The sequence below is a fragment of the Phyllobates terribilis genome, unplaced genomic scaffold, assembly GCF_046119375.1.
Source record: "Phyllobates terribilis strain yellow unplaced genomic scaffold, ASM4611937v1 Scaffold_1__5_contigs__length_1240528914, whole genome shotgun sequence".
In the NCBI taxonomy this organism is placed as follows: domain Eukaryota; kingdom Metazoa; phylum Chordata; class Amphibia; order Anura; family Dendrobatidae; genus Phyllobates; species Phyllobates terribilis.
In genome coordinates, this window is record NW_027362761.1 from 123,483,961 (window position 1) to 123,628,139 (window position 144,179).

Genomic DNA, 144,179 nt, shown 5'->3' on the forward strand with positions numbered 1-144,179 from the left:
ATATAATTTTTTTCTGCATCTAGCTCTGAAAAAATATTTGGGCTTCTAGCAGTGTGTGGGGCTTGGTCTATTAGTCCATCTATACTGACCTCAATCAGGTTGCAAATTAAAAATAATTTTTTTCTGCATCTAGCTCTGAAAAATATTTGGGCTTCTAGCAGTGTGTGGGACTTGTTCTATTAGTCCATCTATACTGACCTCCATCAGGTTGCAAATTGAATATAATTTTTTTCTGCATCTAACCCAGCCAATAGTTTTGGCCTAATATCACAGTTTGGCCACTCAGCTCTGCTCGGTTCCCATCCATTGTTTTATTGTGCAAACAACTCCAGAGTTGTGAATTAGTTAACCACCAAAATGAGTGGAAAAAGGCCTGCTGCTGGTGGAAAGGGGAATAGGTTGGGAAGGGGAAAAAAGGTTGTGTCAGTGGGGTAGATGTTAAAGCAACAGTAACATCTGCAGAAGAAAGACCATCTTCCAGCCAAACTAAAATGTCTACTTCTTTTAGCAGACAATGTGATAAGATCCCTTTCTTACGACCACGCCAATCGCTACAAATTCCAGATGAGGCACAAAAACAGCAGGTGCTTCAACGGATATCAAGTGCTCTTTTAAGTGCTCTCTCCTCCACATCAACTTCAACATCACAAATACTCCAGTCCTCAGAGGTGTCACGCTAATCGCACTTGCTTCCTCACAGCTCCCAAATCTCCAGCTGCAAGTCTGAGTATGAGGTAAAACAGATGGTTGAGGCTGCAGAGCTGTTTACTCATACTATAGCCTGGGAATCAGAGGTCGTCTCCAGCACTTCTGTGAATCCAGACGAGGAAATGATCTGCACTGATGCCCAGAATCTTTATGAGTCGGATCCACGACCAGACGCAGAAGGTTCTGACCATAATGTAGACCCTCATTCCAGAACTGTAACTCTTGTTGGTGGAGACAATGAGGAAGACGATGATGTGACTCAAATACCTGATTGGAGCGACAACTTTAGTTTTTTGTCAGGGCAGGAACAGGTTGGCTCTGAGGACGACGGGTATGATAACACACAGGGTGATGATGATGAGGTTGGAGATCCCACTTAGTGTCAACCCACAGTCAGCCAAGAGATGAGGTCAGCAGAGGAGGTGGAGGAGAATGCTAGTGACGATGAGGTCAGGTTGCACCTTCCTGGACAGAGACGTAGTACTGGAAGCACGTCAACAACTGGATCCTCAAACACAACTCTGCCTCTCACCACAAATCGTGGTGGCTCTTCAGGTCGCATGGGTGCTAAGCCTTGCATAGCCTGGGCATTTTTTCAGATTGATAAAGATGACCCAACTCGTGTTATCTGTAACATTTGTCAGCAAAAGCTAAGTAGAAGCCAAAAAATACATAGTTTGAGTACTTCATGCATGAACCGGCACATGGACATGAAGCATAAGCTGCAGTGGGTAGCTCACTGTGCTACAATGCGGCCTAGCCGGCCGGGCCAACCACCGTCTGCCACATCTTGTGCATCCGCGGCCTCTCCATCCTCTGTGACTGGGGGAACAGCAGTCACACCTGTTTTGGGACGCAGACCTGCCACCTCTTTACCCGCAACAGCCAGCGTGATTGGCAGGTCATCATTTTCTTTGGAGGTGGTAACACCAGCTGGTGTTGAGCGCTGTCCGATATCGATAGCACCACCTTTGGATCAAGGCAACCTAACATGTCCGCCTGCAACTTCCTCACAGACCGGCAGTTTGCCGGGGACACCCTTATCAACCCCGTCTAAGCACAACAGCCAGCCCTCGGTCCCTCAGATGTGGACAAGTAAAAGACCATTTCCTCCTAGCCATGAGAAAGCTAAGAGGTTGAATTTCACCATCTGCAAGCTCTTGGCTACAGAAATGCTGCCTTTCCACCTGGTGGACACAGAGGATTTTCGAGACCTTATGTCCGTCGCAGTGCCCCAGTACCAGATGCCCAGTCGGCACTACTTCTCAAAGAAAGGTGTGCCTGCGCTCCACCAGCATGTCGCACACAACATCACCGCTTCTTTGAGAAACTCTGTGTGTGACAGGGTGCATTTCACCACAGACACTTGGACGAGTAGGCATGGACAGGGGTGTTATATGTCACTGACTGGGCACTGGGTAACTATGGCGACAGCAGGACAAGGAGCTGCTGTCCAAGTCATGCCGTCCCCACGAGTTGTGCGTCAATCCTCTTTATCTCAAAGTTCCTCCACTGCTTCTGCCTCCTCAACCTCCTCTCGGTCCTCCACCAGCACCCAAAGCCTGTCCGGTCATGCCACAAGCTTTCTAACTGCGCAGAAGGGATCCTGCACACCTCCTTACTATGCTGGCAGTAGGGCTCAACGTCATCAGGCGGTTTTTACTTTGAAATGTCTGGGAAATGTGAGTCACACAGCTGAGGAGTTGTGGTCAGCTTTGGAGAACCAATTTCATGAATGGTTGTCTCCACTGGACCTGAAACCAGGGAAGGCCATGTGCGACAATGCTGCACACCTGGGTGCGGCCCTTCGCCGGGGCAATGTCACACACGTGCCTTGTATGGCTCACGTGTTGAACCTGGTTGTCCAGCAATTTTTAGCCCACTATCCCGGACTAGATGGCCTTCTGCAGAGGGCACGGTCGCTGTGTGCTCACTTCCGCCGTCCGCATCCCGCAGCTCAGCGACTTACATCTCTACAGAAGTCGTTGGGCCTGCCACTTCACCGGCTAAAATGCGATGTGCCTACCCGGTGGAATTCAAAATGTTGCAGCGACTGTGGCAGCACCGACAAGCCCTGGTGCAATAAGTTCTGACATATAGCCTGGGCCAATGAGATCCAGAGGTGGGGCAAATCACGCTGGAGGAGTGGTCTCAGATCAGGGACCTATGCACCCTTCTGCACAGTTTTGAAATGGCGACGAAGATGTTTAGTGCTGACGATGCCATTATCAGCATGACTATTCCGGTGATTTACATGCTGGAGCACATGTTAAACAGAATTCGGAATCAGGTGGTGGCACATGAGGAGGTGGAGGAAGTAAAGGAGGAGGAGTTGTATGCGGAAGGGCTAACATCTGCAAGGTGCAGACGGTCGGCAGCACCAAGGCAGCAGGCATGTGAGGGTGGGGGAGATGGTTTTACCAGGGCACATGGTAGCAGCCAAACTAGTGAGGAAGGTGCAGGAGCCCAGGAAGAAGTGGAGGACGAACTGATGGAAGACTCATCAGATGAGGGAGACCTTGATCACATTTCTGTTGTGCGAGGTTGGGGGGAGAGGACAGAGGAAGGAAGCATGCACTACCTGTAACATGACCCTCGAATTGGGAGAATTAGAAATAATCCTGACTACTGGGTTGCCACACTGTTAGATCCCCGGTACAAAAGTAAATTTGCAGAAATTATTCCTGCCATAGAAAGGGATGCACGCATGCAGGAGTATCAGCAGAGACTGTTGCAGAATCTTACATGTGCTTTTCCACAAAAAAACAGTGGTGCACGTAGTGAATCTCACAGTTACAACTAGACAACCGTGGGACCGTCGAGTGTTCAGCACTCAAACTGTAACAGAAACACAGTATCTGCTGGTAACATCAATTTTGCGGAATCATTTCACTTTTTTAGCCCATCCTTTGCAAGGCCGCAGGAGACAAGAAGTCTGACACATAGTCAACACCTAGAGACGATGGTACAGGAGTATCTCCAAGTAAACATTGAAGCCATGACTGTATCACTGGACCCTTGCTCTTTTTGGGCTTCCAATCTGGATAAATGGCTGGAGCTAGCCACTTACGCCTTGGAGATCTTGTCATGCCCCGCAGCCAGCGTTCTGTCTGAACGTGTCTTCAGCGCTGCTGGTGGTGTGCTGACAGATAAGCGCACGCGGCTCTCAACTGATAATGAAGACAGACTCACGTTCATAAAGATGAACAAATCATGGATCCGAAACGACTTTTCTACCCATGTGTCATCCTGGGGAGAGTAAAAGCTTGATGATTGGTTAAAATCACCTCACCAACCGTTTTAAGCCTTCAAATTACTAATCTTATGTAATGCACACGCCCGAACTGACTGGCGTGTGCATGTTTATGTAGTGATTCCACTGTGCCATGAACCGGAGAGTGCCTGGAGGGGCGTAACTAAGTATCTGCCCGATCCGACCAAGGTCGCACGACGGCATACGACGCCAGTGCACCAGGGAGGAACCGAGCAGAGGAACCAGGGTCTACTCCAGGTCAGACTCCGGACACGGCTGTTGACCCACACCGGGGAATACTGGAACAGGCAGACTAGAGCGCAGGCTGGGTAGGGTCCAGTACAGACTGGGAGACAAATTCGAAACCGCAGACGCGGTGGACAGGGCCGAGCAAAGAGAAAACCGCAGACGTGGCGGACAGAGCCGAGCAAAGCGAAAACCGCAGACGCGGCGGACAGAGCCGAGCAAAGCGAAAACCGCAGACGCGGCGGACAGAGCCGAGCAAAGCGAAAACCGCAGACGCGGCGGACAGAGCTGAGCAAAGCGAAAACCGCAGACGCGGCGGACAGAGCTGAGCAAAGCGAAAACCGCAGACGCGGCGGACAGAGCTGAGCAAAGCGAAAACCGCAGACGCGGCGGACAGAGCTGAGCAAAGCGAAAACCGCAGACGCGGCGGACAGAGCTGAGCAAAGCGAAAACCACAGACGCGGCGGAGAGAGCTGAGCAAAGCGAAAACCGTAGACGCGGCGGACAGAGCTGAGCAAAGCGAAAACCGCAGACGCGGCGGACAGAGCTGAGCAAAGCGAAAACCGCAGACGCGGCGGACAGAGCTGAGCAAAGCGAAAACCGCAGACGCGGCGGACAGAGCTGAGCAAAGCGAAAACCGCAGACGCGGCGGACAGAGCTGAGCAAAGCGAAAACCGCAGACGCGGCGGACAGAGCTGAGCAAAGTGAAAACCGCAGACGCGGCGGACAGAGCTGAGCAAAGCGAAAACCGCAGACGCGGCGGACAGAGATGAGCAAAGCGAAAACCGCAGACGCAGTGGGAACAGGGCTCTGTTCACACGGAACAGACTAGAAGGGAAAGGCAGAACCAGATACCCACAGGGTACTTGCAGAGAAGTAGCGAGTGGACCACAAACTCACAAACGGAAGTACAGTGACAACGAGCAGGAGTTAGGTACGAGTTCAGACTCTGCAGAAAAAGGAAGGGAACGGACATAGAGGCAAAACAGGTAAAGGATAGGAGAGAGTTCAGACTGGAACTGAGTGTACGGAGGAGACCGACACTGCAGCGGAATACAGGAGCGGGTCTGGGAATACGGCCCCAGAAGGCGGGAGGAACAGGCTAGGAGCGTGTTCAGACAGGACAGACAAGATACAGGAACGGATCTAGGTAATCGGCCCCTAGAAGGCGGGAGGAACAGGCTAGGAGCGTGTTCAGACAGGCCTAGAAATACAGCCTCCAGGATAGGCAGACAAGAGAACACAGACAGGACTCAGTTCAGACACGGGAACTGATACCGCAAGGCAGGAGACATAGACAGGACTCAGTTCAGACACGGGAACTGATACCGCAAGGCAGGTAACATAGACAGGACCTGGCATGTCAGAGACAAAAGCCAACTGACAGGGCAAGATGCTCAGGCCTGGGTTAATGGGGCAGCTGGTTTAAATACCAGGTGACAGACAGCAATAGGCTGAGGACGCACAAAGGGTGTGCCTGCAGCAGGTACAAAAAGCAGGAAGTGATCGGGCGCCGCCCATAAGCAGCAGACACAGAAGCAAACAGACAGCATGGAGGGAAGCCAGAGAGACACCCTGGACTGGAGATCAAGTGCGCGCTCTTGCACAGTGGGAGATGGACCACTATGCAAGGACGCCGCCAGGTATGTTACATCTTATTTATCTGTATCTTGGCTGGAAAATAATTTGGGCTTTTTAGCAGTGTGCAGTACTGATTCTATGAGGCCATCTATACTAAGCTCCATCAGATTTAAAATTACTAATCATGTTTATCTGTATCTTGGCTGGAAAATAATTTGGGCTTTGTAGCAGTGTGCAGTACTGATTCTATTAGGCCATCTATACTAAGCTCCACCAGATTTAAAATTACTAATCATGTTTATCTGTATCTTGGCTGGAAAATAATTTGGGCTTTGTAGCAGTGTGCAGCACTGATTCTATTAGGCCATCTATACTAAGCTCCACCAGATTTAAAATAACTAATCATGTTTATCTCTATCTTGGCTGGAAAATAATTTGGGCTTTGTAGAAGTGTGCAGCACTGATTCTATTAGGCCATCTATACTAAGCTCCACCAGATTTAAAATTACTAATCATGTTTATCTGTATCTTGGCTGGAAAATAATTTGGGCTTTGTAGCAGTGTGCAGCACTGATTCTATTAGGCCATCTATACTAAGCTCCACCAGACTTAAAATTAATAATAATTTTTAGCTGCAACTAGCCTGGAAAATAATTTTGGGGCTCCGAGATGCGCAAGACACATAAGTGCATTCTTGCTGCACTACCTGCAACATGACCCTCAGATTGTCAGAATTCGAAGTAATCCTGACTACTGGGTTGCCACACTCTTAGATCCCCCACACTCTTCGATCAACCTTTTCATTTTAATAAAGACCAAAAAAATGGTCATTTTTGAAATTATAAGCATTAGCAGGTTATTAAAACTGAAATCAAACAGTTTTCAACTCAAAACTTTATTCTAGGTGATGTTACATTTGCACATAGGACCCCTTGTTCGAAAGGAGCTTCTGAACTCTCTCGTCCATTGAATTTGTCAGGTTTTGGATGGTTTCTGCTTCAATTGTTTTGCATGAGGACAGAATACCCTCCCAGAGCTGTTGCTTAGATGTGAACTGCCTCCCGCCATCATAGACACTCCTTTTGATGATGCTCCAGAGGTTCTGAATGGGGTAGAGGTCAGGGGAGCATAGCGGTCACACCATAAGTTTGTCCCCTTTTATGCCCATATCAGCCAGAGATGCAGATGTGTTATGTGCAGCATGAGACGGTGCATTATCATCCATGAAAATGATCTTGCTGTGGAATACACAGTTCTTCTTCTTGAACCATGGCAGGAAGTGCTGTTTGAGAAACTCCACATACATTATGGAGTTCATCTTTACCCCTTCAGGGATCCTAAAGGGGCCGACAATCTCTCTCCTCATGATTCCAGCCCAAAACATTACTCCACCTCCTCCTTGTTGGCGCTGTAGCCGTGTTTGCGTGGGGTGTCCATCAACCAGCCATCCTCCACTCCATCCATCTGGACCATAGAGCGTTGCGTGGCACTCATCCGTGAACAAAACAATTTTGAAATCAGTCTTCATGTAATGTTTGGCCCACTGGTGCCGTTTCTGCTTGTGTGCAGTGGATAGAGGAAGTCGACAGGATGGCGTACGCACAGCTGCAAAGCTCTGAAGGACCCTGCATCTTGTTGTTCGGGGGACGTTGGAGACACCAGCAGCTTCAAAAACTTGTCTGCTGCTATGACAAGGCTTTTTTGCCGCTGCTCTTTTAACCTGATGTAATTGCCTGTAGGAAAGAGTCCTCAATTTGCCCTTATCAGCACGCACACGTGTGTACTGTGAATCAGCTACATACTTCTTGATTGCCAAGACACTTCATCCTGATCATCGCACAATGTTGATTGTAGTCATGCCTTGACCTAAACACTCCACAATTTGTTGCGTCTCAGCAGCCGACACATCCTTTTTCTTTCCCATTTTGGCAGAAAATGTAGGCTGCTTAATAATGTGGGACAGCCTTCTTAAGTAGTCTTGCCTTTCATTGGACACACCTACCAAACTAATTAGCACTGGTGTCTGCAATTGCTTACAGTGATATAAAGAGCCCTGACACACATCACCATCAATGAGTTTAACTGACAAACAAACAAATTCTTCCCTTATCACTCCTAAACACTTTTTGCATAATAATTTGGAACTCAGTGTACATGTGCTTTTCCACAAAACACCAGTGGTTCACGTAGTGAATCTTACAGTTCTAACTTGCCAACCGTGGTCTGTATGGAGTTGTTCAATAAAGGGCCCAAAATTAAGATAACATAGATGGAAGAGGTCTCTATGAATAGGAATTCCTAAGTATTTGATACCCTGTGAGGGCCAGGCAAAGGGAAAGTTGGACTGGATGGAATCCTGTATGGATTTGGGGAGGGAGACATCGAGGGCCTCAGACTTCGCTGCATTGATTTTAAAATTTGACCATGTAACAAAGTGATCTATTTCAGCCATAACAGCAGGGATGTTTCATGTTTTACTAGTTCATAGTCTCTCAAACAAGCTATATGTGATTGAGTGATATATACTAGGACATCATCAGCAAATAGAGAGCACTTGTACTCGGTGCCTCCCACCTCAACCCACCTAATATTGGGGTTATGGCGAATTGATGATAGCAGGTGCTCCGTCACTAGGATGTATAAGAGAGGGGACAGAGGACATCCCTGCCTTGTCCCATTGGTGATTATGAAAGGTGATGAAAATGTTCTGACACGCCCCCAGGGCCTTGGGACACCCGGAGCCGGACCCTTTTTGGTGGATGCTGATGGTTGTAGTCTCCGTGGCAGCGACCCGGTTCCGTGGCTCAGGGCGGTCAAACCAGTGGCGGAACTATTTATTTGGTTTTGATGTTTAAATGTCCGACTACGCCACCCATGGATTGCGGTCAGAGTGAACCGCTGCTGCAGGGCAGACCGCTGAGGCTGGTGTTGTGGGTGCAGCAGAGCGTAGCATAACTCCCCACGGGAGGAGTATAGCCTCAGGGCAGTGTATGCGGAGGATGGGGGTGATGGTGCAGGGCAGCAGCAGTAACGACACGGAGTCAGTGATGCAGTCCAGGGCCTTTAATCACAGTTCTTATTATCCAGACCACTTCTGCAGGTAATGGCTGCCCACGTCGTACTTTGCTCACCAGGTGAGGGGCTCAGACAACTCCCAGATAACTTTGGAGTGCTTCACAGTACCCCCTTTGTGTGTCCTTTGTCTGGCCTTTCTTACCAACCCTTCTGTCCGGCTGCCTCGGGCCTCCTATTGGTAAACTTGGCGCCAGTTTCCCTGACACTATGTGGTGCCTTCCTAGCGGGTGTAGCGAGCGGCTGCGCCACATAAAATGTCAAAGCCTCCGGTTTCTAGCTGAGAGTCGTTTCCCGCCTCCATTAGTTTCTGGGACCAGTCTCCCCCTTTGGCCTGACCCCTCCACGCAGGTGGATTAGGGCGTGCGGTGGCGACTCGCCCGTCCGCTCCCCTGGGATCCCTTCGTTCCTCGTTCCTGGAGCCTTCTCCGCTCCTCTTCCATCCTTCTCCCTCTTTCAGGTCTGGTCCTCTGTTACTAGGCCCGCCTCCGGAGCAGAGCTCATGCAGAGCCCCTGCTCACTGTCACTTCTGCTTAGACTTCTCTGCACTGAACTAAGATGGTGCCCACCTTTTATACTCCCTTTTCAATGCACCCAGGAACTGCTTCCTCCCTGCTCCTGCACTACAGGGTTCCCCTTCCTCAGTGTTCCCTCCCCCCACTCCAGACAGGGACAGGGACTGTCGTGCCCATCTCAGGGGCATATTGGTCGCCCTGCCCCACGGCAATGTGGTGTAATGCATGCAGGTGTCAGGTCCTGATCCACACTCCATCCTTAACTGAGAGTGAGATATCACACCTCTGGGTGAGGAGCAATACCTCTGAAGCAACCGAGCCCTCAGGGTGCTACAGTTCCATTTATCTTCAGCCTAGGTGATGTATTGCGGTACAGGGCCATGATTTCGGCTATAAAAGGGTCCCCTAGACCCCTACCCCATGCATTTTAAGAGAATAATATATGGCGTGCCATGAGACTCTATGGAATGCTTCCTCAGCATCCAACGAGAGTATCTAATTACAAACTTTTAACTGCATCTAGCCCAGGAAATACTTTGTGCCTAGTAGCAGTGTCTGCTAGTCAGCGGATTATCCCGGCTGTTAAGCAAGCTACACCACCTGTAGTTTGGACACTTCATTTTTTCAAAGGAAATGCTTCGGGACCACGGGATACTCTGTGAAGAGCATCAGGAGGCACCCCAAGGCATAGGGGCTGGGACTGGTGGTAGGATGCCTTGCGGTGGACAGCCGAGCTCGATCATTATAAAAGCTTTTTAACTGCTGCAGCTTTAGTGGACGCTACTGGAGCTGGAATTACGCGGCTGCTGGCATGAGACTTGCCCTCCAATAGATCCTTGTAAAAGGATTTAAAGTGTATTCATTCAAATTAGAGAGACAATTTAAATTAAAAAGCTTAGAGCTGCCTCCACCACAGGGGGGCTCGCTCGACCCACCAGCGGACAGGCACCAGTATTGGGAGAGGGGGGCTGGCCGTCAGGGTCCACCGCGGCTCTGGCACAAACCCGGCGACACGGAGGTGGCACGGGCAGGAACGGACTGGCCGTGTCGGCTTCTCACTTTTTGGATTTTAGAAGGGCATGACATGCCTATATCTGTGTCTCCCCCTCCTTTTACTCCTCCACCTCTTTTCTTTTCGCATGACTATATGTACTTGTCACTTTTCCATGTGTTAGTTATGTCTTCTGAGCAGTTTGTCAGCTTTTGGACACCTTTGAAGGTGTTTTCTATGTGTTTCTATGTGTTTTTGTTTGCCTGCCATTGGTTTTAACGGTGTTTGAAGGTGTTCGACGAACAGTTCGACGAACACTCGGCGAACACACGGGTGTTCGACGAACCGAACCGAACTTGAACACTACGGGGGTGGCTCAACACTAATCCATACCTTTCCATGCTTCCCAGGACATCTTCAGCTCTGCTACATCGAGATGACAGGCTGGACCGCAGCAGAAAGCTGCCATCCAACCGGTCATCCCGCTGACACTGAGAAGCTCAGGCTTGCTTGCGCTCCTCAGTATCTCGCTGTGACGGCATCCAGATGAAGCGAGTTCATGTCCAATGAACTCAGCTCACCTTATGCACGTCACTGACAGCGTGGGAAAATTCTCCTGCACTCAGCGCTTCAGCGTGAGAATTCTCCTACGCTGTCAGTGACGTGCATGAGGTGAGCTCATGTCCAATGAACTCATCTCACTTCATGCACGTCACTGACAGCGTGGGAAAATTCTCCTGCACTCAGTGCTTCAGCGGGAGAATTTTCCCACGATGTCAGTGACGTGCATGAGGTGAGTACATGTCCAATGATCTCAGCTCACCTCATGCACGTCACTGTCAGCGTGGGAGAATTCTCACGCTGAAGCGCTGAGCGCAGGAGAATTTTCCCACGCTGTCAGTGACGTGCCTGAGGTGAGCCGAGTTCATTGGACATGACCTTGGCTCATCTTTATGCCGTCACAGCGAGACACTGAGGAGCGCAAGCATGCCTGCGCTTCTCAGTGTGTGCGGCATGGCAATCTGGATGGCAGCGTTCTGCTGCGATCCAGCCTGTCATGTGAATGTAGCAGAGCTGAAGCCGTCGTGGGAACCATGGAAAGGTAAGGATGATGTTGCTTTATTATTTTACTTTTATTGCAGGAGATCTTTGGCTTCAGCTGGAATGGGCGTGATGGTAAGTATGGTTTAATTTAGAACAAAAAAGAATTGTGTCATTATTTCAATTAAAGGACTTTATTCTTGGCGTTTGTGTTTTTTTATAACTTTGACTATGGGGTTAGTAATGGGGGTGTCTTATAGACGCCTCTCCATTACTAACCTGGGCTTGATGTCAGCTGGCATTATAAGCTGACATCAACCCCAGCCCTATTACCCCACTGCCACCGCTACAGGGCAGTGTGATGAGCGAAGCTAAGTGGCAGAATTGGCGCATCCTATGGATGCGCCATTTCTGGGGCGGCTGACGGCTGGTGTTTTTAGCCTGGGAGGGGGCCAATATTCATGGCACCCTTCCTGGGCTAATAATATCAGACCCCAGCTGTCTGCCTAGCCTTTGCTAGCTATTAAAATAGGGGGACCCCACATCATTTTTTGGGGGGTCCCCCATTTTAATAGCTAGTAAAGGCTAGGTATTCAGCTGGGGGCTGATATTAGTAGCCTGGGAAGCTCTGTGGGTATTACCCCCATCCCAGACTTCAAACATTTGCCCCAGCCGTCTGCTTAACTTCCGCTAGAGACTAAAATTATGGGGAACCCCACGCCAATTTTTTTTTTAAATAAATCCTTTATTTTAACACTAAATGACAAGTGCAGTAATCAACACTGTCACTGTACTTCATATATATGTGACTGACATGTTTCTATCTATCTAATCTATGTGTGATTCTCTATTCCTTCTATTCTAAATTGTCGGGTACCGCTGCTGAAATGCCGGCCGGCTTTTTTATTGAGACGGTGCATGAAAACACTATTATTTTTTTTAATAAATCCTTTACACTAAATGACAAGTACAGTAAGCAACACTGTCACTGTACTTCATATATATGTGACTGACATGTTTCTATCTATCTAATCTATGTGTGAAGCTCTATTCTTTCTGTTCTAAATTGTCGGGTACCAGTGTATGCCGCAGCTGAATTGCCGGCTTTCCATGTTTCACTGTGAGCACTGTTCCCATCGATTTGGGCAATCACTGTAATGCCACAACCACCATGGCTGGGGCATTACAGTGAGTGGCAGACAATCCCTGCATGATTGGTGCTCTAAATAGCGCCAGACATGCAGGACATGCTTTTGGTGCACGAACAGTTATCGAACATAACCTCGAACAGCCGAATTTTTTGCAAATCGTTCGGGTTCGTCGAACAACTCGAACACCGCCCAAAACAGCTCGAATTTGAGATTGGCGAACAGTTCTAGTCGAACACCGCTCATCTCTAGTAGTGACTGCTGGGGAAAGGGACTGAAGGAGATGTGAGGAAATAGGGCCACTGTTATAGGTTGTAAGGCGAGATGAAGCAAGGAGTCTGGTGACTTATTTTTCTGTGACAAACTCGAAGATCGAAAGTGACCTTGAGGTGCTGGAGGGAAGGGGATCCAGACTCTGAGGGGATTCTGTAAAAATGTCTTGACTGATACGATTAATTTTTTGAAGGAAATAAGTGGCTAGATCATCAGTGCTTAGGTCGGTGATGACGGGGGTCTGCACTTTAGGACTAAGGAGGGAGTGGAAGGTTTCAAAGAGTAGTTTAGGATTGTTGGCTAGAGATGTGATGAGTATAGTAAAGTAGACTTATTTAGCCAGATAGAGAGCAGAGTTATAAGATTTGAGCATAAACTTATATGATTTTATCCAAAGATGCTCAGCGCACCTTGAGCAGCGCTGGAGAAAACATGTTTGAATCGTGTGCCAGGACTGCCGTCTATGCCAGGTCTTTCAGCGTGCAACAGGTGCTGCTTCATGCAGGGCACTCTGCAATGTGTTGTATTGTATGACAATGCTGAGTCTGGACAGGAGAGGGAGAGGATGGGAGCCAAAGATGACTGTAGATTGTTCATAAGCTGCTGAGTATTGATGGCACGTAGATTTCTTTGTGTATGGTTCAAGACCCACACTACAAGGATTACATCTAGACCAACGCTACAAGGAGAACTTTATATCTCTCAATCCCATGATAGAGAGGTCTAATAAAATGTTGCAGAACCAGGAGGCCCTTGTTGAAGAATTATTAAAAAAATTGCCATCTGACAACGCTGACGTAAGAGGTCACAGTTCATTGGACAACCAAGAAGTATAGGCGAGAGAGACACAAACGAGATGCAGCGGAAGCAGGGGAACACTGTCAAAGGTCTAGGAGTGTTTTCTCAGGCCCTCCCAGCGCCCAGGCCCTGTTATGTGAGGTACTCAGACAAGAAGAGAAAAGTTTTGGAAGATACTGAAGGACTACCTTGGTGAATGTACCTGTGTTCTCCATGATTACTCTGTAACTTACAACTATTGGGTATCCAAGATGGACACGTGGCATGAATTGGCTCTCTAAGCCTTGGAGGTCCTAGCCGCTAGTGCGGCCGGGGGCATTATAACTGATAGGTGCATCCACCTGTCAACTGAAAATGCTGACAGGCTGACTCCTATCAAAATGAACATTGGGTTGGATTGGGCCAAACTTCTCAACAGCACTGAATGATAGCATCAGAACATAAACTCAAATCCAGTATTTTTTTTGGGGGGGGGTCTATATCCATGCACCCCTTCACACCCAGACATGGGTATATGCTTCAGGATTTCTTCTATTTTATTACGCCTTCCTCCTTCTTCTCATTTTTCACCACCATATCACCAGGGTGACCATCATGCAATGCCCACATCATTTTTTTAAGGGTGTTTATGATGCGCGTAGGAACTATTTTTAGAGGTCTACCTCTAACTTCATATATAATATATATGTATACCCCCCAGGGGTCAATGTTTTTCAGTCCATACACTTAGTGCATAGTCATTACCATTTGGGAGACCCACTCCTTAATTATAGAAAATACATTTTAACTGAGGCCCTCCACTACATCTCTTCAATTGTGTATTGGAGTGCATCCTAATTTTTGACATCCCTTGAACTTGCTGCATATGCAATAACAGTTTAGGAGAGCAACTCCTTAATAATGAGAAGGCCAATTCAAATAGATTCTATATAATTTACAATATTACCTCTCTTATCTGAAATTCATTTACGGGTGAGCTATCACAGTATGGATAGCATAGTACACCAATCCAGCCAGGTATTATTGCTTATATTGTGTGCTGCAGAAAAAAAATAAAAATGTATTCTATTCCCTATTGATACCACTGGTAGCTGCATTTACAACAGGGACAGGTACTAGATTGATATCATCAGCTCAAGATGAGTGTTCATTCTGGTCGCATACATCTCTTACACAGTCGATAACTTGATTTTTTATGTCCATGCACTCATTGACAGATTGATAATTTTTACAGTGATCTGTACTCAGATATTAATCAAGGTTGACAGAAATTTATCATAGTTGACAGAGATTTAGTAAAATTGGCAGACATTTTTCATGTTTGACAGAAATTAATTAAAGTTTCAAAAATTTAATGATTTAATGTGTCCATTCGCAGTTTCTCTGTAGCTTCTGAATGTAAGATTTAGTGGTGGGAGATTTGAAGCTACTGGAGCTAGAATTACAACTACAGAACTCTCCAGTGCTTTATTTCCATCCTTTTCTGGGTGCTTCTTGAAGTATGTTTGGGGTCATTGTCCTGCTGGAAGACCCATGACCTAGGATGCAAACCCAGCTTTATGACACTGGGCACTGTACTGCTATCCAAAATCCTTTGGGAATCTTCACATTTCAAGATGCCTTGCACATAGTCAAGGCATCCTGTGCCAGAGGCAGCAGAACAGTCCCTAAATATCTTTGAACCTCCATCATATTTGACTGTAAGTACTGTCTTCTTTTATTTGTAGGCCTCATTCCAATTACAGTAAACTGTTGAATGATGTGCTGCTTTACCAAAACCTCTATTTTGGTCTCATCTGTCCCCAAGACAACTGCTAGCCCTCTAAAAACAGTGGCAGCCACCTGCTGACAGTCAATAAATTGTGATGGCGACCTGATGGACATCCCTAAATTGTTAGGGCCACCAGATTGAAATCAAAATTTCAAACTTGTCAGAATATATACGAAAAAGAAAATGTGACCACCTCAGATGAATACGTTATATTGCAGCAGTATTGTATGTCTTTGAAAAGCATAGCTGGTTGATGACCCTCCAACAAAAGTGAGGGCTGACTGCTGACCCTGTAAAAATAGGGTTTGTGACTTTGAGAGTCCCCCCTTCATAAATGAAACAGGAGGTGTCTGATCATGTCTCATACACCACATGGCCAGATAAGGTAGTTAAATGTTAAAATTACATTTACTTGTGAATGTATTTTTCACCATTGAAAGCAATGCAAAAGTGCAAAAACGCATCGAAAACACTACGTGTGAACATAGCCCAAGATGTTGAGTAGCTTTTTTTTTGTTTTTATAATTTATTTGAAGATCTGGGGCCTCCATGCTCATCACAATCTACCACGGAATCAGACAGAGAAGAGAAAGTGGCTGATGCTGCCAGGGCCGGCGTCAGCATCCGGCGTACCCAGGCAAGTGCCGGGGCCCTGGAAAATCAGAGGGGCCCACCGCTCACTCACTGTCGGGGCCCGGGCCCAGCCGCCCACTCACTGTCGGGGCCGGGCCCACACACCCACCCGCCCACTCACTGTCGGGGCCGGGCCCACACACCCACCCGCCCACTCACTGTCGGGGCCGGGCCCACACACCCACCCGCCCACTCACTGTCGGGGCCGGGCCCACACACCCACCCGCCCACTCACTGTCGGGGCCGGGCCCACACACCCACCCGCCCACTCACTGTCGGGGCCGGGCCCACACACCCACCCGCCCACTCACTGTCGGGGCCCTGGCCGCTTCCTCGGTACCTGTTCAGGGACGCTTGATTGCCGGCATTCCCCCAGACATGGCCGCGCGCTGTCCGGCTGTGTCTGCTAGTAATGACGCGGCAGGGTCGACGGCACTGCACCTTTAATTGTGCTTGTGTGTCGCTCCTGCCGCGTCATTACTAGCAGACACAGCCGCACAGCGCGCGGCCATGTCTGGGGGAGTGCCGGCAATCAAACACTGTCGGAGGTCCTGCACAGATGGGGGGAAGCGGCCTGGACCCGACCGCAAGTGGGCCCCTCTGATGGTCCAGGGACATGATGTCTGTGACACGCCGGGGGCCCTGCACTGCCCCATACCTGAGGAGCTGCTGGACAGGACACTGGACCGGGGACAGGTGAGTGAGGCTTCCCCAATCCCCATATTAAAAATATTTGTAATGGGTCTGTGTGAGTGCATGTATGTGAATGTCAGTGTGTATAACTGTGTATATATATTTGTCTGTTTTATATATGTCTTTAAGAATTTGTGTAAAAATATGTGTATGTTTGTATGTGTACAAATCTGGGTACCGTGTTTGCGTGCATGTGTCTGGGTACCGTGTGTGCGTGCATGTGTCTGGGTACCGTGTGTGTGCGCGCATGTGTCTGGGTACCGTGTGTGTGCGCGCATGTGTCTAGGTACCGTGTGTGCGCGCATGTGTCTGGGTACCGTGTGTGCGCGCATATGTCTGGGTACCGTGTGTGCGCGCATATGTCTGTGTACCGTGTGTGCGCGCATATGTCTGTGTACCGTGTGTGCGCGCATATGTCTGCGTACCATGTGTGTGCGCGCGCGCATATGTCTGCGTACCGTGTGTGCGCGCGCGTGTCTGTGTACCGTGTGTGCGCGCGCGTGTCTGAGTACCGTGTGTGCGCGCGCATGTCTGCGTACCGTGTGTGCGCGCGCGTGTCTGCGTACCGTGTGTGCGCGCGCGCGTGTCTGCGTACCGCGTGTCTGCGTACCATGTGTGCGTGCGCGTGTCTGCGTACCGTGTGTGCGTGTGCATATGTCTGCGTACCGTGTGTGCGTGCGCATGTCTGCACATGTGAAGGATGAGGTGGCAGGCTGGGCCCTGTGTATATATATATATATATATATATATATATATATATATATTTCTCCGCCATATCTGTGCATCGTGAATCGTGTATGTGTTAAAAGGGCCCACTGAGACTCTTTCGCCCGGGGCCCAGAAAAACCTGGAGCCGGCCCTGGCTGCTGCATCAGGAAGAGATTTGCTTCTTCATAGTTAGTATAGGTATTCCACAACATATATATATATTTATACATACATTGCTTAAAAAATAAAGGGAACACTCAAATAACACATCCTAGATCTGAATAAATGAAATATTCTCATTGAATACTTTGTTCTGTACAAAGTTGAATGTACTGACAACAAAATCACAAAAAAATCATCAATGGAAATCAAATTTATTAACCAATGGAGGCCTGGATTTGGAGTCACACAAAAAATTAAAGTGGAAAAACACACTACACGCTGATCCAACTTTGATGTGATGTCCTTAAAACAAGTCAAAATGAGGCTCAGTATTGTGTGTGGCCTCCACGTGCCTGTATGACCTCCCTACAATGCCCGAACATGCTCCTGATGAGGTTGCAGTTGGACTCCTGTGCGATCTCCTCCCAGACCTGGACTAAAGCATCCGCCAACTCCTGGACAGTCTGTGGTGCAACGTGACGTTGGTGGATGGAGCGAGACATGATGTCCCAGATGTGTGTGCTCAATAGGATTCAGGTCGGATGGGCCAGTCCATAGCTTCAATGCCTTCATCTTGCAGGAACTGCTGACACACTCCAGCCACATGAGGTCTGGCATTGTCCTGCATCAGGAGGAACCCAGGGCCAACTGCACCAGCATATGGTCTCACAAGGGGTCTGAGGATCTCATCTCGGTACCTAATGGCAGTCAGGCTACCTCTGGTGAGCACATGGAAGGATGTGCGGCCCTCCAAAGAAATGCCACCCCACACCATTACTGACCCACTGCCAAACCGGTCATGCTGAAGGATGTTGCAGGCAGAAGATCGCTCTCCACGGCATCTCCAGACTCTGTCACGTCTCTCACATGTGCTCAGTGTGAACCTGCTTTCATCTGTGAAGAGCACAGGGCGCCAATGGCGACTTTGCCAATCCTGGTGTTCTGTGGCAAATGCCAAACATCCTGCACGATGTTGGGCTGTGAGCACAACCCCCATCTGTGGACGTTGGGCCCTCATACCACCCTCATGGAGTCGGTTTCTAACTGTTGGTGCAGACACATGCACATTTGTGGCCTGCTGGAGGTCATTTTGCAGGGCTCTGGCAGTCCTCCTCCTGTTCCTCATTTCACAAAGGAGGAGGTTACGGTCCTGCTGCTGGGTTGTTGCCCTCCTATGGCTCCCTCTACATCTCCTGGTATCTGCTCCATGCTCTGGACACTGTGCTAAGAGACACAGCTACCCTTCTTGCCACAGCTCGCACTGATGTGCCATCCTGGATGAACTGCACTACCTGAGCAACTTCTGTGGGTTGTACTGTAGACACCGCCTCATGCTACTGTACTTCTAGTGGTGAGAGCAATGCAAAATGAAAAAGTGACCAAAACAAGAGCCAAAAAGGATGAGAACAGAGAAATGGTCTGTGGTCACTACCTGCAGAACCACTCCTTTATAGGGGGTATCTTGCTAATAGCCTATCATTTCTACAAGTTGTCTGTTCTATTTGTGCAACAGCAGGATAAATTGATTCTCAATCAGTGTTGCTTCATAACTGAACAGGCAGATTTCACAGAAGTGTTATTGACTTGGAGTTACATTGTGTTGTTTAAGTGTTCCCTTTATTTTTCTGAGCAGTGTATATCCAACTGAACTAACAGTCCTTCTTAGGACTAATCCACCTGCATAAATGTTTGTGAAGGATAGTATTAGCAAATTACAGGCCTGCTATTTAAAACCGTGGTTCTCTGTCAGACATAACACCTGGAATAAGAGTGTTCCAAAATCTGACATTTCTTCAATTTTTATTCCGTTGCAGTTTGTCGGTCAAGCTAGTCACACTAGTTGTCTGTGAAGGATAGTATTAGCAAATTACAGACCAGATATTTAAAACCGTGGTTCTCTGTCAGACATAACTGTTATGATAGGCTACAAGCACTAAGGAAAGACAGGAGATCTGTCCCTACAATAGATCTAAGCTAGATCCCTACGATGTAACGGGGAACCTGTTCCTGCGATCAGACCCGCTAAAGTCCTCAGCTAGTCTGAACGAAGACCTATAGATGTGAGGGAGGGATACCTACAAGAACTAGGGACTGGGAGAAGATGGACACCTCCTAGCAGAAATTGTAGCAGTAAAAAGACAAACAAACAACATAGAACATAGAGGTCAAAAGACCTAGCTAAACAGACTGAGAAAGGTAACAAAGCACCTGGCTAGCTTAAGAGTAGAAATTCCAATGAAGTCCAGCATGGCCAGAAGGGTGGAGCAGGATTAAATAGGCAAAAAAGGTCATGTGACCAGCAAAATAGAAAAAACCTAACAGGAGAGTTCTAACAGTACCCCCTCTTCTATGAGGATCCTCCGGATCCCATAGGCCCAGGCTTATCAGGAAACCTCTTGTAAAACGCTCTGACAAGTCTGGAAGCAGAAACATCTTCCGCCCTCACCCATGAGTTATCCTCGAGACCGAAACCTTTCCAAGCGACGAGATACTGCAAACTCCCCCTATACCGTCTATAATTAAGGATGCGGGAAATTTCATATTCCCCGTCCTCCACCACCGGAGGAACAGTGGCAGTGGCGTCTCTATCTGATACATCAGCTTTTTTCAATAGAGAAACATGAAACACCGGATTATTCTTCCAGGAGGTAGGAACCTCCAACCTAACAGCAGATTGGTTAACTACCTGAAGCACCTTAAAGGGCCCTACAAACTTGGGACCCAATTTTTTAGAAGGAATCCTCAACCGCAGATTCTTAGAGGACAACCAAACCATGTCACCAACCGTAAACAAAACCTCTTGATGTTTACTGTCAAATTACCTTGTAGATTTTTTGTTAGCCTCCTGAAGATTACCACGCACATCCGTCCAAACTCTCTCCAAATCACCGGAAAAACTCTCCTCCTCAGGCACAGCCGATACCAATTTGGAGAATGACCCAAAAGACGGATGTCTCCCAGAACAACAAAAGAAAGGCGAACACCCAGCAGAAGAGGATGTATGGTTGTTAAGAGCAAATTCAGCAAGCGGCAGAAACTCAGACCACCCCTCTTGATTGTCTGCAGCAAAACAACGCAAGAACTGCTCAACATCCTGATTCTTCCTTTCTGTCTGGCCATTTGACTCAGGATGATATCCAGATGAAAACGACAAATGAACTCCCAACCTGTCACAAAAGGCACGCCAAAAACGAGCCACGAACTGAGGTCCCCTATCAGAAACAATGTCAGTAGGAACACCATGGAGTCTGACAATTTCCTTGACAAAGGCCTTAGCGAGTGTCTTAGCGCAGGGTAGTTTGATGAAGGGAACCAAGTGACACATCTTGCTAAAATGGTCCACGACCACCCAGATGACCGTGAAACCCTCAGAGGAGGGAAGGTCAGTAATAAAGTCCATAGCCAGATGTGTCCAAGGTGCATTAGGAACCTCCAGAGGGCAAAGCAACCCCGCAGCAGGAGTATGAGAAGACTTAGATCTAGCACACACACTACATTGACGCACCCACTTAATGACTTCCTTCTGCCATTCAGGCCACCAAAAACTGCGACCCACAAGTCTCTTGGTCTCAGAAATTCCTGGATGACCTGCCAACCGAGACTCATGACACTCAACAAACAAATCTCTCCTAAAGGTCCTAGGCACAAACAACCTCCCATGGGGAGTGTTAGATGCGTCATTCTCCTGAGCTTTAAGAATCTCATCTTCCAAAACGGAGTCCAATGCAGCAATCACAACACCTTCTTGTAAAATGCTCTCCTCCTCCTCAGCACCGACCATGGGAGAAAAGCTGCGAGACAACGCATCAGCTTTAACATTCTTGGTACCCGGGATGTACAGTCATGGCCAAAAGTTTTGAGAATGACACCAAAATAATATTTTCACATGATCTGCTGGCCTCTGGTTTTTATTAGTGTTTGTCTGATGTTTATATCACATACAGAAATATAATTGCAATCATATTATGAGTACCAATAGGTTATATTGACAGTTAGAATGAGTTAATGCAGCAAGTCAATATTTGCAGTGTTGCCCCTTCTTCTTCAAGAACTCTGTAATTCTCCCTGGCATGCTCTCAATCAACTTTTGGACCAAATCCTGACTGATAGCAGTCCATTCTTGCATAGTCAATGCTTGCATTTTGCCAGAATTTGTTGGTTTTTGTTTGTCCACCCGTCTCTTGATGATTGACCACAAGTTCTCAATGGGATTAAGATCTTGGGAGTTTCCAGGCCATGGACCCAAAATCTCTATGTTTTGTTCCATGAGCCATTTAGTTATCACCATTGCTTTATGGCAAGGTGCTCCATCATGCTGGAAAAGGCATTGTTGGGCGCCAAACTGCTCTTGGACGGTTGGGAGAAGTTGCTCTTGGAGGACATTCTGGTACCATTCTTTATTCATGGCTTTGTTTTTAGGCAAGACTGTGAGTGAGCCAATTCCCTTGGCTGAGAAGCAACCCCACACATGAATGGTATCAGGATGCTTTACAGTTGGCATGAGACAAGACTGGTGGTAGTGCTCACCTCTTCTTCCCCGAATAAGCTGTTTTCCAGATGTCCCAAACAATCGAAAAGGGGATTCATCAGAGAAAATGACTTTGCCCCAGTCCTCAGCAGTCCACTCCCTGTACCTTTTGCAGAATATCAGTCGGTCCCTGATGTTTTTTCTGGAGAGAAGTGGCTTCTTTGCTGCCCTCCTTGAAACCAGCCCTTGCTCAAAGAGTCTCCGCCTCACAGTGCGTGCAGAAGCACTCACACCAGCCTGCTGCCATTCCTGAGCAAGCTCGGCACTGCTGGTAGTCCGATCCCACAGCTGAAACAGTTTTAAGATGCGGTCCTGGCGCTTGCTGGTCATTCTTGGGCGCCCTGGAGCCTTTTTGACAACAATGGATGCGATAGATTGTTGACTGAGGTGCAATCTTTGTAGCTGCGATACTCTTCCCTGTTAGGCCATTTTTGTGCAGTGCAATGATGGCTGCACGTGTTTCTTTAGAGATAACCATGGTTAACTGAAGAGAAACAATGATACCAAGAACCAGCCTCCTTTTATAGTGTCCAGTGATGTCATTCTTACTTAATCATGACTGATTGATCGCCAGCCCTGTCCTCATCAACACCCACACCTGTGTTAATGGATCAATCACTAAAACGATGTTAGCTGCTCCTTTTAAGGCAGGACTGCAATGATGTTGAAATGTGTTTTGGGGGTTAAAGTTCATTTTCTGGGCAAATATTGACTTTGCATGTACAGTAATTGCTGTTAAGCTGATCACTCTTTGACATTCAGGAGTATATGCAAATTGCCATTACAAAAAATGAAGCAGTAAACTTTGGAAAAATTACTATTTGTCTCATTCTCAATACTTTTGGCCATGACTGTAAGTAACGGAAAAATTAAACCGCGAAAGAAAAAGTGCCCACCTAACCTGACGGGCATTCAAGCGCTTGGCAGCATCAAGATAGATCAGATTTTTATGATCAGTGAAAACCTGAATGGGAAATTCAGCACCTTCCAAGAGATGACGCCAGTGTTCAAATGCGAGTTTAATAGCCAGGAATTCCCGATTACCAACATTGTAATTAAGTTCAGTCTCAGAAAATTTTTTTGAAAAAAAGGCACAGGGATGTACTCCATCCTTGTTTTCCTGAGACAACACCGCACTGACCCCCACAGAAGAAGCATCAACCTCAACCAAAAACGGCTTAGTCACATCAGGCTGCATAAGGATGGGGGCAGAGCTGAACCTCTCCTTTAGAAACACAAACGCTTCAATGGCCTCAGTAGTCCACTGAACCGCATTAGCACCTTTCCTGGTGAGATCGGTCAGTGGTTTAACAATAATAGAAAAATTTTTAATGAATTTTCTGTAATAATTGGCAAAACCCTAAGACTTCTGTATCGATTTCAAACCAATAGACCTAGGCCATTCCTGCACAGCTTGAACTTTCACCAGGTCCATCTCAAAGCCCTCGCTGGAGATAATGTAGCCCAAAAAACCAATTCTCTGTACAGCGAACTCACATTTCTCTAGCTTAGCAAAAAGCGAATTGTCAATTAATAACTGTAATACCTCACGTACGCTCCACCAATGAGACTCCAGATCAGGCGAATAAAAATGTCATCCAAATACACAACCACATTTTTGCCGATCAAAGGTCTAAGGATGCAATTAATAAGATTCTGAAAAAATGCTGGTGCATTGGTAAGACCAAAAGGCATAACCAGATTCTCAAAATGACCCACAGGAGTGTTAAAAGCAGTCTTCCATTCATCACCCTCCTTCATGCGCAACAAATTGTATGCCCCCCGGAGATCAATTTTAGAAAACCGCTTGGCCCCCACTAACTCGTTAAACAAATATGGAATCAAAGGCAGTGGGTAGGGATTGCGTACAGTAATTTTATTAATCTCGCGAAAGTCCAGACAAGGACGTAAACCGCCGTCCTTTTTTTTAACAAAAAAAAATCCAACAGCCACAGGTGACTTAGAGGGTCTGATATGACAGGCGGCCAAGCTCACCTGTATGTATTCCTCCTAAGCCTTTCTCTCAGGAATAGTAAGATTAAATAAATGACTTTTAGGAAGAGTCGCTCCAGGGACAAATTCATGGGTACAATCATAGTCTCTATGGGGAGGCAAAATTTGCGACTCCTCCTCAGAAAAAACTTTCCAAAAATCCTGAATAGGTACAGGTAATTCCCCTTTATCCACAGCAGCAATGCGCCCGTTACAACACTTGTCATAACACTTAGGGCTCCAGGACTTAATTTCATTAGTAGACCAATCCAGTACAGGATTGTGCAATTTTAACCAGGGTAACCCCAAAACTACTGGAGAAGGCAAATTATTTAATACTACCAAAACCAAATTTTCTTGGTGAATACCATTAATAGTGAGGGGAAATTCATAAACCTTGTGAGTAACACATTTCAAGGGAGAGCCATCGACAGAAATCACGGCAATAGGGGATGACAAAGGTTTGGGTTTTAATTTAAGTTTTTCCAAGAATCCCCCATCAATCACATTCAGAGTAGAACCACAATCCACAAATACCCGAAATTCAATTAATTCTTCCTGAGCTGCAGTATAGCAGAAAGAAATACCCCCTTAGTGTTTAAACAGGCTATACGGGCGTAACTGACCTTTTTTTTTTCTTCTTTGTTCATGCGAAGCACACAGTTCTTAATGAAATGGTCAGATTTTCCGCAATGAAAGCACAAACCTTCAGAAAACCTGCGGTCTTTTTCCTGAGAGCGGGGTGACATCGCTCCAATCTCCATCGGCTCTCCAATGTCAGTACAGACCCTCTCAAGACTAGGAGCTGACATGTCAAAGGATTTACTCTCATTAACCCTTGCACGCAGTCTCCTGTCCACCCGTATAGCTAATTGCAATGCCTCCTGCAAGTTTCCAGGTGTAGGATAAGCAATAAGCAGATCCTTAACCCTTTCACCTAGCCCAGCAAGAAACAAACTTTTCAGAGCTGAATCGTTCCACCCCACCTGAGCAGACCATCGACGGAAGTGAGTACAATAATTTTCCACATTACCTGATCCCTGCCTCAAAAGTCTCAATTCCGTCTCAGCTGATGAGGCACGTTCAGGGTCATCATACAACAACCCCAAAGTAGAGAAAAATCTATCCACTGATCTAAAGCACGGATCACTAGGTTGGAGAGAAAAGGCCCATCCCTGAGGTTCTTTGCGCAAAAGTGACATTATGAACCCTATGCACTGTGATTCATCACCAGAGGATCTGGGTCTCAAAAGAAAATACAATAAACAAGCATTTTTAAAGGAAAAAAAATCTTGTTGTTCACCAAAAAATAAATCAGGCAATCGTACCTTTGGCTCCACAAAATGTGCTCCAGAACAGCTACTCACGTGTTGTTGGAGCTCGGCCACCTCCAGAGAGAGTCCATGCAGGCGTTGAGCCAAATCCTGAACCGACACCATGATGGAAACAGGAGGTCTTTCCTTAGAGATATTTTTGGGCTGGACTTACTGTTATGAAAGGCTACAAGCACTAAGGAAAGACAGGAGATCTGTCCCTACAATAGAACTAAGCTAGATCCCTACGATGTAACGGGAAACCTGATCCTGCGATCAGACCCGCTAAAGTCCTCAGCTAGTCTGAACGAAGACTTATAGATGTGAGGGACGGATCTCTACAAGAACTAGGGACTGGGAGAAAGATGGACACCTCCTAGCAGAAATTGTAGCAGTAAAAAGACAAACAAACAACATAGAACATAGAGGTCAAAAGTCCAAGATAAACTGACTGAGAAAGGTAACAAAGCACTTGGCTAGCTTAAGAGTAGAAATTACAATGAAATCCAGCATGGCCAGAAGGGCGGAGCAGGATTAAATAGGCATAAAAGGTCATGTGACCAGCAAAATAGAAAAAAACAAACAGGAGAGTTCTAACAATAACACCTAAAAGAGTGTTCCAAAATCAGACATTTCTTCCATTTTCATTCCGTTGCAGTGTGTCGGTGAAGCTAGTCACAAAAGGTGTTTGTGAAGGATAGTATTATCAAATTACAGACCTGCTTTTCAAAACCGTGGTTCTCTGTCAGACATAACACCTATAAGATTGTTCCAAAATCTGACATTTCTTCCATTTTCATTCCGTTACAGTGTGTCGGTCAAGCTATTCACACTAGGTGTTTGTGAATGATAATATTGCTATTCACAATAGATGTCTGTGAAAGATAGTATTAGCAAATTACAGGCCTGCTATTTAAAACTGTGGTTCTCTGCCAGACATATCACCAATAAGAGTGTTCCAAATCAGCCATTTCTTCCATTTTCATTCCGTTGCAGTGTGTCAGTCAAGCTATTCACACTAGGTTTCTGTGTAGGATAGTATTAGCAAATTATAGGTTTGCTAATTAAAACCATGGTTCTCTGTTAGAAATAACACCTATAAGAGTGTTTCAAGATCTGATCTTTCTTCCATTTTCATTCCTTTACAGTGTGTCGGTCAAGCTGTTCACACTAGGTGTTTGTGAAGGATAGTATTAGCAAATTACAAGCTTGCTATTTAAAACCGTGGTTCTCTCTCAGATATAACAATTATAAGAGTGTTCCAAAATCTGACATTTCTTCCATTTTCTTTCCGTTGCAGTGTGTCTGTCAAGCTGTTCACACTAGGTGTCTGTGAAGGATAGTGTTTGCAAATTATAGGCCTGCTATTTAAAAGCGTGGTTCTCTGTCAGACATATAACCTATAAGAGTGTTCCAAAATCAGCCATTTCTTCCATTTTCATTCCGCTGCAGTGTGTCGGTCAAGCTATTAACACTAGGTGTCTGTGAAGGATATTATTAGCAAATTACAGGCCTGCTATTTAAAACCGTGGTTCTCTGTCAGACATATCACCTATAAGAGTCTTCCAAAATCTAACATTTCTTCCATTTCATTCCATTGCAGTGTGTCGGTCAAGCTAGTCACAATAGGTGTTTGTGAAGGATAGTATTAGCAAATTACAGGCTTGCTATTTAAAACCGTGGTTCTCTGTCAGATATACCACCTATAAGAGTGTTCCAAAATCTGACATTTCTTCCATTTTTATTCCATTGCATTGTGTCGGAAAGCTATTCATACTAGGTGTCTGTGAAGAATAGTATTAGCAAATTAAAGGCCTGCTATCTAAAATTGTGGTTCTCTGTCAGACATATCACACATAACTGCGTTCCAAAATCAGCCATTACTCGTAAACGTGGAAAATATTGTCCTCCATTAAAAATGGGCTAGGTGCGTGGCAAGAGACGGGGAAGTGGACATAATGTTTATGGTGGATGCAGAGGCCGAGGAAGTGGCTGTGGGCAAGCTGAAATTGTGCCACAACAAACACCCAACCTTTCTGTCCCATTTAATAGGGGACTGCAGAACACCACTATTGGACACAGAGCAATGTCAAAAGGTTGTTGGTTGGATAGCAAATAATGCTTCCAGTCACTTAGCCACCACCACCACCCTGGCTTCCACACCGTCAAGTCTCAGTAGCAGTGAGTCAGGACTGCATATTCCTCACCCTGATCCTCCTTCCTCCCACCATGCCGAGTGCCCAGAGCAACTGATTCCACACTTGGACACTCAGAAGAGCTGTTCACTTTTCCATTTGTAGATTTGGGCCTCTCACCCGGCCAGCTTCAAGCGAATCAAGAGGAGAACGCGTGTACCGATGCCCAAATATTTGAGCAGCCACGGTCACATGAAGGCGACGGTGGGAAAGTACAATTACTGTTGCAAGAGGTGGATGATGATGATGAGACACAATTGCCAGAAAGTCAGGAGGAGGACCGAGGTGCATAAATGGAAGAAGAGGTGGTGGATGATATAGTAACTGATCCAACCTGGCAGGAGGACATACAGAGCGAGGACAGCAGCACACAGGGGGAGGGAGGGTGTAGCACCACAACAGGCAAGAAGATGCAGTGTGATGGCAGCAGACACAAGGCGGGAAAGCTTTCCTCGTAACGCCAGTGTAGGGATAGCGCTGCTGAGCTAGGGAGAGATTTTTCCTGCGAAATAGTTAGTGCAGGGTCTGTAAAGGCTGCCAGAACAAACAAACGGTCCTTCTCAGGACTAATATCCATCCCAGATATCAGGCAGGCAGGCAGGCAGGCTGTATAGGAGACGCAGTGGTTATACCAGCAAACGCTGCATTACAGTCCTGTGTGCTCCTGTTTCTGAAATTGCTGGACTTAGCTCCAGGTCTCGGGGGCCAGTAAAAATCCTTTTTTTTTTCATCTAAATACTCTTTTTTTTTTCCTCCTTCACACTGTACAAATACCCGTCTTATTAACCTATTGCTGTCCCCCCCCACCCTCCCCAATAAAAGTGTGTCTCTGATTTTTCAGACACAAATATATCTGTTGAAAAGAGTCTGGTATAGGCCACAGAAACAGAAGTGTGGTTTTGCATTTCCACGGGTCAAATCTCTGTAGTATCCATTTTTGGGCCTTTTGTATCGAAAAAAAACAGTTTGAATGTGTCGCTCACTGTTCAGCCGCAAATCTATATATTTAAAAAAGTCTGGTATACACCAGTAAATTATAACTGTGGGTTTGCTGTTCCACAGTAAAAAATCTCTATTATCCTGCTTTTTGCTTTTTTGGCCTTAAAGAAAAACAGTAGTGTCTCCTAACTGTTCTGACACAAAAATATATCTGTTGAAAATAGTCTGTTGTAGGCCCGACAAATCCCAGTGTGGTTTTGCATTTCCACGGGTCAAATCTCTGTAGTATCCAGTTGTGGGCCTTTTGTATCTAAAAAAAAAACAGTTTGAGTGTGTCGCTCACTGTTTTTCCGCAAAAATACTGTATATATTTAAAATTTTATGGTATACCCTAGTAAACAATAACTGTGGTTTTGCCATTCCACGATAAAAAGTCTCTATTATTCAGGTTTTGGTATTTTTTCCAGAAAGAAAAGCAGTAATAGTTGATCTCTGATTGTTCTGTTTAAATGAGTTGGATGTAGGCCAGAGAAATAGAACTGTGGTTTTCCTCTTCCATGGTTCTAATCTCCTTTTTATTACCCTTTTTCCATTGATAGTGCGATTGTAAGCTATTTTACTTCCTTTACAATGGACAAGGCGCGTGGCAAGGGACGTGGAAGTGGGCATTCTGGTGATGGTGGATGCAGAGTACGGGGCCGTGGCCAAGGTGAAAATGTGCCACAACCAACAGCCACATCTTCTCGCTCCCACTTCTTGACCGAATTACTAGGGAAGCACAGAACAACACTAGTATTGCGAACTGATCAGTGTGAACAGGTTATTAATTGGATAGCAGATAATACTTCCAGTTACCTGAGCACCACCACCTCCGGTCTGTCTTCCACACTGTCAAATGTTAGAAGCCGTGAGTCTCGACCGCATACTCCTCCTCACACTGATGCTCCTTCATCCCACCATGCCGAGTGTCGTCAGACAGCAACTGATCCCACACTTGGACACTCTGAAGAGCTGTTCACTGGTCCATTTCCAGATTTGTGCCCCTCGCCTGCTCCGCTTGAAGTGGTGGAAGAGGAGATCCCTTGAAGCGATGCTCAAATATTTGAACAGCCACGGCCACAGGAAGTCGACGCTGGCAATTTGTCACAAGAGGTGGACGATGACGAGACAAAATTGCCAGGAAGTGAGGAGGAGGATCGTGGTGCGCAAGTGGAAGAGGAGGAGGTGGTGGATGATCTAGTAACTGACCCAATGTGGCAGGAGGACATGCAGAGTGAGGCCAGCAGCACACAGGGGGAGGGAGGAAGAGTACCCCAACAGTCAGGAAGAAGCAGTGTGGTGGCCGCAGACAGAAGGCGGGCAACCGTTCCCTGTAACACCAACACGAGGGACGTTGCCAGCACAAGCGGTAGGTCTTCCAGAGTCTGGAATTTTTTTTACAGTCCTGTGTGCTCCTGTTTCTGAAATTGCTGGACTTAGCTCCAGGTCTCGGGGGCCAGTAAAAATCCTTTTTTTTTTCATCTAAATACTCTTTTTTTTTTCCTCCTTCACACTGTACAAATACCCGTCTTATTAACCTATTGCTGTCCCCCCCCACCCTCCCCAATAAAAGTGTGTCTCTGATTTTTCAGACACAAATATATCTGTTGAAAAGAGTCTGGTATAGGCCACAGAAACAGAAGTGTGGTTTTGCATTTCCACGGGTCAAATCTCTGTAGTATCCATTTTTGGGCCTTTTGTATCGAAAAAAAACAGTTTGAATGTGTCGCTCACTGTTCAGCCGCAAATCTATATATTTAAAAAAGTCTGGTATACACCAGTAAATTATAACTGTGGGTTTGCTGTTCCACAGTAAAAAATCTCTATTATCCTGCTTTTTGCTTTGATAACCCCAAAAAGGCCATTTGTACCACCTGCCATATTTATAACTGTGGGTTTGCTGTTCCACAGTAAAAAATCTCTATTATCCTGCTTTTTGATAACCCCAAAAAGGCCATTTGTACCACCTGCCATGCCAGCATCAGCAGGGGTGACAAAAATACCCGCCTGACCACCGCCGGCATGATCAGGCACAAGGCAGCAAAGCACCCGACTTTGTGGGGGGAACCCCAGGGTCCACGACCAGTGTCAGCGGGTGTCACCACTGCTTCTTCCACTGTTGTGCGTGCAATAGAACCCCCTGTTGTGTGTGCAAGGCAAACCCCTGTCCATACTGCATGTAAAGATGCCCCCTCTTCTCAGTCTTCACTTGTTATGGCAGTTTCTCAAGAAACGTCCATGTCCCACCGCAGCGTTCAATTGTCCATATCCCAGAACTTTGAATGAAAGGGGAAATTCGCAGCTAACGCCCCACAGGCCACAGTCCTAAATTCACACATTTCACGACTGCTTGCGTTGGAAATGCTGCCTCTAAGGCTGGGGGAGACGGAATCCTTCCACAACCTTCTGGTGGTGGTCGTCCCTCAGTACTTGGTCCCAAGCCGACACTATTTTGCCTGGTGTGCCATCCCAGCACTACACAAGCACGTGTCCCAAAACATCTGCAGTGCCCTCAACAACGCAGTTACTGGGAGAGTCCACCTGACAACGGAAACGTGGATAAGTGCTTGTGGCCAGGGACGGTACATCTCCCTGACGGCACACTGGGTAAACATAGTGGAAGCCGGGACCCAGTCGGACCCTGGGACGGAACACATCCTCCCCACACCGAGGATTGTGGGCCCTATGTCAGTCAGAGTTGCCCGCACAGTGTACAGCTCCTGCGCATCATCCTCCTCCTCCTCCTCATGCTGAGCCTCCATCTCAGATATCACCACATCAGTTACAAGCTGGAAGCACTGCAGTACTGCCTCCGCCAAGCGGAAGCAGGCTGTGCTGAAACTCATAAGCTTAGGTGATAAACCTCACACTGCTTGTGAGTTGTGGACAGCTGTTAAAGAGCAGGCAGATCTGTGGCTGAGACTGCTGAACCTACATCCAGGCATGGTCGTGTGTGCCAATGACCGTAACCTGGTGGCGGCTGTGAGGCGAGGCGAGATCACACACGTACCATGCCTGGCTCATGTGATAACCTCGTGGTTCAGCGGTTTCTTAAATCGTACCCCGAGTTGCCAGATCTGCTCGTGAAAGTACGCCGCCTGTCAGCTCATTTCCGCAAGTCAGCTACAGCTTCCACCGCCCTTGCTGTGTTGCAGCAGCGTTTGCAGCTTCCGGCACACCGACTGGTGTGTGATGTCCCCACACGTTGGAACTCTACCCTCCACATGTTGCAAAGGATTTGTGAGCAGAAGAGAGCAGTTGTGGAGTACCAGCTGCAACAAGGCAGTCGATATTCAGGTCTGACTCCACACATAAGACCTCAGGAGTGGACCTGGATGTCTGACATATGTACCATCCTGACAAACTTTGAGGATGCCACCAAGATGGTGAGTGGTGATGACGCCATCATTAGTGTCAGCTTCCCATTTGTCTGTCTTTTTGCAACGCTCTCTGTAGAGAATTAAAGAGGAGGCATTGCAGCCAGAGTATGATGAGATGGATCAAGAAGCCGTAGCGGGCGATTACACACAGCCCAGCCTTATCTCATCCCAAGGTGCATTGGGGGACAATGAGGGAGAGGAGGAGGAGGAAGAACAGGAGCTGGTATCTTGCGCTGTAGACGGTAGTACCTCTACAACTGTCATACCGTCGGTTCAGCGTGGGTGGCCTGAGGACAGGGGGGGAGGAGCAGGAGGAGGAGAGCATGGTCAGTCGTCATCTTGGTGAGGGCACGGAAATCTTGCCCGTTACCAGTCTGGCACTCATGGCTGACTTTATGTTGCGCTACCTTAACCGTGACCCTCTCGTTGTCAAAATGTCGGGTGACAGTCATTACTGGTTGGTGACACTTGTAGACCCCCGCTACACGGAGAACTTTCACTCTCTTATTCCTGAGGTGGAGAGGTCTACAAAAATGGGGCAGTACCAGAAGGCCCTAGCTGCAGAACTGTTAAAAAAATTCCCATCTGAACACGCTAGTGGCAGAGGTCACAGTTCGTTGTTGCCCATCCAAGGTGTACATGCGAGATAGACACAACTCCAATCCAGCAGAGGCAGGGGAACACTGTCAACATTCTGGGACTGTTTTCTCAGACCCTCCCTTCAGACAGACCCTGAGGCAAGGGGTACTCTCACAAGGAGTGGAAAGTTTCAAAAGATGGTGAGGGAGTACCTTGCCAACCGTACCAGCATCCTCCGTGATTCCTCTGTGCCTTTTAATTATTGGCTATCCAAGCTGGACACATGGAATGAACTCGCTCTGTATGCCTTGGAGGTCCTGGCCTGCCCTGCCGCTAGTGTGTTATCGGAGCGTGTTTTTAGTGCAGCTGGTGGAATTATAACTAATAAGCGCACTCGCCTGTCAGCTGAAAATGCTGACAAGCTGACCCTTATCAAAATGAGCAAGGGCTGGATTGGGCCAGACTTCTCATCACCACCAAATGACAGCAGAGTAACATAAAGTCAAATCCACTGTGTTATTTCGGGAGGTGTATTCCCATGCACCACTTCACACCCACACATGGGTATAAGCTTCCTCATTTTGGCTGTTTTTTGCTCTTCTCCTTATCCTCAGCCCCCACCACCACTATACCACCAGGGTGACTGTGGTCCATGTTGCCAGCATTGCAAATTCCTCCGTCCTAATTTTTGGCAGCTTTTGCTTGGAAGGCATAGGCAAAGACTATGGGAGACCAATTCCCCAATAATGGGAATAATGTTTTTAATATGCTGTACTGCATGGCTCTTGTAAGGGGCATTAAAATCGTCCTGTTAAGCTACTGTGACCTCCATGTCTCTTCCAAGGGGCATTAAAACCATCTTGTTAAGCTACTGCGACCTCCACCACTTTTCCAAGGGGCATTGATATTGTCTTTTTATTCCACTGCGACCTCCACCATTCTTCCAAGGGTCATTAAAACCATCTTGTTAAGTTACTGCGACCTCCAACACTTCTCCAAGGGGCATTAAAACTGTCTTGTTAAGCTACTGCGACCTCCACCACTCTTCCAAGGGGTATTCATATTGTCTTTTTATTCCACTGCGACCTCCACCATTCTTCCAAGGGGCATTAAAACCGTCTTGTTAAGCTACTGCGACCTCCAACACTTCTCCAAGGGGCATTAAAATCGTCTTTTTAAGCTACTGTGACCTCCACCACTCTTCCAAGGGGCATTGATATTGTCTTTTTATTCCACTGCGACCTCCATCATTCTTCCAAAGGGCATTAAAACCGTCTTGTTAAGCTACTGCGACCTCCAACACTTTTCCAAGGGGCATTAAAACCGTCTTGTTAAGCTTCTTCGACCTCCACCACTTTTCCAAGGGGCATTGATATTGTCTTTTTATTCCACTGCGACCTCCACCATTCTTCCAAGGGGCATTAAAACCATCTTGTTAAGCTACTGCGACCTTCAACACTTCTCTAAGGGGCATTAAAACCATCTTGTTAAGCTACTGCGACCTCCACCACTTTTTCAAGGGGCATTGATATTGTCTTTTTATTCCCCTGCAACCCCCACCATTCTTCCAAGGGGCATTAAAACCATTTTGTTAACCTACTGCGACCTCCAACACTTCTCCAAGGGGCATTAAAACCATCTTGTTAAACCACTCTGAACTCCAAAGCTCTTCCAAGGGGCATCGAAATGTTGCTTTTAATTACCTCTAACCTCCACGACTCTTCCAACGGGCATTGCATTTCCTCCTAATTTAAGTCAGCTTTTGCTTTTCAATGCATACGCGAACACAAAGGGAGACCCACTCCCCAATAATGGGTAGAAGGTTTTTAGTATGCTGTAATCCACGTCTGTTTCAAGGGGCATTGCAGTTCCTCATAATTTTTGGAAAGCCTTCCATTCACTGCTTAAGTCAACAGTGTACAGGAGACCCAGTTGCTATAAATGGAAAAAACGTCTAGTTATCGCCCTCTGACCTCCATGTCACTTCCAAGGGGCATTGGAGTGCCTTGAAATTTTTGGCAGGCATTGCACTCACTGTATGCCCTATAACTGTGTAGCCGCACCGCTCCTTTTGGTGCAGAAACATATCCTACAAGACATGTGTGGTTGACTGGCCTGATATTGATGTGAATGGTCCTTGTTCCTCCTGCTCTTTCTCCTTTGCCACCACCTCATCCATCATTCATCACCTGAAGCTTTGTTATAACGTGAGTCATATAACTGGTATAGTAGCAGGAAAACATCCAGCAATCCTTGGAGGAGGTAGGATATGCGTCAAAACGCTGATCACCTCAGGCCTAGCCGCTACTACATACATGCGGTTGCATTCCAAGGAACAGAAAGCTAAGGAGATGGATGGCCTCATGATCATGAATAATTTACTCGTTGTGTAGGAGGCCGACCACTGCTGCTCTCTACCTTCTGAACTTTTTGTTGAAGCCTGATTGACCCAGGACCCGCAATCCTCTATGTCTGGAGGACGTGTTGCATCCCAGTGTCCAACTGAGTCCTGGCTTCCACAATATTAACCCAGTGTGAAGGTGTCAGTCAGATGGACCATCCCTGGCCACATTCACTTGTCCACGTGTTTGCGGTTAGGCTGTCCGTCAAATAGGGGTGGCTGGGGACTGTGTGTGGACACCCGGCCACGGGGCGGCTGGGGACCGAGTATGGACACCCGGCCGCTCCCTGGCGGCTGGGGACCGAGTGTGAACACCCGGCCGCCGTGCGGCTGGGGACTGAGTATGGATACCAGGCCGCCGACGCAGCCATGACATGGTGGCCGGCATCTGCCTCCACATGCCTAAAAGGCCCAATTTCAAGTGCAAGCAAGCTAGCAGTATGGTATTGCAGCCTGGGGGTGGGTGGGTGTCAGGTTGCACACTTACGCTTGCATTCCAAGAAAGCAAAGCAGATGCTAACTTCTATCATCATCATCATGCTCCTCACCTTGGCACTCTCAACTCCCCTGATGGAGAAGCCAGGGCCCACCGGAGGAGTCTGGTTCTCTGGTGGGCTCGTCCAATGCCGCCCTAAAGCAGGCCAGGCTAAGAAAAGTGTGGGGGAAGTTCCCAGGAGATATAGGGGCGGCTGGGGACCGTTTATGGACACTCAGCCGCCCCCAGGCGGCTGGGGACCATGTGTGGGCACCCGGCTGTGGGGTGGCTGGGGACCGAGTATGGACACCTGGCCGCCCCCTGGCGGCTGGGGACCGAGCGTGGACTCTCGGCAGCCGGGCGGCTGGGGACAGAGTATGGATACCAGGCCGCCGACGCAGCCATGACGTGGTGGCCAGATTCTGCCTCCACATGCCTAAAAGGCCCAATTTCAAGTGCAAGCAAGCAGTATGGTATTGCAGCCTGGGGGTGGGTGGGTGTTAGGCTGCATACTTGCGCTTGCATGGCAAGGAATGGAGGAGGTAAAATTGAACACTGCCCTGGGACAAGGACTTGTACGGGGATAGTTGCAAGTCTGCATCTTCTGATGCGGGAAGGATCACTTCTGATAGGCACACTTTTAGCCAGTGACCTGGGTGTCAGAGATGCTTCCAGGGGTCTACACCATGCTGTTCCCATGTCTTTTCAGCACGGTATGCATGTGTCACAAAGCACATGGCCAGATAAGGTTGTAAAATGCTAAAATGACACTTCCCTGTGAATGCATTTGTCACGGTTGAAAGCAATACAAAAGTGCAAAAACGCATAAAAAATGCTACTTGTGAACATAGCCCAAGGTGTGGAGGAGTATTTTTGTTTTTGGTTATTCATTTTACCTTATACACAAGTCTTTACCCTGGAAAGGATGTTCCTTAACATATTTCACAGGAAAACAGTTTCAGTTTCGTTTTTGAACGTTTTATTATGAGGCTGTAAAAGTGGCTTAATACGTCTGACAACGTTATTGACAGTAGTGATCTGGGGGTCAGAAATGCTTCCTGGGGCGATCCCCATGCTGTCCCCATGTCATTTGAACACTGTCACTATCGTTTTGGGCACTTTTTGGGCTATCTACAGACTGCCGGGGGTTCCGCTGCAAAAATGCTCGTGTCTCCCATAGACTAACATTGGGCTTGCTGCTCGGGTCGAGCACCCGAGTATCACAGTGAGCTTGGCCCGAGCTTCGAGCACCCGAGTATTTTAGTGCTCGCTCAACACTACACTTAACACATCAGTCCCCAGTAGGTTGCAGGGGCTGTCTGAGCTCACCAACACACGTGTGACTATAGATGTTGCATCGTGCATATTGAGTTTAATGGGTTTAGTTAACGGGAGGTTAATGGATGTTCCCTCTATCCCTTGACAGCAAATGTAATCAGAGGAAATGAGTTCCTCTGGTACATATTTTTCCTGTATTAATGTATGGGCTGCTCCTGTGTCAACCAGGAAATCAATAGAATCCCCCGTATCATCACATGTTGTCACAATTAGCTGTGGACCTGGGGGTGTGTCAAGGGAACGGTTGACATAGAGGGAAGTCACAGGATTGCCAATACTTCATTAGGATGGCTGGCCAGCAGGCAGTCCTTTTGTAGGGCACTTATTTTTGTAGCACAGATTTTGATAGTGCCCTTTCTTCCCACATTGCCAACATTCCTTTTGAGATATATTGCGTGCGAAGTTTTGCTTTCTGTCATGTCCCTGTTGCTGGAATCTCTTTTTATATCTGGCAGACTGATTGACCAGTAAAGGCTTTTTCTTGCCCTGTAGGTCAAGTTCTGCTCCCTTTGCTATGGCCACTAGGTCAGGGAATGAACAGGTTCGCCAGTCTGGACGAGACCTCTTCACAGCCTCCTGTATAGGTAATCTCAGCCCAGATATAAATGTCTGCTTGAGTAGTCTTGCATCTTTACTGTCCCCTGTCTCATATCCGTAGTCCAGCCAGAGTTGTTCAAGAGATGCAGCATAGTCAGCTACTGACTGTTTTGCGTCCTGCGTCTGTGTCATGAAATTGTCAATCTGGTTATGTTGTTGTTCTTTCACCTAGGGCCTGACTGCGTCACTGAATTCTTCCCCCGAGTCTTTGGTAGCCTTATTACCTGGGACTGAATACTTTGTAGCTTACGTAGGAAAGTGGTGGGAACAAGTTGAGGGTCTGGCAGAGTGTTGCACATTACCAACAGTTCACTAGGGGTCGATGGGTGATACTGATCATATTCTTTTATTTCAGTATCCCCACGGCCTGAAGCGAAATGGACCTTAGTGACTAAGGGGAACATTCCGGCCCATGGGTGTGGTCTGGGACCTCCACAGGCCAAACATGTCTCCCTCCAGTCTGGATTCTGTTCCCCGCATCTGGGGCATGTCCATCCCTCTGGTCCATTGTACAGGGGTGGTGCTGTCGGGACCTTAGATGCAACACTGTTAGAAGTGGTTGGTGGTTCTCTGGATAACTCTATCCTATCCCAAATCACATATTCTGTTCCCTTTATAGTGTTTCTTTATTTATGTCTGGTCATAGTCATTCCCTGGGCTACTTTATACCACATTGTGGCTTGGTCAAATTTGTCAGTGTCTTTTAACCATCCTTTAAAATTAGTCAGGAACTTTTCCCATACATGCTCATCCAAAGTGCCATTCATTCCCTCTCCCAACTTTTTCGACATTGGCTTGCAATCTTTTGTGGCTTCAACACCGTGTGCACACTTTACAATATCTATAGCAGAAACCCATTTTCTGCTTCCTTGTTGGAGGATCTCTTGCTCTGTGCAGTTCCCATATTCACAGGGCCGTGGGCAACCGCCACGTGCGTTACCGTCCAAGTACTTCACTGCCTTGAACTACCGCTTTAGTGTTACCGCTCAAGGGCTTCACTCCCTTGGGCTACCACTTTAAAGCATCTAAACTTCCTCCATGGGCTTCCGCCTTGGGAACCCATTGAAGCCTTCCACATTTTTCCTTTGACACAGAAAACACGCAAACACTGCTACCAGGAATAGCACTATTGCAACTAGCCAATCAAGACCCGTATCATACTCTGCAGGCATGCATACGCTACTTCTATTATCTTTCAGGAGAGGAAAATCAAGACCACACTCAGGCATGCATACAAAAGTTCCACCAAGCAAAGTAATTCTTCCGCATACAATATCAACAGACATTCCACGCATTCGAAGTCGCACAAGCCCATGCACAAGGTTCAACACTAGTCCATCCGACACCCCCAGGGAGCACTGGCAGACAGTCTGAGCCCACAGTTCCCCCACCCCACGCTACTCCTACGTCTCCAACTTTACTCCCGCTGAGGAAAGCGACCACCAGAGACTATCAGCGTTTTGCGTGGCACCAAACCACCAATCAGATCCACCACAGGATACCAGAGGAAAAAGTGTGAACCCCTCCCACACTATGGAGAGAGAGAAAGGTTCTCAGTACACTTTAGTATGTGGCTGAGATCTCTACTCTTCAGGCTATCCCCTTCCTATATTGACGTGTGTCTAGTTAACTGCACTTACCCCAGCTTCAGCTCAAGGTTTGCCGTCAACCCACCATCCGCATATCAGGGGTTGATCCCAATTAACAAGGCAGGTCAAGCCCGCAGCATGAGTTGAGACCAGTCTTTATATGCAGCTAATGGGGTCAGCCCTTCACAAGCTTTGGCTGCTAGACAAGTGGACCTTATGTCGGGTGTCCCTATCTGAAACGTGACATGAACACAATCTCCGAATTGTGAGCAAAGTCACAAGAAATACAGGGTCCCTAGCAAACACTCTAGGCGGCTTTATACACCGTCACTTCTCACAGCTCCCCCCGAAAGGAGCAACAGAGCATGCACAGATTTACACGCCTAGAGATACAATTTCTGCAGAGCTAATAACATCCCAGCAGCAACGTTAGCACATAGAAAGCATTTGGCAGCATTCACTGGCACACTGCATCACGTCACAGGTCAAATCACGGAACAATCGAGCAGGGCTCAGGAGACAGGCAGTAACACAATGGGTTACTTACCGCGGTCTTCCTGCGTCCTTTTCTCCGTCCTCGAGGGTCCGTAGTCAGAGGTGATGTTGTGATGCCCGCATTCTCCACTAAAATCTGTTATGGCAATCTGCGAACAGCAGGGGGTGCCAGTGCACCCAGGCATCGCGACGGGAAGGAATAAAGGAGACCACAACCTGGTGATGCTCAGCAGGAGTCCCTCACTGTGGGAGGGTCAAGAATATATTTTTATAGGTTTTCCAAGGGGGTTTCCCGAATTGGGGCCCCTCTACAAAGACACTCAATTGGCTAATTAATCCAGTAGTCTTACTTAATTGGTTACACCCAGTCATGCAACATTACATCTATTACGTCTATTACTTATCTATTTTAACATAACACTCTTGGCAGGCAGCCATCGTTATCTCGAGTTCACTTTATGCAAAGTCATTCTTGTTCTTCTTAAAGTTATATGAAGCTCTCAATCGCTATCTTGGATATCTGTATGTCGCAGCAGAAATTCTTCTTAGCACAAAGTCTTATATAATTCAAACACATCACACAATTAATGTAAGAATGGAATCTGTTCCTTCACAATGTTAAAAAGCACAGACATGTAGAAGTGAGTAATCTCAGCCACGTGCTGATTTTTTTACCCTTTCAATACCCAAAAATTTGAAGTGTTTTGTATCCCGGCTGTGACAGGTGATGAAATGTTTAGAAACAGATTAAACATTTAAAGCCTCCGGGTTCACAGTATCAGATAAATGTCTCCTTATGCATTTTTTCAGTGGTCCTATGGTGCAGCCCACATACTGAATATTGCAAGCTATGCACTCTATTAGGTGAATGACGCCTGGAGTATTGCAATTGATAAAACCCTTAATAGGAAAACTTTTTTTCGTTGCAGCTGAGGCGAAAGTTTTGCTCTTGAGTGCTTGGCTGCAAGAAACACACTGTGTGTGGCCACAACCAAAGAAACCACTGTAAGAAAGCCAGGTTGAATTTGGATTGGAATCAGCATTGACAATGTTGCTGGGAGACATAATACTAGCCAAAGTGGGAGCTTTTTTTACTACAAATCTGATGTTATTGTGAAACATAACGTCACAAAGTTTTTTATCTTTATACAATAAGGGGACATTTTTTTTATGACCTTTGTTATTTAGTTAAATTGGGCGAAAAGTCTGTGGAAAAAGTAATATTACTCTTCTTCATCAATTGACCAGGAATACTACTATCATGTAGTTTTTTATTGTCTGTTAAAAGAGTTTTTCTATCAATTTTTTCCACTATTTTTTTCGCCCTTGTCAAACTCCTGGTCGAGTACCCCCTTTGATGTAATCTAGACATGATTTTTACTGCCTCCTGATTGTACAAGTCATTATCCGAACAAGTTAGTTTCGCTCTGATCAGCTCTCCCACCGGAATATTTTTGGCCGGATGACAGGATATGGCCTCCAATATGGATTAGTGTCCGTGTCTTTACGATATGGCAACACCATTATTTTATCCTCTAAACCTTTAAAGTTGACGTCAAGATAATTAATGTCAGTTTTTCTATAACAAAACGTTAATTTTACATTGAAAGAATTTTGATTTAAATATTCTACAAAAAGATTAGCATCTTTTTCGTCACCCTGGCAGATAAATATCTGGTCATCAATATAGCGTCCGCAAAATTAGATTTTATTTTGAAAAACATTATTTTCATGGAATATGTATTGCTCCTCAAACATAGTTACCAACAAGTTTGCAAGAGAGGGAGAAAATTTGCATCCCATGCTCACTCCAGACCTTTGTAGAAAAACTTCTTATCAAAAGAAAAACAATTGTGTGTCAGAATAAAATTAATAGCAAAAATGAGGAATGATCTCAGATTATCAGGATAGGAGCTGTGCCTAAGGAGAAAATATTGCATAGTTTCAATTGCTACATGATGTGGGATAGAAGGATATAAGCTTACTGTTATGGGGACGGTTGCAAACAACTTTATTAATAATGGAAAGCAACCGAACCCGGGGTCCGTGATGCAGCCTGGAAGACTGCGGCCAAACACCTTCCGGGTAGAAGGAAAAACAACCAATTAATATATCAATTTCTCCCGTGTTACTGCACACCAGGACGGAAATAGGGATTCGCACTATCTCCGTTATCAGCAAGAGAGATGAGCGACAGATAATGTAGCCGTAGCCCTGTTAACTGCACAGAAGCTACGCAGTAGGCGCTAGGATGTGTGTGTGATTCACGCCGGCGTATACGTGCTCCCAGCCGGTGTACTACCGGACTGCGGAGTAACTCTTCACGTGGTCAACAGGCGGTACCAGGAATAGGGAGTCCGCAGTCTGCTCGGGGTGTATAGCGACCCACTTGTTGGAGCCAGACTGTCAGACTAAGCTACCTGCCTCCCTCCAGCTAAGGCTGCCTATCCCCCGCTAAACCTGCCTCTCCAAAGCTATAACAGCAAGAGAGCACGTGGAGCCCAAACGAACAAGCGTCCACACAGTTACACAACCATAGCTCAATGATCAGAGCGCGCCGCCAGGTTTGTGGGCGGGCTATTTAAAGATTAAGCCCTGCCCACCATTGCATTATTGGTGACGTCACCCGTGGCCAATCAGGCGGTGCCAGGTCACCGGATCAGCTGACTCCCAAACCACCAATCACGGTCCTCCATGTCACGGGCATGCTCAGTGCAGTGCATCCTGGACTTAGGCTGTAGCAGCCCTGTTTCCCTCCGCAACCTATGCTTCACATTGCTAGGAACAAAGACCCAAGAGACAACTTGTACATCTCGTGCACCAGCTAGGCATTGGGACCGACGGCGATGCTGAGCAGCATCTACCCCAGCTGGACCGGAATGGGCAACCACAGAATCCACTGATGATTCTGAACCCATTTCAGATCCAGCAAACGCCCGACACCTAACACTTACAATGTCACAAGTCAGCCAGGAAAGACAGTCTTCCCAAACAAAATCAGCAAGATCAGAAATTAACACTTTAGTGTCCTTTACATATCCTGGTAATTGTTTGGCAAGAGGCTACAAAAAATTATCCACCCAGGCACTTAATCTTTCGTTCAGCGATCCTTTATCTGAGATAACAGGTCTGAATGAGGGTGGAAAACAATTTTTGTGTATTTTAGGAAGTGCGTGGTAAATTGGGGCCACCGGAAGTTCCACATTCAGATAATCAAAAACTTTTTGTGTATTAACCCCCTCATTCAGACCGTCCTGTAACAGGGTAGTAAGCTTTTGTTTGTAAAACACCATAGGGTCACTGGCCAAAGGAACATATGTTTCTGGGTTATACAGCATTGCTAGATTCTCTTTGAAATAGAGCGATGAATTTAATACAACAACCCCACCCCCCTTATCAGCGGAGCAGATAATCAAATCTGTTTTAATTCATCTGTAGCCTTTATTTCCTTGTTTGTTATATTATGTTTAGTCGATTCACAGTTTTGATCCAAAGCTATAAGATCTTTCTCAATTAACTCCTGAAATGTGTCCAAGACACTAGGACAAGACTGGATTGGATAAAAAATAGGGTTACTGATGAAAAATTTATCAGTGGGAAACTGATCATTTAGTCTGGATTCAGCCTCTAAATGTCTTAGATCAACAGTGTACAGCAACTCCTGGAAGGAGGGAATCCACACTAGCATCTACCAAGTCCTGTACTGCAAATTTTTGGGGATTGAAAGGGTAAAAAAAATCAGCACGGGGCTGTAATTTCCAACGCAAATTGCTAAACCGCGAGTCATTCTGGATTTTTAAATTGTGCTCAAGGGCCCAATAGGTCTGAACATTAGGCAAGATCTTATCTTGCAATATAACTAATGCTCTTTGAATAGTCTCTTTCTATACAAGTTCGCCAGAGGTATAGTGCTTAATACTCAATGTAATGTTTCCTGCTTATCCGGACTTATATATTTTTAATAATGTATTATTTTTACATGTATATTATTCTCTGATGTTCAGGGAGAATGCAGTCAGGGTTCTGACTAATTGACCTGAACTAATTAATTTGTCTTACCACTCCCTTTGACTTCCTAGTATGCATATATGTTTGTCTTCTATTCTAAGATGTAATCCATGACTGTTGTAGGCTGAAACGCATAGGACTTGTTCCCTGCACTGAAATTGCTTACGTTTGCTTGTCTATGATTTTTAACATGATGGCTAAATAAACTTCAAGTTTTAAGAATCTTATCTCCTGTGGTCACTGGAGACAACTATTCTTGCATACTGGACTGTCAAAGTTCAGGGACAGTTTTCTCAAAGCCTCCCATCGCACAGGCATGGGGTATTCTCCCAAGGATGGAAAAGTTTGGGAAGATGCTGAGGGAGTACCTTGCCGATCATACCAACATCGTCCGTGATTCATCTGTGCCTTTTAATTATTGGGTATCCAAGCTGGACACGTGGCATGAGCTGGCTCTCTTTGCCTTGGAGGTCCTGGCCCGCCCTGCCGCTAGCGTTTTGTCAGAGCAGGTTTTTAGTGCCGCCGGTAGAATTATAACCGATAGGCTCATCCGCCTGTCAACTTAAAATGCTGACAGGCTGACTCTTATAAAAATGAACATGGGCTGGATTGGGCCAGACTTCTCAACACCACCGAATGATAGCAGCGTAACATAAACTCAAATACAGTGTCTTTTTTTGGGAGGTCTAACTCTATTCCCATGCACCTCTGTCTTCACACCAAGACATGGGTATCCGCTTCCTGATTTTGTCTATTTGCTCTTGTCCTCCTCCTTCTCCGCATCCTCATCCTCCACCAACATATCACCACCATGTGTACCATATCAACATATCTACGTCTCTTGCAAGGGGCATTGGAGTTCCTCCAAATTTTTTGCAGCCGTTGCAGTCATTGCACACGCAATAACAGTATAGGAGACCCACTCGTTAATAATGGGAGCAACAAAGCATAGCCGGCTGATGGCTCTCTAGCAATAACGAGGGCCGACTGCTGGCCCTTTAATAATAGTATGGACTGCCTGATGGCCCTATAAAAATAGGCTTTGTGACTTTCAGAGTCCCTCCATCATAAATGAAACAGTTTGTATCTGATGATGTGTCACACACCACATGGCCAGATAAGGTTGTAAAATTTTAAAATTACATTTCCTGGTGAATGCATTTGTCTTGGTTGAAAGCAATGCAAAAGTGCAAAAACGCCTAAAAAACGCTATGTGTGAACACAGTGAAAGGTGTGGAGGAGCATTTTTGTTTTTGTATATTTATTTTGCCTTATATTCAAGTCATTACCCTGGAAAGGATGTTCCTTAACATATTTCCCAGGAAAATCCATTTTGGTTTTGTTTTTGTATGTTTTATTGTGAGTCCGTAAAAGTGGCGTAATAGCTCTGACAACATTGTTGACAGCAGTGACCTGGGAGTCAGAAATGCTTCCAGGGGTCTTCCCCATGCTGTTCCCATGTTATGTGAGCACTGTTCCCATCACTTGGGCAATTTTTAGGCCCTCTGCAGACCGCCGGGGGGGCCACCGGAAAAATGCTCGAGTTTCCCATAGACTTACATTGGGCTCGTTATTCGTTATTCGGTCCAAGCACTCGAGCATTCCAATTTGCTCCACTCAAACAATGAGTACCCGAGCATTTAAGTGCTCGCTCATCACTAGCGATGACACTATGCAGCCAGCCAATCACTGTAATGCCACAATCAACATGGCTGCAGATTTTCAGTGACTGGCAGGAAATCCCCACATGTTTATTTGCTGTTTAAACAGCACGAAACATACAGGTTAGGGACTCAAGCTCCCACCTGAGCATCCAGAAAGTACTCGCCGAGCATCTCGAACGGCGAGTACCAAGCAGTTGCGAGCACGCTTGCTCATCACTAATAATGATGTGTCAGTGTGTTATATACTGATGTGTGTTATGAGCTAGTGTGTGTATTGTATCTTCTGGTGTGTACAGTTGAAACCAGAAGTTTACATGCACTATATAAAAAGACACATATGCATGTTTTTCTCAATATCTGACATGAAATCAGAATAAACCTTTGCCATTTTAGGTCAATTAGGATTACCATAATTTTTAATATTCGCAAATGCCAGAATAATGAGAGCGAGAGAGAATGTTTTAAGGCATTTTTATTACTTACTGGAAAGTCAAAACACACTGTACATTAAGATTACTATGCCTTTAAACAATTCTGGACTGCCCTATGATGATGTCATGTGTTTAGAAGTTTCTGATATCAACCCAAGGGCAAAAGCAATAGACCTTGTGAAGATGATGGCGTAAGTTGGTAAGATTGTGTCAATATCCACAGTGAAACGAGTACTTTATCAACATGGGCTGAAAGGACTCTCTGCCAGGAAGAAGCCACTACACCAAAAGAAACATAAAAAAGCCAGATTAATGTTTGCAAATGCACACAGGAACAAAGACCTTAATTTTTGGAGACATGTCCTGTGGTCTGATGAATCTAAAATTGAACTTTTTGGGCATAATGACCATCGTTACTTTTGGAGGAAAAAGGGAGAAGCTTGGAAGCCTAAGAACACGTTCCCAACTGTGATACACAGGGGTGGCAGCATCATGTTGTGGGATTGTTTTGCTGCAGGAGGGACTGGTGCACTTCACAAAATAGATGCAACAGAAGATAAGAAGTTTACGTGGCAATACTGAAGCAACATCTCAAGACATCAGCCAGGAAGTTTGGGAGGAAATGGGTCTTCCAATGGATAATGACCTGAAGCCTACTGCCAAAATGGCAACAAAGTGGCTTAAGGATAACAAAGTCAATGTTTTGGAGTGGCCCTCGCAAAGCCCTGATCTCAATCCTATTGAAAATGTATGGGCAAAGCTGAAAAGGCAGGTGCAAGCAAGGCGACCTACAAACCTGGATCAGCTACACCAGTTTTGTCAGGAGGAATAGGCCCAAATTCCTACCAACTATTGTCAGAAGCTTGTGAAAGGATATCCCAAACCTTTGACCATAGTCATTCAGTTTAAAGGCAATGGTACCAAATACTAATGAAATGTATGTAAACTTTTGATTTTGCAGCAAGTAATAAAAATGCCTTAAAGCATTCTCTCTTTCTCATTATTCTGCCATTTGGCAAATATTAACAATTTTGGTAATCCTAATTGACCTAAAACGGGAAAAGTTTATTCTGATTTCATGTCAAATATTGAGAAAAACATGCATATGTGTCTTTTTATATAGTGTATGTAAACTGGTGTGTACTGTATGTTATATCCAGTTGTGTGTGTTATGCAATACTGTGTGCTGCATCCTATGGTGTCAATGTTATATATAGATGTATGTGTTATATCCTGATGTGTGTGTTATATACTGATGACTGTGTGCTGTATACTGATGTGTCTGTATGTTATATACTGATGTGTGTTATATACTAATGTGTGTGTTATATACTGGTTTGTGTGTGTGTTTTACACTGATGTTTAAGTTATATACTGATATGTGTGTTATATACTGATGCATGTGTTGTATATTGATACAGTGGTGGCCAAAAGTATTGGCACCCCTGCAATTCTGTCGGATAATACTCAGTTTCTTCCTGAAAATGATTGCAATCACAAATTCTTTGGTATTATTATCTTCATTTAATTTGCTTGCAAGGAAAAAACACAAAAGAGAATGAAGCAAAAATCAAATCATTGATCATTTCACACAGAACTCCAAAAATGGGCCAGACAAAAGTATTGGCACCCTCAGCCTAATACTTGGTTGCACAACCTTTAGCCAATATAACTGCGAACAACCGCTTCCGGTAACCATCAATGAGTTTCTTACAATGCTCTGCTGGAATTGTCGACCATTCTTCTTTGGCAAACTGCTCCAGGTCCCTGATATTTGAAGGGTGCCTTCTCCAAACTGCCATTTTGAGATCTCTCCACAGGTGTTCTATGGGATTCAAGTCTGGACTCATTGCTGGCCACCTTAGAAGTCTCCAGTGCTTTCTCTCAAACCATTTTATAGTGCTTTTGTAAGAGTTTTTTTTTGGTCATTGTCTTGCTGGAAGACCCATGACCTCTGAGGGAGACCCAGCTTTCTCACACTGGGCCCTACATTATGCTGCAAAATTTGTTGGTAGTCTTCAGACTTCATAATGCCATGCACACGGTCAAGCAGTCCAGTGCCAGAGGCAGCAAAGCAACCTCAAAACATCAGGGAACCTCCGCCATGTTTGACTGTAGGGACCGTGTTCTTTTCTTTGAATGCCTCTTTTTTTCCCTGTACACTCTATGTTGATGCTTTTTCCCAAAAAGCTCTAGTTTTGTCTCATCTGACCAGAGTACATTCTTCCAAAACGTTTTAGGCTTTCTCAGGTAAGTTTTGGCAAACTCCAGCCTGGCTTTTTTATGTCTCTGGGTAAGAAGTGGTGTTTTCCTGGGAATCCTACCATACAGTCCCTTTTCATTCATACGCCAACGGATAGTACGGGTTGACACTGTTGTACCCTCGAACTGCAGGGCAGCTTGAACTTGTTTGGATATTAGTCGAGGTTCTTTATCCACCATCGGCACAATATCGCGTTGAAATCTCTCGTCAATTTTTCTCTTCCGTCCACATCTAGGGAGGTTAGCCACAGTGCCATGGGCTTTAAACTTCTTGATGACACTGTGCACGGAAGACACAGGAACATTCAGGTCTTTGGAGATGGATTTGTAGCCTTGAAATTGCTCATGCTTCCTCACAATTTGGTTTCTCAAGTCCTCAGACAGTTCTTTGGTCTTCTTTCTTTTCTCCATGCTTAATGTGGTACACACAAGGACACAGGACAGAGGTTGAGTCAACTTTAATCCATGTTAACTGGCTGCAAGTGGGATTTAGTTATTGCCAACACCTGTTAGGTGCCACAGGTAAGTTACAGGTGCTGTTAATTACACAAATTAGAGAAGCATCACATGATTTTTCAAACAGTGCCAATACTTTTGTCCACTCCCTTTTTTAGGTTTGGTGTGGAATTATATCCAATTTGGCTTTAGGACAATTCTTTTTGTGTTTTTTCACTGAAGACAATTTAAATGAAGATAATAATAACAAAGAATTTGTGATAGCAATCATTTTCAGGAAGAAACTGAGTATTATCTGACAGAATTGCAGGGGTGCCAATACTTTTGACCACCACTGTATGTTGGCATGTTAAACGTTTTAGGCTGATGGGTGTGTTGTATTCTGACATATGTGTGTTATACACGGGTGTGTATTGTATACTAATGCGTGAGTGAGTTATATATTGATATGATTGAGATATACTTTGATATTTGTGCTATTTACAGATATATGTATGTGTTATATACTGATGTGGGTGTATTACATACCAGTGTGTGCAACCTTCTATTTGTGTGTAACATATGGCATGTTTAACATATAGCATCCACATTAATGAATATCAGTAATGCAGAAATGGATGATGAGGAAAGTAATATATACCGTATAATAATCAATAACAAAGAAAAATCTCACCGAGTCTATGTAATCTGTCAAGGGCAACTCAGAAGTAGTCCTTGGAATCTGTTGAGCATGCTATCAGTCAGTGCCGGGGGCACGGTTACAGCCGCCGCTCTCTATGCACAGAGCGGTGACTGAACCCGCAACGGCGCCACCTCCGTGACTGAAACCTGAACGCTGCTGGCAGGAATAAAGTTGATTTACTCCCAGCAGTAGAGCACTAAGTGCAGGCACCGGGCAGGTTCAGAATGCTATAAACCTGCAGAATAGCCCCATATATGCAGATTAATAGCGTTTTTTCGCATCACTGTTTCCCTTTAATTCAGAAGGATATATTCGACTATACAGTGCAAAGCTATCTACTACAGTGTTATTTATCTTGAAAATGTTATTTGGAATAATAAAATATATATTTTTTTAAATATTTTTTCCACTTTAATCAGTGATTCGGTTGCTCACAAAGTGTGCATCTTTTTAAAAAATTTATTTTATTTTCTTCTTTATTGTAGTGAAAAAAATAATTAAAAAATCTTAAGATTTGACAACTGCCTTAATAGTCTAATTTAACGACTGTATGTATCAGAAAATACTGCAGTCTGTTGCAGCAAATTACTTTCAGTGCATTCATCTACCTATTAACATAGTATGTTAGGGTCATGTACTATACATTTTTTGCTTAGTACATAGCATATAGTGCATCTGTCTTTATGCATATGTACATTGCTCAAAAAAATAAAGGAAACACTCAAATAACACATCCTAGATCTGAATGAATTAAATATTCTCATTGAATACTTTGTACTGTACAAAGTTGAATGTGCTGACAACAAAATCACCCAAAAATCATCAATGGAAATCAAATTTATTAACCAATGAAGGCCTGGATTTGGAATCACCCCCAAAATTAAAGTGGAAAAACACACTACACGCTGATCCAACTTTGATGTAATGTCCTTAAAACAAGTCAAAATGAGGCTCAGTATTGTGTGTGGCCTCCACGTGCCTGTATGACCTCCCTACAACGCCTGGGCATGCTCCTGATGAGGTTGCGGATGTTCTCCTGTGGGATCTCCTTCCAGACCTGGACTAAAGCATCCGCCAACTCCTGGACAGTCTGTGGTGCAACGTGACGTTGGTGAATGGAGCGAGACATGATGTCCCAGATGTGCTCAATCGGATTCAAGTCTGGGGAAAGGGCAGGCCAGTCCATAGCTTCAATGCCTTCATCTTGCAGGAACTGCTGACACATTCCAGCCACATGAGAACTGGCATTGTCCTGCATTAGGAGGAACCCAGGGCCAACCGCACCAGCATGCAGTCTCACAAGGGGTCTGAGGATCTCATCTCGGTACCTAATGGCAGTCAGGCTACCTGGAGAGTCTGTGTTGCAACGTGACGTTGGTGGATGGAGCGAGACATGATGTCCCAGATGTGCTCAATCGGATTCAAGTCTGGGGAAAGGGAGGGCCAGTCCATAGCTTCAATGCCTTCATCTTGCAGGAACTGCTGACACACTCCAGCCACATGAGAACTGGCTTTGTCCTGCATTAGGAGGAACCCAGGGCCAACCGCACCAGCATGCGGTCTCACAAGGGGTCTGAGGATCTCATCTCGGTACCAAAAGGCAGTCAGGCTACCTCTGGCGAGCACATCGAGGGATGTGCGGCCCTCCAAAGAAATGCCACCCTACACCATTACTGACCCACTGCCAAACCGGTCAAGCTGAAAGATGTTGCAGGCAGCAGATCGCTCTCCACGGTGTCTCCAGACTGTCACGTCTCTCACCTGTGCTCAGTGTCAACCTGCTTTCATCTGTGAAGAGCACAGGGCACCAGTGGCGACTTTGCCAATCCTGGTGTTCTGTGGCAAATGCCAAGCATCCTGCACAGTGTTGGGCTGTGAGCACAACCCCCATCTGTAGACGTCGGGCCCTCATACCACCCTCATGGAGTCAGTTTCTAACCGTTTGTGCAGACACATGCACATTTGTGGTCTGCTGGAGGTCATTTTGCAGGACTCTAGCAGTGCTCCTCCTGTTCCTCCTTGCGCAAAGGAGGAGGTAATGGTCCTGTTGCTTTGTTGTTGCCCTCCAATGGCTCCCTCCACATGTCCTGGTATCTGCTCCATGCTCTGGACACTGTTCTGACAGACACAGCTACCCTTCTTGCCACAGCTCTCACTGATGTGCTATCCTGGATGAACTGTACTACCTGAGCAACTTCTGTGGGCTGTACTGTAGACACCACCTCATGCTACTGTACCTCTAGTGGTGAGAGCAATGGCAAAATGAAAAAGTGACCAAAACAACAGCCAAAAAGGATGAGAACAGAGAAATCATCTGTGGTCACTGCAGATCCACTCCTTTATAGGGGGTATCTTGTTAATTGCCTATCATTTCTACCAGTTGTCTGTTCCATTTGCACAACAGCAGGAGAAATTGATTCACAATCAGTGTTGCTTCATAACTGGACAGGTAGATTTCACAGAAGTGTTATTTACTTGCAGTTAAATTGTGTTGTTTAAGTGTTCCCTTTATTTTTTTGAGCAGTATATATATAGGATTTTTTAGATTCAGCTTAGATACTTTCACATTTTCCCACTGATTATCAAGGGAAAAAGTCCTGTGAAACAAATTTCATTTTTACATTATTTGAGAACTATATATTTTCTTTAAGACATATCGACAAAAGCAGTGTTTTGACAGAAGATTCAAAACACATTATTTTCATTAGAAAAGAATCATTTACGTTACAATTGCATCTTTTTTTACAACTCATTGCAACTCATTATCTAATCTTCTGTCATTCCCAAAACATTACTTACAGAAGTACATTATTAAAATGTCACTATAACTTTCACACCACTTTTTTTCAAATCAAGCAGTACAATGGATTGGAATTAAAAACTACTGTTGAGTCTTAATTGTGATCATTCACTATCTAGCAAAGAATTGTTCCTTTTTAAGGGTGAAATACTAAAGTAAGTGAATGGTATAATTAAAATCTAATTTTTGAAATTTAATTGGAATTATAATATGCAATTGTCAAGGTATTTATCTGCTGCTGTATTATCCATTTAAATACATTGTTATTTTACCGAATATTAACATTTTGAGATTAGACAGAAAGACAAGTATATTTCATAGCTTATAACTAAGGATGATGCCAGAGTCAACTTTGATTCAGAAGCAGATGCACAGGCTTAGCTATATATCACATCAGGTACGGTGAACCACAGAAATCTCTTGCAGTATGCAACTTTCACATACATTTCCCATATGATGTGCATCAAGGTTGAAGAGTAAAGATGAGCAGATCTGACAAGATTCAAATTCATCAAATCATGCTGATTTTACTGTGAAATTCAATTTGCAATGAATTTTTACTCCTGAAATCTTGATCTATCTGCAGCCAGAAGTCCTGGCCTAGAGTGCAGGTCGTAAGTAGTGTTGAGCCACCCCCGTAGTGTTCGAGTTCGGTTCGGTTCGTCGAACACCCGTGTGTTCGCCGAACTGTTCGTCGAACTGTTCGTCGAACACCTTCGAACACCGTTAAAACCAATGGCAGGCAAACAAAAACACATAGAAACACATAGAAAACACCTTCAAAGGTGTCCAAAAGCTGACAAACTGCTCAGAAGACATAACTAACACATGGAAAAGTGACAAGTACATATAGTCATGCGAAAATAAAAGAGGTGGAGGAGTAAAAGGAGGGGGAGACACAGATATAGGCATGTCATGCCCTTCTAAAATCCAAAAAGTGAGAAGCCGACACGGCCAGTCCGCTCCTGCCCGTGCCACCTCCGTGTCGCCGGGTTTGTGCCAGAGCCGCGGTGAACCCTGATGGCCAGCCCCCCTCTCCCAATACTGGTGCCTGTCCGCTGGTGGGTCGAGCGAGCCCCCCTGTGGTGGAGGCAGCTCTAAGCTTTTTAATTTAAATTGTCTCTCTAATTTGAATGAATACACTTTAAATCCATTTACAAGGATCTATTGGAGGGCAAGTCTCATGCCAGCAGCCGCGTAATTCCAGCTCCAGTAGCGTCCACTAAAGCTGCTGCAGTTAAAAAGCTTTTATAAGGATCGAGCTCGGCTGTCCACCGCAAGGCATCCTACTGCCAGTCCCAGCCCCTATGCCTTGGGGTGCCTCCTGATGCTCTTCACTGAGTATCCCGTGGTCCCGAAGCATTTCCTTTGAAAAAATTAAGTGTCCAAACTACAGGTGGTGTAGCTTGCTTAACAGCCGGGATAATCCGCTGACTAGCAGACCCTGCTACTAGGCACAAAGTATTTCCTGGGCTAGATGCAGTTAAAAATTTGTAATTAGATACTCTCGTTGGATGCTGAGAAAGCATTCCATAGAGTCTCCTGGCACGCCATATATGATTCTCTTAAAAAGCTTGGGGTAGAGGTCTAGGGGACCCTTTTATAGCCAAAATCACGGCCCTGTATCGCAATACGTCACCTAGGCTGAAGATAAATGGAACTGTAGCACCCTGAGGGCTCGGTTGCTACAGAGGTATTGCACCTCACCCAGAGGTGTGATATCTCACTCTAAGGTAAGGATGTAGTGTGGATCAGGACCCGACACCTGCATGCATTACACCACATTGCCGTGGGGCAGGGCGACCAATATGCCCCTGAGATGGGCACGACAGTCCCTGTCCCTGGCTGGAGTGGGGGGAGGGAACACTGAGGAAGGGGAACCCTGTAGTGCAGGAGCAGGGAGGAAGCAGTTCCTGGGTGCATTGAGAAGGGAGTATAAAAGGTGGGCACCATCTTAGTTCAGTGCAGAGAAGTCTGAGCAGAAGTGGCAGGGAGCAGGGGCTCTGCATGAGCTCTGCTCCGGAGGCGGGCCTAGTAACAGAGGCCCAGGCCTGGAAGAGGGAGAAGGAAGGAAGAGGAGTGGAGAAGGCTCCAGGAACGAGGAACGAAGGGATCTCAGGGGTGCGGACGGGCGAGTCGCCACCGCACGCCAGAATCCACCTGCGTGGAGGGGTCAGGCCAAAGGGGAAGACCGGTTCCCGAAACTAGTGGAGGCAGGAAACGACCCTCAGCTAGCAACAGGAGGCTGTGACATTTTATGTGGCGCAGCCCCTCGCTACACCCGCTAGGAAGGCACCACATAGGGTCAGGGAAACTGGCGCCAAGTTTACCAAGAGGAGGCCCGAGGCAGCCGGACAGAAGGGTTGGTAAGAAAGGCCAGACAAAGGACACACAAAGGGGGTCCTGTGAAGCGCTCCAAAGTTATCTGGGAGTTGTCTGAGCCCCTCACCTGGTGAGCACAGTACGACGTGGGCAGCCGTTACCTGCAGACGTGGTCTGGATAATAAGAACTGTGAGTAAAGGCCCTGGACTGCATCACTGACTCCGTGTCATTACTGCTGCTGCCCTGCACCATCACCCCCATCCTCCGCATACACTGCCCTGAGGCTATACTCCTCCCGTGGGGAGTTATGCTACGCTCTGCTGCACCCACAACACCAGCCTCAGCGGTCTGCCCTGGAGCGGCGGTTCACTCTGACCGCAATCCACGGGTGGCGTAGTCGGACATTTAAACATCAAAACCACATAAATAGTTCCGCCACTGGTTTGACCGCCCTGAGCCACGGAACCGGGTTGCCGCCACGGAGACTACAACCACCAGCATCCACCAAAAAGGGTCCGGCTCCGGGTGTCCCAAGGCCCAGGGGGCGCGTCAGAACATTTTCATCACCTTTCACAATCACCAATGGGACAAGGCAGGGATGTTCTCTGTCCCCTCTCTTATACATCCTAGTGACGGAGCACCTGCTCTCATCAATTCGCCATAACCCCAATATTAGGTGGATTGAGGTGGGAGGCACCGAGTACAAGTGCTCTCTATTTGCTGATGATGTCCTAGTATATATCACTCAATCACATATATCCATCCATGCTGTTATGGCTGAAATAGATCACTTTGTTACATGGTCAAATTTTAAAATCAATGCAGCGAAGTCTGAGGCCCTCGATGTCTCCCTCCGCAAATCCATATAGGATTCCATCCAGTCCAACTTTCCCTTTGCCTGGCCCTCACAGGGTATCAAATACTTAGGAATTCCTATTCATAGAGACCTCTCCCATCTATGTTATCTTAATTTTGGGCCCTTTATTGAACAACTCCATACAGACCACGGTTGGCAAGTTAGAACTGTAAGATTCACTACGTGAACCACTGGTGTTTTGTGGAAAAGCACATGTACACTGTGTTCCAAATTATTATGCAAAAAGTGTTTAGGAGTGATAAGGGAAGAATTTGTTTGTCAGTTAAACTCATTGATGGTGATGTGTGTCAGGGCTCTTTATATCACTGTAAGCAATTGCAGATACCAGTGCTAATTAGTTTGGCAGGTGTGTCCAATGAAAGGCAAGACTACTTAAGAAGGCTCTCTCACATTATTCAGCAGCCTACATTTTCTGCCAAAATGGGAAAGAAAAAGGATGTGTCGGCTGCTGAGAAGCAACAAATTGTGGAGTGTTTAGCTCAAGGCGTGACTACAATTAACATTGTGCGATGATCAGGATGAAGTGTCTTGGCAATCAAGAAGTATGTAGCTGATTCACAGTACACACGTGTGCGTGCTGATAAGAGCAAATTGAGGACTCTTTCCTACAGGCAATTACGTCAGGTTGAAAGAGCAGCGGCAAAAAAGCCTTGTCATAGCAGCAGACAAGTTTTTGAAGCTGCTTGTGCCTCCAACGTCCCCCGAACAACAAGATGCACGGTCCTTCAGAGGTTTGCAGCTGTGCATACGCCATCCTGTCGACCTCCTCAATCCACTTCACACAAGCAGAAACGGCTCCAGTGGGCCAAACATTACATGAAGACTGATTTCAAAACTGTTTTGTTCACGGATGAGTGCCGTGCAGCGCTCGATGGTCCAGATGGATGGAGTGGAGGATGGCTGGTTGATGGACACCCCACGCAAACACGGCTACAGCGCCAACAAGGAGGAGGTGGAGTAATGTTTTGGGCTGGAATCATGGGGAGAGAGATTGTCAGCCCCTTTAGGATCCCTGAAGGCGCTAAAGATGAACTCCATAATGTATGTGGATTTTCTCAAACAGCACTTCCTGCCATGGTTCAAGAAGAAGAACCGTGTATTTCACAGCAAGATCATTTTTCTGCATGATAATGCACCATCTCATGCTGCACATAAAACATCTGCATCTCTGGCTGATATGGGCATAAAAGGGGACAAACTTATGGTGTGACCCCCATGCTCCCCTGACCTCTACCCCATTCAGAACCTTTGGAGCATCATTAAAAGGAGTGTCTATGATGGCGGGAGGCAGTTCACATCTAAGCAACAGCTCTGGGAGGGTATTCTGTCCTCATGCAAAACAATTGAAGCAGAAACCATCCAAAACCTGACAAATTCAATGGACGAGAGAGTTCAGAAGCTCCTTTCGAACAAGGGGTCCTATGTGAAAATGTAACATCACCTAGAATAAAGTTTTGAGTTGAAAACTGTTTGATTTCAGTTTCTAACAACCTGCTAATGCTTATAATTTCAAAAATGACCATTTTTTTGGTCTTTATTAAAATGAAAAGGTTGATCGAAAAGTTTGGGGGATCTAAGAGTGTGGCAACCCAGTAGTCATGATTACTTCGAATTCTGACAATATGAGGGTCATGCTGCAGGTAGTGCAGCAAGAAGGCACTTATGTGTCTTGCGCATCTCGGAGCCCCAAAATTATTTTCCGGGCTAGATGCAGCTAAAAATTATTTTTAATTTTAAATCTGGTGGAGCTTATTATAGATGGCCTAATAGGATCAGTGCTGCACACTGCTACAAAGCCCAAATTATTTTCCAGGCAAGATACAGATAAACATGATTAGTAATTTGAAAGCTTAAAACGGTTGGTAGGGTGATTTTAAACAATCATCAAGCTTTTACTCTCCCCAGGATGACACAGGGGTAGAAAAGTCGTTTCGTATCCATGATTTGTTCATCTTTATGAACGTGAGTCTGTCTACATTATCAGTGGAGAGCCGCGTGCGCTTATCTGTCAGCACACCACCAGCAGCGCTGAACACACGTTCAGACAGAACGCTGGCTGCGGGACATGACAAGATCTCCAAGGCGTAAGTGGCTAGCTCCGGCCATTTATCCAGATTGGAAGCCCAAAAAGAGCAAGGGTCCAGTGACACAGTCGTGGCTTCAATGTTTACTTGGAGATACTCCTGTACCATCGTCTCTAGGCGTTGACTATGTGTCAGACTTCTTGTCTCCTGTGGCCTTGCAAAGGATGGGCTAAAAAAGTGGTAAAATGATTCCGCAAAATTGATGTTACCACCAGATACTGTGGTTCTGTTACGGTTTGAGTGCTGAACACTTGACGGTCCCACGGTTGGCAAGTTGGAACTGTGAGATTTACTACGTGCACCACTGGTATTTTGTGGAAAAGCACATGTAAGATTCTGCAACAGTCTCTGCTGATACTCCTGCATGCGTGCATCCCTTTCTATGGCAGGAATAATTTCTGCAAATTTACTTTTGTACCGGGGATCTAACAGTGTGGCAACCCAGTAGTCAGGATTATTTCTAATTCTCACAATTCGAGGGTCATGTTGCAGGTAGTGCAGCAAGAAGGCACTCATGTGTGTTGCGCATCCAGGAGCACCAAGTCCCTGTTGTGTTGGTGGCGAGGTAACAGTCATGCTTCCTTCCTCTGTCCTCTCCCCCCAACCTCGCACAACAGAAATGTGATCAAGGTCTCCCTCATCTGATGAGTCTTCCATCAGTTCGTCCTCCACTTCTTCCTGGGCTCCTGCACCTTCCTCACTAGTTTGGCTGCTACCATGCGCCCTGGTAAAACCATCTCCCCCACCCTCACATGCCTGCCGCCTTGGTGCTGCCGACCGTCTGGACCTTGCAGATGTTAGCCCTTCCGCATACAACTCCTCCTCCTCTACTTCCTCCACCTCCTCTTGTGCCACCACCTGACTCCGAATTCTGTTTAACATGTGCTCCAGCATGTAAATCACCGGAATAGTCATGCTGATAATGGCATCGTCAGCACTAAACATCTTCGTCGCCATTTCAAAACTGTGCAGAAGGGTGCATAGGTCCCTGATCTGAGACCACTCCTCCAGCGTGATTTGCCCCACCTCTGAATCTCGTTGGCCCAGGCTATACGTCAGAACGTATTGCACCAGGGCTTGTCGGTGCTGCCACAGTCGCTGCAACATGTGCAGAGTTGAATTCCACCGGGTAGGCACATCGCATTTTAGCCTGTGAAGTGACAGGCCCAACGACTTCTGTAGAGATGTAAGTCGCTGAGCTGCGGGATGCGAACGGCGGAAGTGAGCACACAGCGACCGTGCCCTCTGAAGAAGGCCATCTAGTCTGGGATAGTGGGCTAAAAATTGCTGGACAACCAGGTTCAACACGTGAGCCATACAAGGCACGTGTGTGACATTGCCCCGGCGAAGGGCCGCACCCAGGTTTGCAGCATTGTCGCACACGGCCTTCCCTGGTTTCAGGTCCAGTGGAGACAACCATTCATGAAATTGGTTCTCCAGAGCTGACCACAACTCCTCAGCTTTGTGACTCACATTTCCCAGACATTTCAATGTAAAAACCGCCTGATGACGTTGAGCCCTACTGCCAGCATAGTAAGGAGGTGTGCAGGATCCCTTCTGCGCAGTTAGAAAGCTTGTGGCATGACCAGACAGGCTTTGGGTGCAGGTGGAAGACCGAGAGGAGGTTGAGGAGGCAGAAGCAGTGGAGGAACTTTGACATAAAGAGGATTGACGCACAACTCGTGGGGACGGCAAGACTTGGACAGCAGCCCCTTGTCCTGCTGTCACCATAGTTACCCAGTGCCCAGTCAGCGACATGTAACGCCCCTGTCCATGCCTACTCGTCCAAGTGTCTGTGGTGAAATGCACCCTGTCACACACAGAGTTTCTCAAAGAAGCAGTGATGTTGTGTGCTACATGCTGGTGGAGCGCACACCTTTCTTTGAGAAGTAGTGCCGACTGGGCATCTGGTACTGGGGCACTGCGACGGACATAAGGTCTCGAAAATCCTCTGTGTCCACCAGGCGGAAAGGCAGCATTTCTGTAGCCAAGAGCTTGCAGATGGTGAAATTCAACCTCTTAGCTTTCTCATGGCTAGGAGGAAATGGTCTTTTACTTGTCCACATCTGAGGGACCGAGGGCTGGCTATTGTGCTTAGACGGGGTTGATAAGGGTGTCCCCGGCAAACTGCCGGTCTGTGAGGAAGATGCAGGCGGACATGTTAGGTTGCCTTGATCCAAAGGTGGTGCTATCGATGTCGGACAGCGCTCAACACCAGCTGCTGTTACCACCTCCAAAGAAAATGATGACCTGCCAATCACGCTGGCTGTTGCGGGTAAAGAGGTGGCAGGTCTGCGCCCCAAAACAGGTGTGACTGCTGTCCCCCCAGTCACAGAGGATGAAGAGGCCGCGGATGCACAAGATATGGCAGACGGTGGTTGGCCCGGCCTGCTAGGCCGCATTGTAGCACACTGAGCTTCCCACTGCAACTTATGCTTCATGTCCATGTGCCGGTTCATGCATAAAGTACTCAAACTATGTATTTTTTGGCCTCTACTTAGCTTTTGCTGACAAATGTTACAGATGACACGAGTTGGGTCATCTTTATCGATCTGAAAAAATGCCCAGGCTATGCAAGGCTTAGCACCCATGCGACCTGAAGAGCCACCACAACTTGTGGTGAGAGGCAGAGTTGTGTTTGAGGATGCAGTTGTTGACGTGCTTCCAGTACTACGTCTCTGTCCAGGAAGGCGCAACCTGACCTCGTCGTCACTAGCATCTTCCTCCACCTCCTCTGCTGACCTCATCTCTTGGTTGACGTGGGTTGACAGTAAGTGGGATCTCCAACCTCATCATCATCACCCTGTGTGTTATCACACCCGTCGTCCTCAGAGCCAACCTGTTCCTGCCCTGACAAAAAACTAAAGTTGTCGCTCCAATCAGGTATTTGAGTCTTATCATCGTCTTCCTCATTGTCTCCACCAACAGGAGTTACAGTTTGGGAATGAGGGTCTACATTATGGTCAGAACCTTCTGCGTCTGGTCCTGGATCCGACTCATAAAGATTCTGGGCATCAGTGCAGATCATTTCCTCGTCTGGATTCACAGAAGCGCTGGAGTCGACCTCTGATTCCCAGGCTATAGTATGAGTAAACAGCTCTGCAGACTCAACCATCTGTTCTACCTCATACTCAGACGGGCAGCTGGAGATTTGGGAGCTGTGAGGAAGCAAGTGCGATTTGGGTGACACCTTTGAGGACTGGAGTATTTGTGATGTTGAAGTTGATGTGGAGGAGAGCCCACTTAAAGGAGCACTTGATATCCGTTGAAGCACCTGCTGTTTTTGTGCCTCATCTGGAATTTGTAGCGATTGGCGTGGCCGTAAGAAAGGGATCTTATCACATTGTCCGCTAAAAGAAGTAGACATTTTAGTTTGGCTGGAAGATGGTCTTTCTTCTGCAGATGTTACTGTTGCTTTAACACCTACCCCACGGACACAACCTTTTTTCCCCTTCCCAACACGCCTATTCCCCTTTCCACCAGCAGCAGGCCTTTTTCCACTCATTTTGGTGGTTAACTAATTCACAACTCTGGAGTTGTTTGCACAAAAAAACAATGGATGGTAACCGAGCAGAGCTGAGTGGCCAAACTGTGGTATTAGGCCAAAACTATTGGCTGGGTTAGATGCAGAAAAAAATATATTCAGTTTGCAACCTGATGGAGGTCAGTATAGATGGACTAATAGAGAAAGTCCGACACACTGCTACAAGGCCAAATATTTTTTCAGAGGTAGATGCAGAAAAAAATTATATTCAGTTTGCAACCTGATGGAGGTCTGTATAGATGGATTAATAGAACAAGACCCACACACAGCTAGAAGCCCAATATTTTTTCAGAGGTAGATGCAGAAAAAAATTATATTCAGTTTGCAACCTGATGGAGGTCTGTATAGATGGATTAATAGAACAAGACCCACACACAGCTAGAAGCCCAATATTTTTTCAGAGGTAGATGCAGAAAAAATATATTCAGTTTGCAACCTGATGGAGGTCAGTATAGATGGACTAATACAACAAGTCCCACACACAGCTAGAAGCCCAATATTTTTTCAGAGGTAGATGCAGAAAAAAATATATTCAGTTTGCAACCTGATGGAGGTCAGTATAGATGGACTAATACAACAAGTCCCACACACAGCTAGAAGCCCAAATATTTTTTCAGAGGTACTGTAGATGCAGATACAAATTATTTTTAATTTGCAACCTGATGGAGGTCAGTATAGATGGACTAATACAACAAGTCCCACACACAGCTAGAAGCCCAAATATTTTTTCAGAGGTACTGTAGATGCAGATAAAAATTATTTTTAATTTGCAACCTGATGGAGGTCAGTATAGATGGACTAATAGAGAAAGTCCGACACACTGCTAGAAGGCCAAATATTTTTTCAGAGCTAGATGCAGAAAAAAGTTATATTCAATTTGCAACCTGATGGAGGTCAGTATAGATGGATTAATAGAACAAGACCCACACACAGCTAGAAGCCCAATATTTTTTCAGAGGTAGATGCAGAAAAAAATATATTCAGTTTGCAAAGTGATGGAGGTCAGTATAGATGGATTAATAGAACAAGACCCACACACAGCTAGAAGCCCAATATTTTTTCAGAGGTAGATGCAGAAAAAATATATTCAGTTTGCAACCTGATGGAGGTCAGTATAAATGGACTAATACAACAAGTCCCACACACAGCTAGAAGCCCAATATTTTTTCAGAGGTAGATGCAGAAAAAAATATATTCAGTTTGCAACCTGATGGAGGTCAGTATAGATGGACTAATACAACAAGTCCCACACACAGCTAGAAGCCCAAATATTTTTTCAGAGGTACTGTAGATGCAGATAGAAATTATTTTTAATTTGCAACCTGATGGAGGTCAGTATAGATGGACTAATACAACAAGTCCCACACACAGCTAGAAGCCCAAATATTTTTTCAGAGGTACTGTAGATGCAGATAAAAATTATTTTTAATTTGCAACCTGATGGAGGTCAGTATAGATGGACTAATAGAGAAAGTCCGACACACTGCTAGAAGGCCAAATATTTTTTCAGAGCTAGATGCAGAAAAAAGTTATATTCAATTTGCAACCTGATGGAGGTCAGTATAGATGGATTAATAGAACAAGACCCACACACAGCTAGAAGCCCAATATTTTTTCAGAGGTAGATGCAGAAAAAAATATATTCAGTTTGCAACCTGATGGAGGTCAGTATAGATGGACTAATACAACAAGTCCCACACACAGCTAGAAGCCCAAATATTTTTTCAGAGGTACTGTAGATGCAGATAAAAATTATTTTTAATTTGCAACCTGATGGAGGTCAGTATAGATGGACTAATACAACAAGTCCCACACACAGCTAGAAGCCCAAATATTTTTTCAGAGGTACTGTAGATGCAGATACAAATTATTTTTAATTTGCAACCTGATGGAGGTCAGTATAGATGGACTAATACAACAAGTCCCATACACAGCTAGAAGCCCAAATATTTTTTCAGAGGTAGATGCAGAAAAAAATATATTCAGTTTGCAACCTGATGGAGGTCAGTATAGATGGACTAATACAACAAGTCCCACACACTGCTAGAAGCCCAAATATTTTTTCAGAGGTACTGTAGATGCAGATACAAATTATTTTTAATTTGCAACCTGATGGAGGTCAGTATAGATGGACTAATACAACAAGTCCCACACACAGCTAGAAGCCCAAATATTTTTTCAGAGGTACTGTAGATGCAGATACAAATTATTTTTAATTTGCAACCTGATGGAGGTCAGTATAGATGGACTAATACAACAAGTCCCACACACAGCTAGAAGCCCAAATATTTTTTCAGAGGTACTGTAGATGCAGATAAAAATTATTTTTAATTTGCAACCTGATGGAGGTCAGTATAGATGGACTAATAGAGAAAGTCAGACACACTGCTAGAAGGCCAAATATTTTTTCAGAGCTAGATGCAGAAAAAAATTATATTCAGTTTGCAACCTGATGGAGGTCAGTATAGATGGATTAATAGAACAAGACCCACACACAGCTAGAAGCCCAATATTTTTTCAGAGGTAGATGCAGAAAAAAATATATTCAGTTTGCAACCTGATGGAGGTCAGTATAGATGGACTAATACAACAAGTCCCACACACAGCTAGAAGCCCAAATATTTTTTCAGAGGTACTGTAGATGCAGATAAAAATTATTTTTAATTTGCAACCTGATGGAGGTCAGTATAGATGGACTAATACAACAAGTCCCACACACAGCTAGAAGCCCAAATATTTTTTCAGAGGTACTGTAGATGCAGATACAAATTATTTTTAATTTGCAACCTGATGGAGGTCAGTATAGATGGAATAATACAACAAGTCTCACACACAGCTAGAAGCCCAAATATTTTTTCAGAGGTACTGTAGATGCAGATACAAATTATTTTTAATTTGCAACCTGATGGAGGTCAGTATAGATGGACTAATACAACAAGTCCCACACACAGCTAGAAGCCCAAATATTTTTTCAGAGGTAGATGCAGAAAAAAATATATTCAGTTTGCAAAGTGATGGAGGTCAGTATAGATGGACTAATACAACAAGTCCCACACACAGCTAGAAGCCCAAATATTTTTTCAGAGGTACTGTAGATGCAGATAAAAATTATTTTTAATTTGCAACCTGATGGAGGTCAGTATAGATGGACTAATACAACAAGTCCCACACACAGCTAGAAGCCCAAATATTTTTTCAGAGGTACTGTAGATGCAGATACAAATTATTTTTAATTTGCAACCTGATGGAGGTCAGTATAGATGGAATAATACAACAAGTCTCACACACAGCTAGAAGCCCAAATATTTTTTCAGAGGTACTGTAGATGCAGATACAAATTATTTTTAATTTGCAACCTGATGGAGGTCAGTATAGATGGACTAATACAACAAGTCCCACACACAGCTAGAAGCCCAAATATTTTTTCAGAGGTAGATGCAGAAAAAAATATATTCAGTTTGCAAAGTGATGGAGGTCAGTATAGATGGACTAATACAACAAGTCCCACACACAGCTAGAAGCCCAAATATTTTTTCAGAGGTACTGTAGATGCAGATAAAAATTATTTTTAATTTGCAACCTGATGGAGGTCAGTATAGATGGACTAATACAACAAGTCCCACACACAGCTAGAAGCCCAAATATTTTTTCAGAGGTACTGTAGATGCAGATAAAAATTATTTTTAATTTGCAACCTGATGGAGGTCAGTATAGATGGACTAATAGAGAAAGTCCGACACACTGCTAGAAGGCCAAATATTTTTTCAGAGCTAGATGCAGAAAAAAATTATATTCAGTTTGCAACCTGATGGAGGTCAGTATAGATGGATTAATAGAACAAGACCCACACAGCTAGAAGCCCAAATATTTTTTCAGAGGTAGATGCAAAAAAAAATATATTCAGTTTGCAAAGTGATGGAGGTCAGTATAGATGGACTAATACAACAAGTCCCACACACAGCTAGAAGCCCAAATATTTTTTCAGAGGTACTGTAGATGCAGATAAAAATTATTTTTAATTTGCAACCTGATGGAGGTCAGTATAGATGGACTAATACAACAAGTCCCACACACAGCTAGAAGCCCAAATATTTTTTCAGAGGTAGATGCAGAAAAAAATATATTCAGTTTGCAAAGTGATGGAGGTCAGTATAGATGGACTAATACAACAAGTCCCACACACAGCTAGAAGCCCAAATATTTTTTCAGAGGTACTGTAGATGCAGATAAAAATTATTTTTAATTTGCAACCTGATGGAGGTCAGTATAGATGGACTAATACAACAAGTCCCACACACAGCTAGAAGCCCAAATATTTTTTCAGAGGTACTGTAGATGCAGATACAAATTATTTTTAATTTGCAACCTGATGGAGGTCAGTATAGATGGACTAATAGAGAAAGTCCGACACACTGCTAGAAGGCCAAATATTTTTTCAGAGCTAGATGCAGAAAAAAATTATATTCAGTTTGCAACCTGATGGAGGTCAGTATAGATGGATTAATAGAACAAGACCCACACACAGCTAGAAGCCCAAATATTTTTTCAGAGGTAGATGCAAAAAAAAATATATTCAGTTTGCAACCTGATGGAGGTCAGTATAGATGGACTAATACAACAAGTCCCACACACAGCTAGAAGCCCAAATATTTTTTCAGAGGTACTGTAGATGCAGATAAAAATTAGTTTTAATTTGCAACCTGATGGAGGTCAGTATAGATGGACTAATAGAGAAAGTCCCACACACTGCTAGAAGGCCAAATATTTTTTCAGAGCTAGATGCAGGAAAAAATTATATTCAGTTTGCAACCTGATGGAGGTCAGTATAGATGGATTAATAGAACAAGACCCACACACAGCTAGAAGCCCAAATATTTTTTCAGAGGTAGATGCAGAAAAAAATATATTCAGTTTGCAACCTGATGGAGGTCAGTATAGATGGACTAATACAACAAGTCCCACACACAGCTAGAAGCCCAAATATTTTTTCAGAGGTACTGTAGATGCAGATAAAAATTAGTTTTAATTTGCAACCTGATGGAGGTCAGTATAGATGGACTAATAGAATGATGCTATGCCCAAAAGATTTTACTTCACTAGGTGCAGTAAAAAAATTGGTATTCTATACACAGGTGGTATATCTTGCAGCACAGATAGGCTACTCCACTGACTAACACACTCTGCAATAGGCCAAAAAGGATTAGCTTTGCTAGATTCAGCCAAATGCTGTGAAAAAAACTTGCACAGCACTGGCACAGACCTGCCTGGCAAAAACTGATAGGAACTGATGTAACCTAGTCCTGAAAAGGACTCCAATTACAATTAGTCTTTACTCCCACAACCTATCTATTTAAGAGCACAGACCTCCCTGATAAAAGTCGTAGGAAATGCTGTAACCTAGTCCTTAAAAGGACTGCAATCACAACTATTCCCTACTCCCAAGCTATCTGTATATTTGTGCAAAAATTGGCTTGAAATTAACAAGGTATAGCGCACACAGCAACAGCGGTGCCATCTAACACGCAGCTGCAGCAGTGAGAAAATGGTGGCGACGGGGAAAATGGCTTGGTCTTATAGGGCAAGGACATGTGACATACACTGCCAATGACACATGCCCTTGCTTGTGTGAAAAAAAGCACTTCGCTCCGTGTGTGCACTGCTGATAGGCTGACAGATTGCACCTCCCCACTGCAAATGCGGGAAAGAGAAAAAAAAATGGAGATCTTCTTTGTTCCTGCAGAGATCCATCCCCTGCCCCTCCCCCCACCCCGCTGTACACTCAAACTGCGTATTAACATTAATTTTCATCATTACTGAGAAAAAATCCAGTTATGATTTTGGTGCACGAACAGTTATCGAACATAACCTCGAACAGCCGAATTTTTATCAAATTGTTCGTGTTCGCCGAACGGCTCGAACACCGCCCAAAACAGCTCGAATTTGAGATTGGCGAACAGTTCGAGTAGAACAACGCTCATCTCTAGTCGTAAGGTCATGGCACACATCATGACATCATATCATCTCTTTGAACTTACAGTGCTCATGCGCAGTGACTTCCGGCTGTGACTAGGTCCAGGACATCTTTGCGCATGTGAATTGGAAAATTGCGGCAATATTGAGAAATCACAATGTGCGCAGGAACCTGATAATGCTCACTCTAGGCCAGGGCTTCCAACTTGTACAAATTCACCCCAGGCCTAGTCAAAGCAGACAGTCAGATGCAACACGTGGCAGCGGTAAGAAGATGTGCTGAGGACAGCACAGGGGAGAGTGAGCAGCGAAGATGACCAGAGAGGTGAGCATAAGTTGAGTATAAGTTTGTTGTATTTTTTTTAACACTTTAATCTGCCTTTTATTGTTCAGAAAAATGATGGCAAGCAGGTTATCATTTTCTGAATTCGCCCAGAGCTAATTGCAGAGAATTGTACAGAGATGTACAAGTATCTCACACCACTACAGACCAGGTTGTCCTTAGTAGACAAGTATCTCAGACTCTTCGAACCTCCAGCAATTAAAATATTAGCCCACAGGGTTTTAAAAAAATACTACTATACATCAGAAGGCTATATGTCACCAAGGAAGAGCAGCTTATATTAGAGATAAAAAAAAATTATTGGACAGTCAGGTATTACTCTGAAATAGATTGTGAGCCCTCGCGGGCAGGGTCCTCGCTCCTCCTGTACCAGTCGCTGTCACATTGTGTTCAAGATTATTGTAATTGTTCTTGTATTATACCCCTTTTTCACATGTAAAGCGCCATGGAATAAATGGCGCTATAATATTAAATAATAATAATAATAATAATAATAATAATAATAAAATAGGGTTTAATATCCTCATTAATTTTTAAGTTAGGGTAGCTTGTGTAAGTTACTGTGAGTACAATCATTCCTATTTTACAGTTCACCCTTAATTATGCTAATGTGTTCATGATAGTATTCCAAGCTACACTATAGACACAAGGAGACTTCATTCAACTTTGCTTTTCAATAGTAATTATGGCTATGTTAAAGGAAATTTGTCACCACATTTGACCTATCAAAACTATTAATATGGGCATATAGAGAAGAGTAATACCTGTATGTCTGATATCACATGCCTTGTTGTAGATAAATAATCTTTTATCACTTTATATAAATGACCTCTTCCATGCTATGGGGAGGATGTTGCCACGAAGATAACTCTGCCTCCAGGGTTTATTTTACATGTAGGGGGAGTTACCAGTGTGAGACAAGTAACTAACACAGACCAGGAGAAATTAAATTTGTCTTCTTGCAAATACATTTTTGCTTCTCCCTGAGCTCTGCTGTATTGTAACAATATTGTAACCCTCTCTGCCTGTGAGATGGAAGCTGGAGCTGAGAGGAACCTGCAGATGTGTCAGGTATAATCACATACAATTCTGCAGTGAGATCAGGAAAGCAGAGAGTGGCCATTACACATCACACTGGTAACTCCCCCTCCATGTTAAATAAGCCCTGGAGGCAGAGTTATCTTCCAGGAAATGTCCTCCCATAGCCTGGAAGAGGTCATGTACATAAAGTGATAAAAGATGATTTATCGAAAACATGGCATCTGATATGAAGCAAACAGGCAGGACTTTTTTTCAGCATTCTATAACCGGTATGCCAATATTAATAGTTTAAATAGGTCAAATGTGGCGGCAGATTCCCTTTAAGCATATGTTCACACTTCATTTTATGTTTTCTGCATTTATTTTGATGACAGGAATACAATAGTTTGCAATGTAATTCTTCAAAAATACTAGAACCTCAAAGGAAACCTGACTAATTTAATGGAATCTATCAGGATAAATCAGGTTTAGATTGAAAATGAATTCAGAATTGCTCACGTGGATCCATCATATAGAAAAAGACATAATATTAGTGTGAACAAAATTGAAGATTCTGACATAGTCTCATGGAAAAACCTTTAACCCCTTCTCAACAGTCACCATACATGTATGTGCATGTTTAGTGTGGGTGTATTGTGCATGCTTAGGAGCTGAGCATTCTCCATACATAGCAAATATCCACTGCTATACAGCCAACACCTGACTCTGATAGAAAATATTGGAGCTATCCCCGATCATTGCTGTTTAGCCATCTAAATACTACTGTCAACATGAAACAGTAGTATTTAAGTATTCAATCAGGGTCGAGCATCATTTAGGTTGTCATGGCAACCAGGAGCTTACTAAAAATCTCTGATGCTGTCATATTTGCGTTCCCATGAAACTCATCAGTGGTTTCTTTTCCCCAATGCAGCAGCACCCTCCTCATTGAGGTGCAACCTATCCTTAGATTAGAATCTGTGACCAACAAAGACTGTGTGTTGGCCCAGTTTTCCAGGAACCCCAAACTCTCCTTCATACACCAATTTCTGTGCCACTTATTTACCTTCCTAATCTCCTGCTGTCTCACTGGCATTGCTCATGGTAGATGTGGTGTTTCAGAGAATACTACCTTTGAGATTCTCGATTTAAGCTTATGGACTAAATCTCTGAAATCACTTTTAAGTCTTTCCATCTACCTCTACAGCACTTGCCTCCTTGACCCTCTTCCATCTACTCTGCTTTCTAACTGTTGCCCAGTTTGCTGCCTCATTGTCCTACAGTTCTATACTACTTTCTTCCCTTAACATCTACCCCAGTAAGCACCTGTTTAGTGTGCGGCAAACTCCTTTCCATATTCTAAATGCATCTCAGTGTTGCACGTTGATTTACAATCTGGGGTTCCAAATATTCAACATGCACACATCTTGCACTGCAGTTTGAACCCTTAAACAGCTTGTCAAGGATTGCATTCATTCAACAAGATATATACTTTATGGCATCGTCAATCATTGAGCATATTTTACTGAGTAGTGCAGAAACCCAGAAATATATACAAATAAGTACAAACAGTGAATTTAAATAAGTCCCTCCATTCTAAAGTCATTGAATCCAAAATTACTGAATCTCAAGTTAAACACATAAGACAAGCCACACTTTAGACAAGACATTCCAAAGCTTGCTCACTTGCTTTTTCCAGATGCTTTTAAAGACTATTCTTTTTCCTTAGCTGCAATACAGCCTCCAGCTTACTTGAAAATTATGAACAAGAAAATACTTATCACTGTAATAGAAATGTAGTGACCACATGCTATGGAAGCCTTGCATGACCATAACTGGATGGAAAGAAAATTTTGCATTGATATGAATAAATGAATTGTCATTCATAGTGATGAAACTAGGGAAGTGTGGCAGGTGAAATAACAGATATACAGTAGAATAATTTTTTTTTATAAAAAAAAGTTCTAATACAAATAAAGCGGCACATCAGATGTGGAAATTTACAGTATATTATAATATTACTGAAATATAACAGATGGAAGTAATTATCTTATGTTGAGAAATTCTCTCCTATCCCTCCATCAGGTGCACCTCTGGCACTTCCGAGTTCAGGCGCAGTGCACCTGAATGACACAGGTTATAAAACCACCTATATTATCTATATTATCTAATTATCTCAATTTCAGGACTCTAAAAGTAATCAGTGACCTTCATAGGGATGAATTAAAAGAGAGTACACAAAATCAGATGCCCCCAAAAAACATTTAATAATCATAAATATATTAAAACAAAAAAGTACCAAATTTCTCAACTACCACGAAAGAGTCTCAAGTTTTCATGACAGAGCTAATAATAAACATTGTGTCTTAGAGGCCGCCCTCTTTTTTCTAAGAATACCCTACATATTTCCACAAACTTTGCATTATTCATTCAAAAAACAAGCTAAATAAACAATTGTGATGCATAAAAAGAGGAAATACTAACCTTCAAAGGTGAGACGAGTTGAGGTACAGTGAGCACGAGAAGCCACAAAGGTCAGATCTGCTCTGCAGAAGGTCTGCTGTAATATTGTGAGATCAGGTTTCAAAGAGCATGTAAAGACCGGAAATAACTGGGAGCGGGGAGATATTTTATAACTTGGAGAGGAGAGAGAAGCAAAACTAATTCAGCTGTGTCTGTCAGATCAGCTCCTCCTGACAGAGAGTTACGCATTTTTTTGTTAATTGGTACAATCTACAATCTATAGGGTAACTTTGATTGAATCAATTAACCACTTATGTGTCTAGGTTCTGTTTGATGAAAATATTTTATTGCTTTATTTCTATGGCCAGTCATCCTACCTCTGAGGGTTTGGCTGGTTCAAACCAATTTCTTTTTATCTAATTATAGTCATGCATGGCTCCTGTAGGTTCGATTGTCAACAACACCATTACCATAATAGTAATTGTCTTGTTGTTCATATAATGTCTTTACTGTTTATATCAGTTTCCATTGTGCTTTCGTGCACTTCAACGTATTATCTTCAAAGAACTGTATGCAAAAAACAAAAGTGCAAAAATTAGTCATCACTATTGATCAGGATCATTTGTGTGATCCAGATCATGTGCTGATGACATCATGAACATAAGCTATTTATAAAGTATGACTAGTTTCTTTGTATGCATTGTTAGATTAGTTTCTTTGTATGTATCCGAGGAAGAAATCAGACCAATTTTGAAACTTGTCCACAGTATATATTTTCTTATTTTTTTATTTGTCTTGCATTGACATGATCATTTCTGACAGCACCCTACATAATCAGTTGTTTTCTTTCATTCCAATAGTATAATCCATAAACAGTGGAAACTTAGAACAGTCTTAAATTCAAGGGATTTATCAAAGTGGTTCAAGCTGCCTAATAAATTGGGTGTATTTTTAGATTCTCTAGTCTAAGTTTACACTACCTTTTCGATTACATACTATGCGCCAGAAATATGGGCCACAAATTTGTTGGATTTTTGGTTCACAATGTTGTAAGCTATACCATTCCTCTTTAATGATAAATCACTCTACTTTTTTAGAAAGGGCAGTCCTTCTAGTTGGGCAAGGCACAGAAAGTGTCCAAAATTCATAATAAAGGTAATGCAAGTCATGAAAGACAATTTTTGATAAAATTCTCACAGATTTAGCTTGACAAATCTAAAACCTTTGCTTTTATTAAAGAGCATAATGTCAAATAGTGCTAAAAGATTTTGAACGTTTCTTTATCTGTAATCTGAATAATGGTAATACAGTGGGTACGGAAAGTATTTAGACCCCTTTAAATTTTTCACTTTTTGTTTCATTGCAGCCATTTGGTAAATTCTAAAAAGTTCATTTTTTTTCTCATTAAAGCACACTCTGCACCCCATCTTGAAAAAAAAACAGAAATGTAGAAATTTTTGCAAATTTATTAAAAAAGAAAAACTGAAATATCACATGGTCATAAGCATTCAGACCCTTTGCTCTGCATTGAGTAGAAGCACCATTTTGAGCTAGTACAGCCATGAGTCTTCTTGGGAATGATGCAACAAATTTTTCACACTTGGATTTGGGGATCCTCTGCCATTCTTCCTTGCAGATCCTCTCCAGTTCCGTCAGGTTGGATGGAGAACATTGATGGACAGCCATTTTCAGGTCTCTCCAGAGATGCTCAATTGGGTTTAGGTCAGGGCTCTGGCTGGGCCAGTCAAGAATGGTCACAGAGTTGTTCTGAAGCCACTTCTTTGTTATTTTAGCTGTGTGCTTAGGATCATTGTCTTGTTGGAAGGTGAACCTTCGGCCAAGTCTGAGGTCCAGAGCACTCTGGAAGAGATTTTCATCCAGGATATATCTGTACTTGGCCGCATTCATATTTCCTTCAATTACAACCAGTCATCCTGTCCCTGTAGCTGAAAAACACCCCCATAGCAAGATGCTGTCACCACCATGTTTCACTGTTGGGATTGTATTGAGCAGTGCCTGGTTGTCTCCATACATATCGCTTAGAATTATCACCAAAAAGTTCTAGCTTCGTATCAGCAGACCATAGAATCTTATTTCTCAAAGTCTGGGAGTCCTTCATGTGTTTTTGAACAAATTCTATGCGGGCTTTAATATGTCTTGCACTGAGGAAAGGCTTCCGTCGGGCTACTCTGCATAAAGGTCTGACTGGTGGAGGGCTGCAGTGATAGTTGACTTTGTGGAACTTTCTCCTATCTCCCTACTGCATCTCTGGAGCTCAACCACAGTGATCTTGGGGTTCTTCTTTACCTCTCTCACAAAGGCTCTTCTCCCACGATTGCTCAGATTGGCTGCACGGCAAGGTCTAGGAAAATTTCTGGTGGTCCCAAACTTCTTCCATTTAAGGATTATGCAGACCACTGAGCTTTTAGGAACCTTGAGTAATGCAGAAATGCTTTTATATCCTTGGCCAGATCTGTTCCTTGCCACAATTCTCTGAGCTCCTTGGGCAGTTCCTTTGAGCTCATAATTCTCATTTGGTCTGACATGCACTGTGAGCTGTGAGATCTTATATAGACAGGCGTGTGCCTTTCCAAATAAAGTCCTATCAGTTTAATTAAACAGAGCTGGACTCCAATGAAGGAGTAGAATCATCTCAAGGAGGATCACAAGAAAATGGACAGCATGTGACTTAATTATGAGTGTCTGAGCAAAGAGTCTGAATACTTATGTCCATGTGATATTTCAGCTTTTCTTTTTTAATAAATTTGCAAAAATTTCTACATTTCTGTTTTTTTTCATTCAAGATGGGGTGCAGATTGTACTTTAATGAGAAAAAAAATGAACTTTTTAGAATTTACCAAATGGCTGCAATGAAACAAAGAGAGAAAAATTTAAAGGGGTCTGACTACTTTCCGTACCCACTGTATATCAAATTTAGTTAAGGTGAAAATGTATTTATTTATAATAGTACTATATATCAAATTTGGTTAAGGTGAAAGTGTATTTATTTAGAGAAAACTTGTACTGTAAGGTCTTTGGAAATGTCTGTGATCACGAGTTTTCCTTTTGAATATGTAACTAGATCTTCCTTTTGTTTGTTTCTTAGCTTATGCAAAGGTAATTTCTCCCTCATGACCAAAGAGATACACCGCTAACCACATCCATAATGAAAATCAATTGTACAACACGACTAAGCAATTACCTGTCTCTTTTTTTAAGTGCTCAAGCATTCAAAAAAGAGGACCTAAGACTGATTAATCTGCCAGAGGCCTTAATGATCATGCAGACTGCATTATTTAAAGACTTTTCTTTAAGCAGCTTTAAGAAGGATTTTACTATTTTTTATCTAGTACAGTAAAACATATAGCGTTTCCAAAATTCAGTGTAAATGTTCTATCACAATTAGTGTTGAGCATTCGGATACTGAAATATCGGGTATCGGCCGATATTCGCGGTATCGGAATTCCGATACTTAATTCTGATACTTTTAGAATATCGTATACCGGTATCGTAAGTTCCCATAATGCAATGAGCCAGTTTCATTTTATTCAGCCAATGAGGATCCTAAAAAGTGTGGGCACATCCTGTTAGGCATGTAGGCATGTTAACTAATGGCATGGCTGTGACTGGCTGCTGAAGTGATGTCATGATGCACTATAAAAGCCGCCGCCGCCATTTTGAGCTCACTCTGCTGTGAATTCAGCTAGAAATAGGACGTTGTTGTTCTGAGGGACAGTTTTAGCTACCTATTTGCTCTATTCTGCTTTACCCAAGCTACTTTATAAATCGCTGTGCCATGCAGCGCTAGTGCATAGTTATCTGTGCTGTTCACCGCTGTCTGCAAGGTCTGTGTGTGTGAGTGCAGCTCACGCTGTAGTATGTGCTTCAGCAATGTCTGGTTGCAGTGCGCTTAGCATGCGTCACTGCCTCATACATTGTCCTTTTTTGCTAATTGATAATTTTCCTGATTTCTCCTATTAGTGTGGAGGTTCCATCCGTATTCAGCTAAATTGGTTCCAAACACACTATATAGGAGTAGATAGAGGAGCCTTTCTGCAGCTTTGTGCCCTGCAGCCCCAGCCAGATTAGTATTAGCCTATTTTTTGTAGCCTCATCTTTTGCATTGAAGGTTACCTTCCTGCATTGTAATAGCTACAAAAAGTTTGTGATACTATCGGTATTACATCTTTGGGCACATCTAGTTGTGTAGGCCACATTAGCTCATATTAAAGTCTAGTCCACACTTTATAAAATTAGTGCTTCTTATACCTGTTAGCAGCTGTTCAGGAATAAGCAGACTAAGCCCTTAGTTCTTTTCTGCCTATCTTTATCAGTCTACCAAGATGAAGAAGGCAGGGAGTAAGGCATGTGGTCATGGTCGTGGGCGTGGAGTTTCTGCAGGGAGAGGACGTGAGGATTCTGTGCCTGCAGGGAGAGGACGTGGGGATTCTGAGCCTGCTGCGGGCACCAGTGACTCACCATCCCCCAGTTTTACCAGGGAACAGTCCTTTGTTGTACCCCACTGCTGCGGGAGGACCAAATTGAAGCTGTTGTCGGATGGATGGCAGCTAACACATCGACTTCAATTAGTTCCAGATCCTCTCAGGTCCTGAGCACTGAAGAGCACCCATCTGTCTCTTCACCACCTGCCAAATTGCCCAGGCACTCAGAAAGCCCTGGACAGGAGCCATCTCTACTTCTGTTCTCTGAATCTCTTTGCTTGGAAAAAGGGGGCCAGCCAAGAAGAATTCTAGAATTTGAAGAAGAGGTAGTATGCAGTGATGCACAACCGTTTTGTCTCTCTGAATCTGAAGAGGCAGGTGGGCCAGTGCCTATGGTCAGCAGCACACCTCAGTACGCATCTGATGATGAGACTCAGGTGCCACTTTCTGGTGCGTACTGTGCTGTCGAGACTACCCAGGAGAAGCAGTTGTTTGAAGAGGGTGGTGTAGATGATGAGGTTATTGACCCATCATGGCGTGAGGGACAGGAAGGAGGTGGGAGCAGCTCTGAGGAAGAGATTCCCTGAACGGCCCAAAAAGGAGGGAGAGGAGGGGGCAGACTTGGTTGCCTGTAGCCTCCACTTCGGCACCCATTAGGAGCATGGCTCTGCCAAAATCCAAAGCGGGCGCTCCCAAGACTTGCAGTGCCTGGTCCTTTTTTGACACAGCTGCAGATGACATTTGCTTTGTCAAATGCAAGCTGTGTATTCAGAAGGTGAAAAGAGGGAAAAGTGTCAGCAACCTCAATACCACAAATATGTGGAAACATGTTTGGACCAAGCACGTGGAGGAGTTACAAAAACACACTGAAGACCTAGGCCAACCTATAGCCCCACCTACCACCTCTTCAGCTCGTGTTGTAGCCTCTTCCTCCAGCTCACACACAGCTGGTTCGGCTTCCTCACAGGATCACCATGGAAGAACCTCTGGCACTGTTGTACAGAGACACAGTGTAATTCCACCCACAGCACCACTTTCCCTGTCATCCTCACACTCTCAGGCCAGTCTGCAGCCATCGCTAGCACAGGCATGGGAGAAAAGGTGCCCATACTCGGCAAACCACCCCCGAGCACAGGCTCTGAATGCTGCCATTGCTAAACTACTAGCCATTGAAATGCTATCATTCAGGCTGGAGGAGACTGACACCTTCCGTAACTTTATGGCATTGGCAGTCCCACAATACAACGTGCCCATCCGCTTTTATTTCAGCAGTAAGACCAGTAAGCATGGACAGGGACGATACCTTTCCCTCACTGCCCATTGGGTAAATGTTGTGGAGCCGGGTACAGATCTTGAGAGTGGCGCTGTACGTGTTCTGCCAACTCCAAGGATTGCAGGAATCCTGTCTGTACACATTGACTCCTCCTCATACTCCAGTTCCTCTGAATCAGCGCTGCAGGAGCCGTCATGGTCTACCTCCACATCGACCCGTGAACGGCTACCTGTTATGATGACCGATATGAGCACAGCCGTGGCCAAACGTCAACAGGCCGTATTAAAATTAATTTCTTTGGGGAATCGAAGCCACACAGCGCAGAAGCTCTGGAATGCCATCAAGCAGCAGAGCGACATGTGGTTTGTGCCAGCGAATCTCCAGCCAGGCATGGTAGTGTGTGACAATGGCCGAAATCTGGTGGCAGCTCTGGGCCTAGGCAACCTCACTCACATCCCATGTCTGGCACATGTGCGCAAATTGGTCGTGCAGAGTTTTTTGAGGGACTATTCGGATCTTGATGCACTGCTTCACAAGGTCCGCATAAAGTGCGCTCACTTGCGGCGTTCCAGCAACGCATGATCGAGCATTGCAGCTCTGCAGCGCCGATTATGTCTTCCGGAACATCGCATCATATGTGACCTACCCACCAGGTAGAATTCAACGTTACATATGTTGGAGAGGTTGTGTGAGCAGCAGGCAGCAGTAATGGAGTACCAGCTGCAGCAGGCGCAAACAAGTCGCAGTGCGCGCCGTTCACACTTCACCACCACTGAGTGGGCCTCTATGAAGGACATTTGCCACGTTTTGCGTGCCTTCGATTATTCCACGGGGATGGCGAGTGCAGATGATGCACTAGTCAGCATGACTATCCCCCTTATCTGCCTGCTTGAAAAAACACTGCAAGCAATAATGGAGGAGGTTTGGGAAGAGGTGGAGGATGAGGAGTCACAAACGCCATCTGCTTCTGTACAGTCTGTGCAACGTGGTTCCTCACAAAGGCCTAGGCAGGGGACACTTTGTGAGGAGGATGAGGAGGAGTCAATGGAGAAGGAAGACATCTGTCCAGAGGAGGGAGGTACACAATGCTCTAGTAGTCATTATCTAGAGCGAGGGTGGGGTGATGCAGAGCAGGCAGAGATCGCGCCTCAAGCAGGGGACAGCGTTTCTTGGCCAGTTGGCAGTCTGCAGCACATGGTTGATTTCATGCTGCAGTGCCTGAGAAACGACCGCCGCATCGCCCACATTCTCAACAAGGCTGATTATTGGGTGTCCACCCTCCTAGATCCTCACTACCGGGACAACTTACAAAGCCTCATAACACCGTTTAACTGGGAGCTTAAAATGCGGGAGTACCAAGGCTCACTGGTGCATTCTATCATGTTCTCCATTCCAACCGAGAGCAGTGCTGCTAGTGCTTTATAAAGCAGCTCAGTGCGTCGAGGCAGTGGAGGAAGCTCTTCACAAAGAGGGAGCAGAAGCAGCGCCTCAGCACAAGGCAAGACCAGTATGGCCCAAATGTGGCAAAGTTTTGTGTCCCCGTCGCCACAAATGTCTACACCATCACAGACGGTTCCAGTCAGCAGGAGGCAACGTTTCCGTCAGATGGTGACAGACTACATGTCTTGCCCTCTCAGTGTACTCCCAGATGGCTCTTCCCCCTTCAAGTTTTGGGTCTCTAAGCTGGATACATGGCCAGTGCTTAGCCAGTATGTATTGGAGGTGCTAGCTTGCCCTGCTGCTAGTGTATTATTGGAACGCGTCTTTAGTGCCGCAGGTGGTGTACTAACAGACCGTCGCATGCGACTATCCTCCGATAACGTTGACCGGCTTACTTTTCTGAAAATGAACAAGGCCTGGATCTCGCATGAATTTGCCAGTCCTCTTCCAGAATAAATAATTGGTTAGCAACAGTATCCAGGTCTCCTGTTGTGTTCATGTTTCTACCACCTGAACTGTAATCACTGGGCTCCAACACCGCCAGTTGCTGCTCAGAAGTGCTGTCTGCACAGTCAACGCTTGCTCCAGTGTCATTGGGGTTCAGTAATGTCAGCTGATCCCCAGCTGTGTGTCCGGCAAATTCTCCTGCTCAGTCCACATCCACTGTACTACTAATTTAAAACTTGCTCCAATTACACCTCTGGCTCCTCTGTCTTTAGTATTTACCCTGGGCTCCAACACCGCTAGCTGCTGCTCAGAAGTGCCGTCTGCACAGTCAACGCTTGCTCCAGTGTTATTGGGGTTCAGTAACGTCAGCTGATTCCCAGCTGTGTGTCCGGCAAATTCTCCTGCTCTGTCCACATCCACTGTACTACAGATTTAAAACTTGCCCAATTACACCTCTGGCTCCTCTGTTTTTAGTATTTACCCTGGGCCCCAACACCGCTAGTTGCTGCTCAAAAGTGCCGTCTGCACAGTCAATGCTTGTTCCAGTGTTATTGGGGTTCAGCAACGTCAGCTGATCCCCAGCTGTGTGTCCGGCAAATTCTCCTGCTCTGTCCACTTCCACTGTACTACCGATTTAAAACTTGCTCCAATTACACCTCTGACTCCTCTGCTTTTAGTATTTACCCTGGGCTCCAACACTGCTAGTTGCTGCTCAGAAGTGCCGTCTGCATAGTCAATGCTTGCTCCAGTGTTATTGGGGTTCAGTAACGTCAGCTGTTCCCCTGCTGTGTGTACGGCAATTTCTCCTGCTCTGTCCACATTCATACTACTACAGATTTTAAAGTTGCTCCAATTACACCTCTGGCTCCTCTGTTTTCAGTATTATCCCTGAGCTCCAACAACGCCAGTTGGCGCTCAGAAGTGCCGTCTGCACAGTCAACACTTGCTGCCGTGTTATTGGGGTTCAGTAACGTCAGCTGTTCCCCTGCTGTGTGTACGGAAATATCTCCTGCTCTGTCCACATTCACTGTACTACAGATTTAAAATTTGCTCCAATTACACCTCTGGCTCCTCTGTTTTTAGTATTTACCCTGGGCCCCAACACCGCTAGTTGCTGCTCAGAAGTGCCGTCTGCACAGTCAACACTTGTTCCAGTGTTATTGGGGTTCAGTAACGTCAGCTGATCCTCAGCTGTGTGTCCGGCAAATTCTCCTGCTCTGTCCACATCCACTGTACTACCGATATAAAACTTGCTCCAATTACACCTCTGACTCCTCTGTTTTTAGTATTTACCCTGGGCTCCAACACCGCTAGTTGCTGCTCAGAAATGCCATCTTCATAGTCAATGCTTGCTCCAGTGTTATTGGTGTTCAGTAACGTCAGCTGTTCCCCTGCTGTGTGTACGGCAATTTCTCCTGCTCTATCCACATTCATACTACTACAGATTTTAAAGTTGCTCCAATTACACCTCTGGCTCCTCTGTTTTCAGTATTATCCCTGTGCTCCAACACCGCCAGTTGGCGCTCATAAGTGCCGTCTGCACAGTCAACACTTGCTGCCGTGTTATTGGGGTTCAGTAACGTCAGCTGTTCCCCTGCTGTGTGTACGGCAATTTCTCCTGCTCTGTCCACATTCACACTACTACAGATATAAAACTTGCTCCAATTAGGCCTCTGGCTCCACTCTGTTTTTAGTATTTACCCTAGGTTCCAGCACCGCCAGCTGTTTCCCAGCAGTGTCTTTGGCACGGGTACTCCCTCCTGGCCAGCCTGGTTCCAGCATGCCAGCTGTTTCCGGGTAGTGTCAACGTCACTTTGCCTCCAATGCGTTGTCCTGTCGTGTTGAGGTCGGGTTAGCCGACTCTATGGTGCCTGCAGTTTAGGTGACTCCTATGTGGGCTGCGGGATCTGGAAATGAAGGCTGCTTCCATAGTGCCAATAAGACAAGCACCCCCTGTAGGACTGTAGGTTTCGGTAACTGCGGCCAGCTCGCGGAATTGCAACTTTTTTTTTCATGGGTACCTTCTGCTACCCATCCGGGTTCCAGTACCGTCAGCTGGCTCTCGGCAATGCCTTTGGCTTAGGTGCCTCCTTCTCGGTATCCAAGTTCCACCAACGTCTGCTGGTCCTTGGTAGTGCTTTCTGGCACAGGTACCTCCTGCTTAGTAACCGGGTTCCAATACCGTCAGCTGGTCCTCAGTAGTTCCATTGGCTCTTGTACCTTCTGCTACCCATCCGGGTTCCAGTACCGTCAGCTGGTTCCCGGCAGTTTCTTTGGCACGGGTACTCCCTCCTGCCCAGCCTGGTTCCAGCACACCAGCTGTTTCCGGGTAGTGTCAACGTCACTTTGCCTCCAATACGTTGTCCTGTCGTGTTGCGGTCTGGTTAGCCGACTCTATGGTGCTTGCAGTTTAGGTGACTCCTATGTGGGCTGCGGGATCTGGCAATGAACCCTGGTTACATAGTGCCAATAAGTCAAGTACCCCTGTAGGACTGTGGGTTTTGGCAACTGCGGCCGGCTCGCGGCTTTGCAACTTTTTTTTTCATGGGTAACTTCTGCTACCCATCCGGGTTCCAGTACCGTCAGCTGGTTCTCGGCAGTGCCTTTGGCTTAGGTGCCTCCTTCTCGGTATCCAAGTTCCACCAATGTCTGCTGGTCCTTGGTAGTGCTTTCTGGCACCGGTACCTCCTGCTTAGCAACCGGGTTCCAGTACCGTCAGCTGGTCCTCGGTAGTTTCATTGGCTCTTGTACCTTCTGCTACCCATCCGGGTTCCAGTACCATCAGCTGGTTCTCGGCAGTTCCTCAGCCTTCTTGTACCTTCTGCTACATTTGCAAGTTCAAGCTTTTTGAAATGGTTCTTGGTTATCACTCTGGATCTCCCTGACGAGGACCCTGAAGACCACCCCGAAGAAGACGAGGACCCCGAAGAAGGTTAATTCTACATGAAGGAAACCAACTAAGAATAATGTAGAATGTAGAATGTAGAACCCCAATAACACGGCAGCAAGTGTTGACTGTGCAAACAGCACTTCCGAGCGCCAACTGGCGGTGTTGGAGCTCAGTGATAATATTAAAAACAGAGGAGCCAGAGGTGTAATTGGAGCAACTTTAAAATCTGTAGTAGTGAGAATGTGGACAGAGCAGGAGAAATTACCGTACGCACAGCAGGGGAACAGCTGACGTTACTGAACCCCAATAACACGGCAGCAAGTGTTGACTGTGCAGACAGCACTTCCGAGCGCCAACTGGCGGTGTTGGAGCTCAGGGATAATACTGAAAACAGAGGAGCCAGAGGTGTAATTGTAGCAACTTTAGAATCTGTAGAAGTGTGAATGAGGACAGAGCAGGAGAAATTGCCGTCCGCACAGCAGGGGAACAGCTGACGTTACTGAACTCCAATAACACGGCAGCAATTGTGGACTGTGCAAACGGCACTTCCGAGCGCCAACTGGCGGTGTTGGAGCTCAGGGATAATACTGAAAACAGAGGAGCCAGAGGTGTAATTGGAGCAACTTTAAAATCTGTAGTAGTGTGAATGTGGACAGAGCAAGAGAAATTGCCGTCCGCACATCAGGGGAACAGCTGACGTTACTGAACCCCAATAACATGGCAGCAAGTGTTGACTGTGCAGACAGTACATCTGAGCGCCAACTGGCGGTGTTGGAGCTCATTGATTACAGTTCAGGTGGTAGAAACTTGAACACAACAGGAGACCTGGATACTGTTGCCAACCAATTATTTATTCTGGAAGAGATCCAGGCCTTGTTCATTTTCAGAAAAGTAAGCAGGTCAACGTTATCGGAGGATAGTCGCATGCGACGGTCTGTTAGTACACCACCTGCGGCACTAAAGACGCGTTCCGATAATACACTAGCAGCAGGGCAAGCTAGCACCTCCAATGCATACTGACTAAGCTCTGGCCATGTATCCAGCTTACAGACCCAAAACTTGAAGGGAGAAGAGCAGTCTGGGAGTACACTGAGAGCGCAAGACAAGTAGTCTGTCACCATCTGACGGAAACGTTGCCTCCTGCTGACTGGAGCCGTCTGTGATGGTGTATGTAGCATCGGCGTCTCTGCCCCGTACTAGGCAGAGAAGCCGTCCCTCTCACCTCCCCGCTCCTGACGCGGCGTCCTCCTGCGCTTCTCTCCCCGCTGCTTCCGGCACGCACTCCTTCCCCGGCAGTGTGCTTAGGGTGCGCACGCGCGCGCGCCCTCTCTCTTTAAGGCACCTCCTCCAAAATGGAGGTGCCCGAGCAATGTTCTTGCAAAGCCTTCACTCTGCTTCAGCCCTCAGGTCCCGTTACCAGTTACCAGCCAGTCACCTGCCAGATTCCTGCTTGTTACCTGCCAGTCACCTGCCGGATTCCTGCCTGTTACCTGCCAGTTACCTGCCAGATTCCTGCTTGATACCTGCCTGATATCCGTTTACCTGCTTGCAAGCCTGCGGTCCGACGGTCTGCTTTCCGACACCTGTCAGTCTGTCTATGGACCAGCCTGCCCGCTCTCCTGGGAGCGCTCACCTGCTACCTGCCTGCTAGCCTACCTGGAGGCTCCGCCGTCACTTGCCGTGACCACCTGCCTGTCCAGAGACTCTAGCCTGCTGTCCTTCTACCCAGAGACTGTCCCTGTCATTTGCCGTGAGTACCCGTCCTTTTACCCAGAGACTGTCCCTGTCACTTGCCGTGACTACCTGCCCCTCTACCCAGAGACTGTCCCTGTCACTTGCCGTGACTACCTGCCCGTCTTCCCTGGGAGCCACCCGCTTCCTTACAAGGACTGCCCCCTTGTATAGTTGCACAGAGGTTCCAACTCCCTGACCCGTTACAGTTTGCTCGGGCCATGGAACCCGGTGGCCCCCAGATCTCCGATCTGCACCAGGAAGTCTTACGTCAGAAAACTCAGCAGGAGGTGGTACTGTCCTATCTACGGTCCGTTAACTTTCGTCTAGGCGCATTGTGTGACTTGTCTATGTCTACCTCTGGTCCAGCCGTGCCCATTCCTGCGGTACCGCAATCCAGTCCCTTCATGGTACCCGACTATGGACCTCGGCTTCTGGCACCTCCACGCTTTGCCGGCGAACCTACTTTAGCTCGGGGTTTCATAAACCAGTGCACCCTGCACTTTGAGCTATTGGCATACCAGTTCATCTCCGACCGGGCCAAGGTGGCCTTCATCATGTCCCATCTTACTGGGGAGGCACTGGCATGGCTAAATCCCCTGTGGGAGAGAGGGGATCCCCTGGTGTCCGACCTGCCGTCTTTCCTCGCTGCTTTCCGGAAAGTCTTTGATGAACCTGGAGGGAAAACCTCTTCTGCCTCCTCACTGCTACGTCTCCGCCAAGGGAGTCTCACTGTGGGCCAATATGCCATACGGTTCCACACCCTTGCTTCTGAGCTTGCCTGGGAAAATGAAGCTCTGGTGTCCGTCTTCTGGGAGGGTCTTTCCGGTCGGATTAAGGACGAGTTAGCTGGTCAGGACATTCCTACCACTCTGGATGACCTGGTGTCACTAGCTACCCGGATTGGCATCCGGTTCCAAGAACGTGCCAAAGAGACTACCTGGGAGAAAGACTTTTCTTGCTCTGCTCCTACTTCCCTGAGACCTGCCTCTCAATCAGTCACTCCGCGGGCGCCCTCACCGGAACCTATGCAGATCGACCAGACCAAGATGGTCAAATCTCGCCAAGAATCTCACCGAGCCGAGGGAAGCTGTTTCTATTGTGGCAGTATGGAGAACTTCATCCGTTCCTGCCCGGAGAAGCCGGGAAACGCCAGTGTCTAGGACCGCTCGGAGAGGTCGTCCTAGACAAAAGTAAGCCCTCTCCGTCTCTGACTTTACCGGTCTCTATTGCTTGGGGAGAAAACCGTCACTTTGAACTTGCCCACCTGGATTCTGGAGCTGCTGGAAACCTCATCTCCCAGTCTCTGGTAGAGAGATACCGTATTCCCACCAAGTCCCTGGCTGAACCATTATCAGTCGCCTCCGTGGATGGAAGACTTCTCTCGGAAACCATCCTGCTCGTCACTGAACCCATAACCCTGTAGGTGGGAATGCTGCACTCTGAGGAAATCTCATTCCATGTGTTGTCCGGACTTTCTCACTCCCTGTTGCTAGGTCTACATTGGCTCCAGACACACGAACCCGTATTGAACTGGCGATCCGGTGAGGTACTCCGATGTGGTCCAGACTGCCATAGGACCTGCATGGTTCCGGTCTGCCCAGTTCGCCCTCCACCTACTCCAGCTAATTTACCAGGTCTCCTGGCTCCTTACTGGCCCTATGCAGACGTCTTCGGTAAGAACGAAGCAGAGACGTTGCCACCCCATAGGCCATATGACTGCCCGATCGACCTGGCACCTGGCACCACTCCTCCCCGTGGGCGTATCTACCCGTTGTCTGCAGCCGAGACCCGGGCCATGTCTGAGTACATTGAAGAGAATCTGGCTAGGGGATTTATCCGGAAATCTACCTCCCCAGCTGTAGCCGGATTCTTCTTTGTCAAAAAGAAAGACGGCTCGCTACGCCCCTGTATTGACTATAGAGGACTCAATCAGATCACGGTTAAAAATAAATACCCCCTTCCGCTCATCTCTGAGTTATTTGATCGTCTTAAAGGCGCCAGGATCTTCTCCAAGCTCTATCTACATGGAGCGTATAACCTGGTCCGTATCCGTCAGGGAGACGAGTGGAAAACAGCATTTAATAACCGGGACGGACACTATGAGTACCGTGTGATGCCCTTCGGTCTCTGCAATGCTCCCGCCGTCTTTCAAGAACTGGTCAACGACATCTTCCGTGACCTTCTTTACTCCTGCGTGGTGGTATACCTGGACGATATCTTGGTCTTCTCTCCGGATCTTCCCACACACCGGAGGGATGTTCGTCAGGTCCTGCTTAGGCTCAGGCAGAACCACCTCTATGCTAAATACGAGAAGTGCCTTTTTGAGCAGACCTCTCTTCCTTTCCTGGGCTATGTTATCTCCCAGACAGGCTTGCGAATGGATCCCGAGAAGCTCTCTGCTGTCCTAAAGTGGCCCCGTCCGGAGGGCTTGAAGGCGATACAGCGATTCCTGGGCTTTGCTAATTACTATCGTCTCTTCATTCCTCACTTCTCGTCACGGACTGCGCCCATATCTGCTCTCACCCGTAAGGGAGCAAATCCCAAGGTATGGTCATCCGAAGCTGAGGAGGCCTTCCTTTCCTGAAAGAAGCCTTCTCCTCGGCCCCTGTGCTGCACCGTCTGGACTGCAACAAACAGTTCTACCTGGAGGTTGATGCCTCCTCCTCTGGAGCCGGAGCGGTGCTCACCCAGAAGTCTTCCTCCGGGAGAATGGTAACCTTTGGCTTTTTCTCTAAAATCTTCTCCTCCTCTGAGCGCAATTACTCCATAGGAGACCGAGAACTGCTTGCCGTTAAATTGGCGCTGGAGGAGTGGCGTTACCTGCTTGAAGGGGCCCTATACCCGGTGATCATCTATACGGATCACAAGAACCTGGCATATCTCCAAAATGCCCAGAGACTTAATCCACGTCAAGCCCGGTGGTCTTTGTTCTTTGCCCGCTTCGATTTCATCCTTCATTTCCGCCCGGCGGACAAAAATGTCAAAGCTGATGCCTTGTCCCGATCCTTCCTGTCCTCCGACCAAGAGGAGGAGCCTATGCACATTATCGACCCCTCCAAGGTGATGAATGTGGCCCCCTTGGATTTGACTCGTCTTCCACCCAGCAAGACGTTCGTGGCGCCTCCAGACCGTGAGAGGGTTCTTCGCTGGGGTCATTCTTCTAAACTAGCTGGCCATGCCGGCCAAAAAAGGACCTTCCTACTCATTTCCCGGCATTAATGGTGGTCTACCCTGCGTAAGGATGTGGTAGACTTCGTCTCTGCCTGTTCATCTTGTGGCCGCAACAAAATTCCCAGGCACTTACCAGCTGGTCATCTCCTGCCACTTCCCATACCTGTTGCCCCGTGGCAACACATCGCTATGGACTTCATTACCGATCTTCCTGTCTCTGCCGGGTGTACTGTCATTTGGGTGGTCGAGGACCGCTTCTCTAAAATGGCCCACTTCATTCCCCTGCCTGGTCTTCCATCTGCACCTGAGCTGGCTAAGGACTTTATTCGCCATATCTTCCGTCTCCATGGCCTACCCCTCCACATCGTGTCGGATCGAGGGGTTCAGTTTACCTCACGCTTCTGGAGAGCCACATGTAAACTGCTGGACGTCACCCTGGACTTCTCCTCCGCTTACCACCCTCAGTCCAATGGTCAAGTGGAGCGGATCAATCAGATCCTTACCAGCTATCTCCGGCACTTTGTTAATGCCCACCATTCTGATTGGGTGGACCTCCTTCTTTGGGCCGAGTTCTCTTATAATAACCACAAGAGCGAATCCTCTTCCAAGTCCCCGTTCTTTATTGTCTATGGCCAGCACCTCCGGATTCCGCTCCCTGTCTCCGTTTCTGTGGACAACCCTGCTGCGGAGTCTCTTGTCAGTGAATTTTCTACTATTTGGGAGAGTACCAGGTCCGCTCTTCTTCTGTCCTCTGAGCGGATGAAGAGATATGCTGATAAGAGACGTCTGGATCCGCCTCAATTCCGTCCGGGAGACAAGGTTTGGCTCTCGTCCAAACATGTGTGGCTCAAAGTACCCTCCTTCAAGTTGGGCCCTCGATTCATCGGTCCCTTCGAAGTCCTCAGGCAAATTAAACCTGAGGCCTACAAATTAAAACTCCCGGCCACCCTACGGATTCCCAACTCCTTCCACGTATCTCTCCTCAAACCCGTTGTCTTTAACTCTTTTTCCAATAATCCAGGTGCCCCTCCTGCTCCGGTTTCCGCTGATGACGTCTTTGAGGTAGAGAGTATTCTGGCCTCCAAGAGGGTAAGAGGAAAGACCTTTTTTCTGGTAGATTGGAAGGGGTTTGGTCCTGAGAAGAGAACTTGGGAACCCAGGGAGAACATCAACGCCCCGCTTCTCCTTGAAAAATTTCTTTCTGGCCAAAAAAAGAGGGGGCCTAAAGGGGGGTACTGTAGCATCGGGGTCTCTGCCCCGTACTAGGCAGAGACGCCGTCCCTCTCACCTCGCCGCTCCTGGCGCGGCGTCCTCCTGCGCTTCTCTCCCTGCTGCTTCCGGCACGCGCTCCTTCCCCGGCAGAGTGCTTAGGGCGCGCACGTCCTAAGGAGTCCTCGGCCAATTGCCGGAGGACCTCCCATATTTAAGGCACCTCCTCCAAAATGGAGGTGCCCGAGCAATGTTGTTGCAAATCCTTCACTCTGCTTCAGCCCTCAGGTCCCGTTACCAGTTACCAGCCAGTCACCTGCCAGATTCCTGCTTGTTACCTGCCAGTCACCTGCCGGATTCCTGCCTGTTACCTGCCAGTTACCTGCCAGATTCCTGCTTGATACCTGCCTGATATCCGTTTACCTGCTTGCAAGCCTGCGGTCCGACGGTCTGCTTTCCGACACCTGTCAGTCTGTCTATGGACCAGCCTGCCAGCTCTTCTGGGAGCGCTCACCTGCTACCTGCCTGCTAGCCTACCTGGAGGCTCCGCCGTCACTTGCCGTGACCACCTGCCTGTCCAGAGACTCTAGCCTGCTGTCCTTCTACCCAGAGACTGTCCCTGTCATTTGCCGTGAGTACCCGTCCTTTTACCCAGAGACTGTCCCTGTCACTTGCCGTGACTACCTGCCCCTCTACCCAGAGACTGTCCCTGTCACTTGCCGTGACTACCTGCCCGTCTTCCCTGGGAGCCACCCGCTTCCTTACAAGGACTGCCCCCTTGCATAGTTGCACAGAGGTTTCACCTCCCAGACCCGTTACAGTGTATACATTTGTGGCGGCGGGGACACAAAACTTTGCCACATTCGGCCATACTGGTCTTGCCTTGTGCTGAGGCGCTGCTTCTGCTCCCTCTTTGTGCAGAGCTTCCTCCACTGCCTCGACGCACTGAGCAGCTTTGTAAAGCACTAGCAGCACTGCTCTCGGTTGGAATGGAGATCATGATGGAATGCACCAGTGCGTCTTGGTACTCCCGCATTTTACGCTCCCAGTTCAATGGTGTTATGAGGCTTTGTAAGTTATCCCGGTAGCGAGGATCTAGGAGGGTGGACACCCAATAATCAGCCATGTTGAGAATGTGGGCGATGCGGCGGTCGTTTCCCAGGCACTACAGCATGAAATCAACCATGTGCTGCAGACTGCCAACTGGCCAAGAAATGCTGTCCCCTGCTTGAGGCGTGATCTCTGCCTGCTCTGCATCACCCCACCCTTGCTCTAGATACTGACTACTAGAGAATTGTGTACCTCCCTCCTCTGGACAGATGTCTTCCTCATCCATTGACTCCTCCTCATCCTCCTCACAAAGTGTCCCCTGCCTAGGCCTTTGTGAGGAACCACGTTGCGCAGACTGTAGAGAAGCAGATGGCGTTTGTGACTCCTCATCCTCCACCTCTTCCCAAACCTCGTCCCTTAGTGCTTGCAGTGTTTTTTCAAACAGGCAGATAAGGGGGATAGTCATGCTGACTAGTGCATCATCTGCACTCGCCATCCGCGTGGAATAATCGAAGGCACGCAAAGCGTGGCAAATGTCCTTCATAGAGGCCCACTCAGTGGTGGTGAAGTGTGAACGGCGCGCACTGCGACTTGTTTGCGCCTGCTGCTGCTGGTACTCCATTACTGCTGCCTGCTGCTCACACAACCTCTCCAACATATGTAACATTGAATTCCACCTGGTGGGTAGGTCACATATGATGCGATGTTCCGGAAGACGTAATCGGCACTGCAGAGCTGCAATGCGTGATCTTGCGTTGCTGGAACGCCGCAAGTGAGCGCACTCTATGCGGACCTTGTGAAGCAGTGCATCAAGATCCGGATAGTCCCTCAAAAAACTCTGCACGACCAAGTTGAGCACATGTGCCAGACATGGGATGTGAGGGAGGTTGCCTAGGCCCAGAGCTGCCACCAGATTTCGGCCATTGTCACACTCTACCATGCCTGGCTGGAGATTCGCTGGCACAAACCACACGTCGCTCGGCTGCTTGATGGCATTCCAGAGCTCCTGCGCTGTGTGGCTTCGATTCCCCAAAGAAATTAATTTTAATACGGCCTGTTGACGTTTGGCCACGGGTCGATGTGGAGGTAGACCGTGACGGCTCCTGCAGCGCTGATTCAGAGGAACTGGAGTATGAGGAGGAGTCAATGTGTACAGACAGGATTCCTGCAATCCTTGGAGTTGGCAGAACACGTACAGCTCCACTCTCAAGATCTGTTCCCGGCTCCACAACATTTACCCAATGGGCAGTGAGGGAAAGGTATCATCCCTGTCCATGCTTACTGGTCCATGCATCGGTGGTCATGTGGACCTTGCTACTGACGGCGTTTTGTAGCGCATGTTTAATTTTTCCCTCCACATGCTGTTTCAGGGCAGGGTCGGCTTGCCTGCTGAAATAAAAGCGGCTGGGCACGTTGTATTGTGGGACTGCCAATGCCATAAAGTTATGGAAGGTGTCAGTCTCCACCAGCCAGAATGATAGCATTTCAAGGGCCAGTAGTTTAGCCATGCCAGCATTCAGAGCCTGTGCTCGGGGATGGTTTGCCGAGTATGGGCGCATTTTCTCCCATGCCTGTGCTAACGATGGCTTTAGACTGGCCTGGTAGTGTGAGGATGACAGGGAAAGTGGTGCTGTGGAATTACACTGTGTCTCTGTACAACAGTGCCAGAGATTCTTCCATGGCGATCCTGTAAGGAAGCCGAACCAGCTGTGTGTGAGCTGGAGGAAGAGGCTACAACACGAGCTGAAGAGGTGGTAGGTGGCGCTGTAGGTTGGCCTAGGTCTTCAGTGTGTTTTTGTAACTCCTCCACGTGCTTGGTCCGCACATGTTTCCACATATTTGTGGTATTGAGGTTGCTGACACTTTTCCCTCTTTTCACCTTCTGATTACACAGCTTGCATTTGACAAAGCAAATGTCATCTGCAACTGTGTCAAAAAAGGACCAGGCACTGCAAGTCTTGGGAGCGCCCGCTTTGGATTTTGGAAGAGCCATGCTCCTAAAGGGTGCTGAAGTGGAGGCTACAGGCAACCAAGTCTGCCCCCTCCCTCTCCCTCCTTATTGGGCCATTCGGGGAATCTCTTCCTCAGAGCTGCTCCCACCACCTTCCTGTCCCTCACGCCATGATGGGTCAAGGACCTCATCATCTACACCACCCTCTTCAAACAACTGCTTCTCCTGGGTAGTCTCGACAGCACAGTACGCACCAGAATATGGCACCTGTGTCTCATCATCAGATGCGTCCTGATGTGTGCTGCTGACCATAGGCACTGGGCCACCCGCCTCTTCAGATTCAGAGAGACAAAACGGTTGTGCATCACTGCATACAACCTCTTCTTCAAATTCTCGAATTCTGCTTGGCTGGCCCCCTCTTTCCAAGCCAAGAGATTCAGAGAACAGAAGTAGAGATGGCTCCTGTCCAGGGCTCTCTGACTGCCTGGGCAATTTGGCAGGTGGTGAAGAGACAGATGGGTGCTCTTCAGTGCTCAGGACCTGAGAGGATCTGGAACTAATTGAAGTCGATGCGTTAGCTGCCATCCATCCGACAACGGCTTCAATTTGGTCCTCCCGCAGCAGTGGGGTACGGCTAGCTCCTACAAAGCTGCGCATAATGGACTGTTCCCTGGTAAAACTGGGGGATGCTGAGTCACTGGTGCCCGCAGCAGGCACAGAATCCCCACGTCCTCCCCCTGCAGGCACAGAATCCTCACGTCCTCTCCCTGCAGAATCTCCACCCCCACGCCCACGACCACGACCACATGCCTTACTCCCTGCCTTCTTCATCTTGGTGGACTGATAAAGATAGGCAGAAAAGTACTAAGGGCTTAGTATGCTTATTCCTGAACAGCTGCTAACAGGTATAAGAAACACTAATTTTATAAAGTGTGGACTAGACTTTAATATGAGCTAATGTGGCCTACACAACTGTAAAGTGGAGTGTTTGGTGAACTTTATATAGGTTTTTTTTGTCACAAAAAGACACTGGATGTGCCCAAAGATGTAATACCGATAGTATCACAAACTTTTTGTAGCTATTACAAAGTAGGAAGGTATCCTACAATGCAATAGATGAGGCTACAAAAAATAGGCTAATACTAATCTGGCTGGGGCTGCAGGGCACATTGCTGCAGAAAGGCTCCTCTAACTACTCCTATATGTTGTGTTTGGAACCAATTTAGCTGAATACGGATGGAACCACCACACTAATAGGAGAAATCAGGAAAAATTATGAATTGGCAAAAAAGGACAATGTATGAGGCAGTGACACACACTGAGTGCACTACAACCAGACGTGGCTGAAGCACCCACTACAGGGTGAGCTGCACTCACACACACAGACCTTGCAGACAGCGGTGAACAGTGCAGATGCAGAGCACTGTGCACTAGCGCAGCAAGACCAAAAAATATTCTCTCTACTCCTATATAGTGTGTTTGGAACCAATTTAGCTGAATATGGATGGAACCACCACACTAATAGGAGATATCAGGAAAAATTATGAATTGGCAAAAGAGGACAATGTATGAGGCAGTGACACACACTGAGTTCACTACAACCAGACGTGGCTGAAGCACACACTACAGGGTGAGCTGCACTCACACACACAGACCTTGCAGACAGCGGTGAACAGCACAGAGAACTGTGCACTAGCGCTGCAAGGCACAGCGATTTATAAAGTAGCTTAGGTAAAGCAGAATAGACCAAATAGGTAGCTAAAACTGTCCCTCAGAAAAACAGCGTCCTATCCCTAACTGAATTCACAGCAGAGTGAGCTGAAAATGGCGGCGGCGGCATTTATAGTGCATCATGACATCATTTCAGCAGCCAATCACAGCCATGCCATTAGTTAAGATGCCTTCATGCCTAACAGGATGTGCCCACACTTCTTAGGATCCTCATTGGCTGAATAAAATGAAACTGGCTCATTGCATTATGGGAACTTCCGATTCCGGTATAAGATATTGCAAAAGTATCAGAATTAAGTATCGGAATTCCGATACCACGAATATCGGCCGATACCCGATATTTCAGTATCGGAATGCTCAACACTACTCAACACTAATCACAATGTCAATTAATAGCATTACTAATTTCAATCTTTTAGCATGGAGCAAGGATGTCAACTAGTGATGAGCGAACGTGCTCGCCACTACACAGTGCTCGACAAGCTCGGCGAGTATTTCCAGGTTGCTCGAGTGGGAACTCGGGTCCCCTCCCTGCATGTCTTGTTCTTTAGAGAGCCAATGAACATGCAGGGATTGCCTGTCACGCACTGTAATGCCGTAGCCATGTTGGTTGTGGCATTACAGTGATTGGCTGGCCGCACAGTATTATCAGGTCTATATAAGACCAGGCACCGCTATGCTCGTCACAGTCTACCCCAAAATCAGGCAGAGTAGGGAAAGCTGCTGCTGAGTAAGGGAGAGATTTGCTTGTTTATAGTTAGTACAGGTATTCCACAACATATATATATATATATATATATATATATATGCATCTGAACTGACAGTCCTTATGAGGACTAATCCAGCTGCATATATTCATTGGTGATAGCAGGAGTCAGGCAGGGAGGCAGGGTATGTGGCAGACTGCAGTTCATATAGTGCAAGAGGGTCCATTGAACATTCTCTTAGAATAGGTATTCCACAACATATATATATACTAGATGGTGGCCTGATTCTAATGCGTCGGGTATTCTAGAATATGTATGTAGTTTATTTAAGAAGATTTAAGAATAATGCAATGAATAAACAGGATTTTCCAGGTAAAAAATATATACATTATTATTAAATTTTATTGCTCATAGAACTTAATACAACTGAACGAAATTATTAAACAGATCATCAAAATATATAAACCATTACATGAATATCTAACTGTATTTAAATAAATCATCGGACGAAAGAAGCACATCGACACTTTAATATATTTGTTAACAATATCCACCCAAAATATTTTTGTACACCACATTTCTTGTGAATACGTTTTGATTTTGACTACCTATAAGCAACTTTCCTTTTAAATGGGTATGAAGAACTTGCACCTTGACGTTGGATCTCATTTTAACTTTTGAAAATGCAACGTAGAGTTGTCCATGGCTAAAAACGGGCTCCGGTTGATATATGCCAACACGGTGTAGAGTTTGACCTTGTGACTTGTTTTTTGTCATGGCAAAAGCTGGTTTTACTGGAAACTGTCGACGCCGAAGCCTAAATGGAAGACCGGTGTCTGAAGGACATAAATCAATACGTGGAATGAACACTTCGTCTCCTTTTGCTGATCCAGTGAGAACACTTGCTTGAATTACGAGGGAATGGAGTCCAGTAACAATAAGACGAGTTCCATTACATAGACCATTTTTTATATTTAAATTCCGAAACAACATTACGATTGTTCCAACTTTGAGTTGTAGTCTGTGGGATGGCATTCCTGATGGCGTAAGATTATTTAAAAATTCAACTGGATAATGCTCTCGTTCATCTTCATTGTCTACATCTACTGAATCATCACTTTTGTACAACTTATAATCTCCAGGCATTCTATCCATCACACGGGAATTTAGCAAAGCCACGTCATCGTTCTTGGGACAGAGAATTGCATGGGAAGAGGCCCTCTCATCACTACTTTGAACGCTCATATCAATTTCAACGCATTGTCCAAAAACATCACTTACGATGCAGTCAGTGCACAACATGTCTTCTGGTATTTCAATAATGTCTTCTCCAAGGTTGTATTCATTGCTAAGTTCACCGTTACCAAGTTTAAGAAGCCACTTGCTGTACTCTGGGTCAGACGATCGCATGTTGTTAATTAGTTGGAGTTTATTAAACTGTTTCCAAAGGTCAGACATTTTTAAGCTGGACTCGATAACATCTGTTCTTGTTCCATTTGGTATGACTGGAACGCATTGCCTAAAATCTCCGCCAATGAGAAAAACTTTACCTCCAAACGGAATTTCATTTTTTTCAGTAACATTTGTAGTCATTACTTCACGCAGAAGTCTGTCAATTAAGCTCAAAGTGTATTTGGGTGCCATGGTGCACTCGTCAAGTATCAAAAGATTTGCGTTGTTTAACTGTCTTCCTGCAAATGTGTCTTGTTTTATTCAGGAAAAGGAGATTTCATTGACCGGAACTGGTATCCCAAAGAGTGAATGGATAGTGCGACCTCCTCGTAAAAGGTTTGCTGCAATACCTGTTGCAGCTGATGGCAATACGACTTTTCCCAACCCTCTAACGTGATGCAATAAAACTTCATAGAGGTATGTTTTACCGCTCCCTCCTGGACCATCAATAAAGAAACATTTTGGCCTTACATCTGCTTGGTTTTCTATAGCGCTCCCAATAGTGTCATATGCAATCTGTTGTTGTTCATTTAAGGAGTTTCTCTTCTCTGTTGCCAACAATAATTCGTAAGCTTCATCATACTCTGGAACTTGTGGAACTTGAATTGCAGGCTGTGGCAAATTAAAGTCTGAAAACGTTTTTCCATGCAGTAGTAAGACATTTTGGACATCTTGCATGGCATAAGATTTGCAATTTTGACAATTTCCACTTCTGCTGTGAAGATGTAAGCAGTAATCCTTGATTATATGTTCTTTTAAATTTGTCCAAAGTTGAGCCGGATTTGCAGGCGGTCCAAATACGTAGATGTAGGCAAACAATTCACGAAGTTGCTTAGGCATATGTAAGGTAACTGCATCTTCTAAAGTAAGTTTCCACACAGTATCATCCAATAGAAGTCCTAAAGCCAAAGCTGCAGCTTTAAATATATCGTGCAATACTCCGTTAACTGTTTTCAAATCGTCATAACTTGTAACTCATTTCACATGCAGTAGTAACAGCTGAAGGCAATTTCTTTCTTGATCCTTGACACTAACAGTATACATGCGTCCAATTATTCTGCTAAGTCCTCGTTGTCTTGGATTCCAAGTTTTATTCCAAACTTAATGCTTTGGAATCTAACGATACAAATACTGCCTTGCGTTTTTGTCACGTTGGTTCAGCAAAAACCATTCCATTAATGTTGACGTCGTGCTTAAAGTTTTTGAGACATCTTTGACTTGAGCATCTTCAAAGAAATAAAGCTGCTGTTGATTTGGTAAATGAATCGCTAAACGTATAATGGCATGGGACTGTGAATGCACTGGAAATGCAAATATCCTCCAAGCAGCTTCTGGAGCACGCACATATCTTGAGTCAACAAAAGTTGATTCATCGCGATTGACTGTTTTCTGTTGTATTTCGACATTAGCTTTGTCATGCCCCTTGTAGATGTACATGAAAAATTATTTTACACTTTTTATTGAACCACAGATTTCTACGTTGATGTGACAGTTGTCGCGTTTTGATAAGTATGGGTTGTATGGAACTATCCATGAGTTATTTATAATTTTTTTGTTGTGAACCATGTTATCAATGTGTTGTCGCAGGTAGGATGGGTAGCCATCCAAGTCTTTAACAGTGTGCTGCTTGAACTCCTTTGGAAACCCTTTTGTACACTTTCCATTTTCCATGCATGGACTTTTTGGATTTGCTACACAGCATGGGCCATGAACCATATGAGAGACTACAATATTATACAGTTCAGGATACTTTACTTGGTTAGGAATTTCAGCCCACATTATGTTGTCGATTTCTTCCTCCGTGCGAATCTTGGAATCCGCGTCTAAGATAATTAGTATATGCGCATTTGGGAGACCTCGTTTCTGAAACTCTATGACGTGTACCATTGCTACGACTGTTCCAAAAAGCCCATTTTTGATGTCTTTCAAAAGGCTGCAAAGTTTCAGTGAAAAAATGCGTGCGACTAAGTCCGGACTGTGTTCAACTTGTTGCCAGGGTTCTAGATTTTCGGTAATTTCCGGTCATTTAGGATTAAAGGTCATTGTTACAAAAATGTCACGTCTTCCATACTTTGTTACTATTGCCATTGCATCTTGATAACGCTGTTGCATGTTGCGGGGGCTACCTTCAAACGACAACGGGAGAATTAAGGCCCCGTCACACTTAGCGATGCTGCAACGATCCCGACAATGATGCGACCTGTCAGGGGTCGTTGCTGCGTCGCTATGTGGTCGCTGGTGAGCTGTCAAACAGGCAGGCTCACCAGCGATCAGGGGAGCAGCGACATCGTGGAAAGAATCTTTCCACGATGTCCTGCTCCTGGTTACGAGCCTGCTGAAGCAGGAGCAGGCTGGTAACTATGGTAAACATCGGGTTACTAGGGGCACACGGGCTCCTAGTAACCCGTTGTTTATCATGGTTACCACTCTGCTACAGTGAGCGGGAGGTTACCGCTCACTTTAGCAGGCTCGTAACCATGATAAACAACGGGTTACTAGGTGCGCGTGTGCCCCTAGTAACCCGATGTTTACCATAGTTACCAGCCTGATCGCTGCTCCCGCTGGTCACACACAGCGATGTGTGCTGACCAGCGGGAGAGCAACGACCAAAAAATGGTCCAGGACACATTGCAGCGATCAGCGACCTCACAGCAGGGGCCTGATCGCTGCAAAGTGTCACACATAGCGACATCGCTGGTGAGGTCGCTGTTGCATCACCAAAACCGTGACACAGCAGCGATCTCGCTAGCGATCTCGCTATGTGAGACGGGGGCTTTACTGTTTTTCCAATTGGAATTCCCTTTTGAATTGATTGTTTTTGCAAATGTTCTTGAAGAATGCAGTAGTCTTCAACTTTAAGTTGCTTTTCGTTCATTCGTATGAAATTTAGACGATTAGCTTCAATTTTAACATATGTGTCAACTAAGTACTGTTGTGTCAGTTTCCCACCGTTTAAAATAGGATTGAAATAATTTTGGACAGACAGAAGAAAACTGTAGTACTGCAGTTGTGTAATTCTTCTTGAAGTTCCTTGCTGGTGTAGGTTTTCATGCCACCCTTGATCACCTCTTGGAAAGAATAGCGGATACAGAAGAGCATCAAGGTTGCTGTGTAAAATGCTAATTCATTGTGTCTTAGGAACTAAAGGGTTATTTTGGTCTGGCTTAAGATGGACTAATATATCCCTTTGAAAAGGAGTCTCTCTGTCATCATTTTGAATAACAACTGCGACCTCACTTACACGTGGTTTGTTTTAAAGTCAGGGATCCTGTTTACGTTCTTGTTTAATGGCCATGACAATAGAAGGCATTTCAGTCCCATTTTGTATAGCCCTTTGTTCCTCCTCTGCTTCAACGTCTTTTAGCATGCGATATGCGGCAGCAAATGGGCTGATTTTTTGTAAATGTACGGCAATTTGGTTCATCAGTTCAGCATCACACTTTTTGTTTTATTTCAGGTTCATCCTTTGTTCTGTAACCTCATTAGTATCAAGGATGTATAATTGTGCAAATTTTGGTGGTTGTCCTATTTCTGGGTGAAGTGTTCCAATGCGGTGGTAGATCTGGCTGTGAATTTTAAACAATACTGTCCGAATCTAGGGGGTGGTGCAATGTTGGCACCAAATGAAGCAAACGCAAGAGAACTGTTGATGCTTCTGATATTTTCCATAAACTGCTCAAACAGATCTGAGTAGTGAGGTCTCGGTAGCATAACTTTTCCTTTTTGGCAGCATTGAGTAAACTGATGGTCAGATGGTTTTTCATCAATAAAATTCAGACAGTCGCATTTAGAGCAAACTGCATTGATATTCCCACAGTAGTGTTCAATAATTGTAGTTTTGTTGTCTGTTACGGAACGTGCAAGTTGTTGAATATTCTGCTGGGCTTGCCTTAGTTGGTAGAGCATTTGTTTTTTATGAATTTGGCGATCGTGTTGTTGTCTGTTTGCCCTGGATTGTGGAGATTCATTTCCCCGACGTTGTCTGTGGGATTCCGCATAGTGTTCCTGCCTAGCGGCAGTTTGTTGTGGTGTTTCCTGTTGGCGATGTTGTCTGTGAGATTCCGCATCCTGGGCTTGTCTGGCGACAGTTTGTTGAAGTGTCTCTTGCACTCGACGTTGTCATTGCCTTGTTGCTGCTGCTTTTCTGTCATCCTCATTGGCGTATTTTCGCTTACGACCCATTGGAAGACAGGAAGCATAAATCATGATAGCATACAGTAAAAAAGTATCTGTTCAGCGCGCTGTGACTGACAGAATGTGTTCAGTAAACGTGAGTGAACTATGTCTCACTGTGACTGACAGAACTTGTTAAGTCAACGTGAATGAACTATGTGGCACTGTGACTGACAGAACTTGTCCAGTAAACGTGACAGAACTACATCATACTGTGACTGACAGAACTTGTTCAGTAAACGTGAGTGAACTACGTCGAGCTGTGACTTGGGGTTAAATTCCACGCCAATATCTCTGATTGGTCGCAGCCGGCCGGGCGCGACCAATCTGCGAAGTGGGGTTTAAAGGGGTTGTTCACTACTTTAAATTAACCCCCCAATGTATCCCCTGGGGCCCAAAATGAATTTCGTAAATACCTCAAATTGCCAATACTGCCTATGCGTGGCGCTATCGCTGACCGCGCACAGGCAGCATGTGACCCCCGGCTGCAGCTGGCTCTTGCTTCCGCTTACGTCACGACTATTTGCGGCTGCAGCCAGGGGTCTCCTGTTCCGCGTTCCATGCTGAGTGACAGGTTGTGGGCGGGGTTATACCCCATTGCATCTCACCCAGCAACCACCTCATTGTGAGGGAGTGCGGTGGATGCCGGGGGTGACGCGATGGGGGATAACCCCGCCGACAACCCGTCACTCACGGTGAAATGCGGAACAGGAGACCCCTGGCTGAAGACGCAAATAGTCAAGACGTAAGCGGAAGCAAGAGCAGGCTGCAGCCGGTGGTTACGTGCTGCCTGTGCGTGGTCAGCGATAGCGCTGCGCACAGTCAGTATTGGCAACATGAGGTATTTCCGAAATTCATTAGGGGCCCTGGGGAGATAAACTGGGGGGTTAATTTAAATTAGCGATGCCAATATCGCTGATTGGTCGCGGCCGGCCGAGCGTGACCAATCAACGAAGCGTGGTTCAAATCACGCGCCAATTCGCGGCCGGACTGCGCCTGTTGCTGATTGGTTGTGGGCGGCTGGTGCGACAAATCAGTGACACGGGATTTCAGTTACAGACAAACAGGCAGAATTAGACGATTATATACAGTACAGGCCAAAAGTTTGGACACACCTTCTCATTTAAAGATTTTTCTGTATTTTCATATCTATGAAAATTGTACATTCACAGTGAAGGCATCAAAACTATGAATTAACACATGTGGAATTATATACTTAACAAAAAAGTGTGAAACAACTGAAAATATGTCTTATATTCTAGGTTCTTCAAAGTAGCCACCTTTTTCTTTGATGACTGCTTTGCACACTCTTGGCATTCTCCTGATGAGCTTCAAGAGGCAGTCACCGGAAATGGTCTTCCAACAATCTTGAAGGAGTTCCCAGAGATGATTAGCACTTGTTGGCCCTTTTGCCTTCACTCTGCGGTCCAGCTCACCCCAAACCATCTCGATTTGGTTCAAGTCTGGTGACTGTGGAGGCCAGGTCATCTGGCGTAGCACCCCTTAACTCTACTCCTTGGTCAAAACCCCTTACACAGCCTGGAGGTGTGTTTGGGGTCATTGTCCTGTTGAAAAATAAATGATGGTCCAACTAAACGCAAACCGGATGGAATAGCATGCCGCTGCAAGATGCTGTGGTAGCCATGCTGGTTCAGTATGCTTTCAATTTTGAATAAATCCCCAACAGTGTCACCAGCAAATTACCCCCACACCATCACACCTCCTCCTCCATGCTTCACGGTGGGATCCAGGCATGTAGAGTCCATCCGTTCACCTTTTCTGCGTTGCACAAAGACATGGTGGTTGGAACCAAAGATCTCAAATTTGGACTCATCAGACCAAAGCACAGATTTCCACTGGTCTAATGTCCATTTCTTGTGTTCTTTAGCCCAAACAAGTCTCTTCTGCTTGTTGCCTGTCCTTAGCAGAGTCTCCTCTTAACAGTTGTTGAAGAGATGTGTCTGCTGCTAGAACTCTGTGTGGCATTGACCTTGACCTGGTCTCTAATCTGAGCTGCTGTTAACCTGCAATTTCTGAGGCTGGTGACTCGGATAAACTTATCCTCAGAAGCAGAGGTGACTCTTGGTCTTCCTTTCCTGGGGCGGTCCTCATGTGAGCCAGTTTCTTTGTAAGCGCTTGATGGTATTTGCAATTGCACTTGGGGATACTTTCAAAGGTTTCCCAATTTTTCGCACTGACTGACATTCATTTCTTAAAGTAATGATGGCCATTCGTTTTTCTTTACTTAGCTGCTTTTTTCTTTTCATAATTAGAGATGAGCGGTGTTCGAATCGAACTGTTCGCCAATCTCAAATTCGAGCTGTTTTGGGCGGTGTTCGAGCAGTTCGGCGAACACCAACGATTTGAAAAAAATTTGTCTGTTCGAGACTATGTTCGATAACTTTTCGTGCACCAAAATCATAACTGGATTTTTTCTCAGTAATGCTGAAAATTAATGTTAATACACAGTTTGAGTGTACAGCGGGGGCGGGGGGGGCAGTGGATGGATCTCTGCAGAAATAATGAAGATCTCCATTTTTTTTTCTCTTTTCCGCATTTACATTGGGCAGGTGCAATCTGTCAGCCTATCAGCAGCACACACACGGAGCAAACTGCTTTTTTTCACACATGCAAGGGCTTGTGACATTGGCAGTGTATGTCACATGTCCTTGCCCTATAAGACCCAGCCATTTTCCCCGTCGCCACCATTTTCTCACTGCTGCAGCTGCGTTTTAGACGGCACCGCTGTTACTGTGTGCGCTATACTTTGTTAATTTCAAGCCAATTTTCGCACAAATCTACAGATAGCTTGGGAGTAGGGAATAGTTGTGATTGCAGTCCTTTTAAGGACTAGGTTAAATCATTTCCTACGACTTTTATCAGGCAGATCTGTGCTCTTAAATAGATAGGTTGGGAGTAAAGACTAATTGTAATTGCAGTCCTTTTCAGGGCTAGGTTACATCAGTTCCTATCACTTTTATCAGGCAGGTCTGTGCTCTTAAATAGATAGGTTGGGAGTAAAGACTAATTATAATTGCAGTCCTTTTGAGGGCTAGGTTACATCAGTTCCTATCACTTTTTGCAAGCCAGGTCTGTGCCAGTGCTGTGCAAGTTTTTTTCACAGCATTTGGCTAAATCAAGTAAAGCAAATCCTTTTTGGCCTCTTGCAGTGTGTGTTAGTCAGTGGAGTAGCCTATCTGTGTTGCAAGCTACACCACCTGTGTATAGAATACCAATTTTTTTACTGCACCTAGTGAAGTAAAACCTTTTGGGCATAGCATCATTCTATTAGTCCATCTATACTAAACTCCACCAGGTTGCAAATTCAACATAATTTTTATCTGCATCTAGCTCTGAAAAAATATTTCGGCTTGTAGCAGTGTGTGGGACTTGTTCTATTAGTCCATCTATACTAACCTCTACAAGGTTAAAAATTCAATATAATTTTTTTCTGCATCTAGCTCTGAAAAAATATTTTGGCTTGTAGCAGTGTGAGGGACTTGTTCTATTAGTCCATCTATACTAACCTCCACCAGGTTGCAAATTCAATATATATTTTATCTGCATCTAGCTCTGAAAAATATTTAGGCTTGTAGCAGTGTGTGGGACTTCTTCTATTAGTCCATCTATACTAACCTCCAACAGGCTGCAAATTCAATAAAAAAATTTTCTGCATCTAGCTCTGAAAAAATATTTTGGCTTGTAGCAGTGTGTGGGACATGTTCTATTAGTCCATCTATACTAACCTCCACCAGGTTGCAAATTCAATATAATTTTTTTCTGCATCTAGCTCTGAAAAAATATTTTGGCTTGTAGCAGTGTGTGGGACTTGTTCTAATAGTCCATCTATACTAACCTCCTCCAGGTTGCAAATTCAATATAATTTTTTTCTTCATCTAGCTCTGAAATTTTTTTTCTGCTTGTAGCAGTGTGTGGGACTTGTTCTATTAGTCCATCTATACTAACCTCCACCAGGTTGCAAATTCAATATAATTTTTATCTGCATGTAGCTCTGAAAAAATATTTCAGCTTGTAGCAGTGTGTGGGACTTGTTCTATTAGTCCATCTATACTAACCTCCACCAGGTTGCAAATTCAATTTAATTTTTATCGGCATCTAGCTCTGAAAAAATATTTTGGCTTGTAACAGTGTGTGGGAATTGTTCTATTAGTCCATCTATACTAACCTCCACCAGGCTGCAAATTCAATATAATTTTTTTCTGCATCTAGCTCTGAAAAAATATTTCGGCTTGTAGCAGTGTGTGGGACTTGTTCTATTAGTCTATCTATACTAACCTCCACCAGGTTGCAAATTCAATATAATTTTTTTCTGCATCTAGCTCTGAAAAAATATTTTGATTTGTAGTAGTGTGTGGGACTTGTTCTATTAGTCCATCTATACTAACCTCCACCAGGTTGCAAATTCAATATAATTTTTTTCTGCATCTAGCTCTGAAAAAATATTTCAGCTTATAGCAGTGTGTGGGACTTGTTCTATTAGTCCATCTATACTAACCTCCACCAGGTTGCAAATTCAATGTAATTTTTTTCTGCATCTAGCTCTGAAGAAATATTTCGGCTTGTAGCAGTGTGTGGGACTTGTTCTATTAGTCCATCTATACTAACCTCCACCAGGTTGCAAATTCAATATAGTTTTTATCTGCATCTAGCTCTGAAAAAATATTTCGGCTTGTAGCAGTGTGTGGGACTTGTTCTAATAGTCTATGTATACTAACCTCCACCACGTTGCAAATTCAATATAATTTTTTTTTCCATCTAGCTCTGAAAATTTTTTTCGGCTTGTAGCAGTGTGTGGGACTTGTTCTAATAGTCCATCTATACTAACCTCCACCAGGTTGCAAATTCAATATAATTTTTTCTGCATCTAGCTCTGAAAAAATATTTCGGCTTGTAGCAGTGTGTGGGACTTGTTCTATTAGTCCATCTATACTAACCTCCACCAGGTTGCAAATTCAATATAATTTTTTTCAGCATCTAGCTCTGAAAAAATATTTCAGCTTGTAGCAGTGTGTGGGACTTGTTCTATTAGTCCATCTATACTAACCTCCACTAGGTTGCAACTTCAATATAATATTTTTCAGCATCTAGCTCTGAAAAAATATTTCGGCTTGTAGCAGTGTGTGGGACTTGATCTATTAGTCCATCTATACTAACCTCCACAAGGTTGCAAATTCAATATAATTTTTTTCTGCATCTAGCTCTGAAAAAATATTTCGGCTTGTAGCAGTGTGTGGGACTTGTTCTATTAGTCCATCTATACTAACCTCCACCAGGTTGCAAATTCAATATAATTTTTTTCTGCATCTAGCTCTGAAAAAATATTTCGGCTTGTAGCAGTGTGTGGGACTTGTTCTCTTAGTACATCTATACTAACCTCCTCCAGGTTGCAAATTCAATATAATTTTTTTCTGCATCTAGCTCTAAAAAAATATTTCGACTTGTAGCAGTGTGTGGGACTTGTTCTAATAGTCCATCTATACTAACCTCCACCACGTTGCAAATTCAATATAATTTTTTTTTCCATCAAGCTCTGAAAATTTTTTTCGGCTTGTAGCAGTGTGTGGTACTTGTTCTATTAGTCCATCTATACTAACCTCCACCAGGTTGCAAATTCAATATAATTTTTTTCTGCAGCTAGCTCTGAAATTTTTTTTCGGCTGGTAGCAGTGTGTGGGACTTGTTCTATTAGTCCATCTATACTAACCTCCACGAGGTTGCAACTTCAATATAATATTTTTCAGCATCTAGCTCTGAAAAAATATTTCGGCTTGTAGCAGTGTGTGGGACTTGTTCTATTAGTCCATCTATACTAACCTCCACCAGGTTGCAAATTCAATATAATTTTTTTCTGCATCTAGCTCTGAAAAAATATTTCGGCTTGTAGCAGTGTGTGGGACTTGTTCTATTAGTCCATCTATACTAACCTCCACCAGGTTGCAAATTCAATATAATTTTTATCTGCATCTAGCTCTGAAAAAATATTTCGGCTTGTAGCACTGTGTGGGACTTGTTCTAATAGTCCATCTATACTAACCTCCACCAGGTTGCAAATTCAATATAATTTTATTCTGCATCTAGCTCTGAAAAAATATTTTGGCTTTTAGCAGTGTGTGGGACTTGTTCTATTAGTCCATCTTTACTAACCTCCACCAGGTTGCAAATTCAATATAATTTTTTTCTGCATCTAGCTGTGAAAATATATTTTGGCTTGCAGCAGTGTGTGGGACTTGATCTATTAGTCCATCTATACTAACCTCCACAAGGTTGCAAATTCAATATAATTTTTTTCTGCATCTAGCTCTGAAAAAATATTTCGGCTTGTAGCAGTGTGTGGGACTTGTTCTATTAGTCCATCTATACTAACCTCCACCAGGTTGCAAATTCAATATAATTTTTTTCTGCATCTAGCTCTGAAAAAATATTTCGGCTTGTAGCAGTGTGTGGGACTTGTTCTCTTAGTACATCTATACTAACCTCCTCCAGGTTGCAAATTCAATATAATTTTTTTCTGCATCTAGCTCTAAAAAAATATTTCGACTTGTAGCAGTGTGTGGGACTTGTTCTAATAGTCCATCTATACTAACCTCCACCACGTTGCAAATTCAATATAATTTTTTTTTCCATCAAGCTCTGAAAATTTTTTTCGGCCTGTAGCAGTGTGTGGTACTTGTTCTATTAGTCCATCTATACTAACCTCCACCAGGTTGCAAATTCAATATAAATTTTTTCTGCAGCTAGCTCTGAAATTTTTTTTCGGCTGGTAGCAGTGTGTGGGACTTGTTCTATTAGTCCATCTATACTAACCTCCACGAGGTTGCAACTTCAATATAATATTTTTCAGCATCTAGCTCTGAAAAAATATTTCGGCTTGTAGCAGTGTGTGGGACTTGTTCTATTAGTCCATCTATACTAACCTCCACCAGGTTGCAAATTCAATATAATTTTTTTCTGCATCTAGCTCTGAAAAAATATTTCGGCTTGTAGCAGTGTGTGGGACTTGTTCTATTAGTCCATCTATACTAACCTCCACCAGGTTGCAAATTCAATATAATTTTTATCTGCATCTAGCTCTGAAAAAATATTTCGGCTTGTAGCACTGTGTGGGACTTGTTCTAATAGTCCATCTATACTAACCTCCACCAGGTTGCAAATTCAATATAATTTTATTCTGCATCTAGCTCTGAAAAAATATTTTGGCTTTTAGCAGTGTGTGGGACTTGTTCTATTAGTCCATCTTTACTAACCTCCACCAGGTTGCAAATTCAATATAATTTTTTTCTGCATCTAGCTGTGAAAATATATTTTGGCTTGCAGCAGTGTGTGGGACTTGTTCTATTAGTCCATCTATACTAACCTCCACCAGGTTGCAAATTCATTATAATTTTTTTCTGCATCTAGCTCTGAAAAAATATTTCGGCTTGTAGCAGTGTGTGGGACTTGTTCTATTAGTCCATCTATACTAACCTCCACCAGGTTGCAAATTCAATATAATTTTTATCTGCATCTAGCTCTGAAAATATATTTCAGCTTGTAGCACTGTGTGGGACTTGTTCTAATAGTCCATCTATACTAACCTCCACCAGCTTGCAAATTCAATATAATTTTTTTTTGCATCTAGCTCTGAAAAAATTTTTTGGCTTGTAGCAGTGTGTGGGACTTGTTCTATTAGTCCATCTATACTGACCTCCACCAGGTTGCAAATTCAATATAATTTTTTTCTGCATCTAGCTGTGAAAAAATATGTCGGCTTGTAGCAGTGTGTGGGACTTGTTCTATTAGTCCATCTATACTAACCTCCACCCGGTTGCATATTCAATATAATTTTTATCTACATCTAGCTCTGAAAAAATATTTCGGTTTGTAGCAGTGTGAGGGACTTGTTCTATTAGTCCATCTATACTAGCCTCCACCAGGTTGCAAATTCAATATAATTTTTTTCTGCATCTAGCTCTGAAAAATATTTCGACTTGTAGCAGTGTGTGGGACTTGTTCTATTAGTCCATCTATACTAACCTCCACCAGGTTGCAAATTCAATTTAATTTTTATCGGCATCTAGCTCTGAAAAAATATTTCGGCTTGTAACAGTGTGTGGGAATTGTTCTATTAGTCGATCAATACTAACCTACACCAGGCTGCAAATTCAATATAATTTTTTTCTGCATCTAGCTCTGAATAAATATTTCGGCTTGTAGCAGTGTGGGGGACTTGTTCTATTAGTCAATCTATACTAACCTCCACCAGGTTGCAAATTCAATATATTTTTTTTCTGCATGTAGCTCTGAAAAAATATTTTGGCTTGTAGCAGTGTGTGGGACTTGTTCTATTAGTCCATATATACTAACCTCCACCAGGTTGCAAATTCAATATAATTTTTTTCTGCAGCTAGCTCTGAAAATTTTTTTCGGCTTGTAGCAGTGTGTGGGACTTGTTCTAATAGTCCATCTATACTAACCTCCACCAGGTTGCAAATTCAATATAATTTTTTTCTGCATCTAGCTCTGAAAAAATATTTTGGCTTTTAGCAGTGTGTGGGACTTGTTCTATTAGTCCATCTATACTAACCTCCACCAGGTTGCAAATTCAATATAATTTTTTCTGCATCTAGCTCTGAAAAAATATTTTGGCTTGTAGCAGTGTGTGGGCCTTGTTCTAATAGTCCATCTATACTAACCTCCACCACGTTGCAAATTCAATATCATTTTTTTTGCATCTAGCTCTGAAATTTTTTTTCGGCTTGTAGCAGTGTGTGGGACTTGTTCTATTAGTCCATCTATACTAACCTCCACCAGGTTGCAAATTCAATATAATTTTTTTCTGCAGCTAGCTCTGAAAAAATATTTCGGCTTGTAGCAGTGTGTGGGACTTGTTCTAATAGTCCATCAATACTCACCTCCACCAGGTTGCAAATTCAATATAATTTTTTTCTGCATCTAGCTCTGAAAAAATATTTCGGCTTGTAGCAGTGTGTGGGACTTGTTCTATTAGTCCATCTATACTAACCTCCACCAGGTTGCAAATTCAATATAATTTTTTTCTGCATTTAGCTCTGAAAAAATATTTTGGCTGGTAGCAGTGTGTGGGACTTGCTCTATTAGTCCATCTATACTAACCTCCACCAGGTTGCAATTTCAATATAATTTTTTTCTGCATCTAGCTCTGAAAAAATATTTCAGATTGTAGCAGTGTGTGGGACTTGTTCTATTAGTCCATCTATACTAACCTCCACTAGGTTGCAACTTTAATATAATATTTTTCAGCATCTAGCTCTGAAAAAATATTTCGGCTTGTAGCAGTGTGTTGGACTTGTTCTATTAGTCCATCTATACTAACCTCCACCAGGTTGCAAATTCAATATAATTTTTATCTGCATCTAGCTCTGAAAAAATATTTCGGTTTGTAGCAATGTGTGGGACTTGTTCTATTAGTCCATCTATACTAGCATCCACCAGGATGCAAATTCAATATAATTTTTTTCTGCATCTAGCTCTGAAAAAATATTTTGGCTTGTAACAGTGTGTGGGACTTGTTCTATTAGTCCATCTATACTAACCTCCTCGAGGTTGCAAATTCAATATAATTTTATTCTGCATCTAGCTCTGAAAAAATATTTTGGCTTTTAGCAGTGTGTGGGACTTGTTCTATTAGTCCATCTTTACTAACCTCCACCAGGTTGCAAATTCAATATAATTTTTTTCTGCATCTAGCTGTGAAAATATATTTTGGCTTGCAGCAGTGTGTGGGACTTGTTCTATTAGTCCATCTATACTAACCTCCACCAGGTTGCAAATTCATTATAATTTTTTTCTGCATCTAGCTCTGAAAAAATATTTCGGCTTGTAGCAGTGTGTGGGACTTGTTCTATTAGTCCATCTATACTAACCTCCACCAGGTTGCAAATTCAATATAATTTTTATCTGCATCTAGCTCTGAAAAAATATTTCGGCTTGTAGCACTGTGTGGGACTTGTTCTAATAGTCCATCTATACTAACCTCCACCAGCTTGCAAATTCAATATAATTTTTTTTTGCATCTAGCTCTGAAAAAATTTTTTGGCTTGTAGCAGTGTGTGGGACTTGTTCTATTAGTCCATCTATACTGACCTCCACCAGGTTGCAAATTCAATATAATTTTTTTCTGCATCTAGCTGTGAAAAAATATGTCGGCTTGTAGCAGTGTGTGGGACTTGTTCTATTAGTCCATCTATACTAACCTCCACCCGGTTGCATATTCAATATAATTTTTATCTACATCTAGCTCTGAAAAAATATTTCGGTTTGTAGCAGTGTGAGGGACTTGTTCTATTAGTCCATCTATACTAGCCTCCACCAGGTTGCAAATTCAATATAATTTTTTTCTGCATCTAGCTCTGAAAAATATTTCGACTTGTAGCAGTGTGTGGGACTTGTTCTATTAGTCCATCTATACTAGCCTCCACCAGGTTGCAAATTCAATATAATTTTTTTCTGCATCTAGCTCTGAAAAATATTTCGACTTGTAGCAGTGTGTGGGACTTGTTCTATTAGTCCATCTATACTAACCTCCACCAGGTTGCAAATTCAATATAATTTTTTTCTGCAGCTAGCTCTGAAAAAATATTTCGGCTTGTAGCAGTGTGTGGGACTTGTTCTAATAGTCCATCAATACTCACCTCCACCAGGTTGCAAATTCAATATAATTTTTTTCTGCATCTAGCTCTGAAAAAATATTTCGGCTTGTAGCAGTGTGTGGGACTTGTTCTATTAGTCCATCTATACTAACCTCCACCAGGTTGCAAATTCAATATAATTTTTTTCTGCATTTAGCTCTGAAAAAATATTTTGGCTGGTAGCAGTGTGTGGGACTTGCTCTATTAGTCCATCTATACTAACCTCCACCAGGTTGCAATTTCAATATAATTTTTTTCTGCATCTAGCTCTGAAAAAATATTTCAGATTGTAGCAGTGTGTGGGACTTGTTCTATTAGTCCATCTATACTAACCTCCACTAGGTTGCAACTTTAATATAATATTTTTCAGCATCTAGCTCTGAAAAAATATTTCGGCTTGTAGCAGTGTGTTGGACTTGTTCTATTAGTCCATCTATACTAACCTCCACCAGGTTGCAAATTCAATATAATTTTTATCTGCATCTAGCTCTGAAAAAATATTTCGGTTTGTAGCAATGTGTGGGACTTGTTCTATTAGTCCATCTATACTAGCATCCACCAGGATGCAAATTCAATATAATTTTTTTCTGCATCTAGCTCTGAAAAAATATTTTGGCTTGTAACAGTGTGTGGGACTTGTTCTATTAGTCCATCTATACTAACCTCCTCGAGGTTGCAAATTCAATATAATTTTATACTGCATCTAGCTCTGAAAAAATATTTTGGCTTTTAGCAGTGTGTGGGACTTGTTCTATTAGTCCATCTTTACTAACCTCCACCAGGTTGCAAATTCAATATAATTTTTTTCTGCATCTAGCTGTGAAAATATATTTTGGCTTGCAGCAGTGTGTGGGACTTGTTCTATTAGTCCATCTATACTAACCTCCACCAGGTTGCAAATTCATTATAATTTTTTTCTGCATCTAGCTCTGAAAAAATATTTCGGCTTGTAGCAGTGTGTGGGACTTGTTCTATTAGTCCATCTATACTAACCTCCACCAGGTTGCAAATTCAATATAATTTTTATCTGCATCTAGCTCTGAAAAAATATTTCGGCTTGTAGCACTGTGTGGGACTTGTTCTAATAGTCCATCTATACTAACCTCCACCAGCTTGCAAATTCAATATAATTTTTTTTTGCATCTAGCTCTGAAAAAATTTTTTGGCTTGTAGCAGTGTGTGGGACTTGTTCTATTAGTCCATCTATACTGACCTCCACCAGGTTGCAAATTCAATATAATTTTTTTCTGCATCTAGCTGTGAAAAAATATGTCGGCTTGTAGCAGTGTGTGGGACTTGTTCTATTAGTCCATCTATACTAACCTCCACCCGGTTGCATATTCAATATAATTTTTATCTACATCTAGCTCTGAAAAAATATTTCGGTTTGTAGCAGTGTGAGGGACTTGTTCTATTAGTCCATCTATACTAGCCTCCACCAGGTTGCAAATTCAATATAATTTTTTTCTGCATCTAGCTCTGAAAAATATTTCGACTTGTAGCAGTGTGTGGGACTTGTTCTATTAGTCCATCTATACTAGCCTCCACCAGGTTGCAAATTCAATATAATTTTTTTCTGCATCTAGCTCTGAAAAATATTTCGACTTGTAGCAGTGTGTGGGACTTGTTCTATTAGTCCATCTATACTAACCTCCACCAGGTTGCAAAATTCAATTTAATTTTTATCGGCATCTAGCTCTGAAAAAATATTTCGGCTTGTAACAGTGTGTGGGAATTGTTCTATTAGTCGATCAATACTAACCTACACCAGGCTGCAAATTCAATATAATTTTTTTCTGCATCTAGCTCTGAATAAATATTTCGGCTTGTAGCAGTGTGGGGGACTTGTTCTATTAGTCAATCTATACTAACCTCCACCAGGTTGCAAATTCAATATATTTTTTTTCTGCATGTAGCTCTGAAAAAATATTTTGGCTTGTAGCAGTGTGTGGGACTTGTTCTATTAGTCCATCTATACTAACCTCCACCAGGTTGCAAATTCAATATAATTTTTTTCTGCATCTAGCTCTGAAAAAATATTTCGGCTTGTAGCAGTGTGTTGGACTTGTTCTATTAGTCCATCTATACTAACCTCCACCAGGTTGCAAATTCAATATAATTTTTATCTGCATCTAGCTCTGAAAAAATATTTCGGCTTGTAGCAGTGTGTTGGACTTGTTCTATTAGTCCATCTATACTAACCTCCACCAGGTTGCAAATTCAATATAATTTTTATCTGCATCTAGCTCTGAAAAAATATTTCGGCTTGTAGCAGTGTGTGGGACTTGTTCTAATAGTCCATCTATACTAACCTCCACCATGTTGCAAATTCAATATAATTTTTTTTTGCATCTAGCTCTGAAATTTTTTTTCTGCTAGTAGCAGTGTGTGGGACTTGTTCTTTTAGTCCATCTATACTAACCTCCACCAGGTTGCAAATTCAATATAATTTTTTTCTGCAGCTAGCTCTGAAAAAAATATTTCAGCTTGTAGCAGTGTGTGGGACTTGTTCTAATAGTCCATCTATACTAACCTCCACCATGTTGCAAATTCAATATAATTTTTTTCTGCATCTAGCTCTGAAAAAATATTTCGGCTTGTAGCAGTGTGTGGGACTTGTTCTATTAGTCCATCTATACTAACCTCCACCAGGTTGCAAATTCAATATAATTTTTTTCTGCATCTAGCTCTGAAAAAATATTTCTGCTTGTAGCAGTGTGTGGGACTTGTTCTCTTAGTCTATCTATACTAACCTCCTCGAGGTTGAAAATTCAATATAATTTTTTTCTGCATCTAGCTCTGAAAAAATATTTCGGCTTGTAGCAGTGTGTGGGACTTGTTCTAATAGTCCATCTATACTAACCTCCACCACGTTGCAAATTCAATATAATTTTTTTTTCCATCTAGCTCTGAAATTTTTTTTCGGCTTGTAGCCGTGTGAGGGACTTGTTCTATTAGTCCATCTATACTAACCTCCACCAGGTTGCAAATTCAATATAATTTTTTTCTGCAGCTAGCTCTGAAATTTTTTTTCGGCTTGTAGCAGTGTGTGGGACTTGTTCTAATAGTCCATCTATGCTAACCTCCACCAGGTTGCAAATTCAATATAATTTTTTTCTGCATTTAGCTCTGAAAAAATATTTCAGCTTGTAGCAGTGTGTGGGACTTGCTCTATTAGTCCATCTATACTAACCTCCACCAGGTTGCAACTTCAATATAATATTTTTCAGCATCTAGCTCTGAAAAAATATTTCGGCTTGTAGCAGTGTGTGGGACTTGATCTATTAGTCCATCTATACTAACCTCCACCAGGTTGCAAATTCAATATAATTTTTTTCTGCATCTAGCTCTGAAAAAATATTTCGGCTTGTAGCAGTGTGTGGGACTTGTTCTATTAGTCCATCTATACTAACCTCCACCAGGTTGCAAATTCAATATAATTTTTTTCTGCATCTAGCTCTGAAAAAATATTTCGGCTTGTAGCAGTGTGTGGGACTTGTTCTCTTAGTCCATCTATACTAACCTCCTCGAGGTTGCAAATTCAATATAATTTTTTTCTGCATCTAGCTGTGAAAAAATATGTCGGCTTGTAGCAGTGTGTGGGACTTGTTCTATTAGTCCATCTATACTAACCTCCACCCGGTTGCATATTCAATATAATTTTTATCTACATCTAGCTCTGAAAAAATATTTCGGTTTGTAGCAGTGTGAGGGACTTGTTCTATTAGTCCATCTATACTAGCCTCCACCAGGTTGCAAATTCAATATAATTTTTTTCTGCATCTAGCTCTGAAAAATATTTCGACTTGTAGCAGTGTGTGGGACTTGTTCTATTAGTCCATCTATACTAACCTCCACCAGGTTGCAAAATTCAATTTAATTTTTATCGGCATCTAGCTCTGAAAAAATATTTCGGCTTGTAACAGTGTGTGGGAATTGTTCTATTAGTCGATCAATACTAACCTACACCAGGCTGCAAATTCAATATAATTTTTTTCTGCATCTAGCTCTGAATAAATATTTCGGCTTGTAGCAGTGTGGGGGACTTGTTCTATTAGTCAATCTATACTAACCTCCACCAGGTTGCAAATTCAATATATTTTTTTTCTGCATGTAGCTCTGAAAAAATATTTTGGCTTGTAGCAGTGTGTGGGACTTGTTCTATTAGTCCATCTATACTAACCTCCACCAGGTTGCAAATTCAATATAATTTTTTTCTGCATCTAGCTCTGAAAAAATATTTCGGCTTGTAGCAGTGTGTTGGACTTGTTCTATTAGTCCATCTATACTAACCTCCACCAGGTTGCAAATTCAATATAATTTTTATCTGCATCTAGCTCTGAAAAAATATTTCGGCTTGTAGCAGTGTGTTGGACTTGTTCTATTAGTCCATCTATACTAACCTCCACCAGGTTGCAAATTCAATATAATTTTTATCTGCATCTAGCTCTGAAAAAATATTTCGGCTTGTAGCAGTGTGTGGGACTTGTTCTAATAGTCCATCTATACTAACCTCCACCATGTTGCAAATTCAATATAATTTTTTTTTGCATCTAGCTCTGAAATTTTTTTTCTGCTAGTAGCAGTGTGTGGGACTTGTTCTTTTAGTCCATCTATACTAACCTCCACCAGGTTGCAAATTCAATATAATTTTTTTCTGCAGCTAGCTCTGAAAAAAATATTTCAGCTTGTAGCAGTGTGTGGGACTTGTTCTAATAGTCCATCTATACTAACCTCCACCATGTTGCAAATTCAATATAATTTTTTTCTGCATCTAGCTCTGAAAAAATATTTCGGCTTGTAGCAGTGTGTGGGACTTGTTCTATTAGTCCATCTATACTAACCTCCACCAGGTTGCAAATTCAATATAATTTTTTTCTGCATCTAGCTCTGAAAAAATATTTCTGCTTGTAGCAGTGTGTGGGACTTGTTCTCTTAGTCTATCTATACTAACCTCCTCGAGGTTGAAAATTCAATATAATTTTTTTCTGCATCTAGCTCTGAAAAAATATTTCGGCTTGTAGCAGTGTGTGGGACTTGTTCTAATAGTCCATCTATACTAACCTCCACCACGTTGCAAATTCAATATAATTTTTTTTTCCATCTAGCTCTGAAATTTTTTTTCGGCTTGTAGCCGTGTGAGGGACTTGTTCTATTAGTCCATCTATACTAACCTCCACCAGGTTGCAAATTCAATATAATTTTTTTCTGCAGCTAGCTCTGAAATTTTTTTTCGGCTTGTAGCAGTGTGTGGGACTTGTTCTAATAGTCCATCTATGCTAACCTCCACCAGGTTGCAAATTCAATATAATTTTTTTCTGCATTTAGCTCTGAAAAAATATTTCAGCTTGTAGCAGTGTGTGGGACTTGCTCTATTAGTCCATCTATACTAACCTCCACCAGGTTGCAACTTCAATATAATATTTTTCAGCATCTAGCTCTGAAAAAATATTTCGGCTTGTAGCAGTGTGTGGGACTTGATCTATTAGTCCATCTATACTAACCTCCACCAGGTTGCAAATTCAATATAATTTTTTTCTGCATCTAGCTCTGAAAAAATATTTCGGCTTGTAGCAGTGTGTGGGACTTGTTCTATTAGTCCATCTATACTAACCTCCACCAGGTTGCAAATTCAATATAATTTTTTTCTGCATCTAGCTCTGAAAAAATATTTCGGCTTGTAGCAGTGTGTGGGACTTGTTCTCTTAGTCCATCTATACTAACCTCCTCGAGGTTGCAAATTCAATATAATTTTTTTCTGCATCTAGCTGTGAAAAAATATGTCGGCTTGTAGCAGTGTGTGGGACTTGTTCTATTAGTCCATCTATACTAACCTCCACCCGGTTGCATATTCAATATAATTTTTATCTACATCTAGCTCTGAAAAAATATTTCGGTTTGTAGCAGTGTGAGGGACTTGTTCTATTAGTCCATCTATACTAGCCTCCACCAGGTTGCAAATTCAATATAATTTTTTTCTGCATCTAGCTCTGAAAAATATTTCGACTTGTAGCAGTGTGTGGGACTTGTTCTATTAGTCCATCTATACTAACCTCCACCAGGTTGCAAATTCAATTTAATTTTTATCGGCATCTAGCTCTGAAAAAATATTTCGGCTTGTAACAGTGTGTGGGAATTGTTCTATTAGTCGATCAATACTAACCTACACCAGGCTGCAAATTCAATATAATTTTTTTCTGCATCTAGCTCTGAATAAATATTTCGGCTTGTAGCAGTGTGGCGGACTTGTTCTATTAGTCAATCTATACTAACCTCCACCAGGTTGCAAATTCAATATATTTTTTTTCTGCATGTAGCTCTGAAAAAATATTTTGGCTTGTAGCAGTGTGTGGGACTTGTTCTATTAGTCCATCTATACTAACCTCCACCAGGTTGCAAATTCAATATAATTTTTTTCTGCATCTAGCTCTGAAAAAATATTTCGGCTTGTAGCAGTGTGTTGAACTTGTTCTATTAGTCCATCTATACTAACCTCCACCAGGTTGCAAATTCAATATAATTTTTATCTGCATCTAGCTCTGAAAAAATATTTCGGCTTGTAGCAGTGTGTTGGACTTGTTCTATTAGTCCATCTATACTAACCTCCACCAGGTTGCAAATTCAATATAATTTTTATCTGCATCTAGCTCTGAAAAAATATTTCGGCTTGTAGCAGTGTGTGGGACTTGTTCTAATAGTCCATCTATACTAACCTCCACCATGTTGCAAATTCAATATAATTTTTTTTTGCATCTAGCTCTGAAATTTTTTTTCTGCTAGTAGCAGTGTGTGGGACTTGTTCTTTTAGTCCATCTATACTAACCTCCACCAGGTTGCAAATTCAATATAATTTTTTTCTGCAGCTAGCTCTGAAAAAAATATTTCAGCTTGTAGCAGTGTGTGGGACTTGTTCTAATAGTCCATCTATACTAACCTCCACCATGTTGCAAATTCAATATAATTTTTTTCTGCATCTAGCTCTGAAAAAATATTTCGGCTTGTAGCAGTGTGTGGGACTTTTTCTATTAGTCCATCTATACTAACCTCCACCAGGTTGCAAATTCAATATAATTTTTTTCTGCATCTAGCTCTGAAAAAATATTTCGGCTTGTAGCAGTGTGTGGGACTTGTTCTCTTAGTCCATCTATACTAACCTCCTCGAGGTTGAAAATTCAATATAATTTTTTTCTGCATCTAGCTCTGAAAAAATATTTCGGCTTGTAGCAGTGTGTGGGACTTGTTCTAATAGTCCATCTATACTAACCTCCACCACGTTGCAAATTCAATATAATTTTTTTTTCCATCTAGCTCTGAAATTTTTTTTCGGCTTGTAGCCGTGTGAGGGACTTGTTCTATAAGTCCATCTATACTAACCTCCACCAGGTTGCAAATTCAATATAATTTTTTTCTGCAGCTAGCTCTGAAATTTTTTTTCGGCTTGTAGCAGTGTGTGGGACTTGTTCTAATAGTCCATCTATGCTAACCTCCACCAGGTTGCAAATTCAATATAATTTTTTTCTGCATTTAGCTCTGAAAAAATATTTCAGCTTGTAGCAGTGTGTGGGACTTGCTCTATTAGTCCATCTATACTAACCTCCACCAGGTTGCAACTTCAATATAATATTTTTCAGCATCTAGCTCTGAAAAAATATTTCGGCTTGTAGCAGTGTGTGGGACTTGATCTATTAGTCCATCTATACTAACCTCCACCAGGTTGCAAATTCAATATAATTTTTTTCTGCATCTAGCTCTGAAAAAATATTTCGGCTTGTAGCAGTGTGTGGGCCTTGTTCTATTAGTCCATCTATACTAACCTCCACCAGGTTGCAAATTCAATATAATTTTTTTCTGCATCTAGCTCTGAAAAAATATTTCGGCTTGTAGCAGTGTGTGGGACTTGTTCTCTTAGTCCATCTATACTAACCTCCTCGAGGATGCAAATTCAATATAATTTTTTTCTGCATCTAGCTCTGAAAAAATATTTCGGCTTGTAGCAGTGTGTGAGACTTGTTCTAATAGTCCATCTATACTAACCTCCACCACGTTGCAAATTCAATATAATTTTTTTTTCCATCTAGCTCTGAAAATTTTTTTCGGCTTGTAGCAGTGTGTGGGACTTGTTCTATTAGTCCATATATACTAACCTCCACCAGGTTGCAAATTCAATATAATTTTTTTCTGCAGCTAGCTCTGAAAATTTTTTTCGGCTTGTAGCAGTGTGTGGGACTTGTTCTAATAGTCCATCTATACTAACCTCCACCAGGTTGCAAATTCAATATAATTTTTTTCTGCATCTAGCTCTGAAAAAATATTTTGGCTTTTAGCAGTGTGTGGGACTTGTTCTATTAGTCCATCTATACTAACCTCCACCAGGTTGCAAATTCAATATAATTTTTTCTGCATCTAGCTCTGAAAAAATATTTTGGCTTGTAGCAGTGTGTGGGACTTGTTCTAATAGTCCATCTATACTAACCTCCACCACGTTGCAAATTCAATATCATTTTTTTTGCATCTAGCTCTGAAATTTTTTTTCGGCTTGTAGCAGTGTGTGGGACTTGTTCTATTAGTCCATCTATACTAACCTCCACCAGGTTGCAAATTCAATATAATTTTTTTCTGCATTTAGCTCTGAAAAAATATTTTGGCTTGTAGCAGTGTGTGGGACTTGCTCTATTAGTCCATCTATACTAACCTCCACCAGGTTGCAATTTCAATATAATTTTTTTCTGCATCTAGCTCTGAAAAAATATTTCAGATTGTAGCAGTGTGTGGGACTTGTTCTATTAGTCCATCTATACTAACCTCCACTAGGTTGCAACTTTAATATAATATTTTTCAGCATCTAGCTCTGAAAAAATATTTCGGCTTGTAGCAGTGTGTTGGACTTGTTCTATTAGTCCATCTATACTAACCTCCACCAGGTTGCAAATTCAATATAATTTTTTTCTGCAGCTAGCTCTGAAAAAAATATTTCAGCTTGTAGCAGTGTGTGGGACTTGTTCTAATAGTCCATCTATACTAACCTCCACCATGTTGCAAATTCAATATAATTTTTTTCTGCATCTAGCTCTGAAAAAATATTTCGGCTTGTAGCAGTGTGTGGGACTTTTTCTATTAGTCCATCTATACTAACCTCCACCAGGTTGCAAATTCAATATAATTTTTTTCTGCATCTAGCTCTGAAAAAATATTTCGGCTTGTAGCAGTGTGTGGGACTTGTTCTCTTAGTCCATCTATACTAACCTCCTCGAGGTTGAAAATTCAATATAATTTTTTTCTGCATCTAGCTCTGAAAAAATATTTCGGCTTGTAGCAGTGTGTGGGACTTGTTCTAATAGTCCATCTATACTAACCTCCACCACGTTGCAAATTCAATATAATTTTTTTTTCCATCTAGCTCTGAAATTTTTTTTCGGCTTGTAGCCGTGTGAGGGACTTGTTCTATAAGTCCATCTATACTAACCTCCACCAGGTTGCAAATTCAATATAATTTTTTTCTGCAGCTAGCTCTGAAATTTTTTTTCGGCTTGTAGCAGTGTGTGGGACTTGTTCTAATAGTCCATCTATGCTAACCTCCACCAGGTTGCAAATTCAATATAATTTTTTTCTGCATTTAGCTCTGAAAAAATATTTCAGCTTGTAGCAGTGTGTGGGACTTGCTCTATTAGTCCATCTATACTAACCTCCACCAGGTTGCAACTTCAATATAATATTTTTCAGCATCTAGCTCTGAAAAAATATTTCGGCTTGTAGCAGTGTGTGGGACTTGATCTATTAGTCCATCTATACTAACCTCCACCAGGTTGCAAATTCAATATAATTTTTTTCTGCATCTAGCTCTGAAAAAATATTTCGGCTTGTAGCAGTGTGTGGGCCTTGTTCTATTAGTCCATCTATACTAACCTCCACCAGGTTGCAAATTCAATATAATTTTTTTCTGCATCTAGCTCTGAAAAAATATTTCGGCTTGTAGCAGTGTGTGGGACTTGTTCTCTTAGTCCATCTATACTAACCTCCTCGAGGATGCAAATTCAATATAATTTTTTTCTGCATCTAGCTCTGAAAAAATATTTCGGCTTGTAGCAGTGTGTGAGACTTGTTCTAATAGTCCATCTATACTAACCTCCACCACGTTGCAAATTCAATATAATTTTTTTTTCCATCTAGCTCTGAAAATTTTTTTCGGCTTGTAGCAGTGTGTGGGACTTGTTCTATTAGTCCATATATACTAACCTCCACCAGGTTGCAAATTCAATATAATTTTTTTCTGCAGCTAGCTCTGAAAATTTTTTTCGGCTTGTAGCAGTGTGTGGGACTTGTTCTAATAGTCCATCTATACTAACCTCCACCAGGTTGCAAATTCAATATAATTTTTTTCTGCATCTAGCTCTGAAAAAATATTTTGGCTTTTAGCAGTGTGTGGGACTTGTTCTATTAGTCCATCTATACTAACCTCCACCAGGTTGCAAATTCAATATAATTTTTTCTGCATCTAGCTCTGAAAAAATATTTTGGCTTGTAGCAGTGTGTGGGACTTGTTCTAATAGTCCATCTATACTAACCTCCACCACGTTGCAAATTCAATATCATTTTTTTTGCATCTAGCTCTGAAATTTTTTTTCGGCTTGTAGCAGTGTGTGGGACTTGTTCTATTAGTCCATCTATACTAACCTCCACCAGGTTGCAAATTCAATATAATTTTTTTCTGCATTTAGCTCTGAAAAAATATTTTGGCTTGTAGCAGTGTGTGGGACTTGCTCTATTAGTCCATCTATACTAACCTCCACCAGGTTGCAATTTCAATATAATTTTTTTCTGCATCTAGCTCTGAAAAAATATTTCAGATTGTAGCAGTGTGTGGGACTTGTTCTATTAGTCCATCTATACTAACCTCCACTAGGTTGCAACTTTAATATAATATTTTTCAGCATCTAGCTCTGAAAAAATATTTCGGCTTGTAGCAGTGTGTTGGACTTGTTCTATTAGTCCATCTATACTAACCTCCACCAGGTTGCAAATTCAATATAATTTTTATCTGCATCTAGCTCTGAAAAAATATTTCGGTTTGTAGCAATGTGTGGGACTTGTTCTATTAGTCCATCTATACTAGCATCCACCAGGATGCAAATTCAATATTATTTTTTTCTGCATCTAGCTCTGAAAAAATATTTTGGCTTGTAACAGTGTGTGGGACTTGTTCTATTAGTCCATCTATGCTAACCTCCTCGAGGTTGCAAATTCAATATAATTTTATTCTGCATCTAGCTCTGAAAAAATATTTTGGCTTTTAGCAGTGTGTGGGACTTGTTCTATTAGTCCATCTTTACTAACCTCCACCAGGTTGCAAATTCAATATAATTTTTTTCTGCATCTAGCTGTGAAAATATATTTTGGCTTGCAGCAGTGTGTGGGACTTCTTCTATTAGTCCATCTATACTAACCTCCACCAGGTTGCAAATTCATTATAATTTTTTTCTGCATCTAGCTCTGAAAAAATATTTCGGCTTGTAGCAGTGTGTGGGACTTGTTCTATTAGTCCATCTATACTAACCTCCACCAGGTTGCAAATTCAATATAATTTTTATCTGCATCTAGCTCTGAAAAAATATTTCGGCTTGTAGCACTGTGTGGGACTTGTTCTAATAGTCCATCTATACTAACCTCCACCAGCTTGCAAATTCAATATAATTTTTTTTTGCATCTAGCTCTGAAAAAATTTTTTGGCTTGTAGCAGTGTGTGGGACTTGTTCTATTAGTCCATCTATACTGACCTCCACCAGGTTGCAAATTCAATATAATTTTTTCCTGCATCTAGCTGTGAAAAAATATGTCGGCTTGTAGCAGTGTGTGGGACTTGTTCTATTAGTCCATCTATACTAACCTCCACCCGGTTGCATATTCAATATAATTTTTATCTACATCTAGCTCTGAAAAAATATTTCGGTTTGTAGCAGTGTGAGGGACTTGTTCTATTAGTCCATCTATACTAGCCTCCACCAGGTTGCAAATTCAATATAATTTTTTTCTGCATCTAGCTCTGAAAAATATTTCGACTTGTAGCAGTGTGTGGGACTTGTTCTATTAGTCCATCTATACTAACCTCCACCAGGTTGCAAATTCAATTTAATTTTTATCGGCATCTAGCTCTGAAAAAATATTTCGGCTTGTAACAGTGTGTGGGAATTGTTCTATTAGTCAATCAATACTAACCTACACCAGGCTGCAAATTCAATATAATTTTTTTCTGCATCTAGCTCTGAATAAATATTTCGGCTTGTAGCAGTGTGGGGGACTTGTTCTATTAGTCAATCTATACTAACCTCCACCAGGTTGCAAATTCAATATATTTTTTTTCTGCATGTAGCTCTGAAAAAATATTTTGGCTTGTAGCAGTGTGTGGGACTTGTTCTATTAGTCCATCTATACTAACCTCCACCAGGTTGCAAATTCAATATAATTTTTTTCTGCATCTAGCTCTGAAAAAATATTTCGGCTTGTAGCAGTGTGTTGGACTTGTTCTATTAGTCCATCTATACTAACCTCCACCAGGTTGCAAATTCAATATAATTTTTATCTGCATCTAGCTCTGAAAAAATATTTCGGCTTGTAGCAGTGTGTGGGACTTGTTCTAATAGTCCATCTATACTAACCTCCACCATGTTGCAAATTCAATATAATTTTTTTTTGCATCTAGCTCTGAATTTTTTTTTCTGCTAGTAGCAGGGTGTGGGACTTGTTCTTTTAGTCCATCTATACTAACCTCCACCAGGTTGCAAATTCAATATAATTTTTTTCTGCAGCTAGCTCTGAAAAAAATATTTCAGCTTGTAGCAGTGTGTGGGACTTGTTCTAATAGTCCATCTATACTAACCTCCACCATGTTGCAAATTCAATCTAATTTTTTTCTGCATCTAGCTCTGAAAAAATATTTCGGCTTGTAGCAGTGTGTGGGACTTGTTCTATTAGTCCATCTATACTAACCTCCACCAGGTTGCAAATTCAATATAATTTTTTTCTGCATCTAGCTCTGAAAAAATATTTCGGCTTGTAGCAGTGTGTGGGACTTGTTCTAATAGTCCATCTATACTAACCTCCACCACGTTGCAAATTCAATATAATTTTTTTTTCCATCTAGCTCTGAAATTTTTTTTCGGCTTGTAGCCGTGTGAGGGACTTGTTCTATTAGTCCATCTATACTAACCTCCACCAGGTTGCAAATTCAATATAATTTTTTTCTGCAGCTAGCTCTGAAATTTTTTTTCGGCTTGTAGCAGTGTGTGGGACTTGTTCTAATAGTCCATCTATGCTAACCTCCACCAGGTTGCAAATTCAATATAATTTTTTTCTGCATTTAGCTCTGAAAAAATATTTCAGCTTGTAGCAGTGTGTGGGACTTGCTCTATTAGTCCATCTATACTAACCTCCACCAGGTTGCAACTTCAATATAATATTTTTCAGCATCTAGCTCTGAAAAAATATTTCGGCTTGTAGCAGTGTGTGGGACTTGATCTATTAGTCCATCTATACTAACCTCCACCAGGTTGCAAATTCAATATAATTTTTTTCTGCATCTAGCTCTGAAAAAATATTTCGGCTTGTAGCAGTGTGTGGGACTTGTTCTATTAGTCCATCTATACTAACCTCCACCAGGTTGCAAATTCAATATAATTTTTTTCTGCATCTAGCTCTGAAAAAATATTTCGGTTTGTAGCAGTGTGAGGGACTTGTTCTATTAGTCCATCTATACTAGCCTCCACCAGGTTGCAAATTCAATATAATTTTTTTCTGCATCTAGCTCTGAAAAATATTTCGACTTTTAGCAGTGTGTGGGACTTGTTCTATTAGTCCATCTATACTAACCTCCACCAGGTTGCAAATTCAATTTAATTTTTATCGGCATCTAGCTCTGAAAAAATATTTCGGCTTGTAACAGTGTGTGGGAATTGTTCTATTAGTCGATCAATACTAACCTACACCAGGCTGCAAATTCAATATAATTTTTTTCTGCATCTAGCTCTGAATAAATATTTCGGCTTGTAGCAGTGTGGGGGACTTGTTCTATTAGTCAATCTATACTAACCTCCACCAGGTTGCAAATTCAATATATTTTTTTTCTGCATGTAGCTCTGAAAAAATATTTTGGCTTGTAGCAGTGTGTGGGACTTGTTCTATTAGTCCATCTATACTAACCTCCACCAGGTTGCAAATTCAATATAATTTTTTTCTGCATCTAGCTCTGAAAAAATATTTCGGCTTGTAGCAGTGTGTTGGACTTGTTCTATTAGTCCATCTATACTAACCTCCACCAGGTTGCAAATTCAATATAATTTTTATCTGCATCTAGCTCTGAAAAAATATTTCGGCTTGTAGCAGTGTGTTGGACTTGTTCTATTAGTCCATCTATACTAACCTCCACCAGGTTGCAAATTCAATATAATTTTTATCTGCATCTAGCTCTGAAAAAATATTTCGGCTTGTAGCAGTGTGTGGGACTTGTTCTAATAGTCCATCTATACTAACCTCCACCATGTTGCAAATTCAATATAATTTTTTTTTGCATCTAGCTCTGAAATTTTTTTTCTGCTAGTAGCAGTGTGTGGGACTTGTTCTTTTAGTCCATCTATACTAACCTCCACCAGGTTGCAAATTCAATATAATTTTTTTCTGCAGCTAGCTCTGAAAAAAATATTTCAGCTTGTAGCAGTGTGTGGGACTTGTTCTAATAGTCCATCTATACTAACCTCCACCATGTTGCAAATTCAATATAATTTTTTTCTGCATCTAGCTCTGAAAAAATATTTCGGCTTGTAGCAGTGTGTGGGACTTGTTCTATTAGTCCATCTATACTAACCTCCACCAGGTTGCAAATTCAATATATTTTTTTTCTGCATCTAGCTCTAAAAAAATATTTCGGCTTGTAGCAGTGTGTGGGACTTGTTCTCTTAGTCCATCTATACTAACCTCCTCGAGGTTGAAAATTCAATATAATTTTTTTCTGCATCTAGCTCTGAAAAAATATTTCGGCTTGTAGCAGTGTGTGGGACTTGTTCTAATAGTCCATCTATACTAACCTCCACCACGTTGCAAATTCAATATAATTTTTTTCTGCAGCTAGCTCTGAAATTTTTTTTCGGCTTGTAGCAGTGTGTGGGACTTGTTCTAATAGTCCATCTATGCTAACTTCCACCAGGTTGCAAATTCAATATAATTTTTTTCTGCATTTAGCTCTGAAAAAATATTTCAGCTTGTAGCAGTGTGTGGGACTTGCTCTATTAGTCCATCTATACTAACCTCCACCAGGTTGCAACTTCAATATAATATTTTTCAGCATCTAGCTCTGAAAAAATATTTCGGCTTGTAGCAGTGTGTGGGACTTGTTCTATTAGTCCATCTATACTAACCTCCACCAGGTTGCAAATTCAATATAATTTTTTTCTGCATCTAGCTCTGAAAAAATATTTTGGCTTTTAGCAGTGTGTGGGACTTGTTCTATTAGTCCATCTATACTAACCTCCACCAGGTTGCAAATTCAATATAATTTTTTTCTGCATCTAGCTCTGAAAAAATATTTCGGCTTGTAGCAGTGTGTGGGACTTGTTCTCTTAGTCCATCTATACTAACCTCCTCGAGGTTGCAAATTCAATATAATTTTTTTCTGCATCTAGCTCTGAAAAAATATTTCGGCTTGTAGCAGTGTGTGAGACTTGTTCTAATAGTCCATCTATACTAACCTCCACCACGTTGCAAATTCAATATAATTTTTTTTTCCATCTAGCTCTGAAAATTTTTTTCGGCTTGTAGCAGTGTGTGGGACTTGTTCTATTAGTCCATATATACTAACCTCCACCAGGTTGCAAATTCAATATAATTTTTTTCTGCAGCTAGCTCTGAAAATTTTTTTCGGCTTGTAGCAGTGTGTGGGACTTGTTCTAATAGTCCATCTATACTAACCTCCACCAGGTTGCAAATTCAATATAATTTTTTTCTGCATCTAGCTCTGAAAAAATATTTTGGCTTTTAGCAGTGTGTGGGACTTGTTCTATTAGTCCATCTATACTAACCTCCACCAGGTTGCAAATTCAATATAATTTTTTCTGCATCTAGCTCTGAAAAAATATTTTGGCTTGTAGCAGTGTGTGGGACTTGTTCTAATAGTCCATCTATACTAACCTCCACCACGTTGCAAATTCAATATCATTTTTTTTGCATCTAGCTCTGAAATTTTTTTTCGGCTTGTAGCAGTGTGTGGGACTTGTTCTATTAGTCCATCTATACTAACCTCCACCAGGTTGCAAATTCAATATAAGTTTTTTCTGAAGCTAGCTCTGAAAAAATATTTCGGCTTGTAGCAGTGTGTGGGACTTGTTCTAATAGTCCATCAATACTCACCTCCACCAGGTTGCAAATTCAATATAATTTTTTTCTGCATCTAGCTCTGAAAAAATATTTCGGCTTGTAGCAGTGTGTGGGACTTGTTCTATTAGTCCATCTATACTAACCTCCACCAGGTTGCAAATTCAATATAATTTTTTTCTGCATTTAGCTCTGAAAAAATATTTTGGCTTGTAGCAGTGTGTGGGACTTGCTCTATTAGTCCATCTATACTAACCTCCACCAGGTTGCAATTTCAAAATAATTTTTTTCTGCATCTAGCTCTGAAAAAATATTTCAGATTGTAGCAGTGTGTGGGACTTGTTCTATTAGTCCATCTATACTAACCTCCACTAGGTTGCAACTTTAATATAATATTTTTCAGCATCTAGCTCTGAAAAAATATTTCGGCTTGTAGCAGTGTGTTGGACTTGTTCTATTAGTCCATCTATACTAACCTCCACCAGGTTGCAAATTCAATATAATTTTTATCTGCATCTAGCTCTGAAAAAATATTTCGGTTTGTAGCAATGTGTGGGACTTGTTCTATTAGTCCATCTATACTAACATCCACCAGGATGCAAATTCAATATAATTTTTTTCTGCATCTAGCTCTGAAAAAATATTTTGGCTTGTAACAGTGTGTGGGACTTGTTCTATTAGTCCATCTATACTAACCTCCTCGAGGTTGCAAATTCAATATAATTTTTTTCTGCATCTAGCTCTGAAAAAATATTTTGGCTTGTAGCACTGTGTGGGACTTGTTCTAATAGTCCATCTATACTAACCTCCACCAGGTTGCAAATTCAATATAATTTTTTCTGCATCTAGCTCTGAAAAAATATTTCGGCTTGTAGCAGTGTGTGGGACTTGTTCTATTAGTCCATCTATACTAACCTCCACCAGGTTGCAAATTCAATATAATTTTTTTCTGCATTTAGCTCTGAAAAAATATTTTGGCTTGTAGCAGTGTGTGGGACTTGCTCTATTATTCCATCTATACTAACCTCCACCAGGTTGCAACTTCAATATAATTTTTTTCTGCATCTAGCTCTGAAAAAATATTTCAGATTGTAGCAGTGTGTGGGACTTGTTCTATTAGTCCATCTATACTAACCTCCACCAGGTTGCAAATTCAATATAATTTTTTTCTGCATCTAGCGCTGAAAAAATATTTTGGCTTGTAGCAGTGTGTGGGACTTGTTCTAATAGTCCATCTATACTAACCTCCACCAGGTTGCAAATTCAATATAATTTTTTTCTGCATCTAGCTCTGAAAAAATATTTTGGCTTGTAGCAGTGTGTGGGACTTTTTCTATTAGTCCATCTATACTAACCTCCACCAGGTTGCAAATTCAATATAATTTTTTCTGCATCTTGCTCTGAAAAAATATTTTGGCTTGTAGCAGTGTGTGGGACTTGTTCTATTAGTCCATCTATACTAACCTCCACCAGGTTGCAAATTCAATATAATTTTTTTCTCCATCTAGCTCTGAAAAAATATTTCAGCTTGTAGCAGTGTGTGGGACTTGTTCTATTAGTCCATCTATACTAACCTACACTAGGTTGCAACTTCAATATAATATTTTTCAGCATCTAGCTCTGAAAAAATATTTCGGATTGTAGCAGTGTGTGGGACTTAATCTATTAGTCCATCTATACTAACCTCCACCAGGTTGCAAATTCAATATAATTTTTTTCTGCATCTAGCTCTGAAAAAATATTTCGGCTTGTAGCAGTGTGTGGGACTTGTTCTATAAGTCCATCTATACTAACCTCCTCGAGGTTGCAAATTCAATATAATTTTTTTCTGCATCTAGCTCTGAAAAACTATTTCGGCTTGTAGCAGTGTGTGGGAATTGTTCTATTAGTCCATCTATACTAACCTCCACCAGGTTGCAAATTCAATATAATTTTATTCTGCATCTAGCTCTGAAAAAATATTTTGGCTTTTAGCAGTGTGTGGGACTTGTTCTATTAGTCCATCTTTACTAACCTCCACCAGCTTGCAAATTCAATATAATTTTTTTCTGCATCTAGCTGTGAAAAAATATTTTGGCTTGTAGCAGTGTGTGGGACTTGTTCTATTAGTCCATCTATACTAACCTCCACCAGGTTGCAAATTCAATATAATTTTTTTCTGCAGCTAGCTCTGAAAAAATATTTCGGCTTGTAGCAGTGTGTGGGACTTGTTCTAATAGTCCATCTATACTAACCTCCACCAGGTTGCAAATTCAATATAATTTTTTTCTGCATCTAGCTCTGAAAAAATATTTCGGCTTGTAGCAGTGTGTGGGACTTGTTCTATTAGTCCATCTATACTAACCTCCACCAGGTTGCAAATTCAATATAATTTTTTTCTGCATTTAGCTCTGAAAAAATATTTTGGCTTGTAGCAGTGTGTGGGACTTGCTCTATTAGTCCATCTATACTAACCTCCACCAGGTTGCAAATTCAATATAATTTTTTTCTGCATCTAGCTCTGAAAAAATATTTCAGATTGTAGCAGTGTGTGGGACTTGTTCTAATAGTCCATCTATACTAACCTCCACTAGGTTGCAACTTTATTATAATATTTTTCAGCATCTAGCTCTGAAAAAATATTTCGGCTTGTAACAGTGTGTGGGACTTGTTCTATTAGTCCATCTATACTAACCTCCACCAGGTTGCAAATTCAATATAATTATCTGCATCTAGCTCTGAAAAAATATTTCGGTTTGTAGCAATGTGTGGGACTTGTTCTATTAGTCCATCTATACTAGCATCCACCAGGATGCAAATTCAATATAATTTTTTTCTGCATCTAGCTCTGAAAAAATATTTCGGCTTGTAGCAGTGTGTGGGACTTGTTCTATTAGTCCATCTATACTAACCTCCTCGAGGTTGCAAATTCAATATAATTTTTTTCTGCATCTAGCTCTGAAAAAATATTTCGGCTTGTAGCAGTGTGTGGGACTTGTTCTATTTGTCCATCTATACTAACCTGTACCAGGTTGCAAATTCAATATAATTTTATTCTGCATCTAGCTCTGAAAAAACATTTTGGCTTAAAGCAGTGTGTGGGAATTGTTCTATTAGTCCATCTATACTAACCTCCAGCAGGTTGCAAATTCAATATAATTTTTTTCTGCATCTAGCTCTGAAAAAATATTTCGGCTTGTAGCACTGTGTTGGACTTGTTCTAATAGTCCATCTATACTAACCTCCACCAGGTTGCAAATTCAATATAATTTTTTTCTGCATCTAGCTCTGAAAAAATATTTCGGCTTGTAGCAGTGTGTGGGACTTGTTCTATTAGTCCATCTATACTGACCTCCACCAGGTTGCAAATTCAATCTAATTTTTTTCTGCATCTAGCTCTGAAAAAATATTTCGGCTTGTAGCAGTGTGTGGGACTTGTTCTAATAGTCCATCTATACTAACCTCCACCAGGTTGCAAATTCAATATAATTTTTTTCTGCATCTAGCTCTGAAAAAATATTTCGGCTTGTAGCAGTGTGTGGGACTTTTTCTATTAGTCCATCTATACTAACCTCCACCAGGTTGCAAATTCAATATAATTTTTTCTGCATCTTGCTCTGAAAAAATATTTTGGATTGTAGCAGTGTGTGGGACTTGTTCTATTAGTCCATCTATACTAACCTCCACCAGGTTGCAAATTCAATATAATTTTTTTCTGCATCTAGCTCTGAAAAAATATTTCAGCTTGTAGCAGTGTGTGGGACTTGTTCTATTAGTCCATCTATACTAACCTACTCTAGGTTGCAACTTCAATATAATATTTTTCAGCATCTAGCTCTGAAAAAATATTTCGGATTGTAGCAGTGTGTGGGACTTGTTCTCTTAGTCCATCTATACTAACCTCCTCGAGGTTGCAAATTCAATATAATTTTTTTCTGCAGCTAGCTCTGAAAAAATATTTCGGCTTGTAGCAGTGTGTGGGACTTGTTCTAATAGTCCATCTATACTAAAATCCACCAGGTTGCAAATTCAATATAATTTTTTTCTGCATCTAGCTCTGAAAAAATATTTCGGCTTGTAGCAGTGTGTGGGACTTGTTCTATTAGTCCATCTTTACTAACCTCCACCAGCTTGCAAATTCAATATAATTTTTTTCTGCATTTAGCTCTGAAAAAATATTTTGGCTTGTAGCAGTGTGTGGGACTTGCTCTATTAGTCCCTCTATACTAACCTCCACCAGGTTGCAAATTCAATATAATTTTTTTCTGCATCTAGCTCTGAAAAAATATTTCAGATTGTAGCAGTGTGTGGGACTTGTTCTATTAGTCCATCTATACTAACCTCCACTAGGTTGCAACTTTAATATAATATTTTTCAGCATCTAGCTCTGAAAAAATATTTTGGCTTGTAGCAGTGTGTGGGACTTGTTCTATTAGTAGATCTATACTAACCTCCACCAGGTTGCAAATTCAATATAATTTTTATCTGCATCTAGCTCTGAAAAAATATTTCGGTTTGTAGCAATGTGTGGGACTTGTTCTATTAGTCCATCTACACTAACCTCCTCGAGGTTGCAAATTCAATATAATTTTTTTCTGCATCTAGCTCTGAAAAAATATTTCGGCTTGTAGCAGTGTGTGGGACTTGTTCTATTTGTCCATCTATACTAACCTCCACCAGGTTGCAAATTCAATATAATTTTATTCTGCATCTAGCTCTGAAAAAACATTTTGGCTTAAAGCAGTGTGTGGGAATTGTTCTATTAGTCCATCTATACTAACCTCCACCAGGTTGCAAATTCAATATAATTTTTTTCTGCATCTAGCTCTGAAAAAATATTTCGGCTTGTAGCACTGTGTGGGACTTGTTCTAATAGTCCATCTATACTAACCTCCACCAGGTTGCAAATTCAATATAATTTTTTTTTGCATCTAGCTCTGAAATTTTTTTTTTGGCTTGTAGCAGTGTGTGGGACTTGTTCTATTAGTCCATCTATACTGACCTCCACCAGGTTGCAAATTCAATCTAATTTTTTTCTGCATCTAGCTCTGAAAAAATATTTTGGCTTGTAGCAGTGTGTGGGATTTGTTCTATTAGTCCATCTATACTAACCTCCACCAGGTTGCAAATTCAATATAATTTTTATCTACATCTAGCTCTGAAAAAATATTTCGGTTTGTAGCAGTGTGAGGGACTTGTTCTATTAGTCCATCTATACTAGCCTCCACCAGGTTGCAAATTCAATATAATTTTTTTCTGCATCTAGCTCTGAAAAAATATTTCGGCTTGTAGCAGTGTGTGGGACTTGTTCTATTAGTCCATCTATACTAACCTCCACCAGGTTGCAAATTCAATATAATTTTTTTCTGCATCTAGCTCTGAAAAAATATTTCGGCTTGTAGCAGTGTGAGGGACTTGTTCTATTAGTCCATCTATACTAGCCTCCACCAGTTTGCAAATTCAATATAATTTTTTTCTGCATCTAGCTCTGAAAAAATATTTCGGCTTGTAGCAGTGTATGAGACTTGTTCTATTAGTCCATCTATACTAACCAACACCAGTTTTCAAATTCAATATAATTTTTTTCTGCATCTAGTTCTGAAAAAATATTTCGGCTTGTAGCAGTGTGTGGGACTTGTTCTATTAGTCCATCTATACTAACCTCCAACAGGTTGCAAATTCAATATAATTTTTTTCTGCATCTAGCTCTGAAAAAATATTTCGGCTTGTAGCAGTGTGTGGGACTTGTTCTATTAGTCCATCTATACTAACCTCCACCAGGTTGCAAATTCAATATAACTGTTTTCTGCATCCAGCTCTGAAAAAATATTTCGGCTTGTAGCAGTGTGTGGGACTTGTTCTATTAGTCCATCTATGCTAACCTCCACCAGGTTGCAAATTCAATATAATTTTTTTCTGCATCTAGATCAGAAAATATATTTTGGTTTGTAGCAGTGTGTGGGACTTGTTCTATTAGTCCATCTATACTAGCCTCCACCAGGTTGCAAATTCAATATAATTTTTTTCTGCATCTAGCTCTGAAAAAATATTTCGGCTTGTAGCAGTGTGTGGGACTTGTTCTATTAGTCCATCTATACTAACCTCCACCAGGTTGCAAATTCAATATAATTTTTATCTACATCTACCTCTGAAAAAATATTTCGGTTTGTAGCAGTGTGAGAGACTTGTTCTATTAGTCCATCTATACTAACCTCCACCAGATTGCAAATTCAATATAATTTTTATCTGCATCTAGCTCTGAAAAAAAGTTAGCTTGTAGCAGTGTGTGGGACTTGTTCTATTAGTCCATCTATACTAACCTCCACCAGGTTGCAAATTCAATATAATTTTTTTCTGCTTCTAGCTCTGAAAAAATATTTCGGCTTGCAGCAGTGTGTGGCACTTGTTCTATTAGTCCATCTATAATAACCTCCACCAGGTTGCAAATTCAATATAATTTTTTTCTGCATCTAGCTCTAAAAAAATATTTCGGCTTGTAGCAGTGTGTGGGACTTGTTCTATTAGTCCATCTAAACTAACCTCCACCCGGTTGCAAATTCAATATAATTTTTTTCTGCATCTAGCTCTGAAAAAATATTTCGGCTTGTAGCAGTGTGTGGGACTTGTTCTAGTAGTCCATCTATACTAACCTCCACCAGGTTGCAAATTCAATATAATTTTTATGTGCGTCTAGCTCTGAAAAAATATTTTGGCTTGTAGCACTGTGTGGGACTTGTTCTAATAGTCCAACTATACTAACCTCCACCAGGTTGCAAATTCAATATAATTTTTTTCTGCATCTAGCTCTGAAAAAATTTTTCGGCTTGTAGCAGTGTGTTGGACTTGTTCTATTATTCCATGTATACTAACCTCCACCAGGTTGCAAATTCAATATAATTTTTTTCTGCATCTAGCTCTGAAAAAATTTTTCGGCTTGTAGCAGTGTGTTGGACTTGTTCTATTATTCCATGTATACTAACTTCCACCAGGTTGCAAATTCAATATAATTTTTTTCTGCATCTAGCTCAGAAAAAATATTTCGGCTTGTAGCAGTGTGTGGGAATTGTTCTATTAGTCCATCTATACTAACCTCCACCAGGTTGCAAATTCAATATAATTTTTATCTGCATCTAGCTCTGAAAAAATAATTTCGGCTTGTAGCAGTGTGTGGGACTTTTTCTATTAGTCCATCTATACTAACCTGCTCCAGGTTGCAAATTCAATATAATTTTTATCTGCATCTAGCTCTGAAAAAATATTTTGGCTTTGTAGCACTGTGTGGGACTTGTTCTAATAGTCCATCTATACTATCCTCCACTAGGTTGCAAATTCAATATAATTTTTTTCTGCATCTAGCTCTTAAAAAATATTTTGGCTTGTAGCAGTGTGTGGGACTTGTTCTATTAGTCCATCTATACTAACCTCCACCAGGTTGCAAATTCAATATCATTTTTATCTACATCTAGCTCTGAAAAAATATTTCGGTTTGTAGCAGTGTGTGGGATTTGTTCTATTAGTCCATCTATACTGACCTCCACCAGGTTGCAAATTCAATATAATTTCTTTCTGTATCTAGCTCTGAAAAAATATTTCGGCTTGTAGCAGTGTGTGAGACTTGTTCTATTAGTCCATCTATACCAACCTCAACCAGATTGCAAATTCAATAGAATTTTTATCTGCATCTAGCTCTGAAAAAATATTTTGGCTTGTAGCAGTGTGTGGGACTTGTTCTATTAGTCCATCTATACTAACCTCCACCAGGTTGCAAATTCAATATAATTTTTTTCTGCATCTAGCTCTGAAAAAATATTTCTGCTTGCCGCAGTGTGTGGGACTTGTTCTATTAGTCCATCTATAATAACCTCCACAAGGTTGCAAATTCAATATAATTTTTTATGCATCTAGCTCTGAAAAAATATTTCGGCTTGTAGTAGTGTGTGGGACTTGTTCTATTAGTCCATCTATGCTAAAATCCACCAGGTTGCAAATTCAATATAATTTTTATCTGCATCTAGCTCTGAAAAAATATTTTGGCTTGTAGCACTGTGTGGGACTTGTTCTAATAGTCCATCTATACTAAGCTCCACCAGTTTGCAAATTCAATATAATTTTTTTTTGCATCTAGCTCTGAAAAAATATTTCGGTTTGTAGCAGTGTGTGGGACTTGTTCTATTAGTCCATCTATACTAGCCTCCACCAGGTTGCAAATTCAATATAATTTTTTTCTTCATCTAGCTCTGAAAAAATATTTCGGCTTGTAGCAGTGTGTGGGACTTGTTCTATTAGTCCATCTATAATAACCTCCACGAGGTTGCAAATTCAATATAATTTTTTTCTGCATCTAGCTCTGAAAAAATATTTCGGCTTGTAGCAGTGTGTGAGACTTGTTCTATTAGTCCATCTATACTAACCTCCACCAGTTTTCAAATTCAATATAATTTTATTCTGCATCTAGCTCTGAAAAAATATTTTGGCTTGCAGCAGTGTGTGGGACTTTTTCTATTTGTCCACCTATACTAACCTGCACCAGGTTGCAAATTCAATATAATTTTTTTTTGCATCTAGCTCTGAAATTTTTTTTCGGCTTGTAGCAGTGTGTGGGACTTGTTCTATTAGTCCATCTGTACTAACCTCCACCAGGTTGCAAATTCAATATAATTTTTTTCTGCATCTAGCTCTGAAAAAATATTTCGGCTTGTAGCAGTGTGTGGGACTTGTTCTATTAGTCCATCTATACTAACCTCCACCAGGATGCAAATTTAATATAACTGTTTTCTGCATCCAGCTCTGAAAAAATATTTCGGCTTGCCGCAGTGTGTGGGACTTGTTCTATTAGTCCATCTATGCTAACCTACACCAGGTTGCAAATTCAATATAATTTTTTTCTGCATCTAGCTCTGAAAAAATATTTCAGCTTGTAGCAGTGTGTGGGACTTGTTCTATTAGTCCATCTATACTAACCTCCACCAGGTTGCAAATTCAATATAACTTTTTTCTGCATCCAGCTCTGAAAAAATATTTTGGCTTGTAGCAGTGTGTGGGACTTGTTCTATTAGTCCATCTATACTAACCTCCACCAGATTGCAAATTCAATATAATTTTTTTCTGCATCTAGCTCTGAAAAAATATTTTGGCTTGTAGCATTGTGTGGGACTTGTTCTATTAGTCCATCTATACTAACCTCCACCAGGTTGCAAATTCAATATAATTTTTTTCTGCATCTAGCTCTGAAAATATATTTCGGCTTGTAGCAGTGTGTGGGAATTGTTCTATTAGTCCATCTATACTAACCTCCACCAGGTTGCAAATTCAATATAATTTTTTTCTGCATCTAGCTCTGAAAAAATATTTCGGCTTGTAGCAGTGTGTGGGACTTGTTCTATTAGTCCATCTATACTAACCTCCACCAGGTTGCAAATTCAATATAATTTTTTTCTGCATCTAGCTCTGAAAAAATATTTCGGCTTGTAGCAGTGTGTGGGACTTGTTCTATTAGTCCATCTATACTAACCTCCACCAGGTTGCAAATTCAATATAACTTTTTTCTACATCTAGCTCTGAAAAAATATTTTGGCTTGTAGCAGTGTGTGGGACTTTTTCTATTAGTCCATCTATACTAACCTCCACCAGGTTGCAAATTCAATATAATTTTTTTCTGCATCTAGCGCTGAAAAAATATTTCGGCCTTTAGCAGTGTGTGCGACTTGTTCTTTTATTCCATGTATACTAACCTCCACCAGGTTGCAAATTCAATATAATTTTTTTCTGCATCTAGCTCTGAAAAAATATTTCGGCTTGTAGCAGTGTGTGGGACTTGTTCTATTAGTCCATCTATACTAACCACCACCAGATGGCAAATTCAATATAATTTTTATCTGCATCTAGCTCTGAAAAAATATTTTGGCTTGTAGCAGTGTGTGGGACTTGTTCTATTAGTCCATCTATACTAACCTCCACCAGGTTGCAAATTCAATATAATTTTTTTCTGCCTCTAGCTCTGAAAAAATATTTCGGCTTGCAGCAGTGTGTGGGACTTGTTCTATTAGTCCATCTATAATAACCTCCACCAGGTTGCAAATTCAATATAATTTTTTTCTGCATCTAGCTCTAAAAAAATATTTCGGCTTGTAGCAGTGTGTGGGACTTGTTCTATTAGTCAATCTAAACTAACCTTCACCCGGTTGCAAATTCAATATAATTTTTTTCTGCATCTAGCTCTAAAAAAATATTTCGGCTTGTAGCAGTGTGTGGGACTTGTTCTATTAGTCCATCTATACTAACCTCCACCAGGTTGCAAATTCAATATTATTTTTATCTGCATCTAGCTCTGAAAAAATATTTCGGCTTGTAGCAGTGTGTGGGACTTGTTCTATTAGTCCATCTATACTAACCTGCTCCAGGTTGCAAATTCAATATAATTTTTATCTGCATCTAGCTCTGAAAAAATATTTTGGCTTGTAGCACTGTGTGGGACTTGTTCTAATAGTCCAACTATACTAACCTCCACCAGGTTGCAAATTCAATATAATTTTTTTCTGCATCTAGCTCTGAAAAAATATTTCGGCTTGTAGCAGTGTGTGGGACTTGTTCTATTATTCCATCTATACTAACCTCCACCAGGTTGCAAATTCAATATAATTTTTTTCTGCATCTAGCTCTGAAAAAATATTTCGGCTTGTAGCAGTGTGTGGGACTTGTTCTATTATTCCATGTATACTAACCTCCACCAGGTTGCAAATTCAATATAATTTTTTTCTGCATCTAGCTCTGAAAAAATATTTCGGCTTGTAGGTATGTGTGGGACTTGTTCTGTTATTCCATGTATACTAACCTCCACCAGGTTGCAAATTCAATATAATTTTTTTCTGCATCTAGCTCTTAAAAAATATTTCGGCTTGTAGCAGTGTGTGGGACTTGTTCTATTAGTCCATCTATACTAACCTCCACCAGGTTGCAAATTCAATATAATTTTTATCTGCATCTACCTCTGAAAAAATATTTTGGCTTGTAGCAGTGTGTGGGACTTGTTCTATTAGTCCATCTATACTAACCTGCATCAGGTTGCAAATTCAATATAATTTTTATCTGCATCTAGCTCTGAAAAAATATTTCGGCTTGTAGCACTCTGTGGGACTTGTAATAATAGTCCATCTATACTAACCTCCACCAGGTTGCAAATTCAATATAATTTTTATCTGCATCTAGCTCTGAAAAAATATTTCGGCATGTAGCAGTGTGTGGGACTTGTTCTATTATTCCATGTATACTAACCTCCACCAGGTTGCAAATTCAATATAATATTTTTCTGCATCTAGCTCTGAAAAAATATTTCGGCTTGCAGCAGTGTGTGGGACTTGTTCTATTAGTCCATCTATAATAACCTCCACCAGGTTGCAAATTCAATATAATTTTTTTCTGCATCTAGCTCTGAAAAAATATATCTGCTTGCCGCAGTGTGTGGGACTTGTTCTATTAGTCCATCTATAATAACCTCCACAAGGTTGCAAATTCAATATAATTTTTTTCTGCATCTAGCTCTGAAAAAATATTTCGGCTTGTAGCAGTGTGTGGGACTTGTTCTATTAGTCTATCTAAACTAAACTCCACCAGGTTGCAAATTCAATATAATTTTTTTCTGCATCTAGCTCTTAAAAAATATTTCGGCTTGTAGCAGTGTGTGGGACTTGTTCTATTAGTCCATCTATACTAACCTCCACCAGGTTGCAAATTCAATATAATTTTTATCTGCATCTAGCTCTGAAAAAATATTTTGGCTTGTAGCAGTGTGTGGGACTTGTTCTATTAGTCCATCTATACTAACCTGCACCAGGTTGCAAATTCAATATAATTTTTATCTGCATCTAGCTCTGAAAAAATATTTCGGCTTGTAGCACTGTGTGGGACTTGTAATAATAGTCCATCTACACTAACCTCCACCAGGTTGCAAATTCAATATAATTTTTTTTTGCATCTAGCTCAGAAATTTTTTTTCGGCTTGTAGCAGTGTGTGGGACTTGTTCTATTAGTCCATCTATACTGACCTCCACCAGGTTGCAAATTCAATATAATTTTTTTCTGCATCTAGCTCTGAAAAAATATTTCGGCTTGTAGCAGTGTGTGGGACTTATTCTATTAGTCCACCTATACTAACCTCCACCAGGTTGCAAATTCAATATAATTTTTATCTACATCTAGCTCTGAAAAAATATTTCAGTTTGTAGCAGTGTGTGGGACTTGTTCTATTAGTCCATCTATACTAACCTGCACCAGGTTGCAAATTCAATCTAATTTTTATCTGCATCTAGCTCTGAAAAAATATTTCGGCTTGTAGCAGTGTGTGGGACTTGTTCTATTAGTCCATCTATACTAACCTCCACCAGTTTGCAAATTCAATATAATTTTTTTCTGCATCTAGCTCTGAAAAAATATTTGGGCTTCTAGCAGTGTGTGGGACTTGGTCTAATAGTCCATCTATACTAACCTCCACCAGGTTGCAAATTCAATATAATTTTTATCTGCATCTAGGCTCTGAAAAAATATTTCGGCTTGTAGCAGTGTGTGGGACTTGTTCTATTAGTCCTCTATACTAACCTCCACCAGGTTGCAAATTCAATATAATTTTTTTCTGCATCTAGCTCTGAAAAAATATTTCGGCTTGTAGCAGTGTGTGGGACTTGTTCTATTAGTCCATCTATACTAACCTCCACCAGGTTGCAAATTCAAAATAATTTTTATCTGCATGTAACCCAGCCAATACTTTTGGGCTAATACCACAGTTTGGCCACCCAGCTCTGCTCGGTTCCCATCCATTGTTTTTAGTGCAAACAACTCCAGAGTTGTGAATTAGTTAACCACCAAAATGAGTGGACAAAGGCCTGCTGCTGGTGGAAAGGGGAATATGCGTGTTGGGAAGCGAAAAAAAGGTTGTGTCCGTGGGGTAGGTGTTAAAGCAACAGTAACATCTGCAGAAGAAAGACCATCTTCCAGCCAAACTAAGATGTCAACTTCTTTTAGCGGACAATGTGATAAGATCCCTTTCTTACGGCCACGCCAATCACTACAAATTCCAGATGAGGCACAAAAACAGCAGGTGCTTCAGCGGATATCAAGTGCTCCTTTAAGTGGGCTCTCCTCCACCTCAACTTCAACATCACGAATACTCCAATCCTCAGAGGTTTCACCCCAATCGCACTTGCTTCCTCACAGCTCCCAAGTCTCCAGCTGCCCGTCTGAGTATAGGGTAGAACAGATGGTTGAGTCTGCAGAGCTGTTTACTCATACTATAGCCTGGGAATCAGAGGTCAACTCCAGAGCTTCTGTGAATCCAGACGAGGAAATGATCTGCCCTGATGCCCAGAATCTTTATGAGTCGGATCCAGGACCAGACACAGAAGTCTCTGACCATAATGTCGACCCAAGTTCACAAACTGTAACTCCTGTTGGTGGAGACAATGAGGAAGACGATGATGAGACTCAAATACCTGATTGGAGCGACAACTTTAGTTTTTTGTCAGGGCAGGAAGAGGTTGGCTCTGAGGACGACGAGTGTGATAACACACAGGGTGATGATGACGAGGTTGGAGATCCCACTTACTGTCAACCCACAGTCAGCCAGTCGATGAGGTAAGCATAGGAGGTGGAGGAGGATGCTAGTGACGACGAGGTTAGGGTGCGCCTTCCTGGACAGAGACGTAGTACTGGAAGCACGTCAACAACTGCATCCTCAAACAAAACTCTGCCTCTGACCACAAGTTGTGGTGGCTCTTCAGGTCGCATGTGTGCTAAGCATTGCATAGCCTGGGCACTTTTTCAGATCGATAAATATGACCCAACTCGTGTTATCTGTAACATTTGTCAGCAAAAGCTAAGTAGAGGTCAAACAATCCATAGTTTGAGTACTTCATGCATGAACCGGCACAGGGATATGAAGCATAAGTTGCAGTGGGAAGCTCACTGTGCTACAATGCGGCCAAGCCAGCCTGGCCAACCACCGTCTGCCACATCTTGTGCATCCGCGGCCTCTTCATCCTCTGTGACTGGGGGGACAGCAGTCACACCTGTTTTGGGACGCCAACCTGCCACCTCTTTACCCGCAACAGCCAGCGTGATTGGCAGGTCATCATTTTCTTTAGAGGTGGAAACACCAGCTGGAGTTCAGCGCTGTCCGACATCGATAGCACCACCTTTGGATCAAGGCAACCTAGCATGTCCACATGCATCTTTCTCACAGACTGGCAGTTTGCCGGGGACACCCTTCTCAAGCTCGTCTAAGCACAACAGCCAGCCCTCAGTCCCTCAGATGTGGAGAAGTAAAAGACCATTTCCTCCTAGCCATGAGAAAGCTAAGAGGTTGAATTTTACCATCTGCAAGCGCTTGGCTACAGAAATGCTGCCTTTCCGCCTGGTGGACACAGAGGATTTTCAAGACCTTATCTCCGTCGCAGTGCCCCAGTACCAGATGCCCAGTCGGCACTACTTCTCAAAGAAAGGTGTGCCTGCGCTCCACCAGCATGTCGCACACAACATCACCTCTTCTTTGAGAAACTCTGTGTGTGACAGGGTGCATTTCACCACAGACATTTGGACGAGTAGGCATGGACAGGGGCTTTGCATGCCGCTGACTGGGCACTGGGTAACTATGGTGACAGCAGGACAAGGGGCTGCTGTCCAAGTTTTGCCGTCCCCACAGGTTGTGCGTCAATCTTCTTTATCTCAAAGTTCCTCCACTGCTTCTGCCTCCTCAACCTCCTCTCGGTCCTCCACCTGCACCCAAAGCCTGTCTCGTCATGCCACAAGCTTTCTAACAGTGCAGAAGGGATCCTGCACACCTCCTTACTATGCTGGCAGCAGGGCTCAACGTCATCAGCCGGTTTATACTTTGAAATGTCTGGGAAATGTGAGTCACACAGCTGAGGAGTTGTGGTCAGCTCTGGAGAACCAGTTTCATGAATGGTTGTCTCCTCTGGACCTGAAACCAGGAAAGGCCGTGTGCGACAATGCTGCAAACCTGGGTGCGGCCCTTCGCCGGGCCAATGTCACACACGTGCCTTGTATGGCTCACATGTTGAACCTGGTTGTCCAGCAATTTTAAGCCCACTATCCCGGACTAGATGGCCTTCTGCAGAGGGCACGTTCGCTGTGTGCTCACTTCCGCCGTTCGCATCCCGCAGCTCAGCGACTTACATCTCTACAGAAGTCGTTGGGCCTGCCACTTCACCGGCTAAAATGCGATGTGCCTACCCGCTGTAATTCAACTCTGCACATGTTGCAGCGACTGTGACAGCACCGACAAGCCCTGGTGCAATACATTCTGACGTATAGCCTGGGCCAACGAGATCCAGAGGAGTGGTCTCAAATCAGGGACCAAAGCACCCTTCTGCACAGTTTTGAAATGGCGTTGAAGATGTTTAGTGCTGACGATGCCATTATCAGCATGACTATTCCGGTGATTTACATGCTGAAGCACATGTTAAACAGAATTCGGAGTCAGGTGGTGGCACAAGAGGAGGTGGAGGAAGTAGAGGAGGAGGAGTTGTATGCGGAAGGGCTAAGATCTGCAAAGTCCAGATGGTCGGCAGCACCAAGGTGGCAGGCATGTGAGGGTGGGGGAGATGGTTTTACCAGGGCGCATGGCAGCAGACAAACTAGTGAGGAAGGTGCAGGAGCCCAGGAAGAAGTGGAGGACGAACTGATGGAAGACTCATCAGATGAGGGAGACCTTGATCACATTTCTGTTGTGCGAGGTTGGGGGGAAAGGACAGAGGAAGGAAGCATGATTGCTACCTCGCCACCAACACAACCGGGACTTGGAGCTCCTGGATGCGCAAGACACATGAGTGCCTTCTTGCTGCACTACCTGCAACATGACCCTCGAATTGTCAGAATTAGAAATAATCCTGACTACTGGGTTGCCACACTGTTAGATCCCCGGTACAAAAGTAAATTTGCAGAAATTATTCCTGCCATAGAAAGGGATGCACGCATGCAGGAGTATCAGCAGAGACTGTGGCAGAATCTTACATGTGCTTTTCCACAAAACACCAGTGGTGCACGTAGTGAATCTCACAGTTCCAACTTGCCAACCATGGGACCGTCTAGTGTTCAGCACTCAAACCGTAACAGAAACACAGTATCTGCTGGTAACATCAATTTTGCAGTATCATTTCACCACTTTTTTAGCCCATCCTTTGCAAGGCCACAGGAGACAAGAAGTCTGATACATAGTCAACGCATAGAGACGATGGTACAGGAGTATCTCCAAGTAAACATTGAAGCCATGACTGTGTCACTGGACCCTTGCTCTTTTTGGGCTTCCAATCTGGATAAATGGAAGGAGCTCGCCACTTACGCCTTGGAGATCTTGTCATGCCCCGCAGCCTTGATTCTGTCTGAACGTGTGTTGAGCGCTGCTGGTGGTATGCTGTCAGATAAGCGCACGCGGCTCTGCACTGACAATGTAGACAGACCCACGTTCATAAAGATGAACAAATCATGGATCCGAAATGACTATTCTACCCCTGTGTCATCCTGGGGAGAGTAAAAGCTTGATGATTAAAATCACCTCACCAACCGTTTTAAGCTTTCAAATTACTAATCATGTTTATCTGTATCTTGGCTGGAAAATAATTTTGGCCTTGTAGCAGTGTGCAGTACTGATTCTATTAGGCCATCTATACTAAGCTCCACCAGATTTAAAATTACTAATCATGTTTATCTGTATCTTGGCTGGAAAATAATTTGGGCCTTGTAGCAGGTTGCAGTACTGATTCCATTAAGCCATCTATACTAAGCTCCACCAGCTTTCAAATTAATAATAATTTTTAGCTGCATCTAGCCCGGAAAATAATTTTGGGGCTCCTAGATGCGCAAGACACATGAGTGCCTTCTTGCTGCACTACCTGCAACATGACCCTCAGATTGTCAGAATTCGAAATAATCCTGACTACTTGGTTGCCCCACTCTTAGATCCCCCACACTCTTCGATCAACCTTTTCATTTTATTAAAGAACAAAAAAATGGTCATTTTTGAAATTATAAGCATTAGCAGGTTATTAGAAGCTGAAATCAAACAGTTTTCAACTCAAAACTTTATTCTATGTGATGTTACATTTGCACATAGGACCCCTTGTTCGAAAGGAGCTTCTGAACTCTCTCGTCCATTGAATTTGTCAGGTTTTGGATGGTTTCTGCTTCAATTGTTTTGCATGAGGACAGAATACCCTCCCAGAGCTGTTGCTTAGATGTGAACTGCCTCCTGCCATCATAGACACTCCTTTTGATGATGCTCCAGACGTTCTCAATGGGGTTCAGGTAAGGGGAGCATTGGGGTCACACCATAAGTTTGTCCTCTTTTATGCCCATATCAGCCAGAGATGCAGATGTGTTATGTGCAGCATGAGACAGTGCATTATCATGAATGAAAATGATCTTCCTAAGGAACACACGGTTCTTCTTCTTGAACCATGGCAGGAAGTGCTGTTTGAGAAACTCCACATACATTATGGAGTTCATCTTTACCCCTTCATGGATCCTAAAGGGGCCGACAATCTCTCTCCCCATGATTCCAGCCCAAAACATTACTCCACCTCCTCCTTGTTGGCGCCGTAGCCGTGTTTGCATGGGGTGTCCATCAACCAGCCTTCCTCCACTCCATCCATCTGGACCATCGAGCGTTGCACGGCACTCATCGGTGAAGAAAACAGTTTTGAAGTCAGTCTTCATGTATTGTTTGGCCCACTGGAGCCGTTTCTGCTTGTGTATAGTGGATAGAGGAGGTCGACAGGATGGCTTACGCACAGCTGCAAACCTCTGAAGGACCCTGCATCTTGCTGTTCGGGGGACGTTTGAGGCACCAGCAGCTTCAAAATCTTGTCTGCTGCTATGACAAGGCTTTTTTGCCACTGCTCTTTTAACCTGACGTAATTGCCTGTAGGAAAGAGTCCTCAATTTTCCCTTATCAGCACGCACACGTGTGTGCTGTGAATCAGCTACATACTTCTTGATTGTGCGATGATCAGGATGAAGTTTCATGGCAATGTTGGTTGTAGTCATGCCTTGACCTAAACACTCCACAATTTGTTGATTCTCAGCAGCCGACTCATCCTTTTTCTTTCCCATTTTGGCAGAAAATATAGGCTGCTTAATAATGTGGGACAGCCTTCTTAAGTAGTCTTGCCTTTCATTGGACACACCTGCCAAACTAATTAGCACTGATGTCTGCAATTGCTTTCAGTGATATAAAGAGCCCTGATACACATCACCATCAATGAGTTTAACTGACAAACAAAATAATTCTTACCTTATCACTCCTAAACACTTTTTGCATAATAATTTGGAACACAGTGTACATGTGCTTTTCCACAAAACACCAGTGGTTCACGTAGTGAATCTTACAGTTCTAACTTGCAAACCGTAGTCTGTATGGAGTTGTTCAATAAAGGGCCCAAAATTAAGATAACATAGACGGGAGAGGTCTCTATGAATACGAATTCCTAAGCATTTGATACCCTGTGAGGGCCAGGCAAAGGGAAAGTTGGACTGGATTGAATCCTGTATGGATTTGGGGAGGGAGACATCGAGGGCCTCAGACTTCGCTGCATTGATTTTAAAATTTGACCATGTAACAAAGTGATCTATTTCAGCCATAACAGCAGGGATGGATATATGTGATTGAGTGATATATACTAGGACATCATCAGCAAATGCAGAGCACTTGTACTCGGTGCCTCCCACCTCAATCCACCTAATATTGGGGTTATGGCGAATTGATGAGAGCAGGTGCTCCGTCACTAGGATGTATAAGAGAAGGGACAGAGGACATCCCTGCCTTGTCCCATTGGTGATTATGAAAGGTGATGAAAATGTTCTGACGCACCCCCTGGGCCTTGGGACGCCCGGAGCCGGACCCTTTTTGGTGGATGCTGGGGGTTGTAGTCTCCGTGGCGGTGACCCGGTACCGTGGCTCAGGGCGGTCAAACCAGTGGCGGAACTATTTATGTGGGTTTGATGTTTAAATGTCCGACTACGCCACCCGTGGATTGCGGCCAGAGTGACCCGCTGCTGCAGGGCAGACCGCTCAGGCTGGTGTTGTGGGTGCAGCAGAGCATAGTATAACTCCCCACGGGAGGAGT